The sequence below is a fragment of the Felis catus genome, chromosome B1 (genome assembly GCF_018350175.1).
Source record: "Felis catus isolate Fca126 chromosome B1, F.catus_Fca126_mat1.0, whole genome shotgun sequence".
NCBI lineage: Eukaryota > Metazoa > Chordata > Mammalia > Carnivora > Felidae > Felis > Felis catus.
Window position 1 is genome coordinate 76,161,527 of NC_058371.1, and position 105,402 is coordinate 76,266,928.

A 105,402-nucleotide genomic window follows, 5' to 3' on the forward strand; every position below is an offset into this window, starting at 1 on the left:
GTGCGGCAAAGAGGAGTTAAGGTTGCTAATCAACTGACCTTGAGATGAACAGATAATTTTGGATGATCCTGGTGAGCCCAGTATAATCCTTCGTGTCCTTTAAAGTGGAAAATGGAGGCAGAAGAGGTCTGAGTGAGAGAGAGAGAGACTTAAAGATGCTGCATGGTTGGAGGAAGGGGCCACAACCCAAAGAATGCAGGTGATCTTAGGAAGTTAGAAAAGGCAAGGAAACAGATTCTCAGTTTGAGCCCTCAGAAGGAATGTGGCCCTACAAACACCTTGACTTTTAGCCTAATGAGACCTATTTTGACTTCTGGCCACTAGAACTACATATAAGATAGTAAATTTTTGTTGTTTTAAGCCACTAAGTTTGTGGTAATTTGTTACAGCAGCAATAGGAAACTAATACAAGGATGCTGAAAAGAAATAGGAGTCAGGGACATTTTCATGAAGAAGGTGGTTTTTGAGCTAGGCATTAAAGATAGGAAGAATAGTAGTAAGAGAGTCATACAGTTTATCTTCCAGGTACTAAGTTCTTTATACCCTTTATACCCTTTAGCTCATTTATCCTCACAAAAGCCATCAGGATAACATTCTGCCCCATTGTGTAGATGAGAAAAACAATGTTTAGAGACTAACTTAATGTAGTCACTACAAGGCAGTACCAGTCACTACCACTAGTAAATAGTTGCCCTTTTAACAACATGATGACAGTTGACATTTATTGAGTGCTTACTTTGCCCAGGCAGTGCTAAGGATGTCACTCATTATCTCATGTAATCCTCTTAGACTCTGTGCATGTAGTAATTCATAATTTTTCTGAGGCATGGATTTGTCTGGCCAGTAACATGGCTGAAATGGAGGAAAAGAGACTAGAACCAGAAAACCCAGTCAAGACACACATCAGTCTGACAAGTGCTGATCAGAATGTAAAATATAGGTAAAGACAGTAGGCATGGGAAAGAGAAAGCAGATTCCACAGACAATCTGCTTCTTTGTTGAAACATAACTCCTTATTGAAAAAAACTTCCCTTCCATCTCTTAATTTCTCCTTCCCTGTGTGGTTAAGGTGCTACATTTTAATGAGTTTAGGCATTTTACAATGAAAATTAATGAAAGATGTCAGTATTGACAGTGCTGTAGACCAAACTTTTCCACTTACCCACAAAAGCGTGGGTAGCAGTCATGTAAACTTCTCTATAATATGTCTCATTTCTCTCCCACAGTGGTAACTCACCGAGATGGTCTTTAATTTCTTGGTGTAGTAGTAACTTTAAGTTCAACGACAGCAAATGTGTATTTATTGAAAATGTACCATTTAAAAGAACAATATACTATTTACTATGGGAGTCTCAAAAGTGACTGAAAATGAGTTTGGAAACATACCTGAACAAGGGTGGTGAAATGGAATCCAAAGGAGGAGATGAATAAGTATTACTGTCAGTAATTTTGTAGATTGAACCCTGGCTTCTTTTCAAGTAGACATATATTTGTAGTTTTCTTTGCCTAAATAAAAGAACTATGTAAAGACTTTAGTAAAGTGTCTGAAACTCTGATCTCATATATGTACAATTCCATCCATGGTCTATTTGAGTGGAACTACTTTCACAATCTTTTAATGAGTCACCAAAGTAAGCTTCATGAACCATAAATATCTTCTAATGGATGGATCCATTGTTTTATTTATTCTAATAAATAAAGGGGTAATGATAGTATTGCTCCAAGAGTTCTTTTTCAGAATGTGTTGATCCTTTAGTTAATACTGATTGGCACACAGCATTTTTGTAGGTTTGATTGATTTAAAAAAATAATATAGCGATGTCTGGGGTGGCTCAGTCGGTTAAGTGTCCCAACTTTGGCTCAGGTCATTATTTCGTGGTTCATGAGTTTGAGCCCTGTGTCTGGCTCAGTGCTGACAGCTCAGAGCCTGGACCCTGCTTCGGATTCTGTGTCTCCCTCTTTCTCTGCCCCTCCCCTGCTTGTGCTCTCTCTCTCTCTCTCAAAAATAAATAAATGTTAGAAAATAATAATAACATACTATATACTCTCAAGCTGGAACTTGACAATAATACTTGGGAGTATGGTTCAGAATCCTTTCATAGATAATACTAATTTTAAAGATAATATTCATTTAAAAAAAATTTTTTTTCAACGTTTATTTTTTATTTTTGGGACAGAGAGAGACAGAGCATGAGCGGGGGGAGGGGCAGAGAGAGAGGGAGACACAGAATCGGAAACAGGCTCCAGGCTCTGAGCCATCAGCCCAGAGCCCAACGCGGGGCTCGAACTCACGGACCGCGAGATCGTGACCTGGCTGAAGTTGGACGCTCAACCGACTGCGTCACCCAGGCGCCCCAAGATAATATTCATTTTAATACTCCAGTATGAGGTACAAGACAGATTGCATTATACCACTTCTTACTTATATTGTGAGCATGTCTGTGTGTACTCATTCATGTAGTTTGAGTCTTCCCGGTAATTTCAAAGAACGATTTAGGACTTTTCACTGCCAACTTGAGTTAGTAGTCTGAGTTCCCTACCCAATGGGGTTTGATTTTTCTATCCAGCTAAGTGATCAAAGCCAAATCCTCAAAGCCTGAATGTCTTACCATGGATTCTAATAAGTTCTAAGTTAGCCATTCTTCATGGTTTTAATCAAAGCAAAAGATGACATTTGCATTTTTGTCATCTTCATTTCAAAGTGTTTGTCCTATTATTAGATTCAGAATCATCCTGGATGGGTTACACATCAGTAGACTCTGCCTACCCATTCCCCCAAAACTGTCCCTGCCAGAACAGGAGCCCATTTCTACGTAAGTGGAATATGACCTAAATATGCAAACTTTGAATCCATGTATGTCCATATTACTTAGAATCAGAAGTCATCATGGCAGGAAAATTTGGGTAATCTGGAGTTCTCATACTGAGTCGACGACCCATGATAGCTTCCTACCACTCTCCTGATCTCTGTCCCTTTGATGTGCCATGGGTTCCCGCATTGCCTCCTTTACATCTGCCAACAGCATTTACACACATACAGCCATCAGCCCCCTTTGCACTAGTTCTGCCTCATTTTCTGCCTCTTTCTGTTTGCGGGGTATTCTTCCATTTCCTCAATTAGCTTTATTTACCAGGAAACATGGATGAGTAGGAATAGGGAATTTTCTCTTTCTCCCTCCCCACCCTGTGTGTGTGTGTGTGTGTGTGTGTGTGTGTGTGTGTGTGTGTGTGTGTGTGTGTGACATATACCTACAAAACCAAGAGACTTTTACATAACAATCCCGCCATGCTGACTTTCACATTGAGAGTGTATTGGTGAACTTTAAGTGACCTAAATCCTCATGCTCTGCATGGTGGGCCCCTGGAGTGAGTGCATTACCCACAGCAAATGTGCAGCATTTGGCAACTAAATTTTAGAGCATTCTTATTTTTAATAACTCCTTTTTTTCACATAAATGGTAAGACTTTGGTCTCGTAAGTTATTTGTATGATTTCTAAGTATATAAAAGTTCAGGAATCCTTTGCAAGTATATTCTTTCCTAATTATTTAAAAATTAGAAACTCTGGAAAAAATCGGGGATGTGTGCCAAAGAGTATTTGATCTGAAATAAATAAAATCCATATGCTTAAAGCACTATATATACTCAAGATGAAATTTCCATATTTGCTATGAATTTGTTTTCATTTTTCTTAAGGGAACTTTATCCGAATGTTTTGTTATTGTTGGCAAGATCCAGATCCTGAATCTCCCTCAGTGCTTTGTTTTGTTCAGTCTTAGATTTTGGACGAAAATAATAGCCGTTTATTAATTTGCCAAAAATTCCGCATCACCACTAATGTTATTTCTTGACGATTACACAATTGTCTTGGCTGTCATAAAAATTACTTTGCTTCAAAGTAAGTATATAAAAATTTGTATAGACACACAAATACACAATAGACACATACTACATATATGTATATTCAAGCAAAAAGATAACTTATGTGGGCACCTGAGTGGCTCAGTAGGTTAAGCATCTGACTCTTGATTTCAGCTCAGGTTATGATCTCACGGTTTGTGATTTCGAACCCTGTGTCAGGCTCTGTGCTGATAGCTCAGGGCCTGCTTGGGATTCTCTCTCTCTCCTCTCTCTGCCCCCCTGCTCTCTCTCTCTCTCTCTCAAAATAAATAAACATTAAAAAAATGTTTTAATAAATAAAATAATTGGATGTGAAATCCAATTATTAGCACACTTTGAGAAAAAATAAAAAGACAAGAACATGTGTTTTAATTTGTTTTCCATTGTCAAGAGCTGGGGAATGGGGAATATTGTGAGTAATGGATAATTTACCCTTACCCTCAAACTCTGAAATATATGGGTCTTAGGAGTAGCATGTTATAGTCACTGTGTATGTATATTTCCATAGGAATATAACACTGAGTGAATTTGGGAGGGAATGTTTAAAATGTCTTCCAAAAGATTATCAACTAGTTCAGTAGAGGTACTGTGGGGAGGCATTTGTATCTTCTTAGAGCACAAAGTATAAAATGACTGTAGACTTTACTGTTTTAACCAAGAACGAAGGAGAGCTATGAACCATTCACTTCCTGAGTGGACATGTTCCAGCTGTGCAGATTGGTCATAGCACATCTGCCAATCAGAACAGGCCCTAGAGGGAAGCCCTCGGGTGCTGAGTCTTGTTTACTTGCATTGTGACTCTGTTTCTCCCCTCCTGTGTTGTACCAGTAGGGAGTCTTGTAGGGGGGAATTTGCTATTACATGCCCAAATAAACTCTATGAAACTAGGATCACAGCCACATCAAATGGTATTACGGGCAGACTTTTAGCTCATCTTTAGCCACAGGTAAGAGTTGTTGCTTTTTTATATGAGGAAAGCTGATCTGCGTCCAGTTTATAGCTTTGCTTTGAGATATTTTACTTTTGTTAGCAGAACTAGCAGCCTATTACTGAAGAGGAACGATTGAAAACAATAATGATTAAATTGTGTGCTTTGTTGCTAGGACTTTAAATCTTTAGTGCTCAACAAATGAAAAACCATGGTATTTTTATTTGAGGGGGTGTAAAACTAAGGTAAATTAAAACGAAAGTTTTAAAAGCGGCAGTAACACTAGGTCACTGTGTAGAGAAACTGGAACCAGAAGCATATTAACGTTGTGCATTTTGGAGAGCATTATATCTAAACAAACATGTTTCATTGTGAATCTTCCTACTTGTTAGTCTTTCAGAAAACATACTTCTTGTGTACTAACGCCTTGGTTTGAAAAAAATTTCGTTTTCATTATGAACCTATTCAGAAAGAATTGATACATATGTTTAACTATGTGAATCCTATACGTTTTCTTCCATAATTCTCTCTAGAAGTTTTATAGTATGTTTTTATTATAAATCTTTATGCTGCTCCACGAGCATAGGGGGAAATAAAAGAGTTCCTGTCTAATCTTTGTTTTGCCATTAAATTCTATATTGTTAGTATTAATTCAGAAGATACTTTGGAAAACTATATTTTGATAACATTGCATGAGATTTTTAAAAAGTCATTGTATAGGGTTTTATTGTGGCTTATACATTGCTTTCTGTTGTTAGTTTTTCCTTAACACTGAGACCTTTTCCCTTTGTTTATTTTTAAGCATGTACTGAAAAAAAAATTGTTACTTGGAGTAAAAAAAAAAAAAGACAACCTGTGGATTTTGTAGTTCTCTCTCTTGTATATAATAGTCTTCAGTGGATTAACAACATTTTACAGAGTCCCAAGAGACACTTTTAAAAACTTCAAGCAGCCATGCTCTTGTCAATTACCTTATAGCAAAGTGTCTCACCCTCAGGACTATTGACATTTTGGGTGAGATAATTCTTTGCTGTAGGGTGCATTGTAGGATGTTTAACCGCATCCTTGGTTTCTCTATCCACTAGATACCAGTAGCTCCCTCTTACTCAGTTGTGACAACCAAAAATGTCTCCAGGCATTGTCAAGTGTCCCCTGGGGGAGGAGGAGTGAAATTGCCCCTAGTTGAGAGTCACTGCCCTCTATAGCACATTAGACCTAATTATCAGTGAGACCTTGAAATCCAACTTCTGAACAGTTTTGGGCAATAGAGAGTTAAGAATGAGGCTGTATGGGTCTCAGTATGTTTGCAGATGTTGCTGTAGCTGACTGCTCATTTTTTTTCCCCTCCCCATCCTGTTGGAAGCTTTTGCCAACCATGATTCATGGAATGATTTTTTTGAGCTGAGTAATCTGTGGCTTTTCAGTTTCCTTACTTTCTTTCCTTAGCTAAATTTGTTTGGGTTTTAGCAAAGTGTTTAAAACAGCAAAGATCTTTGTTTTGGGTTTTTTTTCTTTCACAGCAAAGATCTTTGGAAATGAAATAATACATGTAATGATATACTTTCCAAGTAGATGATTTTCACCAACCGTAAAAATTTTACATGCCTGTCTTTGTATCCTTTGTACCTCTTCTGTAAGATCCTCTCAACTCTGATGAAGAGCCTTATACAGGGGAAGACACAGCAACCTTTGAACAGTGCTTTGTGAAATCTAATGGTGTAGCAGCTGGTATTTAAGAACTTTTTTTCCAGGGCTTCTGAAGAGCATTTTGACATGTAATTGTCTTCTTTCTTTACAGATTGCAACGAACGAAATAAACCAGAGCATCGTTCTTCAAGGTATGAGTTTATACTATTTAATAATTCTGTATAACACTTCTCATTTGGAAAATATTTGGAGGTAGTACAAGTATTCCTTATAGAGTTCTTGTATATTTGAATCTGTGGCATTCAGAGAAGCTTCACAAGGGAAACATTTCTTTTTATTCCCTGAACATATTCTTTATATTTCATGAACAAAAATTCTTTATGAAATTATTGATTATACCTGAAAGACATACTTAATTTTGAGTATTCCTATCAGTGACAGGTAAATCTTTATAAAAAAAAATTATTTTTATCTCTGTTTCCTTCCTTTGGTGGTTTTCTTTGACCGATATTTTTATAAGTGTGCATTTCTTTTTTCCTAATTATAAAACTAACATGGGCTCACTGTAGAAATATTTAAAAAAATTTTTTAAATACAAAGTATTAAAAAACAAAGCAAAACAGCTTGTCTTCCATTAGCTACAGATGGCTGGTTACTGCTAAAAAACTTGTGCAGTTCTTCTAGTTTTTGTCAGTATATATGTATTCCAGTTGAATTCTTTAAGTTCCTGGTACATAGTTTCAAAGGGCGGGAAGCCTGTTTCACTAAGCCCCTCACTCACACTGAGAGTGTATTTCAAACAAGACCTTCACCAGCACTGAAGAGTATTCTTAAAAATCCTTGTCAAACTTATAGGTAGAAAATTCTGTACCTTCTACTCCTACACCAGAATGACAGGCCTGTGTTCAATTTTTTTTTTTCCCTTTAGCCTAGTTCTGTGAAGGATTATAATTTCTTTAATACCATTTTTACCTTATTCCACAGTACATCACTTTTTCTTTGCATTTTGTGTTGTGGGAACTGATAATATGGTAATAATGCGTTTACTGGGTTGACTGTTCTGATAAACCAAATACTGATGCTTTTTCAAGGTATCAAACCCAGAATGCACTGACCTCAAATGAATAAAAATACAAAATCTATGAAAACTCCATTAGTTGCTCTTCCATCTTGCAGAGATGATCAGTCAGAACAGGTTAGTGAGACCTAATCTGGGAGGAAAATACAACAGAGTATTTGGAATATAAGGCTGATTTTTTTTTCCAGGTATAATTCACATATGTAAAAGTTCACTCCTCTTGGTGTATGGTTCTAGGAGTGTTGACAAATACATACAGTTATATAACCACCACCACAATTGTAGAAAAGTCTGTAAGACTGATTTTTTTTTTAATACTTAAAAAATAATAGAAAAAGGCAATGTAAGAGAGAAGACTTTGACAGCATGTTTAACTGTGAATGGCATGAAGTTGGAATGGTAAAAAAAAACAAAAAACACTTCGTCTGATAAAATCAGGATCCGGAAGACTCTTGGCATACTGAACATTTGACTAAATCAAACCATGTAAGTTTTAATTGGAACAAATATAAATCCTTACACTTAGGTGTGAAAGACCAATGGAACATAAGGAGATAACGGGATTATAACTATGTTTGGAAAAAAAGTCTTGAAGATTTAGTTCTTCATAAATTTGTCATGTCAATAATTTTATGTCATTGCCTACACCTCACTCAAAAATGTCAGCATTGATTTAATTGTACTGAAAGAATTATAATGTCCAATATAAGAAAAGTCATAGCTCTAGACCATAGTTTATGATACTATATCCAATTTTGGATCCACAAGGCCTTGAAAAAGTGAAGTATGCAGTGACTGTCTATATCGATATCACTTGAGGAACTTAAAATCAAAAACAGAGTCCCATACTCTACTCCAGAGATTCCTATTCAGTAAATATGGAATGAGTGGATCCTGGGAATCTGTCTAGTAAAGAAATCCGTCAGTGATTCTGATGTATAGGCAGGTTGGGAACCACCAGCATTGAAGAAAGCAGCTGAGTTGGGACAGGGAATATGAAAGAGAAGAGTAGGGTAGAAATCAAAGTTAAGTCACAAGAAGACTTGTGTAAGGAGTTTGGTGAATTTAGCCTAGGTGTGCAAGTTAGGGGAGGTATATGGGACAGAAGTAACTGACTTTGAGCACCTCTGAGCAACTGGCTGGTATGTAGAAGACACTAGCAGACTTGCTCCTCCTAAATGCCTGTCCCCACTACCAGGAACCAGGTATCCTTGGAGGAATGGCTGATACCAGGTCTGGGGAGGGGAAAGTACAGGTGAGCCTGGACTCATGGTGTGATGGGAAGAGGAAATGTTCAGCTAATGGGTCATGTCAAAAGGCCTTACAGGGTGCCTAGGGGTGGTTCAGTTTGTTAAGTAACTGATTCTTGATTTCAGCTCAGGTCATGATCTCGAGATTTGTTAGTTTGAGCCCCATGTCAGGCTCTGTGCTGACAGTGTGGAGCCTACTTGGGATTCTCTCTTTTCTTCTCTCTCTGCTCCTCCCCCATTCGTGTACTCTCCCTCCCTCCCTCTGTCTCTCTCTCTCTCTCTCTCTCTCTCTCTCTCTCAAAATAAATAAATAAAGTTAAAAAGATGAGGAAAATGTATTTTTAAAAAAGCATAGGAGGCGGTTTCAGGAGCCTCCCACTGGCCAAATCTGGGACAATTGGGGTATCAAAATTTTTTTAAATGATAATGGATTCTAACACATTGGATTTTTAAAAAACCATGCAGGAAAGATCATAGAATCAGAAAATCATCATTTTATAATTCTTAGTGTAATAGTTGATTCAGGCAAGGATTATCAGTAGCTCCTAAAAGTTGGGTAAAAAATAGTTGGAGGGACATACATTTACACTGCCTTAAAATTATTTTAAGCTTCCAGTTACAAAGGGGAAATGTACCTTTTCAATGAATAGATCTAGGGATCTCATTCTTAATCAGGCAGTCAACTTATATCATTACTAGTGAGACATCCTGAGAGTATGTGCCTCCACATGGTGCATTAGCAATACACATAGATATCATTACAGGCTAGTAATCCTGGTAAAACCAGATCATGTAATGAAAAATACTAAAAGGCTAAAAAAAAAAAAATCTAGATTAAAAGAGACTGAATTTTTCTTTAAATTGGAATTTTAAAATCCAGATTTTTATAAACACTTTGGGAATAATTAGAAAAATTTAAATATGAATTTTACTTTAGATAATATTTTATTAATAAAACTTAGGTATATAATAGGAATGCTGTTTTGTGGGAGAATGTCCTTATTCTTAATAGATGCACAAGAAAGTAATAGAGGTGGTGTAGTCTTATGTTTACAAAATAAATTTCAAGTGATTTATGAGAAGAAAGAAATGAACAAGAGGTAAAACAGAGTAAATATGGGAAAATAGTAATTGGTGAAAAGATGAAAGATATGTGGGGTTAATTGTGCTGTTCCTTCAACTTTTCCAGTAGACTTGAAATTTGCAAATTAAAAAGTAGCAGTGGAGGGAACTGTTCTGTGTTCCATAGAGTCCCAGAGGGCAGAATGTGCCTCCATGGGTAGAAGTTGAGGGGGGTTACTTCTGCACAATGTGAGAAGGATTTCCTAACAGCTGGTCAAAGATGGAATGGGTCACTCTGTAAGGGAGCATTGTGAAAAGCTAGATGAACTAGTGCTGGGCATAAGAGAAAAGGTTCACACATTGCAGAATTATTATTCTAGGTGGTTCCAGTTTCTTGCTCATTCAATAGCCAATAGGTATTTGTTGAGAGGCCCTAATCTGGGCTCAGGATACCATAGAAAATAAGAAAAAGTCTGAGCACGGAGCACCCATTGTTTTGGATTTACACTCCCAATCTCAGGGATCTAGTCTTCCTAATTTCTGCTTCACAAAATGCTTGTGGTACTCTTCAGGATATTCGGAAAAGACTCAGATTCTCAAGGACTATGCTACTAGTCCTGGTAAGCTTAAGTATTTAGTACAGTGCCCGGTCCATGATAAGCACTTAATAAGTAAATGTTTGTTGAATAAATGACAGTTGTAGTTCAAAGAGAGAAGGGAAAATGCCACTATTTTTCTCTTGCAAATTGGGAAGAATCTGACTCTGGAAAGCTCACCCATAACTGTTATTGACTATGTTTGTTACAAGTACAATAAGAAGTAATAAGAAAGGAGAGACGTTTTTCCAGGAAAGGCCATTATTTTCTGTCCAGAGGTCTGCTGAGACTGGCAGTGACCTGTTCTTTTCCTGTCATTGTCAGACGAGCAGGACTACCCCACCAGGCCTGCAGTGTCGGGCAGAATACCTGCTGCATCAATAGAGCAGAAAGGGGGGCTCCTGGGTGGCTCAGTCGGTTGAGCCTCCGACTTCGGCTCAGGTCATGATCTCATGGTCCGAGAGTTCGAGCCCCACGTCGGGCTCTGTGCTGACAGCTCAGAGCCTGGAGCCTGCTTCGGATTCTTGTCTCCCTCTCTCTCTGACCCTCCCCCATTCATGCTCTGTCTCTCTCTCTCTCAAAAATAAATAAACATTAAAAAAAATACAGCAGAAAGTAGAGAATATAAACAAAAGTCACTTAATTTTGGTATGTTTGTTGGTTCTCCTCAGGCCACTCATTCAGTAGCAAGAATGATGGCCTGAACGCCAGCAAGGATGAGATGTGTTTCTTTTGTTTGTATTTTTATAAGGCCAAACACTCCTATAGCTTTCCCAGTGAGAAGTGAATAAATCTGGATGTCTGCCTTTCATTTCAGTGCTGAAGGAAGGAAAGCATTACTCTTATCAAGTTAAAAGAAGAGGCCAACACTAAGACCTCAAGCTAAAAATATTGCTTAAGCATCTCTAAGTGGCTTGCTGCGTGCTTTTTGATGAGTTTTTGATGTTGGTGTTTAAAAATTTTGCTTATTGCTGATTGAGCTTTGTTGAAGTCAGAAATACTTGGCTTCTTCTTATCTTTTCCTTATTAGTTTAAATACACCATTTACCAAATTGATATCCCATGGAATATTCTTATGTAGGATATTAAGCAGTTTACGAGAAATAAATACTCATGCACAAAAAAGTCCGTGAAAAGGTGAGTTTAAACAAAATTAGACAGGGGCTCCTGGGTGGCTCAGTTGGTTAAGTGTCTGACTTTGGCTCAGGTCATGATCTTGCAGTTTGTGGGTTTGAGCCCTGGGTCAGGTTCTGTATGGACAGCTCGGAGCCTGGAGCCTGCTTCGGATTCTGTGTCTCACTCTCTCTGCCCCTCTCCTGCTCATGCTCTGTCTCTCCCTGTCAAAAAAAAAAAATAATAAAACATTTAAAAAATTTTTTTAAAAAGCAAACAAAAGAAAACAAAACAAAATTAGACTTTTTTTTTTTTTTTTTTTTTGCTGTGATTCTAGTAAGAGTCTTTGAAATGCTAAAGTACATTATAGAACTCCCAAGTGAAAGATTTACTATGCAGGACTTTAAAATTTTGTTTGAATTTGTAACTTCCTTTCCCAGACACAACTATTAATAACATATAGGAAAATGTGCTATGAAATGACAGTTTGGGAAACTAATTGAGAGAGAAGTAGGAGCTAAAGATAATAAAGAAAGTTAAGCCCCTGTGGCAAGCAGTGTCAGGAATGGAAAGTTACAAGCTCTTTTTACTACCATACCAGCTCTGAATAATAGATCCCAATGACTTATGGGGGCTGAAATCAGCTACTTTGTCTTAAATGTTTTACCTACTACAAGGAAATAATTTACAGCAGCAAAACAAAACAAAACAAAAAACCCACAAGAAGGCATTGAAATGAGAACCCTAAATCTACTACTCAAGCATTATCATTTGAATCTGTCTTCCAAACACCTTCTTAAAACCACCTTTAAGAAGTTACAATCCCCTTTGACATCTATTTGTAAAATTCAGTGAAATTGCAGAAAAATCACACAAAAAATGTTTGAACTCAACAAAATGAAATTTTAAGGAATAGGAAGAAATACCAAGGCATTTTTGAAGTTCAGAAGAGGGAGGTGGACTCCTGCAAGTAATTAAGACAGTGTTTTGTCAACAAACAGAAGGACAGGTCAAGGGAACAAAATAGAGTCCACAACAGACATAGATGGATACACATAGTTCTGTGTCTTATGCTGTAATAGGGGCGGCATTCAGATTAAAGGGGGAAATGGACATGTCAGCAAATGATGCAAGAAAAATTGATTATCCATATTTTTAAAAATACAGATGGAATTTGTTTTATATAAGGTAGAATCTAAATACATAAAAGTCCAAAAATGAAACTAAAACATTTTGAAGAAATAAATGAGACTATCTTTATGACTTTGGGGTAAGGAATGTGTTCTTAAACAAGGCTTAACAAGTACAGACCACAAAGAAGAGGATTAGTAAATTTATGTGAAAATTTAAACCTTAAGTACATAGGGGTGCCTGGGTGGCTCAGACAGTTAAGCATCTGGCTCTTGATTTTTGCTCAAGTCATGATCTAATGGTTTGTGAGATCAAGCCTCGTGTCAGGTGTGGAGCCTGCTTGGGATTCTTTCTCCCTCTCTCTTTCCCCCTCTCCCCACTTGCACACACGTACCACTCTCTTTCTCTCCCTCAAGATAAATAAATACACATTAAAAAAAAAAAAACCTTATGTGTATGAAGACCTCAAAAGCATGTGAAAAGCATGGGTATGCAATGCACACAGGCAGCAAAGGTCAGTGTCTATAAATAAATGTGTCCATAAATAAGAAACTACATATCAGAATGAAAAAAGAGAGGGAACTATGGCTAGGGAACTCACAAAAGATGAAAGCTAAGTCGCCAACTAATATTTGAAAACCTTATTTATCTTGCTACTATTAAGATATACCAGTGACATGATAATGTGATACTATTTCACTTCTTTCAAGTAGGCACAGAAATCTCAAAAGTTGATGATAACAAGAATGTATGAAAAAATTTGGTGTATCCTATTTAGAGAGCAACTGAGCAATACCTGATGAAGCTGAAAATGCCCATAGCCTACAGCCCAGCAGGTATTATATGCCCTCAGGAAATTGTTTCGCATGTGCCAGAGAGGAACCACATACAAGAATGTTGGGAGTAGCACTGTTTGGATTAAGGGAATTTACTATATATGGCAACGTAGGTTAATCTCAGAAACATAATTTGGGCTGATAAAAGGCAAGTTGTAGAAAGATAGGTAAAGAATGATACTATTTGTATGAAGTGGAGGTCCGCAAATGGGCCAAATCTGGCCTGCCACCTGTTTTTATAGGAACTCATTCATGCTCATTTGTTTGCATATTCTCTATGGCTGATTTTGCATTTAAACAGCAGAGTTGACTACTTACAACGAAAACCATATGGCCTTCAAACCCAGTGTGGTCTCTACGCTGACAGCAGAGAGCCCAGTGCAGGGCTCGATCTCACAAACCATGAAATCATGAGCTGAAGTTGGGATGCTCAGCTGACTGAGCCACCCAGGCGCCCCTTGCTTTGCAGATTTCTATTTCATTTTCTCACTTAAGAGTTATACAAGTAGGGGCACCTGGGTGCCTCAGTCGGTTAAGCATCTGACTTTGGCTCAGGTCATGATCTCACGGTTTGTGGGTTTGAGTCCTGTGTCGGGCTCTGTGCTGACCGCTCGGAGCCTGGAGCCTGCTTCCGATTCCATGTCTCCCTCTCTCTCTGTTCCTCCCCTACTCGTACTCTCTTTCTCTCTCTCTCTCTCTCTCTCTCTCTCTCTCTCTCTCTCTCTCTCTCAAAAATAAACATTAAAAAAAAGTTATACAAGTAATACATGAAAACATTTTTTAGTAGTACAGAAACATGGTGTCTGCCTTTATTCCATAGGCAACTATTTTTAACAGTATAGTGGTTCAGTGTCTATCCTAGTCTACTTTCTATGCATGTATATAGTGTATATTCAAGTTATATTTACAATAGCAGGGATGAGTGTGTGTAGTATATATGTATATATGTGTGTGTATATATATGTTTGTATATATTTATGCAAACTTGCCCTTTTCATTTAGATTTTAGAAAGTTTGACCATGTCACTTTCTCCTTCATTATTTTTTTAAACTGCTACATAGAATTTTCTCATGTAATTATATTATTATTTACTTAACTAGCCCTTTATTAATAGCATTTGGGTTGTTTATCAATAGCAGCAGAAATGCTGCTGCAGTAAACATCTTTATGTTTGTATCATGTGCATACATATGTGAGAAAGCCTCTGTTGTTTCTTTTAAGTTAGATTTTTTTCCCCAAGGTTCTATTGAACTCTTACTCTCATTCATAATTATCTTAAGTTTTGAAATGTTATATACCTTACATTTGTACTCTCTTCCCTACTCTCAGGTCGCTTCATGATAGTTTTGTGTCACTGCAGGTTCAGTAGGGTCCATTTCAACCCCCCTCCACATAGTATAGCCTGAAACGTCACCCTGCACAGGGAGACATTCAAACTCAACATGCAGTATATTTGTAGCACATTGGTCAGTACACTCAGATTTAATAATTGATGATGTTAAAATTCAGCAACCACTTTGTTATTAAGAATTTGAAAGAGTCTTGGTTTTCTGCGTTGGTATCCTGTTGTTGGTCTTACAGAGATGTTAAGGATTTTATTTGACACTTTAGCATCATCACATTATGACTTAAATAGATTAGCTAAAAGCAAAAGATTTAACTTGTTTTTGATCTTCTCTTTTCTAAATACGTTTGTTAAAATGTCGTGCTCTGCTGGGCTTAGTTTAACTGCTGTAATTCTGTAGCATCTCCCTGCCCATATGTTTTGATTCCTGTACGTCTATAAACTATAGCTTGTGTGTAATTACTTTCTTGCATTATGTTTTCTAAGCTATAAGAGAAACATTACTTTTGCTGTAGCATCTGTAATGCTATAAAAGAGGTAAAAAATTAAAGTGTATGCAGGTTTTGGGGGGAAAAATCCTTTTGCACTGGGAGATGTGAAAGGATTATTAACATTTCATGTCATTCTACAGAGAATGTATATTTATTATGTTGTTTTATTGTGGTTTTAAGAAATGTGACGTTAGCATCCCCCCAACCCCCGCCGTGTGATGAGAATGAAAATGAAGCATTTATATGGTTTATCGGTTGGGTAATTGAAAAGTTTTATCAGCTGGCCTACCACTGCCATAGTACTTGGTGTGGGGGCTTCTCTGAGGTTTTTTCAAATTAAACTATCAGCTGGCAGTTAACTTTGGAAAAGCTGCTGGTCCTGTATTTATTACTTTTTCTCAGAATGGGCACGCATGGCCACCCATTTCTTAGCAGTCCAAGGAGCATATGAAGTGCCTGGCCGGCCCTTAAATTTTTTCATCCTAATTCTTTCCTCTCTTTCCCTTGGGTCAGTTATATTTTATATTAGTTCTTTATTTTTCTGCAGTATAATTTAGAAGCAGTTATTTATATAGTTCTACAGAATCTATAATAAATATCCTGTAGTGGAGTGAACTTTGTATACATCTTTGTGGATCTCAGTCTGTTCCTAGGTTATGGTTTTACCCCAGCTAATAAATATCTGCATACAGCTGGACTTCTGTGTTTTCTTTAAATGTTGTCTCTTAGCGGCACAACATATATCACATTCTTCAAGAGCACTGATTAGGACTATAAGCCACACAATTATTCTAATTCCTGGAAGAATCTTAGCATGCACAAAATTGCTAAACAACTACTTAGTAGCCCACTTACCTCCTGTCTCATTAATAGTAAACTGCCGTTGATCAAAATTCATTCTTATCCTTATACATAAAACCCTTCTCAAAACCAGAAATCATGCCTGGTCCCAAAAATACAATTTCAAGGTTGAAGGCTTAGGCCCTTTTGGTTGTTTGCTCCTCCAGATAATAAGTCAAATTTTTGTCACTTCTGATCTTGTTCCAGTTGTAGAGGAGCTCTGCAGAGATGCAGAGTGAGCTTGCCCACGCTTATGCCACACTTCTAAATGCAGCAAAATAAGGCAAGCATGCCCAAGGACTCATGTGTGTGTCCCTCTCCTCTTGGAAAGGAGGTTTGAGAAGCAGTACCCTTTGGAAATTAAGGAGATAAAAGAATAAAAGGAGAGTGTTGGTTGTCTAATTGTCTGAATGCTTCAGAGTAACATTGTGTCTAAAATACAAACATCCCCTCAATTGTAAACTGGTTTCCTGTAGATAATACTGTCTCTGGTACACTGCCTTGTTCCAGGCAGTCAGTTCAGGGATGCTACCTCGGGATGACAAGCAGGACTTAAAGTTTATCCCCATCTATTGCCCAGTAGTTTCTCTTTGGTTACAGATTCTTTTTTTTTTTTCTCCTCCAGGTTTATTTTGACAGAAAAGAGCGTGCACTCATGAGAACATAGGTGAGGGCCACAGAGAGAATCCCAAGCACACCCTGTGCTGCTGTTGTCAGCACACAGCCCAACATGGGGCTCAGTCCCACAAACTGTGAGATCACAACCTGAGCTGAAACCAAGTGTTGGACACTTAACCATCTGAGCCACCCAGGTGCCCCTGGTTACAGACTCTTAAGTTCCAAGTAGAAAAAATCTTTATCAGCTGAACTCCATTCTTCAGAATTTTTCCATATGGTTAATTCCTATCTTTAACTCCATTGCTTTTTTTTTTTTTCTAATGAAGTTACATTTATTTGTTCTGATTATAAAGTGGAATATGTTCTTGGGCACCTGGGTGGCTTGGTCAGTTAAGCATCTGACTTCAGCTCAGGTTATTATCTCACAGTTCATGAGTTTGAGCCCTGCTTTTGACTCTCTGCTGTCAGCATAGATCCTGCTTCGGATTCTCTATTTCCCTCTCTCTCTGCCCCTTCACCACTTGTGTGCTCTCTCTCTCTTTCTCAAAAATAAATATTAAAAAAAAAAATTAATGAAATTAAAAAACAAAGCAGAATATGTTCATGATAGAAAACTTGGGGAAAGGGGCCCCTGGGTGGCTCAGTCGGTTAAGCGTCCAACTTCGGGTCAGGTCATGATCTTGCGGTTTGTGAGTTTGAGCCCGTTGTTGGGCTCTGTGCTGACAGCTCAGAGCCTGGAGCCTGCTTCAGATTCTGTGTCTCCCTCTCTCTGCCCCTCCCCTGCTCATGGTCTGTCTGTCTCTCTCAATAATAAATAAGCGTTTAAAAAAAAATTAAAGAAAATTTGGGGAAAAATAAGCATATAAAAGAAAAAATCATCCATAATTCCATCTCTTTATAATTAATCACTATCACATTTTGGTATATCTTTTTAAACAGATACTATAATTTTAACATAGGGGCTTATGAATATACTGTTTAAAATTATTTTTAACATTATAACATGAACATTTTCCCCTTTCATTAAGCTTATAAATTACGATTAAAACTTGGACTACAGAGTAATGCATTTTTATTATAGAAAGTTTATCTTGGGGCGCCTGGGTGGCTCAGTCAGGTAAACGGCCGACTTTGGCTCAGGTCATGATCTCACGGTCCGTGAGTTCGAGCCCCGCATCAGGCTCTGTGCTGACAGCTCAGAGCCTGGAGCCTGTTTCAGATTCTGTGTCTCCCTCTCTCTGACCCTCCCCCATTCATGCTCTGTCTCTCTCTGTCTTAAAAATAAATAAACGTTAAAAAAAATAAAAAAGAATAAATTAGGCATTTTATTAAAAAAAAAAGAAAGTTTATCTTAAGAAAGAAAAAAATTAAAATTACTCATAGTCCAACCACTGAATTATAACTTAGTATACTGGTGGTTCAGTCTTTTTTCTGTGCATATGTGTTTTTTTTTAAATATATAATTGGGGTAATACTGTACATAGTGTTTTCCACAATACAGTAGTTTATAAAATTTTTCCTAGGATATGATTTTTAGTGATATTCCATCAGATAGACATATCCTATTCAGACATTTCATTTATTTCTATTTTTTTTACTATTATTAACAGTGCTGTGATAAGATTATTAAACCTGCATTTTTATGGACCATCACTGATTAACCCCTCTCTTGTGATAAATTTTTAGCAGTGGAGTTAGTAGATCAAAAATAAATGGATCAAAAAAAACATTTTAAGATTTTTATATATACTAATGAATTGCCTCAGTAATAGGTTGCATTCTCACCAGTGTTGAAGATCTTCTCTTGCCATGCATTGTTGTGATGAATCAGAAAAAAAAAATAACGAATAAGAATTTTCTTTCAATTTAACTCATTTTTATGTTAGGATACCCAGATTTGTTAGCCATGACCCATTTTTTTTTGGTAAGCTTTATTTTAGGCCCAAAACAATGCTTTCCAAAGGAGTGTCGTACAAATTCACAGCCTCTGGAGATCCTCTTACCCAGAGGCTTTCAGAGACCCATCCAAGGGTATTCAGGACTCAGATTACCTGGATTTGAGGCATCAACATCAGCGTGTGTCCCTTGAGCCTGTATTTGAAATTGGGACTGTCTGGGCTCAAGTTTGGGGAACTCTTTAGGGTAATTCAAAATAAATTTTTAAAAATACTTTTTTTAGCTGTTTAGGCTCTGCTCACTCATGCTGGCAGAATCATTCAGAAAGACTGTGGAATAGAAGATAATGTGTTTGGGTTCAAACATCAGTCCTGCCTGAATTGGAATCCAGCTTCCCCATCTAGTAGCTGGGTTCCCTTGGGCAGTTTCTTATTTTCCTGTACATTAGTTTCCTCATCTATTCATGAGCCTAATAATCATACCTGTTGTCTAAGGTTATTATAATGATTATTTGGTTGCTATATCAGTTAGCATTCAATCAAAGAAACAGAACCAATAGGAGATGTATATTAAGAGATTTGTTGCAGATAATTGACTTGTGTGATTGTGGAGGCTGGCTAGGCAAGTCAGAAATCCATAGAGTAGATCACCCCGAAGGGCAGGCTGGAACTTGAGGTACATAGACTGAAGTTGCTATCCTCAGGCAGGAGTTTTTCTTAAGAGAAGCCTTAGTTTTGCTCTTAAGGTGTCTCAGCTGAATCAGGCCCACTCAGATTATCTAGGGTAATTTCCCATACTTAAAGTTACCTGATGATGAGCTTTAACCACATTGTACACAATACCTACACAGCAGCATTGTAAATTAGTGTTCAAATAGCTGGGGACTGTATAGCCTAGTCTAGCTGACACATAAAACTGGCCATCACAGTTGGTTTGGACCTCAGTTAAGCAGAAGAAGCCCACTTGGATATGAGGTTCATTGTGTTTTCTGTTTTTCAAGTTCAGCACTCTTCAAGTGTATAGCATAACCCAGAAGTTCTTTCTGATCTGTTTGACATGTTTGGTCTGTTTTGTCGTAAGTAACTGTGCAGTTGCATTATTCATGATCCTAAAGGATTCTTTCTCCTAGAGCCAGGGTGCCTGGTCATGGCAGGATTCTACACAGGAACGTAAACTGACATCTGATCTGTCTGGTATCTGCTCTTAACACAGTAGGGTGATAATGCAGTACTACTAAGTCTTCTGTGGTTGCAGTGCAGGGTGCCCTTGCCTGCCTCTCTGAGAACTGCCTCCCAGATCAAGGATAGACACCTGTGACCATGTTTCCACATGGCCTTGCTCCATTTGGCCATAGCTGATAGACTTCTGACCTATATGCTGTGATAATCAAGTTGTTTCTCTTGAAATTTTAAACCAGAGACAGAGGTGAGAGACAGGATTTCTGGACCTTGAAAATAACTTAGATTTGGGCTTGGTGGGACATACGTACTGATGAATACTGGAATGTATGGTGACATGTCCAACTCTACCAGGAGATTTGAAGAGTGAAGCAGAGGTGGTGTGGTCTCGAGAGAAAGTAAAGGAAAAATGAGAGCTTGTGCAAGAAGCTACCTTGTTTCCAGTGTTGTGAAGTCCAGGTCTACTTACTATTTGTGGGAATTCCCAAGGTAACCTTATGTCCTCATTATTAAAACCTCTTATTTGAGTTTAAAGGAGTTCAGTTGCTTTTAACCTCACAAGATAACATAACACCATTAGTAAAAAAATGAGGGTGGCTCAATTGGTTAAGCATCCGATTCTCGGTTTTGCCTCAGGTCATGATCTCACAGTTCGTGAATTCAAGCCCCGCATTGGGCTCTGTGCTGACAGTGTGAAGCCAGCTTGGGATTCTCTCTCTCCCATCTCTTTCTCTGCCCCTACCCTGCTTGCTTTGTCTTTGAAATTAAATACATAAACTTTTACAAATTTAGAAAAAAATCTTAACAATATTGTAACTTAGAAGGTAAAATTACAGGGGGGCCTAGGGGGCTCAGTTGGTTAAGTATCTGACTCTTGATTTCAGCTTAGGTCATGATCTCACGGTTTGTAAGCTTGAGCCCTGCATCACATGGTCAGTGTGGAGCCCACTTGGGATTCTCTCTCTCTTTCTCCCTCTCTCTCTCTGCCCCTTCCTCACTCGCACTCTCTTAAAATAAATAAACTTAAAAAAAAAAAAAAAAGAAATGAAAACTACATAGTTAACATACATTGGCTTTGGGACTATAGCCTTGATTCTAGGATTTATTTCCACATAGGTTAGGGTACCATGAATATATTTAAAAAACAGAGCAGAGTAGAACTTTAGAGTATTTATGTATAAACCAAATCCCATATAATATATTATGTGAAGAGGGAAATGTATTGCTAGTCTTATGAACACTGACACCAGATCTGTGCCTTAGTGAATAGAAGCCTCTATTGTTTTTGTCTTGTTCCACCCGCAAAAGGAAGAACAAAAACAAAAAAAAAAATCTTTACTATGGGATCTCCTAAAACAACACAAAATACATCCAGGCCCATGAATTTCCAAAAATTTATTTGCATATACTCCTTGATATATTATATATTAATAAATCCCAGGAGTGATGAAAGTCTTAAATCATTTTCTAATACTTTTGAATTCAAGACACCTTCCCCCTTCCCCCACTATTGCTTTTGATTTAATCTTCCAGCCATGGGATATTCAATGAAAAAAGGCAGGTTTTCAAGGGTCCTTGGTAACTAATTCACAATTCTTACGTAAGTGTTTTTGTGTGTTTTATTTCAACATGTGCCTGTAGGTGACCTTTTTGTGAGACAGTGAAGCATAGTAGCTAAGAACTCAGGCTCTGGAGCCAGACTGTCGGAATTCAAATCAAATCTTGGCTTCATCATTCACAAGTTGTGAGACCTTGGTCATTTAAATTACATAAACCTTTTTTCCATCTGTAAATTTGTGATATAATAGTACCTTCTTTTAGCCTTGGATATGTGGATCAAGTGAGTTGAAAGATGTGAGGTATTAGAACAGTGCTCATTCAGGTTGGCTGTTGTTACTATCAGAGTGGATCTGTTATCAAGTCCAGCTCATCTTACTACAGTTGGATTAAGTGATTGATTCTTATTAAGTAGAATTTGAATTGGGATCTTGGAGTTTTTTGTTTGATATTTAAGAAATTTTAGGGTAGTGAGTAAAATAGAGATCATTCAACCCAATAATATAGATGTGGAAACTGGCATCAAGTGATGTGATTATGCTCACAAGTGAGTAGTGGCAGGGCTGAGACCCAATGTGCCTCAGACCTCCAAACTCTTCACACAGTTCACTCACTGTGTCTGACCCCTATCAAATGGATCCTTGGTCCTGAGCCCTTCATTCTTCACAAATTTACTTGTAGCCTCGATGTAACAGATACTTTCTGTACAAGGGTAGGTCACTTCTTCCCTCTTCTCTTTGGCCCTCTACTCACATAAAGAGACTTGATCTCAGTGTTTTGTTTTGTTTTATGCTATTCATTAAAAAAATTTTTTTTAATGTTTGTTTGTTTTTGAGAGAGACAGAGCACAAGCAGGGGAGAGGCAAAAAAAGAGGGAGACACAGAATCTGAAGCAGGATCTAGGCTTTAGCTGTCAGCACAGAGACTGACAAGGGGCTTGAACCCACAAACCATGAGACCATGACCTGACCTGAAATCGGACGCTCAACCAACTGAGCCACCCAGGCGCCCCTTATTTTATTTTATTGAGAGACAGAGAGACAGAGAGAGAGAGAGAGAGAGAGAGAGAGAGAGAGAGAGAGAGAGAGAGAGAGAGAGAGAGAATCTTAAGCAGGATCCATGCTCAGTGTGGAGCCCGATGCAGGACTTGATCCCTCAACTCTTAGTTCATGACCTGGCCCTAAATCAAGAGTTGGATGCTCAACCTATTGAGCCACCCCGTGCCCCCTTGATCTCAGTATTTAAATAAAATACTACCCTTTATGATTTTTAAATAGTAATTGCTGAGAATATAGCCTTCAGATCTCCCATAGATTTGTTCTGCTTAAGCCTGAGGGGAAACCACAACTTGGATTTCTGTTAGGTCTGATGTTGGAAGAATTGTGACTTAAATAACATCTCCATGAAATACTGATGAATGCAAATTTGATGCTAAACAGATGTATTGGGGTTTCTGTACAATGACATACTTGAAAGTGGGATTCACTTATATTCAACAAATAGTTGTGTGTGATAAGCACTTCGCTAGGCACTGAAGTAGTTTATGCTAAATCAAAGGAATTGGAACTGTGTAAAATAAATCTACAGAAATTTCACCCCATCCTAATTTACTTTAAACTCAATTAAGGATAGCAGTCTTCATGTCTCCTGAATTTTTCTTCCTTTTACTAGTAAATTCTGTTTTTTGTAAAACACCACCCCAAATATTCTGCCTTTATATGGAGATACTCAAAGTGGTCAGCTCCGTGAATAGGCCTGCTTGACCTTACCTCAGTTTGGACATGACTTCACCTTGAGAAGAAATATTTGGGTTTTGACAGTGTTTTTATTGTTCTGGGGAACAATGCTATCACTTAGTGTTTATAGTTCAATGTTCCACCAATTCCTGTGGGGGATCTTTTCTAGTACCTTCTATAATCTGTTACAAATAAAACATGGAAAAGTAGAGTTTACATGACCAGAATGTTTAAAAACACATACATAATTGTGACAAATGTAACATATTGGTTTAAGATTTAAAAAAGACCCTCTTGCAAAAAACAAAATTACCATGACAAAATAAGTTGCAGCAATTCAATATTTGCAAAGCGACCAGCTTTCGTTTTGCTTCATCAGATAGTATAAGATAAAATAATCAAGCCTGAATTACTTCAGTAAGAGAAAGGTCATTGTTCCTATAGAAAGTCTCAACTTGAAAACAAACTCTTATGAAATGTTAGAATTAAAAGGGAGTATAGTACAATCTTTCTGTTAAACTTTTAAATTGGGACCAAAGTTACTATTTGAAACATTTTGATATCACAGAGATAAAATGAACAAACTGAAGATTCCTTCCTAATTACTTTAGCATAATTCTTGCCGGGGCACAGATCATCTAGGATTATAGTTTATAGTGATATGTTTCTAAGTCCAGGTCCCCACCTGGAAGTGGTTGTTCATCTTTGTGTCTCCAGGTTTGATACAGAACAGATGATGAATCAATATTTCCTGATTTGAGAGGAGAACTAGAAACATCTACAAATCTGATGAACTCTGAAATGTATTCCCCCCCCCCTTTTTTTTTTTTGAAATCCTTTTTGAGGCTACTTGTGAGCTAGAGAAAACTTTACTGATTTGTATTTGTGTGTTGGTTATCTTCACACACTTGTCTTCTCAGGCTGTTGAAATCATCTGGTAGACCTGTTACCCCACTTGCCAGGATTGTTCCACATCAGCTGACTTGTTCCACATTGCTGGTGGTGATGATGGGGGAACAGTTGCTGCTGTTGTTGACTGTCCTTTCATGGGAATTCCACCCAGTCTTTCTTAGACTCTTGGTGTCAGGGTTGTGGCTTGTGGGAATGAGAATGAATTTGGAGTAGAGATTGGAATCATGTCTTAGATTCTAACCCTACCACCAAAAGCTACATTTCTCTCTACTCTTGTCTCCATCTTCTCTTTCTTCTTCTTTCCAAATTCCACAAAAAATCCCAACTATCATCTGACTGGATTCAACTCAGCCTGAAAGAACTATATATCTCTCCTAGGAAAATTGTAGCCCCACTTTTAACAGGGTATTTGTTTGGAAGCAAAATGTGTGCCTTTATTACACCCGGTTCAATTGTTAGAAGGGTGTTCATCTCTCTCACACTCCATCAACAAAATAAGATGAATATTTGCTACCTAGATAGATAGGTGGGAGTACAGAGAGTACAAGTTACTAAATTATGTATCTTCTCTTTTGAAAGAAGGCTGTTATGAAAAAAGTTTATCCATCTTATTCATCTGCCTGTCTGTCTGTCCACCTGCCTACCTGCCCATCCACCTATCCATATACACATTCATTTCGGTTGATTTCCATTATTGGGAATTCTTATAACAGGAAGGGCCATTGCCCAGAAACAACTTGCATATCTTATTGACATTCTTAAGGTGACAGCCATTAGTCATAGGTGTAAGCAGGATGATCTTGAGTGCCACCACAAGTTTGATTTAGGACTGTAACATCATGCCAAGCCAATTCTAAAAATGCCAACACCAGACTAGCTAGGTGTTTGAGGAGTGACTCTGGCTTTGGGTGCTGCAAGCAGGTAAATGTTACTATTCATATCTGTGCAGTCTTGCCACTGAGAATCTATTTTATTATTTTTTTAAATTTGATTATATTTTACTCTCCGTCAGTTGTATTTCATTTGCATTGATGTTGGTGATTAGTTCTAGATCTGTGATAATATGTTTTAAAGATTCCAGATATCCTTGGGTATCTTTCCACATTTCCTAATTTGTATTAAAATTTTACACTTAAAAACAAATTGCCTGTTTACTTTCCTGTCTTCTCCACTTAACTGGAAGCTCTCAGAATGCAGGGACTCATCTTTTTTACTCTTGTTCCCCAGCACCTAGGAGAACCCCTGGAACACAGGATACACAAAGAAAATAATAGTTACATGAATGATTTTTAAATTCTAAATGTTTATGTTCACTTAATTTGGTTATTAACTCCTTGTTTTTTTATTTTATGCAGGAGCATTAGAGATTTGTGAAATATATAGCTTTCCTTTTGTTTTGAAGTTATGTGCCAGTTACTATTTGTTCTAGGACTCTGGGGAATCACATGTCTATATAGTGTTTTCACCATACAGACATAATAGGCATAAATAATCTCAAGAGCATAAATAATAGTAACGTGGTAAAATAACTAGGAAATAAGCTTTAAGTATTTATTACCTTTGTTTTTATGTGATTTATTAATCGTAAGTTTATATAATATTTCTAAGGGTTTTTTTTAAGTAATCTTTAGTAATTTTTTTTTAGTTTAGTAATTTTTTTTAAAGTAATCTCTACAGCCATCATGGGGCTTGAACTCACAACTGAGTTGTGTGCTTTGCCAACCGAGCCAGCCTGGTGCCCCAGTTTATACAGTTTTTTTAAGTTTATTTTTTTTTTTTTTAGGGAGAAAGAGACACAGCACACATGCAAGTGGGAAAGGGCCAGAGAGAGAGGGAGAAAGAATCCCAAGCAGGCTCCATACTGTCAGTGCCCAACGTGGGGCTTGATCTCACAAACCATGAGATGACCTGAGCTGAAATCAAAAGTCAGACACCCAACCAACTGAGCCACCCAGGCGCCCCTGTAATTTTTAATAATGGCTATGTCTAACAACTGGCCTGCAAAATTTCTGAAAATTTGTCAGCTCTCATAGGCCAGTATGAGCTGGCTCCAGCATACCACTGGGTAGATATGTTCTCATTTTTCTTATATAAATATAAAAATATATGTATTGATATATATAGTATATACTTGGATGTGTATATATGTGTGTGCCTATATGTAGTTATTTGTGTATATATGCACATATATATGGTCTTCTAAGTAAGATTTTAAAAATAAGGCATTTTTAAATCTTTTTTTAAAATAATGGCTTCATACTAAATATTTGGTTTGGGGACCCATTTATCTACTTTATGGAAGTAAATTCTAGTATCAGTTGGTCATGCTCTGTGGCTTTGCCACAGACTGCAAAGTCATTTCATAGTCGTAAGAGGGAATTGGGGAGAACAGTTGAATAAAATGCCTCTCCAGTGTGAGCGAAGAGGAGAGAATGAATGGGGAGAGGGGCAGCATAAATCTCCTGTTTAGCAGGTCGTTTATTTCAAAGTGTGGTACCAGTATGGGCTTCATTATTACTCAGGCAGAGTCTTTACCTGGAGAGTGTTTAGAGACCTTGTTTTACTCATCCACAATAGTACTCCATCCCTTGTTCATTTGGACCCCATACCTGCTGTTCTGTCCTACATCCTCTTCTGTATGTTCTTGCTTCCCTCCCTTCTGCCTCCTTCTGATGCTTATAGGAGGTAGATTTTACTGTCTGTGAATCTTTTTTGCATCCTATAAATAAAGAACTACTTGTTTGAGGGCATTTGGACTCAGTGCCTACAGTCTTAATGAAGTCATACCCTTAAGTGAAAGTATCTTCAAATACATGATATGAATCCAAACTCTGCTTTTCTGAACCCTAGTCTACACCTGTCTATCACTGTACCTGTTGGGTGATTTTATAAACTATTGAGAGTCATAATTTTAAATGACTTTAATAAAGTCCTTTAGCTAATAAATCTATTATTGCTATCCAGTGGTAAAGGATTTCAGTGGCTTTGCAAAAAATAGATACTAACTGATGTGCACACTGTTTGCACTCCTTATACAATGGAGAAATTGTTGAATATTTGCAGTAAAAGCTTTCATGCCTACCCACTGTTGAAGTTTCTGTTCCAATTCCCAGAGGAGAACAGATCCATGTGTTGTTAGAATGAACTCATCTGCTTCTGTGTTCTGTTTTACATTATTGGTCACAGCTTTTGGCTTTAACAGAAATTCTTTTTTTTTTTTTTTTTTAATTTTTTTTCAACGTTTATTTATTTTGGGGACAGAGAGAGACAGAACATGAACAGGTGAGGGGCAGAGAGAGAGGGAGACACAGAATCGGAAACAGGCTCCAGGCTCTGAGCCATCAGCCCAGAGCCCGACGCGGGGCTCGAACTCACGGACCGCGAGATCGTGACCTGGCTGAAGTCGGACGCTTAACCGACTGCGCCACCCAGGCGCCCCTAACAGAAATTCTTTAATAACTGTTTTTGGAGGACTCAGTTAAATGAATTTTTAAAAATTTGTTTCTATTTAAGGGGTTAAAAAAAATTTTTTAATGTTTGTTTATTTTTGAGAGAAACACAGGCAAGTGGTGAAGGGGAAGAAAGAAAGGGAGACACAGAATCTGAAGCAGGCTCCAGGCTCTGAGCTGTCAGCACAGAACCCGACACAGGGCTGGAACTCACGAACCATGAGATCATGACCTGAGCCAAGGTCGGACATTCAACTGACTGAGCAACCTAGGCGCCCTTATTTAAAGAGTTTTTTGAGCCCTAGGTCGGGCTCTGGGCTGACAGCTCACAGCGGAGCCTGTTTCAGATTCTGTGTCTCCCTCTGTATCTACCCCTCCCCTGTTCACGCCTCTGTCTCTCCCTTTCAAAAATAAACAAATATTTAAAAAAATGTTTAAGAGTTTTTAGAGCCCCAAATCTCCTGCCTTCTTCAGCTCCATAGATCACTGCCATGTCTATTCTTACCCCAAAGTCTGGTGTTTTATTCTCTGGAAGGGTCCCTGAACTGCAGGATACCAAGCACAAACCATAACCCTAACCCTGCCCGTAGCCCTAACCGCTCACCCCTAACCTTAAACCTAACTCTCTGGAGTCTTCTCTGAACTGCAAAATACAAAGCACATACCCTCACCCTTGTCTTATCCTAACCCTAATCGTAACTCTAGCCCTAGCCCTAATACTAACCCTAGATCTGAGAAAACAAAAAGAAGATGTGGTATATATATATGCGATGGAATATTACTCGGCCATTAAAAAATGAAATCTTTCCATTTGCAATTAAATGGATAGAGCTAAAGAGTATTCCACTAAGTGCAATAAGTCAGTCATAGAGAGGCAAATAGCATATGATTTCATTCATATGTAGAATTTAAGAAACAAAACAAACTATCAAAGAGGAAAAAAAACAAAGAGAGGCAAATTAAGAAACAGCCTCTTAACTGTAGAGAACAAACTGATGGCTACCAGAAGGGAAGTGGGTGGAGAATGGGTGAAATAGGTGATAGAGATTAAGGACTGCACTTGTTCTGATGAGTAACTGTTGTTGTGTGGAAGTGTGAATCACTGTATTCTACGCCTCAAACTAACATAACACTGTATATTAACTAACTGGAATTTAAATAAAAACTTCAAAAATTATTTGTTTTTATTAGTAAAATAAAGGCCCTTTTAAGGCCTTTAATACATGGAATTACATTGATTAGGTTTTGCTGTTTTGTGTGCTTTTTGCTTCATTGTTATTTCCTCCACCATTGATTAAGTCTATTCTGCTTTAGATATTACTAAGATTTGGTGAAAAGATAGAAATGTAATGCATGAGGTGCCTGGGTGGCTCAGTCACTTAGGCATCTATCTGACTTTAGCTCAGGTCATGATCTCATGGTTTGTGGGTTTGAGCCCTGCCTCAGGCTCTCTGCTGTCAGTGCAGAGCCCACTTTGAATCCTCTATCCCCCTTTCTCTGCTTCTTACCTGCTGGTTCTCTCTCTCTCAAAAAAAAGTAATGCATTTTACAAAAGGCAAAAGGAAGGGCTTAGCCAATGTAATACTCTTGATCGAGAAATTACGAAGGTAAGAAATGAGTGACTATGGCAGCCTCCTTTAAAAGATATTTAAAAAAATTATTAGTGTAGAAAAATCTTGTAGTGTCCTGTGAAAACATAAATAATTATGTTTATTAATAATATTTAAACCTAGCTTTTTAAAACTATCTGCCTCAGTATTTCAAATAAAAAAATGGAGCTAACATTTTAAAAGTAATACCTTTTTTAGATTTTAAAGCAGAATTTCAAACTGACCTTTCTTTCTTTCAGTTTATTTTTTTAATGTTTATTTATTTATTTTGAGAGAGAGAGAGAGAGAGAGAGAGAGAGAGTGAGTCCATGCATGCATCTGGGAGGGACAGAGAGAAGGGGAGATTGAAATGCTAAGCATGCTCTACACTGTCAGCACAGAGCCAGACGAGGGACTCGATCCCAATAACTGTGAGATCATGACCTGAGCCGAAATCAAGAGTTGGACGCTTAATCAACTGGACCACCGAGGAGTCCCTGACCTAATTTCTTTCTAACTTTTTGGAAGCATCACTTAATTAATATTTTGATCAGTTTCAGATGCTCAAAATGTGTATTTGTTTTTGTAATGAAAGCACACTACCAGCCCCTGAGGCAGTGCTGTTTCAATCCCATAAAGAATGAAGAAACACAAAATCATGTTTCTCACCTTTATTTCCCTGCTGCCTCCTACTAAACCCACTGATTTTTCATGTTTTTATTAATAGTAAGGTTTTATTTTTTACAAGAGAATATTATACTGGTTAATTAAGATGAATATGGTCTCATTGAAATGCTCAGGTTAAGACATCTTCCCAAATATTCATATGCGTGCACACACCCCTCTGTAACATATTTTGTTGCTAGCCCATCTCCAAATAATCAGCTGCTTCTGGAACTTTTGAGTTTTGGTGCTGATTTTGATTGTTACATCATCCAGAAATACCAGGCACATGTGCTATGCAGTTAGGTCTTCAGGTTTCAATACTGAATGATTGAAAATGAGTTAGGAGTGATGTCAAAACAAAAGCCAAAAATATTGGTTTGTATTAATAGGACCTCCACTAAATAATTAATCCCCCCACTTAAAAAAAATTTTTTTTTTTATGTTTATTTATTTTTGAGACAGAGGGAGACAGAGCATGAACGGGGGAGGGTCAGAGAGAGAGGGAGACACAGAATCTGAAACAGGCTCCAGGCTCTGAACTGTCAGCACAGAGCCCGACGCGGGGCTCGAACGCACAGACTGCGAGATCATGACCTGAGCCGAAGTCGGACGCCCAACTGAGCCACCCAGGCGCCCCTAATCCCCCCACTTTTACAGTGATAGATTAATCAGGTTGTATATGGAATCTAATTCTACTTTTCCTCTTTCCATCCTTCCTACTCTGTCCTGTATCCTTTATAAAACCTAAAATTAAAATTTTATACATATACATATATATACATATATATATATGTGTGTGTGTGTGTGTGTGTGTGTGTGTGTGTGTGTGTGTGTGTGTAAAATAAATCTTATGCTACTTTTAAAGTGCTCTAGGGGCACCTGGGTGGCTCAGTCAGTTAAGTGTCCGACCAGCTCAAGTCATGATCTCACAATTCGTAAGTTCGAGCTCCATATCGGGCTCTGTGCTGGGACAGCTCAGAGCCTGGAGCCTGCTTCAGATTCTGAGTCTCCCTCTATCTCTGCCTCCCCTGCTCATGCTCTGCCTCTCTTGCTCTCAAAAATAAATAAACATAAAACAAAATTTGTTTTAAAAAGGTACTCTTTTTACTTCCTTAATGTATGAACAAATCAAATAGAGAACTAAAAACTATAACCAGAAATGTTAGAATTAAGAGCTCTTCTCCATAACTCTGACATTGAGAGTGTTACCAGGTATGCCTCTGAGTTTACAGCAGCAAATGTGGGAGGTGATATCATTGCCACTTTGTACATCCCACTATTTTCTGTCCTTTTGTAATAATAAAACCAAGGGAAGACAAAAATAGACTATATGTTTTGTTGAGAATATTTCTTTTCATATTGGAATATTTTGTGTTGGAATACTTGTATATATTTAGTATATATTTTAGTATATATCTAGTAAAAAACAAACACCATAAAGTAGATTTTTCCAGGTAGGTGATAAACTAGTATGTTATGAGAAACTTTTCCCCCTCTTTTGTCCTTGAGTATTCTTTCATCTTTGGATGGAGGGCTTTTTTATTTGATGTTTGTTTCTTATTCATATAGGTGATAGGACTCCATACATGAACTGTGATGTAGGAAATATCTGCTTTGAATTTTTCCCTCTGTAGTATGATCAAGTGACTCCTTGGGTTTCTATCAAACCTCCCGTGTTCTAATTTCTCTTGCCAGGTAGTGTTCCATGCCAGTTTCATGTCTGTCACAGAAGTTTATGCCAGGTTTTCCTTGAATGTCTAAGGAAGTGTCCAAAGGGATGTGTCAACCTTTTTAGGTAGAAGCTCTAATGCATGTAGTTTTGGAAACCAGGATGACAGGTTTTAAAGAGGGTGTGGGTTTCTATTCTTTTTTTTTTTTAACGACTTTCTCTTTACATTCTTTAAAAGTCATTGTTAAATAGGGTCTAATTGGATGAGTCATTTGTTTTTAAAAGATTTGTTCTTTACATATGACCTAAAATATTTTATGGCATGGAATCCGAACATGTCAAGACTTTAAAAATTGCTATAATTTTAAAAATTTGTCATAATTATTTTTTTAATTTAAGGATTAACATCATTCCAATACATGCATTGCCTAGAAGGAGTTTATAGTCTAATAGAGAAAATAATACACCAGATTACTTCTAATACAAGGTAAAAAAGTATATGACCATCCTAATTTTAAGAAAAACAGAAACACACACAAGTGTAAGCTCTTCTCTTGTCGATAGGCTTCTGACTAAACTATGAGCATCTTTTTTTTATTATTTAATTTATTTTTTAAATTTACATCCAAGTTAGTTAGCATATAGTGCAACAATGATTTCAGGAGTAGATTCCTTAATGCCCCTTACCCATTTAGCCCATCTCTCCTCCCACAACCCCTCAGTAACCCTCTGTTTGTTCTCCATATTTAAGAGTTCTCTTATGTTTTGTCCACCTCCCTGTTTTTTATTATTTTTGCTTTCCTTCCCTTATGTTCATCTGTTTTGTCTCTTAAAGTCCTCATATGAGTGAGGTCATATAATATTTGTCTTTCTCTGACTGACTAATTTCACTTAGCATAATATCCTCTAGTTCCATCCACGTAGTTGCGAATGGCAAGATTTCATTCTTTTTGATTGCTGAGTGATATTGTATTGTGTATATATATCTATATATATATATCTATATATATATATATATAGATATATATACACACACACACCACATCTTCTTTATCCATTCATTCATCAATGGACATTTGGGCTCTTTGCATACTTTGGATATTGTTGATAGTGCTGCTATAAATATTGGGGTGCATGTGCCCCTTCAAAACAGCATACCTGTATCCCTTGGATAAATACCTAGTAGTACAATTGCTGGGTCGTAGGGTAGTTCTATTTTTAATTTTTTGAGGAATCTCCATACTGTTTTCCAGAGTGGCTGCACCAGTTTGCGTTCCTACCAGCAGTAGGAGATCCTCTTTCTCCACATCCTCGTCAATATCTGTTGTTGCCTGAGTTGTTAATGTTAGCCATTCCGACAGGTGTGAGGTGGTATCTCATTGTGGTTTTGATTTGTATTTCCCTGATGATGAGTGATGTTGAGCATTTTTTCATGTGTCAGTTGGCCATCTGGATGTCTTTTCTGGAGAAATGTCTATTCATGTCTTTTGCCCATTTCTTCACTGATTATTTGTTTTTTGGGTGTTGAGTTTGATAAGTTCTTTATAGATTTTGGATACTAACCCTTTATCTGATACGTCGTTTGCAAATATCTTCTCCCATTCTGTCGGTTGCCTTTTAGTTTTGCTTATGGTTTCCTTCGCTGTGCAGAAGCTTTTATTTTGGTGAGGTCCCAATAGTTCATTTTTGCTTTTGTTTCCCTTGCCTCTGGAGACGTGTTGAGTAAGAAGTTGCTGCGGCCAAGCTCAAAGAGGTTTTTGCCTGCTTTCTCCTTGAGGATTTTGATGGCTTCCTGCCTTACATTTAGGTGTTTCATCCATTTTGAGTTTATTTTTGTGTATGGTGTAAGAAAGTGGTCCAGGTTCATTTTTCTGCATGTTGCTGTCCAGTTTTCCCAGCATCACTTGCTGAAGAGACTATCTTTATTCCATTGGATTGGATATTCTTTCCTGCTTTGTCAAAGATTAGTTGGCCATACGTTTGTGGGTCTATTTCTGGGTTCTCTGTTCTGTTCCATTGATCTGAGTGCCTGTTCTTGTGCCAGTACCATACTGTCTTGATGATTACAGCTTTGTAATACAGCTTGAAGTCCATAAACTATGAGCATCTTATAGACAGGGTTGTCCTAGTTGATCTTGTTTCTTTGGTACTTCGTTTCTTTGGTATCTTAGTTTCTTTGGTACTTAGCATAATACTTGGAATAGCATAAGCATTAAATTTCTTGATTGAAAATTAATATTAACTCTTAACAGTTAAGTGAATGTTTGTGTTTTGGTCAAAAATACAGAAATAACCAACTAATAAAACAAAACATGATCAGTCTCTGGATGTTATGGATGTTTCAAACTGAAACTGCCTTACACTTGTCTAATATTTTCTTATTCCCCTCACTTTTTCCTGGCATGTAATGGGGCACCCCTTTGGAACAGTGCTATCGTATTTTTGCCTTTTACTAACAAATAACTTTTCATCATAAAATTTAATCTTCCTGTATTGCTGTATATCCAGAAAAGAGAGAATTAGATTTTAGCCATTTTTGTCTTTCTAGGTTTTCTGTTAAACTCTTTCTACAGATCATTTTAGGTAGACTGTGGAGGAAAGATATAACCCTAGAAAAATATATTTTGGTTATTAATTCCTTGGTTCATTCAGTAGGTGTTTATTGAACACAGTTATACTTTAGACCATTAGTTTTCAACTTTTCTGCATTCACATTTGACAAGGTTAAAGATTTTGTTATGACATTACAGTAATTACCACCTTTCTTGGGTGTTGAGTAGACATTGTATCCTATATCTCTTCTCAAAATAAGTTGTACTTGTTCTACATCATATACAATAACCCACTTAGATATATCCTGTCTGATTAACATCACTATGTTATTGTATATTATACATAGTTTTAAATTTAGCACACCAGTGAAGAGTTTGTGCTGCTTATTATTTGGGAATTAGCAGGGGCTTAACTAATAGAGACAGTTCTAAAGATAGAGTACAATGAAAAACTGTGAATAGGCAGAATTACCCCCTGAAACTGCATTAATTGACACTTGAAGTACAATGCTTATTGCCAAATTAGGTGCCATGTTGGAGTCTAATGTACCATTCCTTAATAAGGTGAATCTGGCCAGTTTTCTGTCTACTATTAGAAGAGTACTACCCTTTGTTGAGCACCAGATGCTCATCAAGGTGACATTTGGCATGAAAAATACCTGTTTGTTTATTTATTTATTTATTTTTTAACATTTATTTATTGCTGAGAGACAGAGCATGAACAGGGGAGGGGCAGAGAGAGAGGGAGACACAGAATCAGAAGCAGGCTCCAGGCTCTGAGCTGTCAACAGAGAGCCCAATGTGGGACTTGAACCCACGAACCATGAGATCATGACCTGAGCTGAAGTCGGACACTCAGCTGACTGAGCCATCCAGGTACCCTAATATTTATTTTTGAGAGAGAATGAGAACAGGGGAGGGGCAGTGAAAGAGGGAGAGAGGATCTGAAGCGGGCTCTGTGCTGACAACAGAGAGCTGATATGGGGCTCAAACTCACGAACTGTGAGATCATGACTTGAGCCAAAGTTGGATGCTTAACTGACTTAGCCACCCAGGTGCCCACCAAAATAGCTATTTTTATATATTAGACCCAGACACTCTTAGCAAGGTGAACATCAACAAGATATAACTGGGAATAGAGATCAACAGAACTAAACCAGCAGCAAAATTATTTGGTGGGGGATTTGCTTATTAAGTAAATTGTAGGTGGAGTCACCTCTACTATTTAAATTATATTTGTTTCTCTCTAGGGGTAGGATTGAGTTCACTGTAGTAGTGAGCACTTACTGCAATTCCACTGAGTTGTACTATAAAAATGAGTAAAAACCAGTCTCTTTCTTTGAGAAGTTTGCAGTCTAAATAGGAAGTCAAGACATGCATGTACTGGGGGGAAAAATCAACAACAGAGAAAACAACTTAAAGAATTGGGAAGGACAGGGCAACATGTTCTAATTTTAAATGTACTGTTGTTATTAATAGTAGAGTTGAAGGCTTTTTCCAGGATCTGTGAAATTTTTCATGGGATATTTATTTATTTATTTATTTATTTATTTATTTATTTATTTATTTATTTTAACGTTTATTTATTTTTGAGACAGAGAGAGACAGAGCATGAACAGGGGAGGGTCAGAGAGAGGGAGACACAGAATCTGAAACAGGCTCCAGGCTCTGAGCTGTCAGCACAGAGCCCGACGTGGGGCTCAAACTCACAGACCGTGAGATCATGACCTGAGCCAAAGTCGGCCGCTTAACTGACTGAGCCACCCAGGCGCCCCCATGGGATTTTTTTTTTAATAGGGCTAAAGAAATATGAAATTCTTCAGAGCTACTGATCACTACATCCATTTTGTGAAAAGCATCATGGGAAGGGTGATGGAAAGGAAGAGAAATCTGTGTTCTCAGTAGGGATAATACAGTGCTCACAAAAGCTTGTCCGTTTGTTTTATTCTCTTGACTTTGTTATTGCTTAGTCTTGGTAGGAGATTAGGTATATGAGAAGTATGCATTGTGAAACTCAGAAAGGTTGTAAGTAGTGAATATTAATTGCAACTGAAATGCAAATAGTCAATTATTTGAGTTTATAAGGTACAATTATGATAAGTATAGGGTAACTCAACTGGTGTTGGCAGGATAGTTCCAAAAATTTCAGCCTTCTATAATTATGAACTATACACATTTGTGTATTGGAAAATAGGGTAGGAAATGTAACTAACATTTTGAGACTTTATATATAATGTTTTTTATTTTATTTTTTTATTTTTGAGAGAAAGAGAGACAAAGTGCAAGCTGGGAGGGGCAGAGAGAGAGGGAGACAGAATCCAAAGCAGGCTCCAGGCTCTGAGCTGTCAGCATAGAGCCTGATGCAGGTCCTGAACTCACAGACTGCAAGATCATGACCTGAGCTGAAGTCGGACGCCCAAACGACCGAACCACCCAGATGCCCCATTGAGACTTTTATATGTGCTAAGCACTGTACTGTATATTTGATGTAGTTTTTTTTCATTCAATATTAGTAACAAGTAAAAAGATTGACATTAGTATTCTTACATTACAGAGGAAACAGTTCCAGCAAATAAGTAAATTAGAAATAGGAAAGCAGGTCTCTGGTTGGTTTCAGATTCTGTATTCTTCCCACTACAATCATGATGCCCCAGTAGGTACATCATGTATCCTATTTGCTTTTTCTCTACAGGTCATCCTCCATATTCTCTATACTCACAGATATGACTGTTAATAGAACTCATTTTACAAATGTATAATGGGCAGCATGTGTTAATGAAAACTCATTTAAATATGTATGGGCTTTCTTTGTCCTGAAACTGTGTAGATAAAGGTAGCACATTTGTTTTGCTTGTCTTTGAAAAATATTAAGTAGAAAAATACCCAGTGTAACTTGATGTTGTATTACAGATCTTAATTATTATAATTGAGCTGTCAATGGTGATAAGAAAGTGAAATCAGAACTCTTACAACTTTTTCCCTAAAGCTTTCAGAATATTAATAGAAATATTTTGTAGTTTTGTTACAATTTTTAGCTTTAGCAAAAGCCATTCTGGTTGGATTTGAATTATTTTTTTCTCACTAATCTTTATTCTCTGCTTCTTCAGAAGGGATTCACCCCCTTAGTATATACCCAAATTTCAAACTATGGAGGTTCATCAGAATTTTAGAAAGAATAGGTAATTTGTTTTCATTAGTTTTAAGTAATACATTTATTCTTTTTCATTTCCTACAGTTTGTCAGCTATGGCTCTACATATTATGATGATGATCTTAATTTAGACATTATTAAAATGGCATTATAGCCTTATATTTGTCTCTGTAGCACAATATCATTTACTAATTCATACTTTCGTCTCCCATTACATAATAATACCTTATTCTAGCAGGTAGTATAGGCTATTAAAAGTTTGACAGATACCCAAGATGAAAACACAAGTAAGGTAAAACCTCGGATTGCAAGTAACTTGTTCTGCGAGTGATCTGCAAGACGAGCAAACATTTCTAATCAATTTTAAGTTGATAAATGAGTGATGTCTTGCAATACAAGTAGTATGTGACACTTAATGTCACATGATCACAAGTGAGCCAGTGGTTCTTGAAATTCACTTTGATATACAAGTACTTTGGATTGCAAGCATGTTTCCAGAACAAATTATGCTCACAAACCAAGGTTTTACTGTATTTGTTATTATATAACATTATTGCTTTCTGTTTTGAGAAGCAAATCAAGGTTGATCCAAGGCTTTTTTTGTTTATAAAAGTATACGTAAGGTTTTTTGATTTTGGGGTTTTGGGTGTTTTGTCTTGTTTTGTTTTTTTGAAATGCAGTAAGTCAAAGACTTGTTTATTGGAGTCCTAAAATAAGTATCATTTTTTTAAGTGCAGGTAATCCTTGATTTATAAACAGATGACTTGAAAAGGTTTTTTTTTTTTTCATAGAATGACTGGCTTCGTATGTTCTTTCGTAGAAAGACTCGTTTTGTTTTTCCACCTAGTAGAGCCGTAGTACCACTTTTCTCAAACTGTTATTGGTGCTAGAAATTTCTGTTGCTTTTTTCTTCTTTCCTTCTCATTGCCTTTGTTTCATTCTTTTATATGTAGCCCCCAGTTTTATCCCACTACTGCTACCACCAACTTGGCAACCAGTAATGACACAGTCATCTTCTTTCCCATCCATATAAATCCTATCACTCTGTTATGTTGTCACTAACTTAGTGGTTCTTAAGTGAGGGCAGTTCCCCCCTCACTCCTGCCTTCCTAGAGGATAGTTGGCAATGTCTGGAGATATTTTGGGTTGTCACAGCTGGCAGTGGGTGGGAAGAAGTATGCTTTTGGTATCTAGTAGGTAGTGGCTGGGGATGCTGCTAATCATCCTATAATAAATAGGACAAGCCCTCTTCCTTAACAAATGCCAGTAGTGCCAATGACAAGAACTTGCATTAGCTCTCTTCAAGCATCAGCTCTGTGTTTTCTTCAACTCTCCTAGAACTAAATTTAGACACCCCTATCCCAAGGTCTCGTAATACCTTGTGAAACATTTTTTCACATTTTTTTTTGACTTTTATTTATAGGTTTTGTCAATGTGACTGCATACCTCTTGAGGGCAGAGGTTGTATATTCATATTGGTGCCCCAATTTGTGGTATAATGCCAGGTACGTAGTGAGAGCTCCATAGATGAATAATTGCCTGCATAAATAAGACACCCCGGACTTCTCTATTACCTTTACAGCACTTCCAAAAACTTCCACTTGCTCACCTCTCTTATCTTTTCTTTCCTACCTCCACTCATTATGTATCTCATCAAATATTAGTGTACCAAGCCTATCACCAATATATGTAGTTCCTAAAAATGTGGATCTGCCCACAGTTTTCAAACCGAATATTGGCAGTCCAGGGTTTATTCATAAATGCTTTTTTTAAAGACAGGCAAATACCATGGTTTGAACATACAGACCAGCTACAGTTAACAATGCTTGTTCTAAGGAGATATCCCAGATAAATTCTTTTTTGCTTTTGAGATACGTTGCCGTCCTATCCTTGCCCCATAGATTCTTAGTGTTTAATTTGGCTGGTGATGCCTGGCACTAATACTTCCCTCTCTAGCATCTTCTCACTTTGGCATGGCATTTGAGTTCCAGTCCTTTCTTATGTCTTACCATGACTTCCTTGTTTGCTGTGCTCAACTGTCCCCTCATACATAGTCTTTTGTACATATTGCCTGATGCTTCCTATACAGACCCTTTCTTCCCACACATTCTTCTGTCTCAGTCAATACACATGTGACATTTTTGAAGCTTTTCCTTAGACTCCAAGATCAAGTGATAATATGCCTTCTTTGCATCCGTAGCCCGTTGTGCCTACCCTTGCATAGTGTTAATAGAAAGGCAGTTGCAATATTTGTCTTTCTCACTGAGAGCAGTCTATGCTTTCAAGGCATTCCTAGTGGGGTGTGTGTGTGTGTGTGTGTGTGTGTGTGTGTGTGTGTGTGTAAAATATTACATACTACATATGTAATAAGCATTGGTTGTGTGAGAATGAATGAGCCAGAATACCTCTTCCAACCTGCAAAAATCACACCAATCTGATTAAACCTTTCTGCTAGGAAATGGAAATGAATCCAAATGTTGAGAGCCTTTGGAAAAGATGGTATAAAGAGATAAATTTTATGTTCACTGGCAGGTTTATCAGCTTAATCAGAGGGCTACACCTCTAGGTCACACTAGCTTTACCCTTTGTCAAGCTAATGACCTTACCGACTGGTACTTTAATCATGTACCATGGCTTTAATTGAGGGTTTTTACAGTGTATTTTCAAAATATATTCAGTTGCCCCTGCACAGAGAAGGAACTCCAAAACCAGATGTGGTGGCGATGATGGGCACTTGGAGGCATTCTGATTTGTGTACCAAACTAGCCACATTCAGAAACTTCATTTACTGGTTTGTAAAAAGTTTTTCCTCGCCAAAGAGAAGGGCAGGAGAAATTATTTAAAACTTGGAAACAAGCTGTTGCTTTGAAAGTTGTATTAATATTTTTTAGAATATTTCAGAATGATAAATAAAACATGATCCAAAATAAAAAGAGAGGTTGGATTTTCTTAGGTGAGATTAAGAATGACTATCATGATTTGCTTTGTTGTTGCTGTTTTTGACAGTATCAGAACTAGTAACCTCTGTTTTCTCCTGCATCTGCAAAACCTGGATGAGCTTCCATTGTGAAATTTTTTGAATTAGCTTTATGCTTGAGGGTACTTGCCTATATAGTGAACTTTGAAAAGCATCTAGGTACCTTTACCTATCCACTCAAGCAAGAACTATAGACTTGACTGTAATCGGATGGTACAATTCACAGCTGATTCTGTCACTAGCAGCTGTGTGACTGCAGACAGGATACCTAACCTCTAAGCCTTATTTTCTTCGTTTGTAAAAAAGATCAATGTGTTTGGGCACATGTAATGATAGCAGTTTTCATCATCATCTTCATTGCTGAAATCTTATCATTAGAAATTAATTTCATTAGGTTAAGAATCTCCTTTTTAAATTTTTTTAATGTTTATTTTTGAGAGAGAGATAGTGTAAGTGGGGGAGGGGCAGAGAGAGAGCAAGCAAGAGACACAAAATCTAAAGCAGGCATCAGGCTTTGTGCTAATAGCACAGAGCCTGAGACAGGGCCCAAACTCACAAACCATGAGATCATGACCTGAGCCAAAGTCGGACACTGAGCCACCGACTGAGCCACCTAGGCAACCCCAGGTTAAGAATCTCTTTTAAGATGCAATTTTCTTTCTTAAAAGCACCTTAACACTAATTAAGGCTATGTGCAAGTGCAGTAGTAGACTGTTACCTTACAACACAGCCTAAGGTCTTATTGTAAAAGAGTGGGAAGAAAGGATAGAAAGGGACTCTGAATGGCTGGATACTCCCCCAAAGTCCCAGAGGAAGATAAATCATCAGGAATTAGACCTGACACTACTTTGTCTTGACCTCAGCTTTTGGTTCTTCTCTCAGAATCTGAAAGCCATTTACTTCCCCTAACCCTTCATTTCCCTCCTGGTGGGTCTTTGACTGTTACATGTCAGGAGTGGCTTTATCTGCCCTCCGGAAAACAAAGGTACCTGATGATAGGGGCCGCAGCACTTGAAAAGCAGAAGGCAGAAGTTCTGGGTCAACTCTGTCAAGGGCCAGCACATAGACTCATACATTTAGAATGGAGGGAAGATGCCATTTGGCAGTCCTTTGTTTTGCCATGGAGTGGCATAGGCTCAGGCTCTCTTGAAATAGCAGAAACCAGAGGGGAGCAAAGTAATCACAAAGAAAAAAATAATTGAAAAACATAAAAACTATGTGATATCACACCCCAACATGGAAACCTGTCAAGGGTCATATGTGTTGTCAGATGTTTTGTCATGTCCCTTAAGATAACGAAAAAACATCAGTAATTATAATCGCAGCAATAACAATAGTGTATTATTGAACACACACTTCATTCCAGGGCCAGTGTAAGATGCTTTAGTGGATTTTCCCTCTTATTCTCCACAACAACCTCATGAGGGAGTTAAGTTATTCCTGATTTTATACATGAAAAAACACGAAGAGAAGCTAAGTAATTTGCACACAGCTACACCACCTAACAAGTAGAGGCACCAGGAGTACGTATGAACAATGGGACTTTGGAACCAGCTCTCTCAACCACTGGGCTCTACTGCTTCCTTCTCTGATCAGTGATTCTATGGCCATGTCTACTGTCCCATAGTGGCCATCCTTCCTGGAGGTTCCCAGCTAAGACATGAACCTGAGCTTATGCTGAGGAATAACTCCCATGAGGTTTTCTGTTAAGACTACTGAGTGGTACCTTCACTGTAGCCTTTGCTCTACATAAAGGTGGAGAAAAAGAGACATCTTATGCATCCATAGCTACACTTGAGATACAGAAATTGTATGCACTACACAGCCAGGAAGTTACACCAGCATCTCCCAAAACTGCTTCCCATGGAGATGTATTTGACCACAGGCCTCCTTTATTTTCCCTACCACAAAACCTGTTAACCTAGAAGGGAGAACTTTACACTTTAGAGTTTGGAAAATGCTGTTTTAGACATTAAGATACTGATTGGTTACTTGGCTAGCTGCCTGGCTGGCTGGCTGGTTTATGGAATTAGCCTAAGCATGATGCTTATAAATCTTGAGAATTATAGAACCTTGGCTGACCTCAGTCAAAATTATTTTGTGCCAAGGTTTCTGCCACCCCCACAGGCCCCCCAACTTTTTATCGAAGTGTAACATACATACACGAAAGGTACAGCTCAATTAATTATCACATCTACTCAGCCCCCAGAAGACCCCACTGTGCTGCCATAATAAGTGCCACAAACTGGGTGACTTAAAACAACAGAAATTTATTGTTTCGCGATTCCGGAGGTTAGAAGTCTAAAAGCAAGATGTCATCAGGGCCACGCTCCCTCTGAAATCCATAGGGGAATCCTTCCTTGCCTCTTGCTATCTTCTGGTGGTCTTTGGGCAATCTTTGGCCTTCTTGGCTTGCGGCTGCATCATTGCAGGTCTCTGCCTCATTGTCACATGGTGCCTTTCCTGTGTGTCTCTGTCTTCACATGGTTTCCTTCTAAGGATAGCAGTCATATTGGATTAGGGGACCATCCTAGTCCTGTATGACCTCATCTTACAGGACTAATTACATCTGTAAGGAACCTATTTCCAAAAAATGGTTATTTTCTGAGGTTAGATTTCAACGTGTCCTTTTTGGGAGGGGGACGGTTTGACCCAGACACCCCCATGTTCCGCTCCAATCAGTACACCTTCCTCCTTCACAAAGGTAACAGCAAACTGGTAAATAATAACAACACTATACCAAATCAGTGGTAATGAGCAAGGAGATAATGATGTAGACATTCCACATGCTCTGCCTAGACATACACATAGAATTTTGACTTTCTTGGGGAGCCTGGGTGGCGCAGTCGGTTGAGCGTCCGACTTCAGCCAGGTCACGATCTCGCGGTCCGGGAGTTCGAGCCCCGCGTCAGGCTCTGGGCTGATGGCTCAGAGCCTGGAGCCTGTTTCCGATTCTGTGTCTCCCTCTCTCTCTGCCCCTCCCCTGTTCATGCTCTGTCTCTCTCTGTCCCAAAAATAAAATAAAAATAAAAAAGAATTTTGACTTTCTTGGCCCTGCCTCTAGGTACTGATTTTGATTCTATTAATTACTTTATAGAGTCTCTCCACTTTTGCATCCAGAAGTTTCTCCTACAACCCTCAGTCAACCTATTTGCAATTTAGTACTGTTAATCTCTTCTGTGTTATACTAATTTTTTTTCAAGTAGTTGTTTACACAAGCTTTCAAGAACTGTTTTTAAAAATGAGCATTGCTTACCCAACTAACATGGATGGATCTAGAGGGTATAATGCTAAGTGAAATAAGTCAGTCAGAGAAAGACAAATTCCATATGATTTCACTCATATGTGGACTTAAACAAAACCAAGAAAAGAAGAGAAAACAAAAAACCGATTCTTAAACACAGAGAACAAACTGGTAGTTGGCAGAAGGGAGGTGGGTCAGAGGACGGGTAAAACAGTGAAGGGGATTAAGAGTATACTTACCATGATGAGCACTGAATAATGTGCAGAATTGTTGAAGTATTATGTTGTTCACCTGAAACTACTATAGCAGTGTGTTAATTATACTTGAATTTTTAAAAAAATCTAATTAACACAATAAATCAGTATTGCTGAAAACATTTTTTATGTTTAACTTTTTCAACGTTTTTTAAAATTTATTTTTGAGAGACAGAGCACAAGTGGGTGAGGGGCAGATAGAGAGGGAGACAGAGAATCTGAAGCAGGATCCGGGCTTTGAGCTGTCAGCACAGAGCCCGATGCAGGGCTTGAACCCAAGAACCATGAGATCATGACCTAAGCTGAAGTTGATGCTCAACCAACTGAGCCACCGAGACGCCCTGAAAACACTTATGTTTTTATCTTATTGTCCTACTTTCATAAGCCTTGGAGATCTCCTCTTGCTTAATTTGGGGGGAGTGGGGGTCTGGCAGAACAGTATATTCTTAAAGTGTCCCTCCCATATAATGAACTGATACGTTATTGCAGCTTCCTGAAGTATTATCTTATCTACTTAAGAAACAGCAAGAGGATTTATACAGATTACCATCAGCATAAATTTAGTAATCAAAAATAAGCCTAAATGTTAAGAGCATTCAGAAACAAAGTGAACAATTTTATAAACAAGAAGGCTTGTTTTTCCTAAATCCTATAATTAATTTTTTAGGTTTGTATATTTTTCCTAAATTATTCCAACTGGAATTAGTCCAACTGGTTTGAATAAAGATTAGAAAAAAAAAACAGTCTTACAAACTAGTGGTATAAACCTTTGCAACTAGATGGTTTTGACTAGTGAATGAACAAAGGCTCATAAGCATTTCTGTGACTTGGCAAAGTCACATAGTCAGAGATACCAAGGACCAACCAGACACTGAGGAAAACTCAAAGCAACAGAAGACTTATTTTTAGGTGGTGATGTTTTAAATCTAATCTTAGGAAGAAATGCTGTTAATCCTTGGGTCAAATTACTATAAAAATGATATATTTTGATCTGAGATAAGAAGATAGGAATTCACTGTCAAACACCAAAACGGATAAAGGAGGGTCAGAATTCTTTTGAGTACCATGTAATTGCTGCCTGACTTCAAGCACTGTCCAATTTCACTGGAAGATGCACTGTGTAGGTAGCTATGAAAGCAATTTTAAGGCAGATTTTTATTTACACTTCAGATATACTTCACCAGCCTTCTCATTTCCCATAAAACATTTTATGGCAAAGGCAATTTAAAATTTTTTTTAATTTATGTTTTGTAAAGAGGATAAACCAGAAACTAATACGTCAAACTTGCTGCTTGATGCCATATTGAGTCCCAGAAATGACCTGGCATTATGAATGATTCTTCTTCAAAAGGATTAATGAATACATAATGTTTTTTTCTCTTTCTTTTTCTAGCCAAGGACCCTTGTCATCCATTAGAGCGGTAATCAAGAGATGTAAGTTTGGTTTTTCCTGCTCTGTATTTTCCTCTGTGATATTTTAAATAATGGTCTAGATTTCCAGCAAGTTATTGTATTTGATAAATCTTACAAAGAATCCAAAAAAGTAGCTTTTCACTTCTTCTGAGAAGTAATAAACCATTTCAGACAAGCAGCTAGTTTTTCAGCTTCCTTTTCAACTTTCATTTATTGATAAGCCAGTTCCTCAGAATAATATTTTTTCTCTTATTATAACTAAACTTTTTAAAAATCTGGATAATCTGTTCAATTTTTATGATCTAATATAAATTTTATGTAACCATTTTCAATAGGTAGAGACATCTGATGGATGCAAAAAATATATCAAACCCTGTCCTTTTTGATTCATTTGCTTCCATGGTGTTTTTATTTTAATTTCTTAACATTTATTTATTTTGAGAGAGAGAGAGAGAGAGAGAGAGAGAGAGCCAAGGAGGGGCAGAGAGAGAGAGAGAGAGAGAGAGAGAGAGAGAGAGAGAGAGAGAATCCCAAGCAGGCTCCATGCTGTCAGCATAGAACCAGATGTGGGCTCAATCCCACAAATCATGAAATTATGACCTGAGCCAAAATCAAGAGTCAGGCGCTTAACCAACTGAGCCACCCAGGCACCTCTCCACAGTGTTTTTAAGTAACGATATAAATGCCTGTGGAGGTTGGCTCACTTCCACATACAAGATACAAGTGCCGTAATAGAATTCTCTCCAAAATGGTACATTCATACTTTCATCCTTACCTCTTGGTTAAAGCTTTACCAACCCTGTTGGTTAAAACTTGCTCTTGGTGTAAAATTTTAATAAGCTTTTTAACATAGGTCTCTGCAAATTTCCCCTTTCAAATAGAACATGGACTACCTATTACAAACAGAGATAAGGAAGGGATTTTTTTTTTTAACCAGCAAAAATGAATTTGTTCAAGAATAGCAGAGAATTGCAATCCAGGACCCGCAAACTATAGCAAAACCATAGGCAAGTCTTCAGAACAAAGGACAGGAACATTCTTTTATAGAGAAAAGGTGGGGAGATGGGAAGACTGTTATAAACAAAAAGCCCATGGGAGTAAGCTGAGGAGTAAAAAATATAGTGGCTTCTTACTGGCTGAGTTATGGCTGGGCTTGTGCTAGGGAGAAGTAAAACCCTCCTTCTTCCTGATGGGATAATAAAATAGTATCTGCTGAGGCCCATCTCTTCCTGTTGGATTTGCAGTTGACAAGTGGTAGAACTTGTCTCAACTCCATTCTTAATGAAGTTGCCCATAAGAAAGGGATTTTTAGATGTTCTTTGCATTGTTTGAGCTGAGGTCACCACCTGAGGAGAATGTATCATAGTTTTAGAAACATAATTTGTAATATTTAGAATAAATTTAGGATATCCACAGGTTCTAAAGAGCATACATTTGAACCATTGCTGTGCAGATTTTGTAAGGTGGCAATACAGAAGGATATTCCACATTTCTCACATTTTATTTTTGTTGGTGGTGAATTATAAAGATGTGGGAATGCCAGTGTATTTTGGAGGGACTTCAGATATGAAAATTAAAAATTCATGCCTTAGAGCACCTTGAAGTGGTGGGTATGTGGAGAAGACAGGGCACAGAGAGAATTTAAAAAGAAAATTAGGGTCTGGAATTTAGGCAAGAATATTTTGCTGGAGATATAATTTGGGGTAATCAAGGCAAAACGCAGCAGTAGCTAAACACTTCAAGAAAAACGTACAGGCTAGAGATGACAAAGGACAGAATCTTGGGAAGTGACATCTGAGGCCAAGCTCTGCCTTTAAGGTGCCATAGGGCAAAAGATGAATGACCCAAAAAAACCTCTGCCCTACTAATAAGGAGGAGAGACCGAGTCCTGTCTACTAGCTTCTTACTTTTCCTCTCTCTTGGATTTTAGGACTTCTTTTTTTTTTTTTTTTTTTTTTTGTTTCAACGTTTATTTATTTTTGGGACAGAGAGAAACAGAGTATGAACGGGGGAGGGGCAGAGAGAGAGGGAGACACAGAATCGGAAACAGGCTCCAGGCTCCGAGCCATCAGCCCAGAGCCTGACGCGGGGCTCGAACTCACGGACCGCGAGATCGTGACCTGGCTGAAGTCGGACGCTTAACCGACAGCGCCACCCAGGCGCCCCTTTAGGACTTCTTTGTCGGGGATTGTAATTTGTACCTGACTCCCCATAGATCCTCCATGATGGATCTTGCTTACCTTAAGGCCCCTGTGCCATACAAAGTGTAAGGAGAGGGCAGTTACGGTGGAGTGGGCAAAAACCAGGGATGGCTTTGTGTTTAAAGGTCAAGGGAGAGGAGGTTTTGGTTTTTTTTTGTTTGTTTGTTTTTCAACGTTTATTTATTTTTGGGACAGAGAGAGACAGAGCATGAACGGGGGAGGGGCAGAGAGAGAGGGAGACACAGAATCGGAAACAAGCTCCAGGGCTCTGAGCCATCAGCCCAGAGCCCGACGCGGGGCTCGAACCCACGGACCGCGAGATCGTGACCTGGCTGAAGTCGGACGCTTAACCGACTGCGCCACCCAGGCGCCCCTAGGAGTTTTTTTTAAAGACTAAGTGAACCACAGATAACTCTTCATGCTGCAGCAATGACAAGCCAAAGGTAGCTGAGAATAGGTCATTGTATGTGGCCCTTAGGTGGTCAGTGGTGACCTCTGAGAGAGCAGCTTCAATAGAACATTGAAGTTGGAAGCCACACTTCAATTTAAATAATGAATGGAATATGTGGAAGTTGGGACAGCGGAGCAAGGCTGCTCTTCCATGGCATTTGGTGGTAAACACAAGAAGGAAGGGCTGAGGAGTGTCAAGCAGAGAGGAGATTTGAACATAGACTGTTCAGGATAAGGAAGCTTGGAGACGTTTGCAGGCAATAGTCAAGGAATCAGTGGAGAGATCAGAGTGGAGCATAAAAAGAGGAAATTGGTGAAATAGGGCCATAGCGAACAGGACAGAGGAGATGAAACAAAGGGAGAACTCTGCCTTTGAGGTATCTTTAAAAAAAAAGAAAAGACAAAACTAAGTTGTGTTTCAATTTTTATGTATCAGTTACTTAGCGTACACTAAAGAAGTAGTTGCTGGTAGTGTTTATTCCTGGATGTTTAGGCAAGGACACCAGATAACCTCATGTGTTGCTGTGTAAATACAAAATGAAAAATAATTATGTCATCCCCTTTTTCACTTTTTGCCCATTCTGTAAGAAAAAGTTGCAAACAATTTTTGTTCCCCAACCCAGTGAAATGTTTGTTTTACTCTCCCATACTTAGTCATCTTTCTCTGGCAAGGAGAAAGACTTCATCACATTTTTAAAGCAATATTCCTTCGCTGGTTGTATTTTAAATTCTTCCATAATGATACTCCTTCCAATCAAGCGTTGAGGTCCATTTTGCATTCATCCTCACGAACCCTAAATACTGTGGGTAAAAATCTTGAAAGTATTATAGTTGGATATATCTGGAATTTCATACTTTTCCTTTCATTAACTTTTTGAGAGAAAATTGTATTCTGAAGTTTAGAGTCAGCTAATATTCATTGCATACTGTAAGTTGGGAAATGTTCAGATAAATTGTAAAGCAGTGCTCTGCATGGTAGATGTTTAACCCCATTTTACAGATGGAGGGTCACTGAGTTAGAAAAGGTTAAATGGCTTCACAAGGTAGACCTGAGATGTGAACCCAGACTTCTGACTACAAGGCCATTGAGCTTTCAACTCCACAGATGTTCTTGTTACCATGTCAGACATGTCTAACTCATACCCAGTCTCAAACAAGTGTAGTTACTTATTTTCTTTTATTGTGATTTTCATTGGCAAGGTGGTACTATAGCAAGGATGCTTATAATATAATAATCCTTCTATGTGTTTATTTCTTCTGGTCATCATTTAGCCAATAATTTTGAGTTATTTAGAATTAGGGTCAACATCCAGCTCTCCTAGCTCCAAAAGGAGTTAAACTGCTTCAAGGAACAAACACTCCCAGCCCTTCCCATTAATAGGCTGTGTGACCTGGGATAATTCATTTAACCTGTCTGTGTCACAGCCTTCTCATCTGTAAGATTGGAGTAGGATGATCACTGAGGTTCTTTCTTGGCTTATGATCCTGTTGGAATTTAGGAGGATTCTTTATTAGTGCTAATATTGCAAATCCAGATCTCAGGCTTTTATAAACAGTTGAGTAGGAATTTGTTTTGTACTTAGAATTTAACTATATGAACTAGAAACGCTTGAAAATAATTCTTGTCATTGTAAAATGATACGATAACTTTAACTGCGGTCTTAATCCGAAATGCAATTTGTGGAAGGGACTAAATGGAACGTGTTCCTCTATATGGGCATTGGTGGCAAATTGAATTTTCCTGGCAGCAGCTACACCAAATCCGTGTAATCTGGGAAGGTGAGAATGAGAGGAAGTGGATAGTTAAGAAATTAGCAGGAAGAGTGTGAGACACTGTATGAAAATCTAAAGTGTTTGTACCTAGTAAATTTGTTCAACACTGACAAAAAGTGTCAGTCATCCTATAAGGATCAAGAGAGATTTCATAGATGAGTAAATGTGAGGGAAAAAAAATTTAAAGCAGGAGACAGGAAAGCAGTGATTCTCAAAGGATGTGGAGGAGATCTGCAAGTAAGGTTGAGAGACTTTCTCTTGCTCATCCTGCTACCTCCAGAATGGGAGGACCACTCTGCTAACAGTGGTCACTAACCACCGCTGGTGTGAAGGGGGAGAATCAAGTGAAAAGCCACTGGTTTGAGAGAATGTCAATAGACTACCGGATTGCCTTTTAAGTACTTCGTTCATACTTTAAAATTAATCCCTATTGAAGTAGCAGAATGACTTTGCAAAATAGTTTTTAGACTTTATTTTTTGCATTGTTGTTAAAAACTGTAGGTAGATTTGTTTTTACTGGGGTTGTGTGGGTGGATGTCCCAGTCGGGACAGATATATCTTTGCCGCAGCAGATTTCTTTACTCTCTGAAACTGGTACATCAAGTTTTCTTTTCCATCGAAGTGTGCAGAGTTGGGGAAAAACAGTGGAATGGCAGAGCAGTCCTGTTCCTGAATTCCTTTTAAAGCATAGGCAACTGGTTCACTCTTTTTTTCCTCCCTTTCCTCTTCTGTAACCCCTTCTTTTTTTCCCTTAGCACTCATGAATAGTGCACAGCAAAAATGCCCCGTGGAAGAGGTATGTTTGTGACAATAACATAATGTCTTTTGATAGTGTTGTGTCCGCTGATTCTGGCTGTCGTGATGGTGGTGATGTGATTGATTGTAGCCCGCTTGGTGAGCCTCTGACTTAATGAACCCATTCTTACGAATCAGATGCACCACTCAGAGCTTGAGCCTCTCTGTCCTCTTTTATTCCAGTAGACAAAATGCATCTCAGCTTGGTCTAGCTCTTGATAAAAATGTAACAGTCATATCAGTTAATGGTATGAATCTAGGACTCCTGAGACACTTTGCCAGCCCAGCAGAGGGTCAGCTGCCACAGCCTCAACTCCAGCCTCGGTTTCCTTCCCACCCCCCACCTCCATCCCCACCCCCTGCTGCCTGGCGTCGGCAGCCTGCTTGTTCAGGGAGAATCAGGAGTTAATAGGAAGAAAGAAAGGATTCATACCCTCAACCTTTTCAAATCAGAACAACTGAAAATGTGGAGTACTGGAGAGATATGAAGGCAACTGATAGAAATAGTTTAGATCTGAAACAAATTCCCCTTTGTACACGTATCTTTGCAGTATAGCATTTAAAGATTTTCTTAAAGGAATCATTAGAATGTGCTTCTTGAAAATAGGAATAATGTTCCGTTACACATATGTGTGATATGTGACACCATTTTCCAGATCTTATGATTAAGACTTGACTTAGTTTTAAAATAAAATTTGCAGAAAGTGTCAACCATCTAGCTTTTTGAGTTTGAAGCTTGAAGGAAAAGTCTGTGCTGCATGTATATAATATGTACTATAAACATGTTTATAAAAGTGTTTTGAACAGTTTTTACATTATTATTCTCTTTAAATTTAAGTAGTAGAACAATTTAAACGTTATAAAATTCTGGAAAAATTAGAAAATAGATGAAAATTTGACCCCTTTCACTTTCTTTGCAATAGAGTTGTAAATAAACATGACAAAAGTATAGTCATATGGATTAAAATAAAAATTTTTTCTGCCCATTGTAATTCATGTCATCATCATAAAGCTCTTACCAAGCAGTTTGTGTTTAATAGCTATCTTCCTTTCTCTTTCATTCTTCAGATTATTTTCAGAACCATGGAATGTGCTTTCAGGAGTTTTTGAAATCTGTATTTTCTTATGTAATTCAAATATATAACCATAATTTTATGCCATATAAAAAGATAATTTTGATTTGCTTTTCTACTTGTGGATGTTAAAATTCATACATTTTCATTGATTTCAAGTATAAGTTAATTTTTTCCAATAATGTATCCTATAAAAATGTAAACCTTTATTAAATGTACTGATTTTGTACTATACCAGTTTTTTTTTTTTCTTCTATAGCTTCTCGGACTTCTTTTCAGAGCGAGCTTCATCGAGATAGGAGGTATGGTTATAACAGAGGTCATATATTCCGCTAATGAAATCAAAGTGTGCTGTCAGTTAGCAAGTTAAATATTTCTCTTTCATAAGCAATGTATAACATAAGCAATGTTCTACCTCATTGGTATATTTCCTAATTTAATCTATAAGTTTGAAAGATGGAAATTTTGCTGGGAGAAGAAGCGATACAAACCTCAAAATGTTCTTTTGGCAATAATTATTTACTGAAGTTAATTTTTTAAATGTTTATTAAGCAACTGGTATATGTAAAACATTGTTGTAACTGCTTCAAAGAAATGCTTTGTACCTCCCAGCTACTTAGTAAATGTTGCATAAGTAAATGGATGACAAGATAGAAAACTGAATGGAAGAATAAGGAAAGAGAAAGAGTCAGGCTGGATAGATAGCTGAATGGATAAATGGCTGGATGGCTGGTTGGAGCAAAGGCAAGAGGAAGGAGGAAGTCACTGAGTAGATAAAAGGAAGGACCAGTAGGCAGGCAAATGGATGGAAGCATGGACAGGTGGATAAATAGATGGGTGGAATTTTATAAAACAGGGACCCTGCTTTCACATTTCTTACAGACTATAGTATACAGTAATGAAGAATGAGGATTTTAGAGTCAGACATACCCAAGTTCAAATTTTGACTTCACTGCCTTCTCACTGTGTGACCCTGGGCAAGCTGCTCAACCTTTTCTAGCTTCTGTATCCCTATCTTTAAAGTGTTGCTAATCAGGGGCATCTGGCTGACTCAGTCAGTAGAGCATGCAACTCTTGATCTCGAGGTTATAAGTTTGAGCCCCATGTTGGATGTAGAGGTTACTTAAAAATAAAGTTTTTTTTTTAAATGCTGCTAATCATACCTATCTCAAGGCTGTCATAAGGATTATTACATGTGTAGTGCTTAACATTTATTAACCAGTAACTCCTATTATGCAAATAAAAGTTGTAAGCAGGGGTTTTTAGGTATTGCAATTCACATTTAATCAATAAGCAGATTCTACTGTTTTATGGGCTAGCATGAGAATGTGTGTATATGCCCAGTTTTGATAATAGCAGTGCTTTTTATTTTTATTTTTATTTTCTGTAGAGTGCTAGAGAAAGGCAGAGCAGATATCAGTCATCATCCCTTTTTGTTAGATGAGAAAACTGAGGCTAAGAGAGGTCGATCATTTGCCCAGGGTCACACAGTTGGTATTAGTTAGGAAATCAGGTTGAGTATTAAGTTTAAACATGAGAATGTAGAATCAGATTAAGAAAATGGTGAATCACTGTGGCTCCTCAGTATTAAAAATTAATTATCAAATTCATATACAAAACTGACCAGGAGCACAGACACACATGTCACAGTCTGGAAGTGAACAAGGAAAGATAACTTTGAATTGGGGTAGAGTTGGGTGAGGAGGAAAGGATATTCTTTTTATATGGTATCGTGTCTGAGTATATAATTTATAATGGCAGAAAACTAAGCAATTGTACTTCACTGGTGTACTTTTCTACCTTGCCATATATTTATGTTTGTGGTATAGGCTAGACAGTAGAACCCTGGAATGAAGAGATTGTATGGGGCCTAGTTAGTTCTTATCCTTATCAACCAAAGAAGAGCTAAGTGGGCCCAGGGTACATCTCTAACATTGAGGCCCAGAGTCCTAGAAGATGACTATCATTTGCTCCCTTGATAGCCCAGGCCAAACAGGTCATTTCTGTGATTATGGCAGTTCTTATGTAACTTTTGGGGGAGAGGTGGTTGTTTTCATGAATCTTTGACAATTTGCAGATAGACAATAGCTTGTTACCGACCTGCAAACCCTCACTGAGGTCTTGTCTGCTAGGCGCCCAGAGATTACCATTGTGGCAGCTGAGCCCCTAAGGCCAGCCTCGTGGTTTCCAGGAGCTCCACCCCCAGGATTGGGATTTCCCCCACCTTCTGCAGCAGGCCCTTGGAGGCCCAGTGAGCTGGTTCCTGCTGAGGTAAATAAGTATCACATTATCTCTTTGCATTTTATTTTTATTTTTTTAATGTTTCTTTTTTTTGAGAGAAAGAGTACGTGTACATGCACAAGTGGGGGAGGGGCAGGGAGAGAGAGAGGAGAGAGAGAGAATCCCAAGCAGTCTCTGTGCCTCCTGGAAGGATTCTCTTCTCTCTCCTCTCTCTCTGTCCCTCCCTTGCTCATACTCACTCACTCTGTCTTTCTCTCTCTCAAAATAAATAAATAAAACTTAAAAAAAAAAAAGAGTCAGATGCTTAACTGACCGAGTCACCCAGGCACCCCTACATTTTATTTTTAAAATTAAGTTCAAAGACAAGAAAAGTGAGACGTTTAACATTTTGGCTATTTGTCCATAGATGTCTAAAATCTTCATTCTTTATTTTGCAGCTCCCACCATCTTATGAACAAGTCATAAAAGAAATCAACCAAGTTCAAGTTAACACTAGGAATAATAATAATGCTGCTGCCACTCCAAGGCACACAATTACTTCTGCAACTCAGACTGACTTTTCAGATGAAATAGACAACCATCTGCCTCAAAGTAGTGCAAGTAATTTGTCTTCCCTAATTCTGACCTAGTTCTAGGAAAGTAATCAGTAGGCTTCTAGCCTTTAAAATAATTTGCAACTTGTGCATAATTCATTGAGCTCTGCTTCCCAGTCACTGTGATCACTGTATGCTTTCTTTATTTTGACTTGGTGTGATTATTACAATAGATCATTCTCATGAGCCGCAGGCCCAATCTCTGGGACTCACCCTAGTTCATATCACAAAAACATCATCCTTTTAACTCATGGTTGTATTGCTGCTAATCTTCTGAATTCCCATTGAGAAGGATGTTATATTTAGCAATGTAACTTTGATGGGATGTTAAAGGTGGTTGTCCTGTTAAGCTTTTAAAAAGCATTGTGTTCGAATAACAGAGATGAGAGTATGTTACTTTGGAAAAGTAAAACAAGAAATGTTGGAATCCTGATGAGAGAGAAAGTGTTTGCGTGATAAATCTACTGAGAATCAAGAATTTAATGGTGTTTTATTTAAAATAATTGGTAATGAATATTTCTTTTATGAATAAATACAACTTGAAGAACACTCTTGTGAAAAGCTGAATATAAACATCTCCCCCTTGATTTTGGAATTACTTTTTACCAATTAAGGAAATCAAAATCTCTTGATATTCTACATGTATATTTTTAAAAAATCTGTGTATCTTCTATTTTTTTTTCTTTTAAATTATAATGGTGCAACTTCTTTGTGTTGCTTTTGGTCTTGTCAGCACTACAGGCACCTCTCAAGCCTCTCCATCCTTCCCCAGTGGTCTCAGCCAGTGATCGTCCAACGGATGTGCCACCTCTAATAGTCTTTGATATTTCTGAAGAACAGAATTGTCCAGAGAACTCCAGTGCTCCAAGATGTCCAGTGCCAAGACCAAGATCAAAAGCCAACCTCAGACCAATAGCCAGAGATAGTCACATTAAAGAGCAAAATCACCAGAAAATTAGCCTTGTGGCCACAGAAAGGGAATCCTCCCCGAGCGAGCCCCAGTCTCTGTTGGACAGCACCAACGACTTGGATAGTCAGGCAGTGATGAACATTATGAACACAGAACGAAGCCAAAATAGTGTTGTTTCAAGAATCAAAGCATTTGAGGGTCAGACAAATAAAGAAACCTCGGGACTGTCTGTGAAACCAGAAATTGTTCCCCGCACACTCCCCCCAAGACCTGCTGTTCCCTCAGGGAAACCCACAGTGGCTCCCAAACCAGCTGCTAACAGAGCTTCTGGAGAATGGGACTCCTGGACTGAAAACAGACTCAAGGTGGCCTCTTGGGAGGGGCTCACCCCACACCCTCCACCACAAGAGGTAGGGAGCATCCCAGTAACCAAACCTGAATTGCCAAAGAAACCAAATGCTGGCCTTATACGAAGTGTTAATCCTGAGATTCCTGGAGGGGGACCTGTGGCCGAGAGCCCTGATGGTGGGAAGAAAGTTCCAACTCCTGCTCCTCGGCCTTTGTTGCCGAAGAAATCGGTTTCCTTAGAAAACCCCAGCCCTGCAGCTTTGCTGAAACCAGTCACCATTCCTCCCCGACTCTCAGTGGCGTCACAGGCCAAAGCATTCAGGTCACTGGGAGAAGGACCCTCAGCCAACTCCACAGTTACAGCTCTGCAAAGCAAACCTTCAGGGGACATCGACCTCATCAGTTTTGATGACGATGTTTTACCCACCCCACCCGGGAACCTGGTTGAAGAATCTGTTGGTTCAGAGATGGTTCTGGGTGAGTAAAAATCAGAAGTGGAAGGGAGTGTAAACGCCTCAGAGGGCATCTTGAATGGCACTTGCTGTTTTAGTTTCTAACACATAAGTTATTGAGTTGTGTATGTGTGTGTACACATATGCATATGTGTGTATATAGAAGATAGAAGCACAGAAAGTTTAAGAAACATGGAGCTGGGTAGGAGATAGAGACAGAGAAGGAAGGGAAAATATGGGATGGGGGGAGATGGAGATGGAGAAAGAGGGAGACACATGTTGATGACTGTTGCATGAGCCAGGAATAAGCAGACTCGGTCTAACGACAAAACTAGGTGTGAGGTTGGCTCCCTTGCTTTGGCAGGTGGAGATTCAAGCATCAGGGGAACGCAGGGGAAATTTCTCATAGATGGGAAATCATGCAGTGGCCCCAGAAAGGCTCCTCAGGTTGAACCAGCCTCACTGGGAGTGCCAGAAGAGATGCCAGCCCTGGGACAGACTCTGGCAAGAGCAAAGCAAGGAATGAGGAGGACCCAGCCATATGCTGCAAATTTTTTTTTTCAGTAATCTTCACAGAACGTCTTCCCTTGGGAATGCAAAGTTTTGTAAATAAAATACAACAGCTGTAAGTTTCCTGCCAAGATCAGGACAATTAAATTTCTCAAGAGGAAATTCAGAGAGTATGTTTTCTTTCCTCTCACTGTTCAGATGGAGAATATGATCATAAAGCTTATCTTTGATTTGTCAGAGTAAACTGCTTTACTTGTCATTGAGGATTCCTTTTACTGCTGTTTACTTATTTAGGTAAATTTTGTGAACATACAAGCTTAATAATATTTTCAAAACGTTAGCTGTCATCTTATAAATGTTTAACATGCATCAAAATGGCATAAGCTCTGTGATTCAAAACCAAATTCTGCACAGCACAAGTGTATTTTAAGTGATAACAAACATATTTATTAAATATTTATCCTGCACACATTAAACTGGCTATAGCTTGCGTCTTGTCTATAAGGGGTAGAAGGAAAGATGTTAGAATATATTAAGATTCGGCAATGTTCCAAACCCTGTGGTAGATACCCAGACATACATCATTTAATTTCATACTTGTAGTAAACCTCTGCAAGGGGTTGTTGTCCTCAGTTTGCGGAAGAAAATGAGACTGAGAGAAATCAATGGGTAACTTGCCCAGTGTCCTAACACTAACAGTTTTCAAGGCATGATTCAAACTGTATTTCTTTTCAGTTTTATTTATTTATTTTGAGAGAGAGAGCACACACAAGAGCAGGGGAGGGGCAAAGAGAAAGGGAGAGAGAATCCCAAGCAGGCTCCATGCCGTCAGCACAGAGCCTGACGTGAGGCTCGATCTCACGAACCATGAAATCATGACCCTGAGCCAAGATTAAGAATCAGATGCTTAACCAACTAAAACGCCCACGTGCCCCAAAACTCCGTCTTTTTATTCTAGATCTAGTATATTTTTCATTACATTATGTTGCTACCCAACATTTTCATGAATCATTACACCAGGGAACACTTTGAAAACTTTTCAAGTCTTTGTTATGTCATTTTCTTACTTAAACCTTTTTGGTGCTACAAAGTTCAGGGTGGGACAGGGATGGGTAAATCCAACAACAGCAAGCTGAGAAGAGGTGGAAATGGTACAAGCCAAAGAAATACCACCTTTTGTAGAAACCACTAGATTCTGTGGGGATGGCAACTTGGTTAATAACTGCTGAAAATTTATTCCATGTCATCAAACAGATAATTACAGTCATCTTCAAAAAGGTCAACCATATACATTCCACATGAATATAGTCTCATGCTTCATACTCAGCCTTTTCTGTTTCTTGATTTCTCCCGCTTCACTACACAACATTTAATTATTTAGGCAGTCTTTCAGCAAAATGTGTAATTTGTTTGCCCTCCCTGACTTTAACCATTGCTCTCAACTGTGGAGTTGTACTGAACATTTACTCTCTCTTCTTTTCTAACCTGCACATCCCATAGTAACTCCATCATATACCCGACCTTCCCTAGAGAATCCTAGAGATCATCTTTGAGTCTTCCTACCTGTCACCTAGTGGCTGTTTGTTTGGACTTGGAGTGAGACGGGCCAGAGTCTACCACTTAATTGCTGTGTGACTTTGGGCAATTTACTTGACCCCACAGTGCCTCGGTTTCCTCATCTATAAAACGAGGTAATAATAACTCCTCATGGAGGTAATGCAAGGATTAAATGTGATTATGCAGGGAAGCCCTGTCCCAGTGTCCGAAACATGGGAAGTGCCCATTAAGTAGTAGTTATTATTGTTACTTCTTGCCCTTAACATCCGATTAGTTACCAACTCCTGCTGGCTGGTTTAGCCTTCTCAGTGGTTCTTGAGTCTTCCTCTCATTTTCATCCCCCCTCTGCTGCCCCACATTAGGACTCTGGCCAGATTACTGCAGTGGCCTCCTAAATTGAGCCCCTGCTTCTGTGTCAAACCTATCATCCTCCATATCATGGCTTCCCAAGGGATTTTTTTCTAGAGTGTTCATTGGACCTCGTTGCTTCCCTGCTTACTGTCCTCCAGAGGCCTTTAGGATCACCTATGAATTCCTCAACATGCAGAGAGATTTTTGTTTGTGTATTGATTTGGGGCTTTGTGACTTTTTGATGGTATATCAATAGCGTTGTCTTTGTAAATAAAGGATTATGGTCTCTTTGTGAAACCTTACTCAATCATCCTGGCATTAGCCAGAAACTGGGAGAGAACATGAGAAAAAGGAGAGGAACTCACAAATATGTCTTTCCTTCTTTTCTTTCCCTCAGAAATAAAGAAAATCTAATAAAGTAGTTTTCATAAAATGAGGTTGCCATATTAATCTCAGAAAATAGAGATCAGAAAATACTGAAGCTATGAAAACATTATAAAGATTAGAAAAATTATTAAAGGAAAACTCATAAAACAAGCAATTTAATATTGGATTCATTTCTTGGGTAGAATGCCTTCCAGGTTAATGTAATGGAGCTGAGAAGTATTAGCAATTCCTCTTCACACCTTTACAAATCATACCCAGTTGTCAAAAAAAAAAGAGGCAGAATGCCTTGCTGTCAGCTCCATTACACAGCCCAGAATAATAGTTTAGCAGCCAATTTCTGCTATTAACAGAACTCAAGGGAAGGAAATGACAGAAAAGCAAGCCAAGGATGGTGAAACTAATTATGATGACAAGCATATTATTAGAGACAGGTAATGGGCAGAAAACTACATTATCATCAGTGTTTTTCTCAGCCCAGTAATGAAGACCATGCGGATATAGGTGTAAAGGGGCCTACTTGTTTGGCAGCAGGTGTAGAATAATTGGTTTGGTGTGAGGGCCTAGAAGGAGGGCAGAATAAATACTGCAAATAAAGGTGGAGAGAAATGCCATGCACCTTCCTTAGATTTGGGTAGGAGATTTTTTCTTCTTCTTTGAGATGCTTTGTGTTTTTTTTTACTGTAGAAACAAAAGCAAACTGGGTAAGAGAATTGTGGCATTGTTGTTCTTAACCCCTTCTGGGTCACAGAACTCGGAATCAGCTTATCCTGTGAATCTTTTATCTCCTTTGAAAATAGCCCCTTAACTCATGTATGTACAGTTTTCAGAGCTTCAAGGGCTTATTCTTACACCCCAGTGGAGGGCTATTGCTACAGAATATTGCAAGTAACCTCCAGTGGACTGCTTAAATAAATAATGGTACATCCACAATACAGTGGAGGATTGTGTGTTAATTAAAAAGGAAGCATACCACCTATTACCTCCTACCAACCTCTAAGATATTATTAGGTGAAAAATGCAAGGTACAGATAGCATTCATGGTATTTTAGCTACTGTTTATTTAAAACACACACATTCACATATGTAGTTTCTTTGGAAAGATGTATAAAAAGTAACAAAGGTAGTCTTTATGAAGGAACAGGATTGGCAGGAGAGGATGGGGAACCTGGTTTTCGAACAGTGAAACATAAGCAGAATTAGGATGAAAAGCTGGGAGAGTTAGCTTTTGTCATCTTTGCCAGAGAGAGAGTGAGAGTGAGAGAGCGAGTGAGCGCTGCTTCCCATGTGATCCTCAGTCTTGTGATGAGTAGAAATTTTAAAATAATAATACATGATTTTTCTAAATTGCTGTATTATTCAAGATTTCAAATCGAAGCTAATTATTTTGAACTGCATATGTCTAAAGACAAATTCAAAAACATAGATGTATTCACAGAAAATCCTATTAAATAAAATCACTGAGGAACTATATCCAATAAACAGTTTTAATTTTTCTAGTTATCTTATAGAAAGTTTTATGGCTATTATTGCCTTTAAAGACCAACTAAAGGAACAAGAATTTTCGCTTTCCTCGCCTTATTTTTAAGTGGTTTTTGGTTTGGTTGGTTGTCAGGGTTGTTATTTCAGCTTAATCTTGTAACTTTTTTCTTGTGATTGGCTTTATCTTACTGCATTTTTTTCTGTTACAAAGTAATGTTACACTGCTATAACAAGTCAACAATGCAAACATCTAGTGAAAGAAAACAAAATGTATCTCCCTCCAATCCATCCATATCCTTCGAGGAACCCGTGTAAACAATACTGTATGTAGCTTTCCATGTCTTTGGACATTTCAAACCAAAGCTTACAAACATGTATACATACATGTACTTTTACCTACCTTTACAAACAGTTTTACCATACTATACCCTTGTCTTTTTTTTTTTTTTTTTTTTTTTAAGAGCGAGAGTGAGGGGTGGGCAGAGGGAGTCAGAGAATCTTAGCAGGCTCCGTGCTCAGCACAGAGCCCAACACGGGGCGCAGTCCCAAGCTGAAATCAAGAGTTGCACACTCAACCAACTAGTGGACTGAGCCACCCAGGCGCCCCTGCCCTTTGTCATTTTTTATTTAACAGTGAGATTTATGGACTTCTTTTTAGGTCAGTAGGTCTAACTTCTTGTTTCCTTATACCTGCCTGATATTTCTTAGTATGAGTGTATCATAGTTGATTGAACATTTCCCCTGTTGATGGATGGTGCTTTTAGATAGTTGGATTTCTTTTTTCTCTACAGAAATACTGCAGGAAACACTGTCATAAACATTGCCATTTCTACTAGTGTTTTTATTTCTGAGGAATAAATTTCCAAAAGTGAGACTACTGGGTCAAAGGTTATGAACTTTAAACATTTTAATGGTACCAGTGATTCAGTTCTGTGCTTGACAATGCCTGGAGTTCCCAAACATGAGATGCCATCCTTATTTTATATATTGCCCACTTAGATATTTGTTAGAAAAAAATAACCCTGTTCATAAATGGACATAACAAGTAAACTTCATACTAGTGTAGCTAAAGAGAGATTTGCATAGCATCATCAAGATGAAAATCAGGCCTCTGGTCCCACCTTCTTATTGAAGTGATGCTATTTGTCCTCCCCACTAATCTGCACACCTTGTCTGCATTACAGCCCTGGACAGCTCGCAGACAAGAGAGGCAGATGCTGAGCTTACTGACTCGGTGAGCACAGCTGGGGCAGGTCATCAAACAGACCCACTCCTGCCAAATAGCCTGCAGCACTAGAACGCTGAGATTTCCTTGCTCACTGTATTGAGAAAGAATTTTTTTCCAGAGACATAGTAGAATAATTTTACATGATCTGAGTGCCAATTATTAAAGAGTAGCTAGTGATATTAAAGGTAAAGACGGAGAAAGAGTAGATAACTAGGAAGGACACTTTGAATACTTTGTTATATAAATTGTATCTATACTACTTCAATATAAGTCCTTAAGGTTAAAAAAAAAAAAAATCACTGGACCCTTGGATGCAGAAGATGAGGTTACATACTGTGCAGGATTTGGGGCAGGTGTCTGAGGCCAGTCCTCCAAACAGAGAGCATAATTTGGATGCCCCCTGTGATTGGCAGTGTCTTTTCCCTTTTTGCCTGATGCCTCCCCTTGTTCGTGCTCTCCCTCCTGGAATGTGAAAGAATGTAGGTGGTATACTGGCTCAGAATATAATAGGAATTGGGAAATAGCTGAGGTCATTCCATGCTCAAGATTTTCTTCCCCCTCCACACCCACCCAAAAAGACAACATCAACTAAAAGCCTGTACTAATAATCAACAGATTGTAGGCACCAGAAGGAGCTATTAAAGCAGAAATGCCACTCGAAAGGTAGAATACAAGTGAACATTTAACAGCCTTAATCCTTTTTGTGAATTTTTGGTGCTTTTCCCAGTAGAAAACAAGAGCCCTGAGAGAATGGGATGTGACAACCAAGATAAGGGAGAGAGAGGGCAGTCAAGTCTCTGAACCAAGTCTCCACCGCTGCTGGGGGAAGAAAAATGGGTCCTTGGGAGTCAGTGGGTTCCAACAAGGGCCTAGGAAGCCGAGTAAAGGCAATGACAGGGAGAGAGGTGACCAGAAGGGAAAGATCAGCACAAAGGAAAGATGCTATGTTTCTGTGTTTGAATAAAATGCATGCCAGGATTACATAGGGTCTTCAGATTCTCTCGTTTTAGCTAGTATTACTCAGATGAACCATTCAGGGAGTCCACATTCAGGTAATATTTGCAGTAATGGGCTTTAATACAATTGCACCTATCCCCTGTTATCCATTACTGTTTCCTAGAGACCACGTGTATATTATTGAAGTTGGAAGGACTATTAGAATATGTAAAATCCAGTTGTTGGAAAGATGACCCTAGAGAACTCCCCTCCCTCACCCCCTGCACTCCAGTTTCATGCTGCAAACTGCTTCCCTTCTGCCCACACCCAGAGTCTCTAACCGTGCTCTACGTTTTCCTTTCTCAGTAGTACTTTTCATGTAATGTGCCACGTGACCGATGTATCTATTATATTTATTGTTGATTGTCTTCATCTCCCTGATGGAATGTAAGTGCCGTGAGGACAGAGTTCTTTGCTGTTCACTGAAGTATTCCCAGCACCTAGTATACTATTTGATTCGTAGTAGGCTTCCAAGCAATATTGAGCGGACAAAGTGAAAAAGCAAATTACAAAGAACAACATAAAGTCCTGCTTTTTTGTTTATCAAAATACCTGTATAACAATACATGTAATGTAGTAAAAAAAAATACCAAATTTTAATTATTACTGAAGGGATGGGATTATAGAAGGCTTTCCATCAAATATTTCTTAATGTTTCCCATTTTTATAATAAATACTCTTTTGGAGTAAAAAATAATGATATAACAAAATATAGAATTAAAAAATTTATTTAGACCTAAAAGGAGCTTTCTTTGTTTTGTGAGGACATAGGTTACAGTGGAAGAAAGTTACATTATTACAAGATCCTTTTTTTCAAGTTTGATACTGTTGTGATAATCTTGAGTTGGTTTTTTGAACATAGACAAGATTGCTTCATTGTGAGCTAATAGGTTTCCACAGAGGACTCCTCTAATTTTTTTTTGTTTTTCTCACTAGCCAATAATAATAGTTTTACCTGGCATGCCATCTCAGGGCCATTCCTAGGCGGTAGATAATAAAATGGGATTGTACTTTACCATAGTATCTTCCCACCTACCATTGTTACTGGCACATGGTAGACATCCTATATGTGAGCAAGTGGCTAGTGAGCGAGTGATGCCTTTGGTAGGATGTGTAATGGTAAGGTTGCCTGAGAGCTGCATGGAAGGGAAGGTCAAGTATCTAGGGGCCGAAAGGCCTTCTTATCGTTAGCTCAGCTCTTCATGTATCTTGAAAATAGCTGCTCAGCAAAAGGTGCTTATTGAACCACAGCTCATAATAGGCAGAACATGAATGCTGTTCATCACAGGAGTTATGCTGTACATTGTTTTTATAGGGAGTATCTCCCTATGGTTAAGATTCCATAGAACAGGTGCAGAATTACAGCATATACTCATTCTGCTTCTTGGTGAGTAAAGGCAAAGGAGGCCTCAAGAGATCCTGTGTGCTACAGAGAGTATCCATTATACAGCATTTATTTTATTTTTGCTAATCTACTTATTTTTAGATTTCTCATCTTTAAAAAAATGATATGGGCATTTCCCTAAAGTACTGAAAAGAATATTTACATTAAAGAAAAAAGACGGTTTCTTTCAGTAAAAAAGTTTGGTTAATTATGTCTCTATTTAAAATACTTTCTCTAGGGGCACCTGAGTGGCTCAATCAGTTAAACATCGACTTGGCTCAGATCATGATTTCACAGTTTGTGAGTTCGAGCCCCACATCGGGCTCTGTGCTGACAGCTCAGACAGAGCCTGGAGCCTGCTTTGGATTCTGTGTCTCCCTCTCTCTCTCTCCCCCTCCCCTGCTCACACTCTGTCTCTGTCTCAAAAATAAATAAACATTAAAATTTTTTAACAAAAAATAAAAATAAATAAAATACTTTCTCTAAACATACACTGTCAATTTTAAATGAATCACTTAAGGTGGAGAAATGCCAAGTCCTGTATCCTTGCCCCCAAATGAAATATTTGAAGGAAGAAGTCTTATCTTATTTCAAAGATAAAACATTTTTCATTTTCATGTTAACTGAAGTGTGGTTTTACTGAACGACTGACACTCTGCCCAGCAAAGTGTGCCAGGCACACTCTGTATCAGGCACGGTGCTAGGTAGGATGAGGGCCCTTGGTGAGCCTTGTGCCTGAGTTCTGGGACAGGCACAGGAGTGAGGGGGGGGAGAAAAGGCCTTCTTTCCTGGGGGATCTGGGAGGCTTCACGATAGGGGGAAATTGGCTCCTCGTTTCAATTGCCCCTCATTTTCAGGCAACACTTGCGAAATGACTGTACTCCCTTGAAGGATTGCTTCTTCATAATTCAAGATTGTCCTGGATATCTCTCATCAGAGAGGAAGAAAAGCCACATGAATTATTTACAAAGCACCAAGTTATTTCCTTTCATGAGCTCCGACTTTGTGTTTGTCTCTGCAAACTGAGATTTTGTTTATCCATGAATAGTTTTCCCTGGGGCATGAAAATATGACTCTTTAATTATGAATGAGGTTTTTTGTTTGAGTCCATGTTAACTAAAACATGCAAAATAAACTGTGTTTTTCATTAGATCCCTTTCAGCTCCCCACAAAAACAGAACCAACAAAAGAACGAGCAGTTCAACCAGCACCCACCAGGAAGCCCACTGTGATTCGAATTCCAGCCAAACCGGGAAAATGTAAGCACTAATCTGCCTTCTTTATCTGCTTCTCCAAGAGCCTGGGGAAAATATATACTAATTTATCAATGTCTGCTTTTGAAATTATGTGTATTCGGCCATTTATTATTATTTATAGTCCAAGAACATTTAAAAACAAGTTATTTTTTTTCACAGTTCTTTAGACAGTTGGTACAGTAAATACGGATTTCATTTCTCTATACCATCATCTCTAGGCAGAGAGAATAGAGAGAGACTGAAACTCAGAACAATTGGAGTATCTTGTTAGTGCCTCTGGTAAAGATGGCAGGAAAGTCCGCTTGATCTTTGAACAACACAGGTGTGAACTTGTGCGGGTCCACTTGTACACAGATCTCTTACAGTACTGTCAGTATTTCCTCTTTATGGTTTCCTTAACACTTTCTTTTTTCTAGCTTACTTCATTGTAAGACTGCAGTATATAACACATAAACATAAAATCTGTGTTATTGGGCTACTTAGTTTATCACTAGGCTATATTAGTCGTTAAGTTTTTGGGGAGTCAACAGTTAATGTGGATTTTTGACTGCACCAGGGTGTCAGCACCTCTTAACTCCCAAGTCGTTCTCCTATGAACTCTAATTGAAACTGACAGCAAATAAAGTTGTATGTGTCTCTCTGGATACAGTATCTTATTCCAGTCAGCACAATCTAAGTGTAAGTATGCATGAGTTGTGTGAAGAGCAGTTAACCAAAAATTATAAAAACATAATAATGTATTAAACATTTTTAAAATTAGCATAACACAACATTTTTATACCGTTTTCTTCCTTGATTTTTTTTACTGGCACAATAAATGAAATTTTGTATGAGCCTATATATTACCACGAAGAAATCTAATATTTATTGTAAAAGAGAAGCCAAGAGAGCCAGGCCCATTTATTTGAGACCCTGGAGATTATTTAAAAGTGTGTGTAAAAGTACATGTATGTGTACACGCACGTGCATGGACAGTGCGTTCCAAAGCAGTTCTTGGCAATGCTTGGAGTGATCACACAGCTTTCTCCATGAGCTTCTGCTATCGTTTCGTTTCATTCGGTGCATTTTCATAGACCAGATGCATCCTTGCTTTTTATCTAACAGGAGATCCTGTCACTCCATTCCTCCTCATAGCAGATCAAATATCCCCAGTCCTTCACCTGTAGCATCCGTGGGTTATTTTGCAAGCATACCCTGGAATGCCATGAAACCCCTTTAGTTTATGGGTGTGGTTTCTCTATAAAATACTACCCAGATGGATCATACTGGTTTTGGTCTTTTGATGGTTATTAATTGATGGCTCTAAGCCAAATAGTGAAAAGATTGAACTGAGTTACTGTGAAGAATGAGGGGAAGGAAAAAGTCAAGGGTACCAAACTCTGGTGGGTCCTCACTTCTTCGGAGGTTATGTGGTAGATTAAAAAACTGGTGGTTCATTTCTTTTGACAGCATTATATAGTCCACAAATCAGTGGGCTATAGAAGTATCACAGACATTGGGTTGTTTGCCTGTTTGCCGTTACCTTGTTAAAATGTATCCTAGATTTTAACAAGTGTAGTGAAATATAATGATAATAAATGTTGCCTGAAGCTCATGTGGGTTTTAAGTAATACAGTTTTTATATTTGAATTTATTCTTCTGCTGTATCAGGGTCCCCAAGACCCCCAGGTTTGATGATCGCTAGAGGACTCACAGGACTTAGCACATAGTTATGTTCACAGCTGTGATTTATTACAGCAAAAGTATACAAAGCAAAATCAGCAGAGGGAAACGGTACCTGGGGCAAAGCCTAGAGGAAACCTGGCACAAGCTTCTGTGTGTTCTCTCCCAGGGGAATCACAAGGGCTATACTTAACTCCCCCAGGAACCAGTTGTGACAACACAGGTGAAATGTTGTCAACCAAGGAAGCTCATTAGAGACTCAATGCCCAAGGTTTTTATTGGGGGCTGGTCACATAGGCACCTCTATCAATTTTGGCATGTTCCAAAATTCCAGATTCCCAGAAGGAAAGCAGGTATTCAGCATAAACCATATTCTTTTGTTTTATCAGTTATGGGGAGGGTGGGAACCTTCCCAAAGCCCAAGTTCCCAGATTCCAGCAAGAACCAACCTTGGAAGCATATCTTTCTGAGAATAAGCAGTCTTAGGCCTGCTATGTTCATTCTTTTCTGCATACTTATAAATTGGCTTAATAGTCCTGAAATCCTGGGGCACCTGGGTGGCTCAGTTGGTCAAGTGTCTGACTTTGGCTCAGGTCATGATCTCACAGTTCATGAGTTCGAGCCCCGCATCGGGCTCTGTGCTGACAGCTTAGAGCCTGGAGCCTGCTTCAAATTCTGTGTCTTCCTTTCTGCTCCTCCCCCACTCATGCTCTGTCTCTCTCTCCTTCAAAAATAAATAAAAACATTTAAAATTTTTTTTTCAATGAAAAATAGTCCTGAAATCCTGAAAAGGATATATATTTCTTAAAGTTTATTCATTTTGAGAGAGAGAGAGAGATACAGAGCAGGGGAGAAGCAGAGAGAGAAAGAGAGACAGAATCCCAAGCAGGCTCCACGTTGTCAGCACAGAGCCCGATGCGGGGCTCAAACCCACAAGCCATGAGACCATGACCTGAGCTGAAACCAAGAGTCAGACGCTTAACTGTCTGAGCCACCCACACACCCCCTGAAAAGGATATATTGAGGAAGCACCTTTATTATTCTGACAAAGTTCCAGGAGCTGTTAGAAAGTTGGATTCCAAGTGCTGTCTGTGAGAGAACTGAAGTGCCTATTTCTACAGCGCTGTTTCTATTTACATCAAAAACCAGCTCCCCAGAATTGTACTTACCACAGTTATTAAGCAATTCATATGTGCCTTGGTGTCGGAAGAACTTGGAATGGTCAGGCGAAGAAGGGAATAGCTTTGTGAAGCAAAACCCCTTGGCCTTCTTTGAACATGTCATCTCTTTCCTCTTGAGATTTGTTTCTTCTGACTAGGATGTCCTTTCCCCAGGTATGTGCATGGCCCCCTCCTTCAACATTCCTTCAGGTCTTTGCTCAAATGCCACTTTTGTCATTGAGACCTCCACCGACCACATTATTTGAAATTGGAAATCTCCACCTCCCCCCCTCACATCCATACCTGATAACCCCTATGTCCTTTCCTGCCAGTAAGGCATCTCCTCTCTACTTTCATATTCTTACTGCTTTGTACCCTTAATTGTTTGTCACAGCAATACAGCATCCTAAATGATTTCAGCATCTCCTTGTAAGAATAAGAAAATTGTTCCACAGAGAAAGTCCTCAAGATGGCAACTCAGTTGAAATCTTCCTATGTGTCTTCATTTCCAGAGCAGCCCTGCCCCTCCCTAAGAATGCTTGCCTGTCTCTAAATCATTGTTTTCATAGTAGCTGGCTTGGGTATTTTCCTTCTTTTGAGAGTGTTTCCTGTCTGTAGATAAAATAGGAACCTGACAAACCATCCTCTAGTTATAGGTATTTCATGTGAAGTGAGAGCAGAGAGTGTTCATTTGAAAGAATGAAAAGAATTCCCATCTCCTTTCCGTGCCTAAATCACCATTAGCTTTAGCCTCCTTTAGTATGTTACAGTCATCCTTTCTCCAAGTGTTTTTGCACACAGATTTTAATTAGTTGCCACTAATTAAATCTGATCTTTTCCTTCTTTTTAAAATAAGCTGGGGGTATACTATCACTGAGTTAAGGATGTAGTTTGCATGTGAAGATACTGTTTGTTAAATTGAAGGCAATTAAACCCATTAATCTGGAGCTAATGAATTAGAAAACACATTCAATTATTTGGATGGGGGAGGGTTGGATACACAACCTATTAAAGAAACAGCATGCCATATTATAGTGAGTACAGGCTTTGGGGTTCAAAACCCAAAATTACTAGCATTAAGACTTCAGATAGCTTATATATTTTCTTGTCAACTTTGGTTTCTTCATCTGCAAAATTAGGATATTATCTAGCATAGTGTAGATAGTGCATAGGACTCTCTGCAAAGGTGGAAACGTTCTAAAACTATGCTATTAAGGCAACTGAACATTTCAAGTGCTAGCTATTTCAGTGTAGCTAGTGCAACTGAGGAACTGAATTTGTAATTTTATTTAACATTTAAATTTAAATCACCACATGCAACGACTGGCTAGTGAACTACACAGATCTAGCACATAGATAGTCATTGGTTGGAGAAATGTATATGAATAAGGTGCCTTAATGCCTGGCACATTGAAGGTTTTCAAAATTGCTGGCTGCTGTTTAATTATTTAGTATTATTTTTACTCTATACAACGTTCAGTAAAACTAACTGATGCCTGCTAATCCCATCCTTTTTCTGAAGCTCTTTGTCACTTGTTTAGCTGTCCGTTCTTTGTATGGATCTGTTAGGACAGCCATTTTCCTAAGGAACCAAGCTGCAATCGTTTCATACTTTGGAATCCTCAAAGGGCCTAAATTATTGATGAATTACTGCTGTTTTTCCAGGTTTACAAGAGGATCCACAAAGCCCACCTCCTCTCCCTACTGAAAAACCTATTGGAAACACTTACAGTGTAGTATCTGGAAAACTGAGTAATGTTGACAGAACTAGAAACTTGGTAAGTGGTTACTATAAATTGTCTTAGATTGAAGACCAAGCTATGCGCTAATTTTAAATACTCAGCTGATGTCTGAATTATTTTACTGTTGGTCTGGTAAAGACCTTTATTGCAAACCATTTCTAAGCCCCATGTACTTATTTAAGGTGATGTTCAATATTTAAAAAATTCCTGTAGGACAAAGGAATTAAGCCAGTTTGTGGTACTTCATCATAAAATATTTTTTCCCATAGTGATAGAATGACATTGCCTTTTACATGATACTAATAATTAGGCAGAAGTTCTTGAAAATCTCTAAAAACCTTTAATATTTGTGGAAATAGACTTAGTCCAATTATCAGTTTTTATTTAAAATATCCAATTAGTGACATGATTTTAAGATAATAACCATAAGAATTTGTTAATCTGAAATTTAGGGAAAAAAATTTTTTAATTAAAAAATAGTACTTTATCATGCACTTGTTAACAATGGTAGTCAAAGAGTTTTATATATATATACACACACACACACACACACACACACACACACACACACACACGTATATATACACACTGTATTTCAGGTGTATAACAGTGATCTAATATTTATATACATACAAAATGGGCACTACAGTAAGTCATTACCATCTGTTGCCATACAAAGTTGTTACAGTATTACTGACCATATTCTCTATGCTGTACATTACATCCCCATAGCTTATTTATTTTATAACTGGACGATTATACCTCTTAATCCTCTTCGCATATTTCACACCCCTCCCACCTCCCCTCTGTTCTCTGTATCTATGTATACATATATATATATTTTTTTTCAACCTCAATACCATTTCCCGGTGCTGTTTGAAACTCCCATATGATAGATTATCTTTTAAGGTTTGTTCAAAAGAAACCAGTTCCTTAACAAGTGTTGGCAAGGATGTAGGGAAAAGGGAACCCTCTGCACTGTTGGTGGGAATGTAAATTTGTACAACCACTGTGGAAAACAGTGTGGAGGTTCCTCAAAAAAATTAAAAATAGGGGTGCCTGGGTGGCTAACTTGGTTGAACATGCAACTCTTGATTTTGGCTCAGGTTGAGATCCCATGGTCGTGGGATTGAGCCCTGTGTCAGGCTTTGCACTGAGCATGGAGCCTGCTTGAGGTTCATTCTCTCCCTCTCTCCTTCCCCCCCTCTCCCCTCTTCCCACTCATGCCCCTCCCAAATAAAATAAAAATTAGAAACAATTATCGTATCCAACAATTTCACTTGTAGGTACTTATCTAAAAAAAGTGTAAAACACTAATTCAAAAAGACATATGCACCCCTGTGTTCATCACAGAATTGTTGGCAATAGCCAAGATATGGAAGCTACCTAAGTGTCCATCAATAGATTAACTTAATGGGTAAAGAAGATGTGCTGTATATGTGCAATGAAATATTACCCATTAAAAGATGAAATCTTGCCATTTGTGACAACATGGATGGACGTAGAAGGTATTAAGCTAAGTGAAATAAGTCAGGCAGAGAAAGATACTGTATACTTTACTTATATGTGGGATTTAAAAAGCAAAACAAAACAAAACGGAAACAGTCTCATAGATACAGAGAACAGAGGGGAGGTGGGAGGGGTGTGAAATATGCGAAGAGGATTAAGAGGTATAATCGTCCAGTTATAAAATAAATAAGCTATGGGGATGTAATGTACAGCATAGAGAATATGGTCAGTAATACTGTAACAACTTTGTATGGCGACAGATGGTAATGACTTACTATAGTGCCCATTTTGTATGTATATAAATATTAGATCACTGTGTTATACACCTGAAACTAATGCAGTATTATATATCAATTATTCTTTAATTAAAAATTTTAAAAGGAAAATTTAAAAAATTTTGAACAAATTCTTAACATCTCTGTACCAAATTTTCAGTTCAAATTTCATAATAGTTTTACATTGTGCATTAACTATGCTTATTACACATGCAAACCCATCTAATCATCTAGTGAAAAGAGATTTCTTTGAAGGAAACATTAAATTGAATTAGCCAATATCAAGTTAATGAGATTTTCCTGTAGGCTGAACTAAAATTTAGTGATGGTTTACATTTTCAAAGTACTTGATAATAAATTTTTATTAAAACTGGGCCAAGAAAGCCCATTAGGGGATGATAGGGCCCGTGCAATGCTGTTGTTGAATAGAAGAAAATCCCAAATTTCCATGGAGGAAAATTTACTTGAGCAGGTTACTGACTTCTACTCTAAAGGGTTGTAAAAGAGAGTGAGAGGGTGATGTGTAGGCATATATATATCATTCATGAAGTCATGTAATGGGCTTCTGTAAACCATAAAGCTCTATTAAAGTATTAGGTATTATTACATTTGGTGTTAAGCAGACCACAAAGCAACTCCCACATTTTAGGAAAACAAGAAAAGGAAGTTAGATTTAACCATCTGGAAAGGTACTATAATCATAATTGTACCTCACATGAACAGGAAAATCCTGTCCTACACTATTTACCAAGGAGCGCCAAAGCATTCTGTGCTGTTCTATAATAAATACATATCGTGATAGATGCACTGGGTCTAAAGGAAGAAGAGAAAAGAAACAGACCACAAGTGAAATGAGTTGGCTAAAGTCACACATAATAGATTTCAGGGCCAGAAAGTCAAATCTATGCCTGAGAAATTCCTTTTGTTTGAGGATTACGATTACTGAGTGACTATTAGACCAGAGATTTTAACGCCTTCGGGTATTGGGGAGGATTTGTAGAAAGACTATTTCACGGGGCGCCTGGGTGGCTCAGTCGGTTAAGCGGCTGACTTCGGCTCAGGTCATGATCTCACAGTCCGTGAGTTTGAGCTCCGTGCCGGGCTCTGTGCTGACAGCTCAGAGCCTGGAGCCTGTTTCAGATTCTGTCTCCCTCTCTCTGACCCTCCCCCGTTCATGCTCTGTCTCTCTCTGTCTCAAAAATAAATAAACGTTAAAAAAAAAAAAAAGACTATTTCACCAGTGTAATCACCCACGAGGATGGGCTTGATCTTTGCCAACTGTGTCCTTTGATGAGGCACGAGACAAAAACTCTTTACTGTTTCTCCATCTTAGGGCAGGATGGCTATGTTACGAAATCTCCCTTTCTTCACCAGAAGGACAGGGACTCTAGGGTGAAGAACATTAGGAGCCCCTGGAGCAGGAACAGATGTTTTTGTGTGAGAACTCAGGGCTTCCAAAGCTTTTCCCAAAGAGGCTGCCAGCCAGTGCAGGAGAGTCCTGAGACGCCACCTGCTATGTATCAAGAATCCAAGCTGTAGCACAGAAGCTGGCCAGTGAATTCAGGGCCTAAGAAGTGGTACCAGGTCTTGGAGAAAGAAGAGAAGGAACTTTTGCAGAGGCTGCTAAGAAATTCCAACAGACAAGAATGTGGTCTTGGAAGAAATACGTGTTTTTTTTAAATTCAGCAAAAACAAACAAACTAGGGAATTATTTTGAAGTTAGAATATAAGAAACCATTCCAAAGCAGATGAACAAAAAGATGGCATCTGCAGGGGCAGTACAAGCAGAAAGACCAGCTTCACCAGGAACTATCCAAACACATTGTAAGCCAAAGTTCAGAAAAGTCAGAGCTAAAGAGAAACTATAAAAAACAGATGCAGAGAGGCTCCGGTTAGTTGTGGAATATTGAAGAGGAGGAAATACGTAATCATTAATCTTCCAAAGGCTGTTGGCAGAACTCGTGCACAAAGCTGGACTTTAGCAAACACTAGGACAGTGGCTTCTACAGGAGCCAGTCGTCTCTTCTCAGTATTTATGTTCTACAGTGTGCCTAACATTCCTGGGCGATGTGAGCATAGTGCCTTTTTTTTTCCTGATTCAAAATGTTCTCATTGTGGAAAATTTGAGAAACTAAAAAGATACTTAAGATCCTCCATAAAAATAACACCCCTGAGAGAAAAGTGCAGTTAATATTTTGTACAAGATTAGGATTATATGGTATGTAGTTATTAAAGTACATCATCTATAACTTTTTGTGTCAAATGTATACATCTATATTTTTTATATGCCTTCATTTATTAAGTTATCTAACAACTATAGTTTTGAGAAAACCAGTAAGAGTTCCTGACTCTCTGCTAGAGTGTTTTTCTGTTTGTTAATATTAAAGGTAGCCAAATAAAAAAGTGAGTTTTTCAGAATCATAGCAGGATTTGTCAGGAGTGGGAGGAATATAGGCAGCGGTGGATTTATAAGGCATGGATTTTGTATGGACCATTGCAGGGTTTATGGGCTAGTGACTTGCCTCACTACATTAATTGAACTCATTAGTGAAACCAAGTTTTAAGGGCAAGCTTAATTTTTAAAAATGGGATTTTGAAATATACTTAAATGATCACAGTTACTGGCAATTAATCATTAGGTATTTAAGGAAAAGTTGTTAATATTCAGTTTGAATTAGAACGCTATGGAAGTGAGTTTTAACTCATTTATAAGGTGAGAGGGAGGAAAACAGTCTGAATTAGCCTGAACATTCCCAAATGAGAGTTAAATCTTCCTTACAAAAAAAGGCAATGTAATTTTAAAGGGTTAGCACTTTCCCCCTTGAAGGAATATTATATTGTGCATGTCAGTACTGGGGGCTTAGAAAGTAGGAAACGTGAAAACAGGAGACCCGATCAGAATTAGAAGAATTTAGAGAGGACTTTTTCCTTAAAAAAAAACAAAAAAACAAAAACAGAAGTTTTGGCTTTGTGATCCTTTAACAAAAAGAGCTGCAAACATTTTCCATGTATTATTATACTCATTTCCTAATCCTTAGGCTATAACATGTTTGAAAAATCTGTTTAAGCAGCACAGTTTGAGTCCTTTTCCTGTAGAAATCTTCCTCTTGTTCTCCACACTTCCAGTTTCTCCCATATGCTGTTAGGATCGGACATTCCTGCTCTGCCCATCTTTTATTTTTTGAGTTATCCCCCTTTACTCTTTCTGCTTTCTTGAGCCTTTTCCATTATTCTTCACATACCTTCCTTTCAGGCCATCCCTTAAGTTTCTATTGTGTTCTACCTCCTAGTTCAGAAGCCACCACCCAAACTGTAAACCACCCAGTGATGAGAGATCTGCCTGTTGTAAGCAAAACAAACTAATCACCACCTCACTTATTATACGTTTAAACTTAAGAGCAGTGCATATCTTATGTGTTGTCATAGGATAAATAAAGGCTATTTTTTTTTAAAATTCCCTACAGTGCTTGCTTAAATTGCTACTGTATAACCTATCATGATTTAAATATCATCCTTAATACCTGATGAGTCTGCTGGGCGCATAACCACACAGTGCAGTTGGTTGGGCCATGGTCCACAACAGCAGACTACCCTGGTCTTCTCTCTGTTTTCACTTGTATTCAGACTTGACAACTGATACAGGAAGTAATAGTTAATATTGTTAAGTAATGAGTTAATATTGCTTAAGACTAAAAACTCTCAAACTACTTTCTATAACTCAGCTACATTTCCACTTAGAGAGCTAGTCAAAAAGTTGTCCATAATTCCTCTTGACAAGCTCTTATTTCAGATTAACCTTAACTGAAAAGCATTGTCTGATACTTGCAGGAATCTGACCACATGGGTCAAACAGGAGGTTCTGTGCGAGGACCCCCAAGGTTGCCACCAAGGTAAGTAAGTGTGAGAAAACTTTTAAGAAGTAAATTAGAGAAAAACTAATGACTCAGACTTGACTCTGTTTTCTGTCGTCAAAACTGAGTGTTGTTGGTCCAAGATCTTTTGAAGATGCATTAAACTCCTGAATTCTCCCAGACCACTAGCCTCTACTCTGTTTCTGACATCTGGTTGTAAGAATCTTTGCTCCTTCTTTCTTTTAACACAGCCCAGCAACTCAACAGAGCACAAACACTGATCTGTATTACTTTTCCTCAACTTTTCCTCAACTAAAGGGAACAAGACCCTTTCTAAACCTAAAGCAACTCTGCTTCTTGAACGTCTACATGAACGTACGCACATACTCTCCATTATGAAACCAGCCTGGTTTTTGAAAGCCTTTCCAAAGGGAGACAGGCACTGTGAGCTCAGAGGGGACCTGCCCTCCTGAGTTCCAGAGCTACTTGAACAAAACGCTGTGATGCTATCAGAAGATGTTACTATGTTGGAAATTATTTTTGTCATAGAGATTATGGGAAGACTTTCAAAGTAATGGTTGTCTTACCCATTTTCAGAATTAGCTTTCTTTATATTAATCTAAATTAGAGTTTTAGTAATAATTCCTCTAACGCAAATATTGAGGGAATTTGATGTTCCTTTTCTAATTACGTATGGACCCCGTCAAATATACCTGATACCTTATTATTAGCATTTCATCTCATACTTTAGAAAGTGCTTAGTCTCCTGAAATAGTCATGGTGTGTTTAAGAGTAAATAGCGCCTTGGAGAGCTCATGATAGTAAATGCTTGTTTGTCTTAAACTAATGAATCTCTAGTGCAAGATAAGAGGAAGCTGGAGCATCATGGCATTTCCTCTAATAATATAATGTTTAATGCAGCAGTCATTTGCTCAAAAATAGCATAGCCTGCATGTTTCAGAAATTATATTACCCCAGCATAAAGCTGTGTGTGTGTGTGTGTGTGTAAGAAAGAATAAAACAGGACCCTAATAATCAATCAAACACTGACTCCCAGCACCTTCATTGACTTTCAGACCTATAAATGGAAAAGTTATACTGACTCGACAACCTCCTCCCAAGGGGGCCCCGGAGAGACCACCTCCCCCGAAACTTTCTGCAACCAGAGCATCAAATAAAAAACTGCCTTTTAATCGGTCTTCTTCTGACATGGATCTTCAGAAAAAACAAAGTAACTTGGCATTTGGACTTTCAAAAGCCAAGAGTCAAGTCTTCAAAAATCAAGATCCGGTGCTGCCCCCTCGCCCCAAACCAGGACACCCTCTCTACAGGAAATATATGGTGAGTGTAGCCCTTAAAAATGTTTGTAATCAAGAGATTTGTTCTAAAGTATATAAATGATCTGTTATTCCTTAGAAAAAGATGATGAGACAAATGGGGACTTGCCCCTTGACACCAAGAGGGTTTTAGAGAAGTAGGCCGTAATAAAACTAGGTCTTTAAAGCAGGGTTCCATTATTAGAAGAACTATAGGAAAAGAAAGCAGGGCAGACAGGGAGTGTAACCTGCTGTCTGGCTTGACCAAACAAACTGAAAAACCTGACCCAGTGGATTATACTGATGGGAGTAGCTCTGACAGATATTATAGTTTATAATTTGATATAGTTTATATCTTACAGCTACCTTGCCCACAGACTAAAATTTAAAATGAAATAGAAGGAAATTTCTCATTAAAATGGATGGTTTTTTCCTCACTTTCCCCTTTAGAAACCTAATTATCATGGCCCATGTAACAGTTACTGGTTAGAAGCTTTTAATCAATAATTGAGATAGTTGAGATATTAATTTTGTTCTCTTGAATGTGTTTTTTCATCATGTGACTTCAAAACTTTTGTTCATTTTCCACTTTTAAGTGAAAATAGAACTGATGTGCTCTCTCTACTTTGGTCAGTTTAGCCTGATAAAATGCAAAACAAATAAAAATGAGAAGGAGAACAGAACTGTTTGCACTTTTTTAAATAATTGTGTGACAGTGGCTCTTAACAAAGACAACAATTAACAATATTATGTTATTCTACATTTTCTCATTAAGGAAATTTAAGCCATTTAGGATTTTTCTAATCCTAAGAGAAGGGTATAGACAGATAAGAAAAAGGTAGTATGCTCATTTTCATTTTCATTTAAACTGATGAATAAAACCCAGGGGTGTTCTTTGGGATAGGTTACTTTAAAATAATAAGAACAGTGGCTGATGTATTGAGTACTTACTATGCGCCTGATATTGTTTAAACACTTTAGGAGTGCCTGGGTGGCTCAGTTGGTTAAGCATCCGACTTCAGCTCAGGTCATGATCTCATGGTTCGTGGGTTTGAGCCCCGCATCAGGCTCTGTGCTGACAGCTCAGAGCCTGGAGCCTGCTTCGGATTCTGTGTCTCCCTCTCTCTCTCTGCCCTTCTCCCTCTCATGATGTGTCTGTCTCTCAAAAATAAATAAACGTTAAAAAAAAAAAAAGATTGTTGTTGAAACACTTTATGTGTATTATTCCTCACATCAGCCCTTGAAGTAAATACTGTTATTAACCTCTATTATACAAATGAAAAAAATAAGACACAGAGAAGTTGAGGAATTTGTCCAGGGTCACAAAATCAGTTAATGGTAGAGCCAAGATTTGAACGTAGATCAGCTGGCTCTGAGCCCCATGCTCTTAGCCAATAAGCCATACTATGAGTAGTATTAGTAGCTATAAAGTCTCTACTAGCTTTGGACATTCTATGTTAAGAGCCTCATTCAGGAAAAACCATATTTTGCTGGTTCTTAGCATAGCTGTATAATGTCAGTAAAACATTTGGATAGCTCAAATTAATAAATTCAAAATGATAGTATATTAGAGTAGTATGTCTCAGTATGAAATAATTCCTTAAGTCTCCCATTTTTTCCATGGACATCCCTTGATTAAATTGCTAAAATCAAGACTCCGGTTCCTTTGGGAGCCTGGGACTCTTAACAGGGATGCTGGGAATCACCACCACCCAACTCAGCCTTACAGGGACACAGCCTTGCACTCTGAATCTTTGCTTATGAGTGATTGAAATCTGCCTTTTCTTGTTGGAAGTGAGCTTGTGTGATCACACTTCCTGGATATACCCTCTGACCTGCACTTATCAGACCAAATTTATCAAGGCAGGGAACAGTCCTCTGGCTAAGGGTGGGGTGCAAATGTAAAAGTCATTCTAAGATCAGACAGCTGAGTACGAAGTGACTGGGGTCAGGCAATGAAATGGGTTTAAGTAGATACTTGGTATCAGAGAGACTCTAGGAGAAAAGGAAATTGAAGGCAAATGGAAGCAATCAAGCCCTTCAGAGGAGGCTCCAATCCCCTATCAGCCTTCAGAAGACAGCCATTGAGAACCCTGCAGTAAAGACAAGGCTTAGGCTCTGAGGTCAGGTGCTGAGCATTTATCCTTTAAATGCTTTAAATCAGGAGACTTGGTGGGCCTTGTCCTACAGAATAGAACTTCCTGGTTGTACTTGTTAAAGGGAATTTTTGGCCACATTCTTCACATTCCGATACTATTAGTATCCATTTCTCATGGATCCCACTAGATCTAGAGCTTGAGGAAGCCAAGTGAAGAGTTTAACTGCTAGAAAAGTTGCACTTTAGGCACACATTTGACATCTCCACATTATCAGCAGTTTATGAGGAGGCTATTTGATTGTGAATAATCCTTTTGTGGGTTTGTGTTTAAGCTGTCTGTGCCTCATGGAATTGCCAATGAAGACATTGTCTCCCAAAACCCTGGAGAACTCTCTTGTAAGGTAAAGTAGAGCTCTTTCTTTACTAACTAATGTAAAAAAATCAGTGTCCTCTGTTACTCCTTTACACATTATTAAATGCTTTAGGCTCCAAAGATTAAAATGTGAAAAAAGTAATTATGTTTTATTAAATAATAATTGCTTCAGAGTGTGATATTGTGCCTTACAGCGTGGGGACGTACTTGTGATGCTGAAGCAGGCAGAAAATAATTACTTGGAATGCCAAAAGGGAGAAGATATTGGCAGAGTTCACCTGTCTCAGATAAAGATTATCACCCCACTTGATGAACATCTTAGAAGCAGACCAAACGTAAGGAATTAATATTGCACAGCTGTCATGTCACACATGGCAGCACATTTCATAGAACTATTAATTATATCTCATCCTCAGGTTTTTATTAGCACGTTTATTTTAACCAGAGTAAAAATTGCAGTAGGATTTTATTTCATTTTAAGAATAAATGACTTCTGAAAGACTTGCCCCTGCCATGCTAATCACTTTGACACACAGAATGACTACCATGTGTTGTCTTCCTCATAGCTTACTGACTTGCAGCAACCAGAGCACTCACCATTAATATTCAACTGTGAGAGCTATTTTTTTTTTCCAAAATAATGTAAACATGTTTACCAAACTGCCCAAGATTAGTTTCCTAGCAGAATGGATAATTATTTTAACGGGGGCCCTATAAATGCTAAGTCTGACATTAAAAAGCACTTGCCTTTAAGATTTAAGCTTAGAGTAAACCTCATTTCTCTGATCATGGCTCAAAATAATGAAATGAAATGTAATCCAACAACCTAAAGTCACAGTTTAGGCCTAACAAATTTGTGGAGCCTGGGAGAATGCAATGATTAGCGAAGGTCGTTTGTTTAGCAAGAAAAATAGCATTGAATAATTTATAGAGGTGTGTTCGTAAAAGAGCTTCTTAAGTTATCCAGTTAAATTTTCACTATCTGTTAGTTAATGTGGCAAACCTGAAAAATAATACCCACCAATCATTTAACCCAAGTAAAGTATTTGGTTTGCCATTCATCCTAGTTTTCATAATCTAGTCCAATTCTTTCTTCTTAGAAGGCAGTTTATCTTTTGAAGTTTGCCAAGAAACTTAAAAAGTTGTGTCTTGGAGAGCAGAGAAGATATGTGTTAAATTAGTCACAGGTAGGAAACTGAAATTCTAACTTTAGTCCACACAGGGAAAGTTCTCCTATTACTCATTGTCTCTTTGTTTTGATATAGCATTATCCATCTGTCACAGCCATCCTTCCTCTCTCAGAACACACTGATGGGTGACAGTGGGAGTTACAGGGCCAAAAAGCTTTCCTCAGTGAAAAACAGAAGCTAAAAAATTAGAAGTTACTCTTATAATAGTCCAGAGGTTTGACACTTTAAACATTACCTGCCTTCCTCTTACACCATAGACTTGCAGACACCTGGCCTCCATTGGCCAACTACTGCTGATACCAAAATGAAGCCTCCTTTAGAAAACTCTGGGTTCATGGCTAGCATTACACTTTTTAGAAAAATAAACATTACCTACTTGTAAGCCTAGTTTTAAGGTACAGATTTCTAAAGATGAGTTATACTTTCTCCTGCTTTAGTAAACAGAAAATACTGAACATTATCAGCTGAGGTTGAGCCTGTCAAGTCACAGGGCAAGTGGAAGATTGTTACCTAGTTCCTGGTTGTGAGCACAGATCTATGTCTCAGGGAGCTGGGTTTCAGTTCACTGTATATCACCCTGGGCAGTTTTTTAACCTATCTCTAAACTTTTTTTTTTTTTTAAGTTTTAGAGAGTGAGTTGGGGAGAGGGGCAGAGGGAGAGGAAGAATGTTAAGGTTCTGCACTCTCAGTGCAGAGCTGGAAGCAGAGCTTGCTTGATCCCATGACCCTGAGATGGTGACCTGATCTGAAATCCAAGAGCTGGACGCTCAACCAACTGAGCCACCCAGGCGCCCCATCTAAACTTCATTTTTTTAATGTAGAAAATAGTTAAGATAACTCCACAGAGATATTTTTAGAATTGATTTATTATATGATTCCATTTATATAAAAGTCCACAATAGGTAAATCCAGAAAGTAGGTTAGTGATTGCCTAGGGCTATGGGGAGGGTGCAGAGGGAATGACTGCTAATGGGGAGGGCGTGTCTTTTCAGAGTGATAAAAATGGTCTACACTTAGATTGTGGTGATAGTTGCAGTTTTGTGAATTTGCCAAAACTATGTACACTTTAAATGGATGGATTTTATGGTATTATTATGGAGTTATATCTCAAAGATGTTTAAAAACTTAAAAGAGCTAATTAATGCATATAAGGTGTTTACCCTGGTGAGTAGCACATAGAGAGTAAACAATGAGTATTGGCAGTTTTTATTCATTTGTATCCACAATTATGGTCATATTAGAAAGAGCTTTGAGGGGGCTCCTGGGTGGCTCAGTCCATTGAGCATCCATCTTCGGCTCTGGTCATGATCTCTCAGTTCGTGGGTTCGAGCCCCGCGTCGAGCTCTGTTCTCACAGCTCAGAGTCTAGAGCCTCCTTCAGATTCTCTGTCTCCCTTTGTGCCCCTCCCCTGCTTGTGCTCTGTCCATCTCTCTCTCTCAAAAATAAATTAAACATTAAAAAAATTTAGAAAGAGAAAGGGAAGGAGGCAAACTGTAAGAGACTCTTAAATACTGAGAACAAACTGAGGGTTGATGGGGGGGTGGGGAGAGGGGACAGTGGGTGATAGGCATTGAGGAGGGCATCTGTTGGGATGAGCACTTGGTGTTGTATGGAAACCAATTTGACAATAAATTACATTTAAAAAAAATTTTAGAAAGAAAGAGCTTTGAAATATATTAAATTTACCTACCAGACACCCACCCTAATGGTGTGGTCCGAGTTGTACTGACCTCTTGTGGCCAATGCTGTGTAGTCTGTTCCTCTTGCCCTATAGCTGCCAGGCCAGGTTGATGAGCAGCCTTGTGGGGATATCCATGCATTGAAGATAGAGAAGGGAAACTGACTGGGAGGCTTAAGTTACTGTCCCACCTCTTCTACCCACTCAGGCTTAGTCACATTCAGCTTGTTGGGCCATTTGAAGATTCATGTTTGTTTTGGTGTGGGGTAAGCCTCTGACTTCATTTTTCCAAGTGGATAGCCCTCTAACCTGACACCATTTATCGAATAGTCATTCTTTTTTCCACAGATGTAAATCAGGAGGAAAAAAATGAAAAACCACACATACACACATATAATAAATTATGTAAATAATTTTTTAGAGCCCCTGCAGACTGCAAATATTTCATGGTTCCTTTCCACAATCCTGAACTTCCCATCATGCTCATTTATTTAGAGAAAAATACTGAGCAGCTTCTAAGAAAATTGTCAGGGTGACTTTGAGAAGCTAGTGTAGTGAGCTGCCATTAACCATTACTGTCTTGACCTAGGTTCGTATTTCTCTTTACCTAACTTGGGAGAATATAGCATGCCTCTGCAGGTGCAATTTGGTTAAAGATGAGGTAATAAATCAGCCTTCATTTAGTTCACAGGTTTGCCAGTGTTGAAAATAATATCTTTTAGTCAGATTAGATGAGGAGGAGGAGGAAGAGGAAGAGGAGAGTAAGTCTATCTGTTCATATTAAATAAAACTAAGAATAACAGTGATTCAGGATTTCGGGCTATATTATAAAGCTGTAGTCTTCAAGACAGTATGGTACTGGCACAAAAACAGACACATGGATCAATGAAATAGAATAGAAAACCCAGAAATGGACCCACAACCATATGGTCAACTAACCTTTGACAAAGCAGTAAAGAATATCCAGTGTAGAAAAGACAGTCTCTTCAACAAATGGTGTTGGGAAAACTGGATTGCAACATGTAGAAGAATGAAACTGGACCTCTTTCTTACACCATATACAAAAATAAATTCAAAATGGATACAGAACCTAAATGTGAGGAAACCATCCAAACCCTAGAGGAGAACACAGGCAGCTATAGCAGCTTGGCTATAGCAACTTCTTACTAGAAGGGAAACAAAAGCAGACGTGAACTATTGGGGCTTTATCAAGATAGAAAGCTTCTGCAAAGTGAAAGAAACAATCACCAAAACTAAAAGGCAGCCTACAGAATGGGAGAAGATAAGTGCAAAGGACATATCTGATAAAGGGTTAGTATCTAAAATCTATGAAGAGCTCAGCAAACTCAGCACCCAGCAAACACATAGTCCAGTTAAGAAATGGGCAGAAGATAATGAATAAAAACTTTTCCAAAGAAGACATCCAGATGGCTAACAGACACATGAAAAGATACTCAACATCGCTTATCATCAGGGAAATACAAGTCAAAACCACGATGAGGTACCACCTCACACCTATCAGAATGGCTAAAATTAACAACACAAGAAACAACAGGTGTTGGTGAGGATGTGAAGAAAGGGGAATCTGCTGTTGGTGGGAATGCAAACCAGTGCAGTCACTCTGGAGAACAGTATGGAGGTTCCTCAAAAAACTAAAAATAGAACTCCCCTAGGACCCAGCAATTGTACAACTAGGTATTTACCCAAAGGATACAAAATTACAGATTTAAAGAGGTCCATGCACCCCGATGTTTATAACAGCATTATCAACAATAGCCAAGCTATGGAGAAACCCCAGATGTCCATCAACTGACAACTGGATAAAGAAGATGTGGCATATATATATATAATGGAATATTACTCAGCCATTAGAAAGAGTGAAATCTTGCCATTTGCAGCAACATGGATGAAGCTAGGGTGTATTATGCTAAGTGATATAAGTCAGTCAGAGAAAGACAAATATCATAGGATTTCACTAGTGGAATTTAAGAAACAAAACAGGTGAACATATGGGAGGGGGGAAAAAAGAAAGGGAAACAAACTGTGAGGGCTCTTAATGATAGAGAACAAAGTGAGGGTTGATGGAGGGAGGTGGGTGGGGGATGGGCTGGATGGGTGATGGGTATCAAGGAGGTCAGTTGTGATGAGCACTGGATGTTGCCTGTAATTGATGAATCACTGACTTCTCCTGAAATCAATATTGCACTGTTAACTAGCAAGAATTTAAATAAAATTTTAAAAAGAAAGATTAAGTTTTAAAAACTAAGAGTAACAGTTGCTTATCAATGAGAAAAGGTCACTCTTCAACTTTACTCTCTCCCTTAGCCAATCTAGGAAGTTGTCTAAATGGGTAGAGAATATTGAATTCTCTTTGCTAATTTAGTTAGAATTACTGTTGAATAAACCATTTAGATTAAATAGAAAATCCAGGGCAGGCATGGGAGGTAGTGTTGGTCTTCAAATTAGAGAAAGCCTTCAGTTAAGTGGTAATAAATGAAATGGATTTTACTTTTTGTGAATTATACTTTTGTGGAAGTCATTAGCTCTTTTCATTATGAAAGGCAAGAGTATAAATTGCAGAGCTTTCTTCTTTTACCATTTTAATGAAGACTCAACTTTGAAGGCTCTGTTCTTGAGGTGTAGTACTGATAGCAGTTTAAAGAAAAAGCAACCCTGGCAAGGTACACAGATCAAAAAACACTACTTCAGGGTAGAATGGTACCAGTTAATAAAAAAATTTTTTAAAAGTTAATTCCCTTTTAATTTACTCTCGTGGTTTTAAGAAAAATGCTAGGGGATATCATAATTGAGAGTTATTTTTGTCCTCCCTTGGCAAGGACACATGCCTTTTCAACTTGATAATGATTCCCTTGTTTGGCTCAACTATGTGGTTTGCATCTTGTACTCAGAATGTAATTATGTCAAGAGGATTCTAATGAGAAAAAAAAAAATGGTCTCAGAGCGAATAGCAAATCCAGCATGCATCGTGCACACTTCATTCACAGCTCTGTTTTTCCCCCTAAGGATCCAAGCCATCCAAGCCGTGCTCAGAAGCCTGTTGACAATAGTGCCCCTCATGCTGTTGTTCTTCATGATTTCCCAGCAGGTAAGCACATAAATAATAAAGTGGTAGAGCTCAGGATCCCTGAGCAGATATCTTCCCTGAGTTAACCTCTCGAGGACATCTTCATTTTCTGTGCCAAGAAAGATTGGTCATTTTACCACTCACCATGCCTTCCAGAAGGGTCATTAATACCCAACTGTTCCAGAGAGCTTAGCTGCATTCCCTTGCCTTTAAAACTCCCTGTGAGAGAGAGAATGAGGGGAGACAGAAAGGGCTGGGGGTGGAGGGATTCCCTTGCAATGAGCAAAAAGTGAATTGCCTACCAGTTGCAAACTTTTAACTCTTTAAAAACTATGCATATTGCACCCCAAAAAATGCATACCAGTTAACAATTAAAATGAAATTCTTTTTTTTTTTAATGTTTATTTTTGAGAGTGAGCGTACAAGCTGGGGAGGGGCAGAGAGACGGGACAGAGGATCCCATGCTCCCTGTTGATAGCAGGAAGCCCAATGTGATGCAGGGTTCAAACTCCCGAACAATGAGATCATGACCTGAGCCAAAGTCGGATGCTTAACGTACTGAGCCACCCAGGTGCCCCATAATGAAATTAGTTCTAATTTAATGAGGGAAATAATTTTCTCCTAAGAGTTGCAAAACCTACACACAGAACTTAGCTATTACTTATGTGATGAAAATACACATTTTTTGTAATCAATTTTTAAATACCTGTTATATTCAAGGCTAAAATAAGCTCCTATTTTTTTAAGTTTATTTATTTATTTTGAGAAGGGGGAGGGGCAGAGAGAGAGAGGAAGAGAGAGAATCCCCAGTAGGCTCCACCCTTAGTGCAGAGCCCAACATGGGGCTCAATCCCACGACCCTGGGATCATGACCTGAGCTGAGTCAGATGCTCAACCAATTGAGCCACCCAGGTGCCACTACAAATAAACTCATGATTTATTAAAATTTCTTATAATCTACTTGGTAGACTTATTTTTATTTCAGTGTGAGTAGATTTACTTGCTAAGGAACTATACTAGTCCCTTACTTACTATTTTAGATTGAAATGATTTTTAAGCATGATTGAAAATAATAATATTCTACATGTCTATAAAATATTTCATTGCTCAAGATGTATTTAGCAAAGGGTTTATATTAACCTGGTAGGAACCATTGACCAACAAAATAGTTTTTTTTAACCATCTCCCATTAATCAGTGCATGGTAAATACATCTAATTTGGCCTTTAAAAAGGAAGCTTATAATAACAATATCCTCCCAAAAAAGAATATGTTTTTTAAGTCAATTTTATTAGTATAATCTGTTCTTAAAATCAATAGAATGTACTGCCTCAGTGGACAGAACTGAAAGCTACTTTGTGCGCTGCTTTAATCAAATCTGCAACCAAGAGAATTCATCACACATAATTGTAATTTTATGTTACAGAGCAAGTTGATGATTTGCACCTCACTTCTGGAGAAATTGTTTATCTTCTGGAAAAAATAGACACAGATTGGTATAGAGGGAAATGTAGAAACCAGACTGGTATATTTCCTGCCAACTACGTCAAAGTAATTGTAAGTGGGTAGTGCTTGTTTAAATTGGTCATATATTTGGTGGGTTCTATGTGACTTGCAGTTTGGAAAAAACCAGAAGCCTAGATAGCCTAGATTCTTTTTTTTTTTTTTTTTTTAAGTTTATTTATTTATTTTTGAGGTGGTTAGGGGCAAAGACAGAGGGAGAGAGAGAGATTCCAAGCAGGCTTCACAAAGTCAGCACAGAGTCTATTGCGGGGCTGTAACCCACGAACCATGAGATGATGACTTGAACCAAAATCAAGAGTTGGGCGCTGAACTGACCGAGCCACCCAGGCACCCCAAAGCCTAGATTCTTATATTCTAATTCTCTGTTTTCCATTGATCCCTTTGGTATTTGGAAAATTTTTAAAAGAAAATTTTTGTTCAGCTAGGCAATGATTAATTTTATTATATTATATGGAGTATTAAAACTTAATGCCTAAATGCTCTCGGAAATCTAAGGTGAAAAATGCAGGTCGACTAGTGAACCAACTTGGAGGGTGGATAAGCACTAAAGGATATATATTAATTCTTTGAAACATTTAGTAAACAATAATTAAATGTTACTGGATAGTCCCGAAGGAATGTCCCCTGAGATTATGGTGCCAAGTTTCTTTGAGGTAGATTTCACTTTCGGTTTCTTTCATCCTTTCCATTCCCATTTATTTCCATTTAAAAAAATAGATTCGGAATACTAAAGTACTTTTATTGGGGGTAGTGGTCCATTAATTATGTTTCATATAATAATTTCAAATCTGATTGGGAAAAATTATATTAAGTATCAGAATTTTTACACCCTCACAGCCTACAGTATGTGAGCCCATATTATAGAGCCCTAAGTGTAAGCCCAGGTGGCTGTGAACTATGGAGATAAAATCAGAATGCCACTTGAACATTTATATCAATAGGAAGAGTATGACTCAGTCTCTGATATAACTTATTGATACTGGAAAATATCAATAAAGCTAGCTTATATCATTAAGCTTTAACAGCTTATTTAAGTGGGAAAAAGCCAATGACTTTTCATTACATCAGAAACTTAGGAAACAAATATAACAGAAAACCTGTATTTTTTCAAATATAAATGAGCTTGAGTCTCTTGAATTATAAAATGTGGGTCTTAAAAATTGTCTAGTGTATATATGCCCTGATTCTTTGGACAATCTAACCACATTCTCTAAATTAATATTAAGAATAATGTTAGTTTTAGCACTCTTTCTCATTTTTCTTCTGCCCAATGTAGCAGTACTTTAAAAAGCACAATTACCACACTGAAATCAATCACACTGAATCTGCCACATTATTGGTATAAGTGTTATTTCTAAACCTACAGGTTTAAAAAATTGTTTTAAAACTTTTAGAATTTATCAGGAAGGGCGCTGATTTATTTAATATAGACCTCTAAACCTTAAGTAGTTTTCAGACTTAGTGCATTATGGTCAATATTTTATTACAACCCAGCTCTACCGAGCCCTGTAAATAAAGTATTCTCTAAAGTGCTTGCCACTTAATAGATGCTCACTGAGTACTAATTCCTTTCTTCCTTCCCTATTCACACTGAAGGAAAATAAAATGTTCTAGAGTTACGAAAATAGAAGAAATCCACAAGTTTGATTAAAATGTTTTTGGGAGGTCAGAAAAGTATTGCAGAATTCTGCCAACACTTGGAATATGTGTGGTAGTGCGTGATGCTTTCTGCCTAGTTTCTATCTTAAGTCATCCTCATCTGAAGTTTTCAACTTACAGAATGTGGGAGAGAGAAAACTCAGTCCAGGGTAGGATGATATTAATGTGCTTATTCTATTCTAATGTGCAAATTGTTGCCTTGACTTTGTCTTTACAGATTGATGTTCCCGAAGGAGGAAAAGGGAAAAGAGAATCCATGTCATCTCATTGTGTTAAGTAAGTTTTATTTGTGTCCTTTTGCACCAAATGCAAAAGAGGCAAGCATTTATATCCTAAAGAATTACCAAACTGAAAACACTTCAGATGTGTGATTATTCACATTCTCAGTGTGTCTTTGTAATTATGAGGAAAACTTTGCCTTAGTGGGGGGCACCAGGCTGGCTCAGCTGGTAGAGCATGTGACTCTTGATCCTCGGGGTTGTTAAGTTTGAGCCCCATGTTGGGTGTAAAGATTGCTTAAAAGTGAAATCTGTTTTTAAAATAAATGAATAGGGGCGCCTGGGTGGCTCAGTCGGTTAAGCGTCCAACTTCGGCTCAGGTCATGATCTTGCGGTCCATGAGTTCGAGCCCCCCATCAGGCTCTGTGCTGACAGCTTAGAGCCTGGAGCCTGTTTCGGATTCTGTGTCTCCCTCTCTCTCTGACCCTCCCCCGTTCATGCTCTGTCTCTCCCTGTCTCAAAAATAAATAAACGTTATAAAAAATAAATAAATAAATAAATAAATAAATAAATAAATAAATAAATAAATAAATAAATAAAAGAAAATAAAAAGCCTTAGTGGATTAAAATTCTGATGAAAATGCGACATGTTGGAAGAAGCTGGTATAAACAATACTCTGTCATACAGGACATATAGACACACACACAGAGCCACAGACTGTCTATCCTAGAACTTCCCACAGCCTGGCCTGAGCTTGAGCAGAGACAGTTTCGTTATCCAGCGCATTTTGTTTTGGCCTTCTGGTGTTTATCTACCAACATATTTTTAGAAGGTTCAGATATTTTTGCCACAGAAAATATTTTAATCTTCTAGAAATAGGAACCCTATAAAACTTGCTAGACATTTTGTATTGTTTTGTTTTTAAGAGGAACTAGAAGAAAGTAAAGGAAGAGTTAAGTTGGAGAGGTCTTCCTTTATGTCTGAAAACCTTTCCATAAATTTATATACCCTTTTATGCACCACTGTAACTCCTTTGTGATTTAAAACACTGCCACAATGCAACTTTATATTCCAGTTAAATGAGCAAATTAGTGGAATTCACTACCTGCTGAAGACTGTAAACCTGTCTTTGAATAGGTCAGACATAAGGAGATGCTCCCCGAGGACTTCAGAAAATAAATGCAAAGGTTACCACAAATAAGAAAACTTCTGATGCCACCGTAGTTGAATTCTACTTCGAGTTCAGTTTTTCTCCTATTTTTAAGCAGTGTTTACTGTGTCAGCAGGTTGAATTTAAAATGGGCCTTCACAGCTATTGATCCATTGACCTGACTTAAATCAGACTTTGATTGGTGCCAGTACCAACCTTTTCTCTTCAGGCAATTGCATCTCTTTAGACTGTTGCTATTGAAACTTCCCTTTCTAAAGCCTTAAATCGAAGGTTTGGTATTAAATCATGCCTTCGGGGATATAATTTTATTTCTACTTTTATCTTATTTTCAGTCACAATTGCAGATCATTAAAGGATTGTTCTCATAATCAGAAGTGAAGCCTTTTTAAAGGTGATACGGAAAGCATCTGTAAAACAACAGTGTTAGATATAAAATTGTTATAATTTGCCCGGTTTCTGTTTTCTTCTAACCTTCCAGTTGGGAAGGCCATTTCTCTCTATAGACAACTCACTGCTGATTCAGCATATATTGAGGATACTCTGCCCAGCTTCTGCCCATTGCATTTGGCCACGGAATTTTCCTGTCTTGCCCTGAGATTCTCAGGGTTAGCAACTTGTGAACTCAGTGCAGTTAGGATTGAGAGGGTTCAGATTCAGCCGGCCTACATATACAAAGACATGTAATGGAGTAAAGGAGTAAAGGTGATCAAGAGATATACCAGTATAGACTGGCCACAGGGGTCTCCTTTGTAATTCTCATGTACTCTGTGAGCTTGATGTTAGCCTTTTTTTTTTTTTTTGCTTTAGCCTTCTTGAGTAAGTTCATATCTAAAAAGTGAGGACTATCATTTAGAAATGTAGCTTATTCTTTTTATGGAAAATTTTAAATTATGCCTAGTATATCTTGTTCCATAGTAAACACAGAATAAGTATTTATTGAAAGACTAAATTAAGGTTTTAAAGCATTTTGAAAGTTAGTACTCTCTAGTTTAACTCACAGAAATGATCTTCTTTGTTCAGAGGGCCAAGATGTATTGCTCGGTTTGAATATATTGGAGACCAGAAGGATGAGTTAAGTTTCTCAGAGGGAGAAATTATTATTCTTAAAGAGTATGTGAATGAAGAATGGGCCAGAGGAGAACTTCGAGACAGAATTGGGATTTTCCCCCTTAACTTTGTAGAACTCATGGAAGATCATCCCATCTCTGGTGTAAACATTTCAAGTGAGTATAGAGAATATGTTTTTTTATTATTTTATTATGTCCTAATTCAACTAAACCAAATAACAGGATCATACTTAAGGGGCACCTGTGTGGCTCAATCAGTTAAGCGCCCAACTTCAGCTCAGGTCATGATCTCGTGATTTGCGAGTTCGAGCCCCACATTGGGCCCTCTGCTGTCAGTACAGAGCCCACTTCGGACCCTCTATCCCCCTCTGTCTCTGCCCTTACCCTGCTTGCACTGTCTCTCTCTCTTTCTCTCTCTCTCTCTCTCTCTCAAAGATAAACATACAAAAATTTTTTTAAAAAGGATAATACTTAAATTGCTTAATAATCCATATTTGTTAAAGTAGAAAGAAAAATGGTTTTTATTTTTTTTTTTTTTGAAAAATGGTTTTTAAATGGTACTAATTATTGGGATAGTCTTTGTTGTGGTAATCTCTCACAAAGATCTAGTTTTGTTGTTTTAGGTTGTTAGCAATAGCTTCATATCAAAAATGGTAAGGAATCATAGACTTTTAAACAGAAGTGGACTATCTAGTATAACTAGTATATATCTAGTATATATGTATCTAGTATATATCTAGTATAACTAGTGTATCCTACTTGACAGTAAATGAAACAGACCCAGGGAGGATGGTACCAGTCAAAGTTAGTCATTACATGAAGAGACTGGTCTGGAGTCCCAGACTTTTTATTCTCTCTCTATGGTTTTTCTGCAATACTAATACATTGTCTTTACATGTAAAGTTTTAACTTTTTTTTTTTTTTTTTAACGTAGGCACAAAAACACCACCACCCAAGGCCAAAAAAGAAGATTCTGGTGCAAATTCTCAGGTAGGCTTCTTGAATGGGTAACCGTAGTGAAAGTCAGGTTTCAACTCTTGGAGGAATATTAAAATCATAATTATCATAAGTATCAAGAGAAAATTTCAATTCATTTGCAAATGTTTGAAATAAATTGGTAATTCCTTTTACTCTGTATATTAGAGCTCATGCAAATGGGTTAGAAAGACATGCAAATGCTGATAGAAAACAAGGAAAAAGACATGATTGGAATATTCATAAAAGAGATACTGTAAGTGACTGATATTAAACTTTAAAAATATTTTTGTTTTTTTAATGTTTATTTATTTATTTTATTACTTCCTTTCTTTGTTTTTGTTTTCAGTATATGAAATTTATTGTCCAGTTGGTTTCCATACAACACCCAGTGCTCATCCCAAAAGGTGCCCTCCTCAATACCCATCACCCATCCTCTCCTCCCTCCCACCCCCCATCAACCCTCAGTTTGTTCTCAGTTTTTAAGAGTCTCTTATGCTTTGGCTCTCTCCCACTCTAACCTCTTTTTTTTTTTTTTCCCTTCCCCTCCCCCATGGGTTTCTGTTAAGTTTCTCAGGATCCACATAAGAGTGAAACCATATGGTATCTGTCTTTCTCTGTATGGCTTATTTCACTTAGCATGACACTCTCCAGTTCTATCCACGTTGCTACAAAGGGCCATATTTCATTCTTTCTTATTGCCACGTAGTACTCCATTGTGTATATAAACCACAATTTCTGTATCCATTCATCAGTTGATGGACATTTAGGCTCTTTCCATAATTTGGCTATTGTTGAGAGTGCTGCTATAAACATTGGGGTACAAGTGCCCCTATGCATCAGTACTCCTGTATCCCTTGGGTAAATTCCTAGCAGCGCTACTGCTGGGTCATAGGGTAGGTCTATTTTTAATTTTCTGAGGAACCTCCACACGGTTTTCCAGAGTGGCTGCACCAGTTTGCATTCCCACCAACAGTGCAAGAGGGTTCCCGTTTCTCCACATCCTCTCCAGCATCTATAGTCTCCTGATTTGTTCATTTTGGCCACTCTGACTGGCATGAGGTGATATCTGAGTGTAGTTTTGATTTGTATTTCCCTGATGAGGAGCAACGTTGAGCATCTTTTCATGTGCCTATTGGCCATCCGGATGTCTTCTTTAGAGAAGTGTCTATTCATGTTTTCTGCGCATTTCTTCACTGGGTTATTTGTTTTTCGGGTGTGGAGTTTGGTGAGCTCTATAGATTTTGGATACTAGCCCATTGTCCGATATGTCATTTGCAAATATCTTTTCCCATTCCGTTGGTTGTCCTTTAGTTTTAATGTTTATTTTTGAGAGAGAGACAGAGTGAGAGTGGGGGAGGGGCAGAGAGAGAGGGAGACACAGAATCTGAAGCAGACTCCAGGTTCTGAGCTGTCAGCACAGAGCCCGACATGGGGCTCGAACCCACAAATTGTGAGATTGTGACCCAAGCTAAAGTCAGACACTTAACCAACTGAGACACCCAGGTGCCCCTTTTTAAATTTATTTTTAATATATATATTTATTAGTGTTTATTTTTGAGAGAGAAAGAGAGAGAGAGACAGAGCATGAGCAGGGGAGGGGCAGAGAGAAAGGGAGACACAGAATCCAAAGTAGGCTCCGGGCTCTGAGCTGTCAGCACAGAGCCTGAGGTGAGACTCGAACTCATGAACCGCAAAATCATGACCTGAGCTGAAGTTGGACGCTCAACTGACTGAGCCACCCAGGCATCCCTTAAATTTTTTTTAATGTTTATTTATTTTTGAGAGAGAGAGAGAGAGAGAGAGCACAAGCAGGGGAGGGGCAGAGAGCAAGGGAGACACAAAATCCAAAGCAGGCTCCAGGCTCTGGGCTATCAGCACTGTCTGACACAGGGCTCAAACTCACGAACTGTAAGGTCATGACGTGAACTGAAGTCGAATGCTTAAGGAGCTGAACCACCCAGGTGCCCTGATATTTAAAAAGGTTTTAACTAGGGCGCCTGTGTGGCTCAGTTGGTTGAATGTCTGACTTCAGCTCAAGTCACAGTATCACAGTTTGTGAGTTCAAGCCCACATCAGGCTTGCTGCTGTCCTCTTCAGATCCTCTTTCCCCCCCTCTCTCTGCCCCTCTCCCACTCATGTTTTCTCTCACTCTTTCTCTCAAAAATGAATAAACATTAAAAAAAAAAAAGAAAAAAAATTCACCTTATTAGTAATCAAAGAAATACCTTGTAAAGCAGCAATAAGATACCATTAACCTATCCATTTAACAAAGATTCAATACAATTCAACACTAAACAAGTAATTATATGAATGCTAAAATAGAGGAAGTACAGGGGCACCTGGGTGGCTCAGTCAGTTAAGCGTCCAACTCTTGACTTCAGCTCGGGTCATGATCTCATGGTTGGTGAGATCGAGCCCCTAGTAGGACTCTGCACTAGTGGTGCTGAGCCTGACTGGGATTCTTTCTTCACCTCTCTCTGCCCCTTCCCTGCTCACGCTGTCTCTGTCAAAAGAAATAAATTTAAAAAAAGAGAAAGTACAAATTATTACATTATTATTGTTTCTCACCCCAAGAAAAGGATAAAAAAAAAAAATGGGACAAGATTTTAGTCACAAAGATGGTCATAGTGCTGTTTTTATAATAGGAAAAAACTGGAAGCAACCTAACTCTGACCATTATTAGGAGAATGTTCTGAGGCCATGAATACTAGATTTATAAAATAAATGTCATAGGAGGAAAATATGTTATAGGGAAATTGAATATATAGCATAAAAAGACTAGAAGGAAATACATTTATTAACATGCAATTGCCTAGTTGCCTTTAGGTGGTAAGATTATCTAGGTGGGTGGGCTTTCCCCCCCACCTCTTCACTTCTTCATACATTTTCAAACTTTCCAGGTGTTTGGGAACATTTGTAATATTTGTATAATGAGAGAAAAAATGGCTTAAAAACTTTATGTAGCATGACTTCAGAAGTGTCTAAACTGAATTAGGAATGTGGATGACTTCCATTGTTTATTTGCAGCATATTGTAGAAGAATGAGCCTGATGGGGTCATTGTCAATATGTCACTGGTAATTGGGCTGTGTGTCTCTTAATTCTTTCATCACCACGCACTGATTAAATCAAACAGGGAAGAAGGTGACTACAGTTCTCCAGAAGGAAATATTCGTGTTGCTGCCTACATGTCTTGGGAACAAAAGTACCATTCGTTAGTATTGATTACTCAAGTGCAAGAACAAGAGGGGTTTTCGTTTGCTTTTTTTGTTTTTGTATTATAAGCCATCAGTTGTTGCAAACTTAAGATGTGTTATGCACTGTGCCAAGTGTGCTTACATGGATCCTTGCCGCAACACTAAGGTGAAGCTGGGGGTGGATCTGAAACCTAGGCCTGTCTAGCTCCAACCCTTTGCCTTAGCATTATCCTCTCTTCCCTGCTTAAGCTCCTCAAACATGGGCTTCCCATCTTGACTTGGCAGAGACACCTTTTTGCAGAGCAAAACCCTCCTCCGGTGTGTTTGGGGTAAAAGCATTCTTGTTGGAGCGTTCCATCATACTAACCCACCATGTTTGGGTCATTACCCTGGCAGCCTTACAGCTAACTACACCTCAAAATTAAAAATGTGAATTAATGAAGTCCCATGGTATGGAATCTGATAGCCTCTGAATCAGGTAAAGACCAGGGATTAACAGCCTGTTCATAATTTAGGTAAAGAAGAGCTTCACTGAAAATTATGTGCTTTACCAGAGTTTTCTCATAGTGTCATAAATACTACATGCTTTTACCTAATGTTTTTAATGTAACTAATGTCATAGATCATACTTACAGAAAAGTTTTTGCTTAAGTACTATATGTACTTTAAAAGCAGAAAAGCTAGAAATCCCAGCGTATCTGTCATTTAGAATTATATTTTTAAGAAAAAAACTTATTGGAAACTTTTATTTCTGAAAGCTGGTAGCAACATAAAATGTTAGGTGATTGAAAGAAGCGTTCAGGCTTTGAAATCTTATGACCCCTTAGCTTTTTCCCCCATTGCTTTTTAAGCTTTGTAGAAATCAATGTCAAATAAAATCTCACATTCCTTACCAAACTTCTGATTTGTAACAGGATAATAGTCTTTCTGGAGAATGGTGTGAAGCGCTTCACAGTTTTACAGCAGAGACCAGTGAAGACTTAGCTTTCAGGAGGGGAGACCGGATCCTGATCCTTGAGCATGTGGACTCTGACTGGTACAAGGGCAGACTGCATGACAGGGAGGGGATCTTCCCGGCAGTCTTTGTGCGGCCCTGCCAAGGTGTGACAACTACAGAAATAACAGTTACTCTCTAAGGGGAGAAAGCCTGAAACCTTTGAAATGATATATATTTCTTTTCCCTCTGGCTATGCTCAGTTTAACTTGTTTGCCTACATTTGAAAGAGTTGATTCATAAATTTATGGAAACTCTCTTCATATACTTTGTTGGCGTTATGGGGAGAGGGGAAGACAAAAATGCCTTCACTTAATAGTGGCTAATTTTGTCTACTAAATGTATTTTGTATAGTTTTTTTCCTGCTAGGAAAACGTCACCTTTTTGCAAGTTAAATAAATTCAAAATTAATTGAAATTATTCTGTCCTGGGAATGCAAAGCGTTGGGGGGGAGGGGTGGGGGGAGCGGTTCTTAAAATGTTTGATTTGTGTTTTAGTCTAATGTCTTTCTATACATATTTGAATTTTTGGTATCTTCACAGCTGAGGCAAAAAGTATGTCTGCTTTAGCACTTAAGGGGAAGAAGGCCAAAGCCTTATATGATTTCCATGGGGAGAATGAAGATGAACTTTCCTTTAAGGTCAGAATGTGTGTCTTTTTGTAACCGCATTAATAAATTTTGAAGTGTCTTCTACTGAAGGGTGGAACATTTGGGTGGAGTATTGATCATTAGCTAAGAATGAACAGATCTCAGACCCTAATTCTAATGGACGGAATTAGAGAAGGTGAATAGGGCACATTTAAATTATCAGCAAGGTGTTTAGGCCCTTAAAACCTTCCTGACTTGATAGCCCTACAATCCCCGACGACTTCCTTATTCCTAGGCCTTGTAACATCCGACCTCAACAATATAGCAATTTTCATTCATCCCTAGAAAAGGATGATTCTCTACATGGCCTTGGCAGCCTGCTACTGTCCTCTTTGAGATCAGATGGTACCTACCACCAGTGGCGGCTGCAGTAGTGTTCCTAAAACACTGGAGTATTGTCCACAAAGACACTGATTAGAATTTGAGGAAATGATCCCAAAAGGTTAAGTTCCTTTGCAAAGGTTTTTTTTTAGAGGCCTAAAATTTAGTCTTACTTTACTGAAGAAGTACCTCTTCTTTTTTGTTTGTTTTTTGAGTAAAAACTGAGTATTTCCATGATCCTCTTTCCCCAGCCTACAGCTGGACCATGGTCAGAGGACAGCACTCAGGACAGTACTTTGGAACTGTTCTTTTTTTTTTTTTTTTTTTTTTTTTAATGTTTATTTATTTTTGAGATAGAGAGAGACAGAGCGTGAATGGGGGAGGGTCAGAGAGAGGGAGACACAGAATCTGAAGATGCTCCAGGCTCTGAGCTGTCAGCACAGATCCCGTCACGGGGCTCCAACTCACAGACCGTGACATCATGACCTGATCCGAAGTCGGAGGGTCAACCAACTGAGCCACCCAGGCGCCCCTGGAACTGTTCTAAGAGGAAGGAGGATGGGTGTCGTAGTAGTTGGCTGTCAGAACAGCCCGTGTCAGATGCTGGGAAATTCTCCATCATCGGAGATAAGCAGCCAGAGGCGGGGCTACAATAGAGAGGAGTGACTGGGCAACATGAGACTTGATGTTGTGGGTACCCCCACACCTGTCTAAAACAAAACGGGGATCTTGGGGAGTCACGGAGTAAGGGACAATGCAGAGATAAAGTCTGTATAAAGTTGCTGACTCTTCTATTTTGTTACGGAGTTTTCCATTCTGAGAATTTCTTCTATCTTTTTCATTTTAAAATGTCATTTCTTTTATAAAATGTTGTTAGTAAATGATGATATTTCTTAATGCAGAATTATAATTTGGTGACCCTGCATCAGTTCCTTTTTTTTTTTTTCCCCTCTTAATTTCTTGGTCCTTAAAATCCAAACGTTTGGAAACCATTGCCATAGTCCCATTCAAGTCATGGGCATCAGAGGCTCATACTTCATTCTTGTGATCTTTACTGCAAGTGAACAATGTGGATTCAAAGTATTTAGATGTTATTTTGGCCTTAATGTCGGTGTAATAACAGACCTCATAGTATCCTCTAGAAAATAGGTTGTCTTCATTTTACAAATGACTGTCTGAAAGCAAGGTAATTCTAGAGTGTTTTTTTTTTATGAGATATTCTGCATTCTTTTTTTTGTTTTGTTTTATTTTATTTTTTTTAATTTTTTTTTAACGTTTATTTTTGAGACAGAGAGACAGAGCATGAACGGGGGATAGTCAGAGAGAGAGGGAGACACAGAATCTGAAACAGGCTCCAGGCTCTGAGCAGTCAGCGCAGAGCCCGACGCGGGGCTTGAACTCACAGACTGCAAGATCGTGACCTGAGCCAAAGTCAGACGCTTAACCGACTGAGCCACGCATGCGCCCCTAGAGTTTTTTAGTTAAGGAATTCACAGCTGTCAGTATTGTTAATCATTAATATTTTATTAAATATTTACAGAATATTAGTAGAACTTTTTTTTGAAAAAGAAATTGTGCTAGCCATTAGAAAACTGACATGGTATGTACATAAGGACCAGAGCCAAAAAAAAAAAAAGTTTCATTCAACTATTATGTCATAATTTAGGAACCAGAAGGAACTTATTTATAATATAAATTTTGAACAGCCAGAATTTTTACGGATTTTGGCAGAGTAAAGTAAATTAATGACATTTGATAGTCAGCATTTTTCCTTTCCATTTTCCATAAAGAAAGGCCTTAAATCAAACCATTTTTCCAGAGGGCAATGTACTAGTGCTACAAATAAAATCCATTTAGCCTGATAAAGATATTCTTAAAAGTAGCCAGGGTCATCTTGAACCATTATAGAATCTTAAACCCAGATTCTAAGAAATGGTTAGACTCCATAAGGAACAAAATAGTTTCAGGAGATAATTGTAAAAATTATGTCCTCATCTGTTGAGGAATTATAATATTCACATGAATGAGACATACAGCGTCTTTGACTAACCTGATGAGGGTAAATCAGTGTTCTGAGTCAAGGAGAAGCCCTTTAAAGACAGGAAAGAATGTAAATTTGATCGTGAGGCCACAGAACATGGAATAAACCAAATGGTAGAGGAGGATACCATTATGTGGAAGAATAAATGTAGAGTACAAAATGCTCAGGATGTTGAGAAAGGCAATTATAATAAAAGCCTTTCTAAGTAAAAAGTCCACTGTAAGATGTGGTGGCCATGTTGCCCAATGGTTAGCAATACAGGCCCTCGAAATCACACTAGATTGGAATCCTGTCTCTACCACTAACTAGATATGTGACACCAAGGAATCTATGTAATCTCTTTGGGTTTCAAGTTCCTTCTCTTTAAAATACAGAAGTCTGTAAGGATCTCTCTCTTAAAATGGCACAATAATAGTAACCACCTCTAGGATGCAGTGTTGTTTAAATGAGTTAATTCCTATGAAGTACATAAGGTAGGACACGACCTATCATAAGCACAGGACTTATTCTCTTACCTCCAAGTCTTTGTTTAAATGTCACCTTCAATGGGGCATTCCCTGACTGCCCTAATGAGAAGACAGTCCCACACTGTCTGTCCTCCTCTGCCAGCTTATTTATTTGTCTCCCTACTCTAAACTGAAGTCTTTATTCATTGTTGTAGCCATAATGCTCGGAACAGTGTCTGACATATGATGGGTACTCAATAAGTAATTATTACGTGAAAAACTATATATATAATATTAGGACAGCTAATACTATTAGTAAAGAAGTATTTTAGATTAGGAGTAATTGGGGGGAGGGCACAAAATGCAAACAGGAAAATAAAAGTACAGCAAGGGTGAGAAAGGCAAAGGAACAGGCTCTGAGGAGAAGTGGCATACAAGTAAATGGTGTCATAAGGTATAGATCATCTTTGTGGTGTATCATTTAATCCTCTGGGCAAATCAGGATCAGTGAGTTACATAAAGAGAAGATTAACCATGCCTGTCCAGGTAGACTGCTTACCATGCTTATTCTCGACAGAAACTAATCATTATTTCCAATTTTTGTCTTCTTACAGGCTGGAGACATCATAACAGAGCTGGAATCTGTAGATGATGACTGGATGAGTGGAGAACTAATGGGAAAATCTGGAATATTTCCCAAAAACTATGTTCAGTTTTGACAAGTCAGCTAAAGGTGAAGCTTGACTGTGTTTTTCAGCACAAGAACTCACTTGAACTATCACTTTGACTATCAGATATGTTTTTGCACTATTTTTTTAAACTGAATGAAATACCTATGCTGTACATGGTACACTAGAATTTTCTGAAAGCAGAATATGATTTTGTAGTCAGCTTTCATTCACAGTAGAAACCTGTACATGGAAACCCATAAGCAAGCCTTGATGTTCTATCAAGGAAGACATCAAGCAGGATTAGCAAGGCAGACAGACACTTCCTCTGGGGAGAGCGTCAGGTGACATGGCAGCATGGGGAGGCTTACAAGCAAAAGTTGCACTTAGACATCTTTTCATCAGCACAAGGAAATTAACCATGCTTGTTCCATTTTTTACTTTAGTTTAAAAAGAGGACATTTGATATTCTCCGTGCTGTAACTATCAGGACATGGTTGGTAATCTAAATTTCATTGTTGATATTCAAATTAATTCTAACCACTTAAGCGCATTATCCCTTATTACCAGGGCAAATCTCTGCTTCAGGTGAGGCAGTTTATTAACTAGTTGGGGCCCTTATAAGCACGTGGTGAATCAGCTCGTGCTCATCGAATGCTCCTTGTGTTACTAAGTATTTCCCCTTTGTCTAAGGATTTAAGGGTGATTAAAATTTGATGTATCTTAGTCAAAAGAACCAAAATCATCTTGAAATGCCTTGCTAATACAACTAACCAATCATTCCACCTACCTGCCATACCTTCTCTCTTCCATGTATATTTTATGTTAACAGGGTTATTATAAAGCACATTTTCTGAATCTGCAATCATTCTTTTGACAATTACTGGTACCCAAAGAAAAATTCATTTTCTTTGCGTTACCCCAGTAATATATAAAAACTGTCTTGTTATAGTGGTACATTATGAATTGCATATATCTCAGAATACAGAGCAACGGTTAAAACAGAAAACACCAAACCCCCACAGCTCATTTCTTCCCATTATAATCAGAATGAAAAATAATTTAAGAAGACCGAAGGCTGATAGTTATTTGGGCTTTTTCCCCCAGCTCATCCCTGAACAAATTATTAGAGCAAATGAAAAACCACTTTCCTGGTATCCATTTGTTATGCATTCCAGGCTTAAGATAAAAGTGGTTCTTTATGTGACTGAATCAATTACAGTTTATGGGCTTAAGCCAAATAGGTCGAAGACAATCTTCAAACAGATCAATGGAATAGAATTTCATTGGAAATGTAAAACATTTGCCCAACAATGTTCATGACTTTCTTCTATTTTTGAGAAGAATTCATATACTAGACCACTTGTTTGCTTTTGTTATGATTTCCCATTGTCCAAAAGTTAGGCAGCCAGTTGTCAAACCATTATGTGAACACCATGTGGGGTTTTGTAAGGGAAGAGATGTTTACTGTCTTTGATGGAAATTCATCTTCCATTTACATGATTACAATTGATTTGGGAATATGGGAGCTGTTTTTCTTACATTTTGGTTAAAGAGGACAGTATAAAGAAAACTCTTGTCAAATCTCAAGAGTAATTTTACGAGAAATGAATGACTTAGCGTTATCTTGACTAAATTCTTATTTGCAGCAAGGTGCACAACAATAAGGAAGTGGGGATGTGTCTGGAATAGGATGGGGGTATGTTATTTTGCCTGTGTAATTTTAACATCATATATCAAAGATCATGAAAGCCTAGCTTTATTGGAGAAAAATATTCCTCTTAAATTTTGGCCTTGTGTTAGCAGAATGATAAGTGCAATAGTTGTAAATCTATTTGACACTATAATAAACTGAGCTGAACTTTTCAAAGTCCTTTTCTCATACTCGACTGAGTTTTTTGAGAATGGTGATGGTACCTTTGTATCTCCAGCCCTTTGCACCATGTATGTAGACTCAATAAAAGTTGGTTGGTTGGTTGGTTGGTTGGTTGGTTGGATGATTGGTAGATTGGTTGGTTAGATGGAAAGCTTTCACATATAGCAATACTATCTCAGATCCCCAAGATCCAGTATTTTTCCTCCTTAATTTGTAGACAAAAATCTTCATTGAAACAAAATTCACAGTTTGCATCATTTCACTCCTTCATGACACCTTTTTTGCTTGCCACTTATTACCCAGTCAACTGACAAAATGCCGGAATGTTGCTCAGTATGGGTTTTCATAGGTATTTCCTTGTTCTCTGTATTGATTGAACATATTACACTCAGTGAATTTCATAGGGGAGGAATAGAAATATACTTTTTCCTTTCAGTAATTTTAGATGAAACCTGATATTGTACATCCAAGCCTACTCAAACTAGAATCTTCAAATCCTTTTTCTTTAGTGGATTGAAACTAGAGAAGTCACTTAATACATTATTCTTATCCTTTAAAATACTTAAAGATTTTTTTTAATCTACTTTTTTTTTAAAGTAGATTTTGTTTATATAGATGGAGGGGTAATGTAAGATATCTGTCACTGGGCTCATGGAAATCACAGGTTTTAAATACAGCCTGAAACATTCATAGTGAAAAACAGTCTGCATTTATCAAGATTTATTGTTAGAACTAGCATTTGAAAAAAAATTTTTTTTCTATAGGATTTATTATACATCAGTACTCTTTTAACAATAATTGTTTGGTTTTTATTTTAGTATCTCAGTTTCTTAAGCTGAGATAAATATACCTAGTGAAATAGCGATGGATATTTGAGCTAATTATAAGGGAATATTTGTTATAATCATTAATAGTTTATTCCTTTCAATTAATGCCAAATGTACATGAACCATATGATTCATAATTCAATGCCATTTTGAATATTTAACACTGGATTTTTTTCAGAACTAATAGGAAATCATTTTCTAACCTATGCCTTTTTACTTCACTGTAATTATAGAGGGGAAAAAAAATACAAAGTCTAAGTCAGAACAACAGCACCATCTAGGGGCCTCTCTCCTAATTGCAAGCTCATCCTGTTAAACCACAGAAGAGTGCAGACCAGAGCTCTCAACCTGCAGAGATTAAATGATTTGCCTAAGGTCATACAGGTATGGCAGAGCTTAAAGCGAAACCTAGCTAGTTCTACTGATTTCCAGTTGAGTACTTTTTTCGTTGTGCTAACGTGATACGTTAAACAAGTATATTTCATCTGTTTTATTGTCTGTAAACAAAACGTTTCAGATTTGGGGCCCCTGGGTAGCTCATTCGCTTAAGCATCCAACTATTGGTTTCGATTCATGTCATGATCTCATAGTTCATGAGTTCCAGCCCCACGTTGGGCCCCACACTGCCAGTGTGGAGCCTACTTGGACTTCCCTCTCTCTCAAAATAAATAAATAAACTTAAAAAAAAAAAAACCATAGCTTCTCAGATATAACACTTACGATTAGAATGAGTTGCAGAGAATAAAGCCTTAAATTTATTTCCTCAAAAAAAAAAAATCCTGCTTAGTTTCTCAATTTTATGTACACAATTTATATTGATGTTACCTAGGCATGAATTGATTCATTAATGGGCATTCCTTTTCAGTGTAGTAGAGAATATATGAATGCTTGAAGCATCAGATCATGAGAAGGTGTGACTGTAGGGCTGTGCTCTTGGTAACAGCAGCGATTCCTAAACCTAGCTTTTCATACACATATAGTGCAAAAAACTGTTGTATTTTGGAGTCTAATAGATTAACTCAGGCACTGTTAAGCTATTTAATAAATGTATATTTGAGGATGGGATACATTCTAGATTTTTTTTTTTAAGGAATCTTAATGGAATGTAAGCCATGGATTATTTATCTTCAAATACTGTAAATTAGGCAATAACTTGAAATATTTTTCAGGAGAAGTAAGAACTAAAGTTTATAATTCAGAAAGGAAAATTACCTTTGGTCGTATATCCTCTTTTAACAGAAATAAACTAAGAGTCTTCATACCAAAATAGTGACCTATGTTTAGTTCTGCTTTACAATTAGAATAAAAAGGGCAGTGACATTTATTTCTCCGGTCATATCTAAGTTTTTTATTTAATAGAGCCCTGACTCAGAGGACCACTAAGGCCCACCACATTGTTCCCCCTGTCCCAGGTAGCCAGCAGTGAGGAGCAGAGTTGTTACTTTCAAAGAGTGTCAGAGCATTTAACTAACCCTTCAATTCAGTACCCTACCTGAGATTACTCTATACAGACATACCTCAGTGATACTGGGGGTTCAGTTCCAGACCACTGCAGCAAAGCAAATATCACGATAAAGCAAGTCAAATGAATATTTTGGTTTTTTGGTGCATATATAAGTTATGTTTACACTATACGGTAGTTTATTAAGTGTGGAATAACATTACGTCTAAAAAACAATGTACATACCTTAATTTAAAAATGCTTTATTGCTAAAAAATGCTAACCATCTGAGCTTTCAGCAGGTCGTAATCCTTTTGCCTCAATGTTGATGGCTGCTGACTAATGAGGGTGGTGGCTGCTGAAGGTCTGGGTGGTTGTTGCAGTTTCTTAAAATAACACAAAGTGAGGTTTGCCACATCCATGGACTCTTCCCTTCATGAACGATTTCTCTGTAGCATGTGATGCCGTTTGATAACATTTTACCCACAGGAGAACCTCTGTCAAAATTGGAGTCAGTTATCCCAAATCTTGCCACTGCTTTATCAACTCAGTTTTCGAAATGTTCTAGAGTTTTTGTTATTTCAACAGTCTTCACAGCTTCTTTGCCAGGTGTAGCTTCCGTCTCAAGAAACCACTTAATTCATCTATAAGAAGCAACTCCTTATCTGTTCAAGTTGTATTATGAGATCACAGCAATTCAGACACATCTTCAGGCTCCACTTCTAATTCTAGTTCTCTTGCTGTTTCCACCACATCTGCAGGTACTTCCTTCAATGAAGTCTTGAACCCCTCAAAGTCATCCTTGAGGGTTGGAATCAACTTCTTGTAAACTCCTGTTCATGTTGATAATCTGCCATCTTCTGATGAATCACAGTTATTCTTAGTGGCACACAGCATCATGAATCCTTTCAGAAGGTTTTCAATTTACTTTGACCAAATCCATTAGAGGAATATATATTTATGGAAGTCATAGCCTTATTTCTTAAATAAGAACACTCAAAAGTCCTTGATCCATGGATCAATTATTCCTTGATCCATGGGCCACGGAACGCAATGTTGTGTTAGCAGGCATGAAAACAACATTAATCTTGTACTTCTCCACCAAAGTTGGGTGACCAGGTACATTGTCAGTGAGCAGTAATATTTTGAAAGGAATCTTCTCTGAGTAGTGGGTCTCAACAGTGGGCTTAAAATATTCAGTAAACCATGTTGTAAACAGATGTGCTGTAATCCAGGCTTTGTTGTTCCATTTATAGAGCAAAGGCAGAGTAGATTTACCATAACTCTTTTTTTTTTTTTACTTTTTTTTTAAGTTTATTTATTTAT

The 105,402-nt window shown here is 38.1% G+C and overlaps 1 protein-coding gene across 2 annotated transcripts; it reads left to right on the forward strand.

Moving 5' to 3' along the window:
- The first annotated feature begins 4,669 nt into the window (after positions 1 to 4,669).
- SH3D19 (SH3 domain containing 19) lies at positions 4,670 to 101,805 on the forward strand. Of its 2 annotated transcripts, XM_045055779.1 has the most exons (22): positions 4,670 to 4,845; positions 6,626 to 6,665; positions 45,058 to 45,098; positions 50,257 to 50,297; positions 51,629 to 51,671; positions 53,502 to 53,640; positions 54,048 to 54,201; positions 54,937 to 55,938; positions 64,957 to 65,064; positions 69,549 to 69,661; positions 75,238 to 75,299; positions 76,337 to 76,601; positions 79,007 to 79,075; positions 79,242 to 79,382; positions 84,940 to 85,021; positions 86,426 to 86,556; positions 88,400 to 88,458; positions 90,593 to 90,795; positions 91,574 to 91,629; positions 95,728 to 95,914; positions 96,350 to 96,447; positions 99,879 to 101,805. In XM_045055779.1, the coding sequence occupies exons 4-22, from the start codon at positions 50,282 to 50,284 to the stop codon at positions 99,981 to 99,983; spliced, it is 3,033 nt and encodes a 1,010-aa protein (XP_044911714.1). In that variant the 5' UTR covers positions 4,670 to 4,845; positions 6,626 to 6,665; positions 45,058 to 45,098; positions 50,257 to 50,281; the 3' UTR covers positions 99,984 to 101,805. The 2 variants fall into 2 exon arrangements, with proteins under 2 accessions (XP_044911714.1, XP_011279921.3); XM_011281619.4 differs by lacking the exons at positions 4,670 to 4,845; positions 6,626 to 6,665; positions 50,257 to 50,297 and adding an exon at positions 38,642 to 38,694 and having other exon boundaries at positions 54,048 to 54,210.
- Positions 101,806 to 105,402: the final 3,597 nt, after the last annotated feature.

Coding starts and splice junctions, on each gene's coding strand:
- SH3D19 (XM_045055779.1), top strand. Junction 79,076..79,241: donor CTGGAGAACTCTCTTGTAAG/GTAAAGTAGAGC, acceptor TGTGCCTTACAG/CGTGGGGACGTACTTGTGAT. Junction 95,915..96,349: donor CTTTGTGCGGCCCTGCCAAG/GTGTGACAACTA, acceptor GTATCTTCACAG/CTGAGGCAAAAAGTATGTCT.